The sequence below is a fragment of the Trematomus bernacchii genome, unplaced genomic scaffold (assembly GCF_902827165.1).
Source record: "Trematomus bernacchii unplaced genomic scaffold, fTreBer1.1, whole genome shotgun sequence".
Classification (NCBI taxonomy): domain Eukaryota; kingdom Metazoa; phylum Chordata; class Actinopteri; order Perciformes; family Nototheniidae; genus Trematomus; species Trematomus bernacchii.
This window is the reverse complement of record NW_022987547.1, coordinates 3,594,083-3,708,881: the sequence shown is the minus strand read 5'-3', so window position 1 is coordinate 3,708,881 and position 114,799 is coordinate 3,594,083. Positions and strand designations below refer to the sequence as shown.

Sequence of the window (114,799 nt, the reverse complement as noted above, 5' to 3'; positions counted from 1 at the left end):
CTCTTCATGTCAAAACCTTTAATTTGAATAGATATTTAATAAAGTGCACAAAGACATGCAAACTGACACAAAAAAACATGGCAAAGGACTAAGGAGAGATGCAAGATGACCACAAAGGAACGACTATAAAGAGAATAAACCTTGTAAAAAATGACCAAAAAATCTAAATGATCATAAATACACAGAAAACAAGCAACAAGCACATAAGTGTGGCAAAACAACCATCTTTAAATGTGTTTTAGTGAGTCATTACATCAATCACAAATGTATATAGGCAACTGGTAGAGGCACATTTACAGGCGGGGGGGAATATATAGTAGCATCAGTGAAATGTATTTACTCATCTCATTTTATAACTGTAACCTCTTGATCCAAGTACACATTCCTAAAGGAGGAGCCCCTTGGTCGTCACTCAGAACATCTGCCTCCAGGTAAACTTACTGATTATTTATGAATGAATATGTATATGTGCAAAGACACTCTGTGTGACACAGATGTCTGACAGGTGGAAGAGGGGCCAAGTTGTCAGAGGCTGTAAATATGAATATTAATGTACAGTAGAGAAGCTGCATTATTATGCTAAAACCGCTCTGTCCTTCTGGCTGAAGCAGATTTACAAACACAATGCAGTGAACTATGGTTCACTGTCAGTTTAGTCCATAAACCTTTTATTTATTTTTTAATTACACAAACAGGGGGAAAGAAAGAGCACACACGAGAAAACTAAATACCGGATTATTTTACAGAGTGTTCTTAAAAGACATTATCATTTCTTTATGTTCTGGCCTTTTGCTCTAATTCTCCATCCCCTGCTGGTACATCTGACACATGGTGTGTGTATTTGTGTGTGTGTTGTGTGAGAGAAAACGAGGGTGAGGGGTCTGACAAAGGAATGTCTGAGTGAAATGAATGGCTAAATCTGCCCATCAATAAGCAGCTTGGGCCTGTGCCATGAGGGTCGCACGCCTCCCTGCAGATGCAGCTCCACTTAAAAAGAAAAGATACATCTGGATCTCAAACTGCGAGTGCGAGCGTGTGAATGTGCGCGCGTGCATGCCACATGCAACTTGGTGCTCCTTCAACAAGGATTAAACTCTCAGACATAGACTCATCTAATCACTGGTGGCTCAAATGGAGAGAGAAAATCCAATCCAATCCCTGCTCAACAAAGTGTGATCACAAACACACAAAGCAAGTGTGCACCACAGAGCGTGGCTGGGTGAAGAGCTTCCAATCTTTTAGGCAAGCAATCCATTTTATTTAAAGGTTTGAACCATGTCTCACCACATTTAGAATGTGTACAATTACCTTTGAATAAAAAAGAAAGTACTCCATTACAAGTGAAAGCCCTACATTCAAAGTCCTACAGAAATATAATCGGCTAAATGTACTTTAAAGTAAATAAAAAGTACACAATGGTTCAACATCACACTACAGAGCCCTTATGTCCAAATTAGAAATACATTTCCATTCTATAGATGTACATTTGCAGCTGGTGCATACAAATTAAATTATAAACAATTATAAATAAACAACAGCCTTAGTGTAGCCTTGCCTCAGGACAAACTCAGACAATTAAACAAAGAAAACAACAATAAACCAAAAAAGCTACCACACCTCAGTGGGTGCTAAACGCATTATTATTCCACATACATTTAATAGCCTGACTTCAGGGTAAAGCAACACAAAGCAGACAACACAGAGATGTAAAGACAACACAAACAACACAAAGCAGAAACAGCTCACACACGCTAAAGCAGAAAGCCTGCTGCACACAGGGATTGATGTTAAAACATTAAAACACACCTTACTGCAGGTAGAAGTCACTGCTGAGCATCCACCATTAGCACATTAGCTTTTTTAGCAAGGCCAATAATGCACCTGGTGGGTGTGTTTGATTTGTGTCAGAGAGCATGCTGGCCGGGTGGTGGTGATTGGGAACCACTGGTTTAATCCACCATACATTGTATTTTGTATGTTTTTTATGTCAAATATCAATATTTAGTGTAACTAACAGTATAGCTATTTATAATTGTGATGGTTTAAAAAATATATTTGTATCTAACATGTAGTGGATTAAAAAAAGAGCAGCATTACATAAAAAAACTAAATGTAAAGTTCAAATACTCAACATTTCACACAAGTACAGTAATGGGTAAATGTACTTGCATTTATTTTGTATTACTGCCATAATCTGAAAAGCTGTTAAATTGATAACATTTTTAACATTAAAAGTGGGGTAGGTAATTTTGGAGAAACCAGTTCTAGAGTGCGCTAGAATTTGAAAAAACACAGCCGGAACAAATCTGCCACTTCCTTACAGAGCCCCTCCTACAACACACACGAACGCGCACATGACCAATGAGGGCACGAGATAAGTTTGTGCCCCGATGGAAGGCTGACAGGCAGGTAGGCCATCCAGTTACTTTAGCCGGGCCGGCTAAAATGATTGGTCGTACTTTTTACAGTATTACGGCTTCCACAGATGACATTTTTTTATGGATTTTTTGTCAAAGCACTTAAGATATTCATTGCTATCGGGATGTTAAGAGCATTCCATGGAATATAATAAGAAAAATTGTGTCAATAGCTCTGCCAACAATTATCAAAAGATGATGTCAACTCTTTTGAATAGGCGCTACTGTTTTTGACAGAAAGTAGTTCAGAAATCCCAAACACAGATATCTGCATGGCTGTGGATGTAGGAAAAATATAAACTAAATGCTGATAACCTGTCAAAAGATATGTTACCTGATGGGAGGAGATAGTGAAACATAAAGATGGAAATGGAGAGGCAACACAAAGGGCTCAGACTTTATGTATACACAGATGGTCAAAAAAATACAAATGTTTATTGTTAGATGCCGGGGGCAATATCGCTCATATACCATTCATGCCAACAGAGCACTGTGAATTGAAGTGAAATTAAGAGAAACAGTGAAGGGAGAGGGAGATGCAGAGGGAGCAGATCGAGCTTTTGGTTTTGATTGAATTCTGCACAGACAGTGACCAGATACACCTGGGCTCCTCTGTTCATCTGAATCCGGATATTACCCCTGAATATAAAACATCCGAAGCCTGACAAGCTGCCTCCAGTGTTTCTCAGATAAGGTAGAGCTCCTTCTTTCCTTTTCTTTTTACAAGGTGCAGGTTTTTGAGCTGCTGTGTCCTCCCATGATTGTGTGCAAAGAAAAGAGCAGAACGGCAACAAGCAAAACTCATGAAATGGTGACACATATCTGGAGGATTCACTCAGAAACATTTAAACATCTTACACACGTAGGCAGTGTATGTGTCCATCACCAGAAGGAAATGCAGAAACATACAGTATTGAATATTTCCCACTGAGACGTAGCTGTTGCTTAAGTTTTTGCTTATTAAAGCAGACATGATTACCTTGCCGCTCCGAAAACTCTCAGAGCTGTCATTGTTGATGTACACCAATTAGTTCACAAACTTACTGGATCATTAAGATGTTGTTTTCACTCCTGCTGCACTGTTGTCGACATTATGCTCTCCCAATCTCATCCCACGCAACAGAAAGCTAATTACTGCTTCAAATACTTATACGATTCCTACAGTACCTATGGAAAGAAAGTGGCGGTAGAATACATTATAGACTTTTAGTAATTTAAAGTACTGTAAAGTTTTACTGCACACTTTTTATAAAACAGATCATTAAGGGGAATTTTTTTAAAAATTCAAATAAAAAAGATGTCCTTAAATCATAACAGGTATTTTACTTTATTTAACAATAAGAGTAAGAGGGGTAGGAAATATGTTGCCATTCTATTTTATTTTATTTTTAAAATATAATTTTTCTAAATGTGAATTAATAAATACAACCAAAATTAAGATGTTGATTACATATAGCTGATTGATTCATTGATCAGCTCGACTTCAACCATTTCATGACATCCTCTCAGTGGGCAGAGGTACTTCCGATATCAGATAACTTCCTGACATCTAATCCTTATTTTAAAGTTTCCTTATACCACTAACTATTTTTATGCACCACCACAACATGTGCTATGTGAAACACAAAATTACCTCTTTCTTTGTTGTGACATTCAGCATGGCCTGTTGACAGATCAATACCTTCATAATGACCCCCTGTGAGAGTCTTGATAGAACTGGGGAGGATTAGACTTCTGCATCAGCTCCATCCCACTCATTCAGAGAGCACAGAAAAAGACCGCAGCCATAATCCAGATTCAGGTGCTGCAACATTCCAGCCATTCCCACAGTTTTTCACAGATAAAATCTCAACATGTACACCTGCTGCAACCCTGCTGTCATTTCCCCCCCCCCCCCCCCCCCGTTACATCAGCAGCTCTGAGTAAAACCTGAAAGGCTGAGCGGCTCCTGCCATTTGGTCATGCAAAATTAATGAATGTGAACTTTTAATGAATTGAGCTGGGTGTTTGTTTCTGTGTATGTATTTAGGCCTGTGTCTGAGTGTGTGTTTATGCTATGAGGGAGGATGAGGATTATAGGTCTGCTACCTCTGTCTAATGAGCAGAAACCTTAATCCACACCTCCCAGCTACTAATGCTGAGCCTGACTCACCTCACACTCTCTATCAGAGTGTGTCAATGGCAGCATGAAAAGGGTTCATGAAGGATGTTATTTAAAGCGGAACTAACGCATCATTACTGTATATATAATATACAATATATTTTAAAATTGTCATTACCAAAATGTATTTACTTTTACACAGCTCCTCCTACATTTTCTCTTTCTCCATTGTGGTAATTTGAGTGTGCATACATTCACTAAAAATAGTTTTAATACCACTTATATTCAAACTGAGGGCCTGCAGCTCTCTCTAACAGATCGAATGTTGAAGGATCTCTGAGGCTTTTTTTATGTGATACTGAGCTGGAGTTTTTACAATTTTCAGTGGTCATTGGCTGACAAACTATTAAATGATGGTACTGTTTTTAAATGATCTCAAACCTACTTTGGTAAGTTTATATTGGTCAATAAAGTGGACTAGATGATTTATTGATCCACTCTTTCTCAAATCACAACATGCAGTGTGTGGTGGTCACAAGAAAGAGAGAAAGCTCATAATTCCTAGACAATCCTTTCTTTATATAATGTGTAAAAAAACACACCAAAACTGTACAGCACAATGGCTTCTTACAAATGTTATGCATCGTAAAGTTACAAAATTGCAATCAATAGAAAGTGCAAGTTGGGCTTGTGAAATAACGGGATAAACATCAATGTTGGAAAGCAGTGTGATGTGCCCCAGGCAGTAGTCCACAGAAGTTGGTCTCCTACAGACACTGTTTACACAAATATGTCCAATCCATCTTCATCCCCTTTCAAAAATTAGGAAAAAATAAACACAACTGCAATATCACTTTAGTTTACAATTCTTCAGAAGAAACCTCAGGAGTCAGTTCAAGTTATGCGTACCGAACATGCAGAGATTACAGAAATACATGCCTGCACTCACACAGGTCAACCTAGCACACTGACATCCACACACACACACACACACACACACACACACACACACACACACACACACACACACACACACACACACACACACAGAGACACACACACACACAGACACACACACACACACACACACACACACACACACACACACACACACACACACACACACACACACACACACACACACACACACACACACACACACACACACACACACACACACACACACACACACAGGGGAGCTACATGATCTGTCAAACCTTGTACAAATCTTGCAGAAGTTATCATATCGTTCATCCAAAAGGACATCCTCTTTGAAAAGCCCCGCTCATAGACACACTATTTGATTTGTCCTTATAATTTGGGTTTACCGCAGCTGACAACTGTGATGTCCTTTTACAAACCGGCTCAGGGGGGAGAAAGTGCTGACATGGACACTTGTCCCATGAATTTCGTGCCAGCGGCGAGAATCTGCTGACGCCGTCGACTGTCTCAGGAAGAAATCTCCACAAAGAAATTAAATGAAATGCAGACAACTTCTTCTGTGCTTCCTGGAGTTACGCCCCGGCTTTAATATTTCATACCTGCTTCTTGCATAACTTTTTCATTGACAACTACTCAATGACCTGACTGGGTACAAGCAATCAAGGAGAAGGAAAACATAACAAAGTGTCTTTTCATGGACTATAATTTTGGATTTGATGATTTTTGATGGAATGACCTTTAATTATCCTGAAGAGAAAATTGGATTTTTCAAATAGGCATTCAGGATTTAGAGTTTTTGAGTGAAAAATGAGTGTGTCACACATTGAGGATGCCTCAAATAACACCAGTTAATTTCTATACATAGTAATTGTAAGAAATGATATATATTCTTTTTACAACAAATTATATTCTTGGCAATGAATCATAACTCCCCAACTGTTCATTCAGAAGCAATATAGTCATATCATTGTTTCTTTAAAAATATCTCTTTTTGAGAAGCTTCAGCCCTTCTGTTTCTTTTAATTTCACACACAGTGTATTTTACTGCTGATCTTGATCTGAAAACAAGATCAGAGAGAGCATCAAAGATCAGAAAATAGCATTTCCTAGAATTGGGTGAAGGGAAACACTGAAGTCATGTGAGGGAAATGGCCACTCAAAGAAATGGGTCGTCGCCTGGGGTCTTGGATTTGTCTGCTGATATTTGACCTGAAGAAAAAATTCAAAATTCTAAATGTATTTCACAAATATTGGGGGTACCATGAACCAGCATGGACATTTGCAAATATGACAGGCGTTTCTCATACCTAAAGTAGTAATACAAATGATATTTTAAAACAAATAACAATATGATTTATGAACCTTACACATGGTTTTACAAATCCCCTTTGTGGGATTTAAGAGGCCCGATGTTTGTTGTGGTTTCCCCCCTCAGGATGTTTTTCATTTATTTCTCGTGATTGCATGACAGCCTTGGTGGAGAGATGAAGTGTGACCTTGGAGAGAGAGAGTGGCATTTTGTAACGCTGTGTGCATCACACATATCCTGTTTGTTGTACTGTATGCATCCTAACATGATGGTACAATGTTATGAATTCCTGATTTTATAAATGAAATGTTATTCCCGCAGTACTTTCTTTTGAATCAAATAGATCTTGAAGGAAGAACTCATCTCAGATTTCACCACGACAAAAGCCCTCAGAGGTTGGTTGGGAATATGCCGACTACAGTTTACATCTATCAATCTAACCTGGAGACATATATCTGCTTTGGACCTATTGCTCTCATGAGATGGCTGCCCCTGCATTCGAGATCCCCTAATTAAAAATGTAGTATTTAACTGACTAAATTGAACCTATTTCAACAACTTTTGGATGGATCGACATGAAATTAAGTGCAGATATTCATGCTTCAAAGACAATGCATCCTATTAGGCGCAGTAATCACCTGAATTTAGCTCCCTTATTAGGTTGGAAATTGCAGTTTTGAGTGAAATATGTCAAAAAGTATTTATCCAGTGCCTGTACTCTGTACTTACAAGCCAATGTTATATGCAAAGAAGGTGCCTTTTAGCATTGTTATTAAGAGCATGTTAGCATGCACAGGATAGCATTTAGCTCAACGTTCAGCCTTCTCCTCTAGGAACCTTGTTTGCTGTCTTACATCATTCAAAAACTCAAATATTATTGCGACAGATATTAAAGTCAAGTCAAACTCAAAGCGTAACTCACCTGGCTGTTACAGTATACCGGGTTAGATTTAAATGCCTGGCCCTTCACTGCATGTCATCCTCATTCTCTCTCAGGCCTTCTCTGTAACTGTCCAAGCCATCTATACAAAAAAGAAGTAGAAATGCAGAAAAAATACCAGAACAAAAGTAAATAGAAGACATAGGAGACACAAGTTAGATTTCTTCTAAGGCAGCTGATACAGACAGATTAATGTGACCTATCTATATAGGTGTCATGTGAGAGACTAGCATAGCTTGGGTCCTGTGGGACTGGAGGTCCAGTAAGATAAATGAGTAGTGGCCACACAACCGGTCAGCGCAGTAATGGACAGGGAAGAAAATACAGCAGTGGAACAACATGTAGCGGTCCCAAGTGGCAGCAACATTAAGAAGAAGGAATATGAGAAGCCGGGGCTGAGACAGAAGCTGGAGAGGAAGAGAAAGGTCTGAGATGATCCCACTGTTGATGGCAGCCGTTGGGGGTGGGATAACTTAATACTGCGTAATGGGTGGAAGAGATATAAGGGACAACTTTTCAAAATCACTGACAATAAAAAGAACAGATCTAGAAACACATACAGTGAGACCCAGCACAGGCCCCTGAACTCAAGTAGAAAACCAGGTATTGGAAATATATAATTTTCGAACATAAATATAATCTCGTATGCAGAGGCTTCACTAGATGTTCATTAAGCGAACAGCAGGTGGTATATCAACATTTCAAGTAGGTTCCCAAAGTCGAGTACATCCATTAGCAACCTGGGCTTTAGTTTGCCAAAAGCATTTTAGTCAAAATATGAACTCCATGCAATCAGTCAATGGATTTCTAGGTACTTAGATGCTATTGGCAAAGTCATTCTCTGATAGATAGTGACAGCAAGGGAGATTTGGTCAGGGGGAGCAAAGTGGAAAGATGAAATGTTTCTCAGTTATTCAGGTGTGATTGTTATCTCTGCATGTTGGTGTCTTGTTTGTCTCTCTCCTGTTCTCTAAACTCTCCCTGTATTAGTCGAGATGCTTTTAAGGGGAGCTGACAGGAAAATGGATTAAACAGGGTTTGCTGACGGAATACATATCAAATGTGCGGGCATGCAATTGTGGGCTGCAGCATTTACAAGGCTTATGATTTCTGCCATCATCATGCATTTCCTGCTCTCCTCTGCTCCTTGCTATTCAGATGTGAAGGAAGAAGAGAGAAGGAGAAAGGCAGGAGGGAGAAAGGAAAGAGCTCTTGATCACCTGCTTTGTCTGAAGTGAGTCACCTTGCAAATATATGAATAGCAAATGCAGGAAAAGTAATCTGGTGGCACACTGGTACATCTTCCTATTTGCATACCTGCCAGCCCCTGTAGTTAGCTCCAGCATTTCAGGACATGGCACCTCAAATACGCAACGGTATGCATATATTTTCTTCCCTTTCTTTAACTGTGTTTTTCCCTTTTGTCTATATTGCCTTCCTTTGTCTCCTTCTCAATCGTGTCCATCTCCTCCCCTCCCTATATTTGCTTTCCCCGACCCCTCCACCCCACCACCTCACTCATCCTCAGCCCTCTGTCTCCCCTCAGACATCAGGGTGTATTTCCCCCCCGGCAGGATGCATGACAGGGGAGCAGGTGGAACAGAGAGCAAATGACAAATCTCTCTCTCTCTCTCTCTCTCTCTCTTTCTCTCCATCGCACCCACTGTCCTGCCAGAGGCCCTCCTCAGCCTTCTTTCCTCCCTCCTTCCAGCTCCTTCCCATCCTATCTGACCACATTGATATTCAAATCTGCCCGGCTTCATTCCACCTTCTCTTGCTGTGAAGGTCTCGCCAAACCACACAGGGAGAAGGAAGGTGGGCTAATGTCCCCACCCTGATTCTTAATCCAAAGTTAGATGTTGAAAAGATAGCATATGCTGATAGGTGCTGCTCACATCCATAATCAGATCCATAATTAAAACGGTGAATAAAAGAGTGTGAGACTGCTTAACTAAGAAAAGAGCCCAGACAGTGGCAAATTAACTTGTGTTTTCTTTCTACTTGTGTGTACATTATGTGTCTGTCCATGCGTACCTGCATTTCCAAGACACAATGCCCAAAGAGAGTTGTCTCACAAAAAGTGAGAGAAGACTGTTTGTTTGTTTGTTTGTTGTTATTGACATGGTCACACATGAAATGTGTCTCACATCTGGCCATGAGCTATCATTATCTTTGCCTTCTCCTCTCTGATGAATCTGCCCGTGCTCCTTGCTGAGGAGCATTATTTAATGGGCTCTTTCAGCCGTGGTTTGCTAGACGGAAGCCTCTTACAAACCCATTTAAAGAAGGGTCTATGGATTTCATGGCTCCCCGGGCGCCCTCTCCTTCTTTCAATAAGGTGAAGTCCAAGGCTTTATTCATCCGTCAATGGGCCAGGCTAACAGTGGATGCAGCAGTTTTTAATCCCAGAGATGCCACTGTCCACTGTATGCTTGGCTGTTCCCTGATAGGAGGGCCTCCTTGCACAGCTCTCACCTGGGGACTTTTTAGTTCCTGTGGCAGAGCAGATTTATTGTTACACAGATGGGGATAAAGACTGGACACCTTGGGTAACGCCTGCAGACAGAAACAAAGATAAAAGCACAGAGGGAGTGAGGTGAAAGCGATGGTTCAGTAGAGACTTTGAGATACAAATTAAAATACATAAGCTTGACATGCACAACACCTTTTATTCAGGATGCTGCTTGAAGGGCTTTGCATAAAACTAGACTGAGAGTATCCAGCTGTACAAGTGTTATTGTAAGAATGAACTAAAAGGTGTTTTGAACACAAACATGATGCTAAGCAGTTATAATGATAACTATGTTTTGCCGCTAAGCTTGCTAACATTTGCCATTTACATCATTCGTTTGAATAACTCTGACCATGTGGCGATTAGATGAGATGTTAGGGGAACATGAACGTCTTTACCAAATGTCATGGCAATAAATCGAACAGTTGTTAAGATATTTCAGTCTGAACAAAAGTGGTAATCCAACAAACACTTCCATCCATACATGTCAACATGAAACAAAGAGTAAATGGTTGCACGCAATCCAGACAAATGATGATACCACGCTATGTTTAAATACTCCTATATTACAATATAAAACCCTGAAGTTTAAGACAGAATTGATCTTCTATCAATTATCCCTAACACAAAAGGCTCAGATCATTATCATACACTATTATATTGCTGTTTACAACCATAAACATATAAAAAAAAGCCCTTTGTTTTTTTCAACAAATGAGTGTGATTTGTTACTGCCCTTTTATTTGACCGTCTTTCTCCCCCTAAGCCACTGGAATACAAATGAAAGGCTTAGTAGGTGAGGACTGATCAATGTTTGATTCAGTTAGTTAGAAGCAAATTAAATGTGGTCAATTTCTGCCATTTGATAAATCGCAGCTGAGAAACATCCACTTATCTCTCAGAAATAAAAGTATTTTCTATTCTGATTCTCTTGACTGCGCCCCAGAGAATTGCAGGGCAGTGGTTAATGGCATTATCAGAGCCAATCACTTCACTGAGGTCAGGGAGTGAGGACTTGAAAGCAATAAAAATCCCCACAATGAGAAATTATCCCCCAGCACACACAGAAACACACACACAGGCACATGCAATGGTATTTCTATTGTGCAAAAAGATACTGAAAAGCACTTGTGAATGAAATCTGCAGGGGACAGTGTGTTTACAAGTTGCACATACTGTAGGCCAATCGTATATTTTAAACCACAAAAAGACATAAAGCAGATTAAACAAAAGATAAGTCTAATAAGTGCTCATGTTTAGCTATGCTAGCAGTCGGTAGATCTGTCTACCATTTAGGTCCAGATTGATACATTTTAAGGACTACTATGCCATACAATCTTGAAAGATGTTCATGGTATCCAAAGGATAATACTAAGAGTATGGTGATCCCATGACTTTTAATAGCGTTACCTGTAGGTTAAGTTCCTAACTTATCCAGTGAAATATCTCAACACCTACAAGATGGATTGGCACAATTTGGTTCAGAAGTTCATGAGGTCACCTTCTAGTTCACACATGGTGGTTTGATTAAATTATCTGAATAACTATTGGCTTGATTGCAAATAGATTCCATAAAAATGTTCATATGTACTGTACCTTTGGTCATCCCTTAACTCGCCATCCAGCCTGATCCTCAGGTGTTGGGTTCAATCCTTTGAATATGACCAAATGACAGACATTCCCATCAGCTTCAGCTTGACTTTGTTTTCAATGTTTATTAGAAACTATTAACATATGGGGAACATTGTAAAGATTATAGCTAATATTTTCAGTGTGGGCATGGTGCCATGATGGCAATATCATTTAGCTCCATGTAGTATAGCCCCACAAAGTCTCTAGCATGTGTATAAGTTGTGTTAAAATTAATATTAGGATATTCACAGTGATATTAAAAATATTAACTTATTTTGCTGTCTTTTATTTTAACCTTAAATATTGAATATTGAAAATGGACTTGTTGGTGTTCAGATAAAATAATAAAAAGCTTTCTTACACACCCATTTGTCTGCATACAGTCCAAGTGAACAGATCGCTCATATACAGCATTGTTACCATAAACACCACAGAAGAAGACACAGCCAGGAAGCAGAAGAGGCATAAGCAGGAGTGGCAGGGCAATCTCTCTGTCCTTTAGAAAGGGGATACACTTAGGGATAGTATTTACAGATTTAAATATGATAGCTCCAAATGAGCTGTGAACTGCATGCACATGTATTTGACGTTTCTTACAAACTGTTAATACGAGACTGCATAAAAGGCTCAATTGTTAAAATCACTTTTATTGACCTTGATGTGTATTTGAACAATTTGCTTTGCTTTTGTTAACTGCTGATTCAAGTGAAAGTGAAAAAGCATATTTGTCATTTTTTGCTGAAGGTCATTTAAAATGTCATAAAATGTTTTGTAAATGTCTTCTAAAAATATTTCTAAAATTACCAGGTGTCCTTAATAAGTGAAGATGCTCTTTAAATTGAATAATTAGAAACATTTTGAGTATTTCTATATCCTGAAAGTAAAACATGTAAATGCTCACTCTGAGTCTTTTGTTACGCCATCACAAATTGTTGTGCTCCACAAAAAAATATAAAGTGCTCTCATTCAAAAGAGCATTTAAAGTTGAGACTGCTGACGAATTGCATGCATATTACACAGCAGGCATATGTATGGTCCATTGTGCTATTTTGATATTGACTGCACTGTAATGGTACTGCCTGTTCTCATTTGATTTAGAGGAATATTTCACTTCAAACCACGAGAATCCAAAAAATAAAGCCTCAGCAACACCCGGCTGACTGGGGTTTTCTTTCTAGAACATATTTACGGATTCTCCATTCTGTCAATGTCCATATTTGCTCATACCTCTTCAGATTCTTGCAGAGTTGGACCCAGCATGCATTGTGAAGACAACAAAGGAAACACACCATCCAGGTCACTAGTTTGCAGGATAAACAACAAACAAACACACATCGGGCGGCTGTGGCTCAGTGGCTAGAGTGCTGGACTTCGAATCAGGGGGTAGCAAGTTCGAGTCCCACTGCAGTCAGCATGTCGTTGTGTTCCTGGGCAAGACACTTCACCCAAATTGCTCCTGTGGGGATTGTCCACAGTACTGAATGTATGTAAGTTGCTTTGGATAAAAGCGTCTAACAAATTCACCTCATTTAAATCTTTAAACTGCTTGAACGTAGTCAAACACATAGAGGAAAGCTGTGTGAGCACAAGAAGGACATGCAAACATGCACATTTCACACAACACGCCAAATGAAAGTCTGTTTAAAGTACAGTGGCCTGAGCAACCATTTCTGGTAATCCTGAAGACATGAAGACATTTATGAAGCATTTCTAGAGAGTTAAAGGGCTTATCTAAATGAAATAGTAATTGAAGCATTAATAATTCATGATCATTCTCCGTTTAGGCTCATGCCTTGACAATTTTCTGGATGTAACATCGCAGTTGGAAAGTCCTTGCAGGGAAAAGCCAATGGTTTTATTACCATTTTTATGCACATTGTTATACTTGCGTTTTGTGATTCAAGTGATTTCTCATACTGCAGTGCAATCTTTGAAGAAAGACGATTGTGGGGAGATGTAGACACTGATGAAAGAAACAACAATAGGTATTGCCATTTCTTTCATCATAATCTCACAAACACATTTAAATAAAGCACTTATGTCAAAATCTGCCTAATGAAGGAATCCATCATATGGTTGTCCGTCTTAGTTGAAGCTATAACATAATTCATATGTATGTTTATGTGTTCATTGTATATTCATGGAGTTGTCTGTGTTTAATGTGGGAGAAAAGTCAAAGAGATGTGAACATGCAGCACAATCAGACTTGAAACAGAAGATGCGCAAATACTCTATCAGGGCAACAAATCATTTTATCTCCTCTGTTCCCTCCGCTGGCACACACAGTGGACCGCTCGTAATGTTTACTGACCCGTACAGGACTCCTCTGCGTCTTAATTCCAGTCTTGGTAACTTTTCAAGCAGGTGCATTTGAGTTCTCCCCAGCATACTAAACTATAAGGGAAGGTCCATATTGTAAAACTCCTCTCAGTAGCTAATTTTATCATTTGTATTTGCAAAAGCCTTAAGAAATTATTACATTAAATATATTTAATTGAGTTTAGTATATTTTTTCTCTTTTTTTTCATTATTTTATTATAATAAATATGATAAGATAAGACTTTATTTATCCCGATGGAAATTGTTGTGCCAGAGTTACAGAAATACATTACATGTTACTTGTTAGACGCTTTTATCCAAAGCGACTTACATACTCAATACTGTGGGCAATCCCCACAGGAGCAATTTGGGGTGAAGTGTCTTTCCCAGGGACACAACGACATGCTGACTGCAATGGGGTTTGAACCTGTGACCCCCTGATCCCAACACCAAGGCTCTATCGACTGCGCCACACACCTCCCACAATACAATAAACACAGCAGCATAATAGTAAAACTGTACACTAAAAGTGCAGTAAAAATAGCAATTCAATATCTACAGGAAACATGAAACATAGACCAGGGTTCATACACTTTTTCACCAATGATTTTCAATTACTTTTCCATGACTTCTCCATGACCTTTACCTAATTTTCCATGACCAAAGAAATTACTCTTTCTCAGCGGTACCACTGAAAATGGTTTATTTTAACATGGAACAGGAAAATAAGGTCTGCATATGAAACATGTTGTGCCTATCGAAAACAAATCAAATAGGCTTATAGCAACTAAAATCTCTCACCAGCAAAATACCTCGTCAGTTAAATGCCATTTTACGTTTCATTACTATACGATACAGTATGTATTATCATTATAGTATTACTATTTCAGCGATTAGCTAAGATATAAATTATATTTGATGCAATTTTAGTTACATTTCCATGAGTTTTCCAAAACTTTGGGAAAAATATTGTTTTCCATAACTTTTCCAGGGCCTGGAATTTGCATTTTGAATTTCCATGATTTTTCCAGGTTTTTAATGACCGTAAGAACCCTGATAGACGGTCACATAATTCATGTAAATATTACCAGTATTTAGTAGTGCAAAAAAAAATACGTAGTGGCAGATACGTAATTCCACGTTATCATAGCACATTAATAACAATAATAATAATAATATTGCACATGTTATATAGCAGCGAGTGTTTATATAGAGATATACATTTGAAATGCGATGGGGTGTGAGGGTTTTACGCAAGCAATTATAAAACTGTTTCATACTGCTTTTTTCTTTATTTTCTGAGAACTCATCATACATACAAAATAAATCAAAATATGTTCACAGTGAAATAGTGCTGCATGAATTGTAATGCATCTTAAGAGTCCTTGGTTACCTTCTAAATCTGTGCAGCATCGGTCTCCCACCGCTTGGACCATCTGAGTCCCTGACGACCGGTCTGTTTTTAGCCGTGCTGGATGGAGGCCTGGTGTGTTGTGAGGGGGAGGCCGGACCAGAGGGGATGTCCTGGTGCAGTCTGTCCTCTGCTGTACGCTGGACTCCTGGCCATCCCATATTAATCAGATTTGCCGCAGAAACCATATGTCCAAGCAGCATGATAAACCCTGGCTGCTACCTGGCACCCACCGGATGCACTGTCAACACAGTGTGTGTGTCTTTGTGTGTATTTCACACCTCCTACACCAGAGACATTCCTTCAAAGATCTGTTGAGACATCAAAAATGTAAAGGGTATAAATATAATATACATATTTTTTTTGTGTTTTTACATTTTAAAAGAGCAGGAAAAACAAAATCAATTAAGTAAGGAGATTCAGAGGTAAACCTGAAGAAGGAGAAAGTCATTTTTGGGCCAAATGATTCTTTGCCACAGTGTTTTGGAAATACATGGGGCTATTTACGTCACTGCAACAGGAAAACTGGCACTATCGACCTGCATTAAAAAAAAGGCTCATTCCTGTGCCATCTGTTACCTTATGCTTAAGAGCACATTATATAATCCATATTCTCACATGATTCAGATCCCATGGTGTCACATATTTCAGACACTGTTTGTATCACACTCATGAACAGTATTGTGGAAAACCTAGCACTTGTATTAGCACTGGTGCCATGGATTGGAAGTTGGTGATATAAAGACAGACTGAATATAATTTCTTATCTGAAGTTTTCTATTAAATGTCACAAAAACATGTATTCCACAATACATCATTCATAACCAAATCTCACAAGGGGCAACACTGACACTTGTCAAACATGATTTACTACGTCTGTATCTTACACAAATTTAATTCGTCTAGTCTCTGCCTTTAAATCAGCAAACAATCACTCACAAGCCCCTACACTAGATCTGTGACTGAGGCTTCGCAAACAGGATTATCAGGTTTACAAATATGTTTCTGGAATTCAAAGAACTTTTTCGGAATTAATTGCATTTAAATTAAAGTTCACATGCATTTGTTATAATGAGGGCAGATGTTGTTGTTGTCATCTACTGTCTGCAAGACACAATGCATTTTACTCGCACAACAATACATCATAATGATAGCAGCAATTACTATGAACAAGTATCAAAAGTAAACATACTGTCATTTAGATAAATATACCTATTAGCTTGTGTTGACTATCTTTTCCCCATTTGTCTACAAGATGAATAAATAAACCCTAGAGCCAATGTAACTTTCAATTAAATGGAGTATTATTGTGATATTGAAACTCATTCAGCTGCAAGAATTTAAGATCAACTAAGGTCAGTGCTAGAAATAAAAAGAGCTTCACATCATGGAATGCAATCAGAATGTGTAAAGATAAGTGCGCCTGACAAAAGATCTACATTTATCGTGAAATTCTCATCATATCAAAAATATCTTCCAGTGCAGTTATGTGACAAGAGCCCTTACACTGTGTAAATAGCCTGAATGTATTTAAGTGCATCATTTGCGGTCATAAGCACAGCTAACACATGTTAAATTATTTTCATCAAAAGCCATAAAACGCTCTCGGAGGACACTATAGGCGCTCAATCATGCAAGGTAGACTCTTCTCCTCACTACCCACCCTCTCATGCGTGCCCCCTTCTTGCCGCTCAACCCCCACCCACGCACCCATCCTTCCTCTGTCTGACATACATCTGAGCAGGACCCTGCACCTTTTGTCTTGGGCTCCCTCTTTGTTAGCAGCTGGTGGACAGAGCAGCCAGCCTGCAGCAGCATCACGTCCACTTTACAGTCATAGTGTAATGACAACACACTGCAACACATCGGCCATATTTTCTCCATGAATGAGGGGCAGAATTAATTAAAACATTTGTATTGTTTGTGATGTATTTGAATAATGATGATTAACCTTTGGGGTGTTTTATTATGATAATTGGATGGGGACAGTGTTTAATGGGACTGGTGTTTTTTTTGTATATTCTGATTTATTTATTTGTTATAATGTGTATCAAGTGTGAATCATCACATCTATCCATCTATTATTTTTCCTTTTTTATATCTTGTCTGTGTGTATAATTGAGGAATAGCAGCATCATCACCACCAAAGTGAACTGCAGATAACCCCATGACGTGGCAGACACAGTATGGAAAGCCTACATAAAATAGTGGGAGCCCGCATGTATCTGGTGGTGGTCTCAGCCGCTGATAAGGCTTTGCAGGCTATCTGACTTCAGTCTAGATGAAGGATGAGGATCTCAGACATTGACGTTGTCCACCCTGCTGATGCTCCCTCGTCTCATCGTAAACTCTTGTGCACCCTCTGGTGCTTGCTAGTCTCCCAAACTTCTTTGTGTAGCCTGCTTTGCAGATTGTCTTCCTTGTCTGTGTGGTTGCTCATTATTCAGAGACAGACGGATCTCAGGTCATCTGCAGCTGCAGCAAAGGAGAAGCAGGAAAGATGGCGATCATCCATTAGACCGACCGGGCGCACGCATGAAATACGAGGACAACTTTTGGGAGGATCGCTTGAGGAGAAGATTGTACCAGTGAGTTTTTTCCTCTTGCACTATATTTCCAGTTTCGCCAAGATTTCGGCTGGGCTTTCAAGGTCTGCGAGAACGTCGGTATGGTAGATCATGGGATATAATTTGGAAAGCGCCTCGTGAATGACCTGGAAAGAGCTGATCGCCTTCCTCCACCACCTTTTCTCCTTTTAGTCCAGCCGACTTGTGAGAGGAAGCCGGGGAGAGATTTTAGTCGGGTGGGCGCTCCGGCTGGCACCCATGCAGCCAAAGTCAAGTGGGTCTTCTCGCTTCCCAGTTTATATCCTAACCAACCTACCGCTTCCTCGCTATGTCGCCTTTCGGCGTGTTGTCAAAGTGACACAAGGAAATGGACGCGGCGGTGTAAAGAGTGTCGCCTGCGTGTTTCAGCAGCACCGGAGTGTTTTGTTATTCTGACATGTCTGGTCAGGGGAATTATTGGCCCCGGCTGTGCGTCCCCTCTCCGGCCGTGCGTGTTGTTGCGCGTTAGCTTCATGGAGAAGCCATTGCACCGGATTGCTCTCCTCTCCCAACCAGCCTCCATTAGCGACACAGAGCAGAGGAGCTGGCATAGCCGCTGGTCCAGTCTCTCTCACACACACTCACACACACACGCACACACACACACACACACACACACACACACACTCTATGAAAGCCATGTCCAGTGTGAGGAAGCTATATGTGCTCTTCCCCCCCCCCCCTTCCTCTGCTCCTCTCAATTTATAAAAAGAAACCTTATCTGGTGGCGATTTTGGTTCTCCACAGGGTTGGAGCTAGATATCTGTTGATGGTGGTGAAATGGTGGCTTTTGTAATATTTGAATTCTAAGTATTTGTCTCTGCTCTTATTGCTACACTGTAACCCGCTTGTCCCCTGCACTGTTTGGATGCCTCTTTGCTGTCAGGTATGTCATACTAGTAGGGCTTCACCATAAAATGGAGGAAAGCAGATGAGTCTCCAAGGAGAGCCTGGAGTCAGACAGGCAGGATCCTTCACGCCAGAACAAAGGTTGTGTTCATAAATGATCGGCCACAACCTCTTCTTCTCCTTCTCCTCCTTCTTCCTCTTCTTCTGCTTATTTTTCTGCTTTTTCAGCTCGGAAGTTGAGTGTGCTACAGGAAGCAGAAGAACTCTGAAAAGTGAGGGTTTCGTGGGGCTTTCAAGGTTAACTCCATGAACTTGCTGTTTTCATTTTTTGCTAGATTTCAAAATATTTGGTGTGTCAATGTTTGGGTTCATTTAGTTTTTGAGAGTTTTGCAAATGATATTTCTGGGCAGTATATGTTTGTGATTGTGATGGCTGAGGGGACACTTGTATGAGATAGGAATTTTAATACTGAATAATGCAGTATTTTGGCCATGCAGGTAGTTAATGTTCAACAAAGTGGTGTCAGCACACACACTCTTTCTTCTGTGTGAGATAGAGTTAAGTATTGGCTGCGGATTCTGAAAGGAAGTTCTCAAGATGATTCTTGTTTTTAGTTTTAAATGTGTTTTTGGTGAATAAATGTTCAGCTGCTTTTGTCTACAAACTGTAATGGCGTAAGTGTTGATCATTGCTAAGTGTTGATAATTTTTAGACTTCTTATTTACACTTTTGGACCCTTCAGTTTTTTGGGTGAGGTCTTACTTCTGCGTTTGTCTCGTTTTTTTGTGTTAAAAATACTTTAAAAGTAATTTGGACGAATGGTCATCTGTTTACAAGCCCTCTATCGTAATGCTTTCCATATCCTCTGTAGATTACTTTTCACACGTTCTAACCTAAAGGTGTGTGTTGACCAGCCTGTCAGCAGAGTGGAGGTGTGTTTGCAAGCTGAAGTGTGTTGCTGTGGTTGTTACTGTGGTGTGTGCATGTGTGTGTATGTGTGTGTGTGTGTGTGTGTGTGTGTGTCTGTGCTACGCTCTGCAGTTCCCCTGGCCACTGTGTGAAATCTTGCTGACAAGGAGACTGTGGGGTTGACACACTGTGCTGCGACAATGCTCAGGCTGAGAAGAGCAATCAAAATGGAGGCGATGCTCCTTCTCCCTGGCATGGCAGGGCAAACAGGTTCTCAAGGAGGAGCCGATAGAGGACGGCCGGACAGGAATCTGCTGCCGTCGACACATTTGTGTCACAGACGGGTGCAATGGATATAGTCTGGGTGGATGGTGGATGTTCTGCAAATGAGCCCAGGGATTTTTGATTGTGATGTTTCTTTGATTGTCTCTGGGATACTGACACTGTCTGCTGTCTCTTCAAGTTTCATGAAGTAACTTTCACAAGCCTGTAATACATTCTTCCTCATTGTGAAGCCTATTCTTGCTACACTATAGGCGCTAATCTGTGTGCTAGTTTAACTCACTAGCTAAGGTCACGGAGGTCAGGGCTGTTTGCCTTTGTAGCAGAAGTGTTGTAGTAAACCAAGGCTGGATAACTAACATGGCAAAGTAGACAACTGCACCGGGCCCCAGGCTCTCAGAGGCTCCTGATGTCCCCAGGTTGTCTTTGTGGCAATTACTTTGTGGTAATTAATTACAAATGTGTCTAGCAATACACTCCCCTAAATTAATTTAAGAAATGAAAAGCACAGGGCCCTAAGGTGACTCCTGCATTTTTACCCAATCAAGGGGATCTGGAGGGCCTGTGTCTAAATGCAAAGTTGGAATAATTAGTCGATTATTTGATCCAGTATTTGCATATTTTCTCTGTTTAAAGTACTTGTTAACCGATATAATTGTATACCATTGCTTTCCTTTGTCATTTATTATATTACTAAATCGAATATCTTTAATCAGATTAAACAAGACATTAAAATGTAATGTGGCCTTAGGCTCCAGAAAATTGAGACAAAGATTAAATGAGAAAAGAATCATACATTATAGCCCTCCTTAATTAGATTTAAAATCTTAAGTATTTTTGTTAATATTCTGCTAACATGATATCTTTTAAAGCATTTATTTTGTAATGAATTTAAACTAACATGGGGCTTGGTTTGCCAGAAGAGAAATACTGGATAGTTTCTTAAACTTTAGTGTTTACTCGTGCTTCATATTTCCAAAGTTGCTGTTTCTTTAAGCCTACTCCATTCATAATATATGGGATTTGATTAAAGGATATGATTGTATTATGCAACAAGCTATAAGATACTGTCATATTTTGATATCGACCTCTGTATCAAATTGTATCTTCATGGTGGAGATTTGTAACTGACTAAATATTATTGCCATGTTAGCTACAAAGGCTATTCAACCGAAACTTGTTGAATTTGAACTCTGCATAAGATATTTCATTGACATTTTTACTGCAGTTCAGCTTAAAGGTGACAGGGCAGAACTGAACTACGGTAGATACTTTCAGAAAAAAAATTATATGTAAAAATTACATAACTGGATTTTTGCAAGGTATTTCAGGATTACGCTTTAAAAAGCTCGACATAGAGGACAGAGGATTAAACAAGAGAGACTTCTGTGATGGTTTGAATGCTGGAAGGAAGTGCTTGTGAAGCTCATCACTCACTCTTATACTTTTCTGTGTCCCTCGCGCGCACACACACTCCCCTCCTTCTCCCCCATTCACTCACTCACATTGGGTGATGCACTCCTCCATTCTTCTCCACCTGGGGCAGTGAAGAAGGCCGGAGAGACGCACAAAAGCAAATTGAAATGCTCCAGTGAGTGCTTTCTTGACATGATGCATGGCTCATGAGATGCAGCCAGGCCCTTCTGCTACACTTGTTAGTGTGCTGGAACACTCTGGCCCCAGATCCAAAACACTGTAGTCATTACAGCACAGCAAAAACCTCACTAGGTTCTCTTGCATTATGCTTACCTTTCTTACTTTGATTCTGCTTGTTGTTTTAGATTAAAGTAAAAAAACTGCCTGGTTGTTTGAATAAGTCAATGATGTGTAACTGGTAGAAGTCTATTTGGAATAGCAACACCACGTCTGGGTTTAAATGGAACAAGGAAGTGGCTTGCTAAGAGGTGTCATTCCAGTTTCTGTTGTCAGTTGCCACGTTACACTGCTGCAGAACTGGTTCCTCCTATCTGCTTTCCATCAAGACATCAAGCTACCTTTCCCCTCCTGGAAAAACATGCTTGTAGCTCAGTATAGCTCATAGTTGTGTCTACTAGTCTTCAGCTATAATGTGTCCAAGCAGATGGGACAGTTTGTACGCTGAGATAAATTAAGCCGTCTACCAACATACTTAGGTTTCCTGGCAAAAATTCAGGATTTATGTCCTTCTCTTATAAGAGACAGTGAACCAACTCTGTCAGATTCAAGCTGCCTGTGGTGGGGGGAAAAAATCCTGAATTCTTTGGAGACGCCCGTTCCTTGGGCAGTGTGGTGCCACCAGACAAGGCCTTCATTGAGTAGGAACAGGAGTGGTCTTGTAGAAGGGATCCACACTGGCTCGGCCTACGAAGCAACAGAGCTGTCCAAGGACGATTAAATATTTAAGAGCTCGGAAAGGAGGTCTCAGTGGTAAGTTAATATTGATGGGTCTCTCATCTTTCCCTTCTCAAACTTGTTGAGCTGCTGGTTTGCTGAACCTGGAGAGGAACCTCACTTCTTCTTTGTAGATAAAACTTACCACTAGGTTAAAAAAAACAAGTGTATTTGTGCTAGCAAACCAGTCTCAGTTTACCTTCAGTTTGACTTTGTTACTACTATTTTATATTGCTTCCTGTGTCCCCTTTTGGTCACTCTGAAATACTCCATCCTGACTAGCTTGTAACCTCACCCACTCCCTGTAACTGTAGTAACTGCCTTGTCAGGAAGTCAGCATTGCAGTGTTTTCTGGCAGTTGTCCACTGAGCACCACTTACAAGAAACCCTTCAGTGCACCTCAGCTTTTTCTTGTTATCTTTTTATTTTTGGGTGAATTGGTGGAATTGGATACTGCTGAAGGCTTTTTAATAGAAAAAAAGAATGAAATCAATGTTTTAGACCTTTGATTGAGATGAGGTTAGAAGGTGGAAGACGGTTTTGCTCATGGTCATTGCATCGTCACAACATACAACTAGTATACAGTATGTGACTGGATTTGAGTTTGGTTTGAGAGCTGACTAGTCTGTGTTTCCAGTTTTTTACATGTTTGGTAAGTTGTTACAGATTTTATTTGAGACAGCAGCAGATTGATTTACTGTACGTCAGGAAATGGTTTCCTATGAGAGATGGACTACCAGGCATTGTGGAATGTAAGGTTTCCTGGGGTGATTGTCTTTGTGGGAAAACACTTCCTGATTTCTCTCCAAGATCTGTCCTTGGACATCCTTCACTTGCCCGCCTCTTCAGCATTGTTTTCTTAACCCGTCTGTGTCTGCCTAAATACATCTGAATTTAGCATGTTACAGCCTCATACTGTATGTCTGACTGCAAACATGTACAGTATGTGCTCTATGTGGAGTAGCTAAACATATTTTTAAACATAGCCTACTTGTGTACAGTACTTCATTTCTGAGAATTCTTCTCTCTGAGCTCGAGGGAAAATACCTCTTGAGAAAAACCAAATATATCTACCTATTCCTTTCAATATAACATTGTAAAAATAATCATGCCTAAGGCTATTAATTAAATGGTGAACTTAATCATTTTTGGATGGAATATTTAATCATGTTGCTCTAAGTCTAGTCTTTTATGATTCTCAGTCTAGGGAAAAAGGATCTCATGGAAGCACTACAACATGTTTACTGTAGAACATGTTGGGTCACCTGTATTTGATGTTATCTGCAGAACTTACTGAAGGCTATGTAAGACAGGGCTTTTGAAAGCTCCGTATTTAGAAGCACAATCCTCAGATCTCTCTCTGTGTTCAGCTTGTGAAGAACAGCAGAGCCGCACTCTAGGTGGCCATCTTTTGCAGCGAACATAATAACCCACACATCTCACTTCTGCTTTTGCTGACTGCCATGACAGTCAGCAGAGGAAGCTGCTCGCTCAGGTCTGTGCTCTTAAAGCTAAACACTTCCATCTGTGTAACGAGATAGCAGAGCCAGCAGAGGCAGCTCCACTCAGCTGAGCAGGACAGTCGAAGACCTTGAGGAGCACAAAATGGTGGACGGCCATGCCACTGATACTCCAGTGTGATTGGCAGTGTCTCCTTGGCCACAGTGGGGCTGGCTGCGTGAAATGGAGTCCTCTGTGTGAAGCATTGGCCCAGCCTCAGCTCTGATGCAGAAGATAATTCTGTCAGCCCCGAGAGAGAAAGGAAGAGAGACGAGAGAGAGAGAGCCAAGGGAGGTGACTGTACTAAAAGAAGGTTGAGCTTCCAGAGGAACTCAAAGCGTGCACGTCTGCTTGCTTCCACCTCTTATCCCCACTACACTACTAGATTTCTGACTTCTCATAAGAACTGTATTTTTTCATTAAGAGCTTTTTCAGTTCATTGAAAATATTCATTTTTGGGTTTGTTAACAGGAATGAAGAAGGTGACTATGTAAAGGTTTTCATTATCTAACCCTCACACCCAGCAGGCTTAAGATGGCATGGCAGCCGTCTGTTGTTGTTGCTTTGTGAACATTTCAGGCTTGAAGGTCACATAAATATATCTGAAGGCTCATGATTAAAGGTAAATGCAGGAGATGTAAAAATACTCTAAGCGCTTCATTTTGAATGGAGAATCATTTCCTTTTTTTAAGGTGAGTTTTCACCATGACAACCTGAAGACAGAATCACATACAGAAGATAGCCATTATTGCGAGACTCCTCCTAATCTGCCTGGTCATTATCTTCTCTGCAAAAGAGGGCAAATGTTACTACTGAGTGCTCTGTGTAGCAGCAGTCCTCTTTTCACGAGGAACAATCTGCTAAACACAAAGGCTACCCTTGGAGCAAGGTTACTTGTACCAAGATGGCCAGCTTCTGTCCTTTCTCTTTATTTATGGGTGCAGCTTTAGAGGGAAACAAACTTGCAAGTTGGATGTCGTTGATTGAGAAAGGAGGCGTCTTGGTTTGCAGAGACTGAATATAAAGAGGAGAGAGAGAGTGCAGCGATATTAAGTATTAAAGGCTGTCTGACTTTGTGGGTGATGTCAGGTAACCATCTGTCAGACAGGGACAGGCTGACACATGCACAGCCTGACCTTGCAGTATAGATCCAGACATAAAATAGAAAAGTATCATCTCTACGTGGGATTAGCATAGTGTTGCAACTGGGAGCCATACTAATGGCATTCCTCACTATCTCTTTTTGCTTCTCTGTCTCTCTTTTTGATGTGAGTTCTTGCTTGAAGGCCTCAGTAAAATAATACTTTGAGGTCCAACGATCAAAATCCTCCGTTTGATGCATTAACTTTGATGTTGAGTCATGATTGAAGCATGATCTAGATAAGGAAACCCATTTCAAGGGCAGTAATATGCCTTATTTTGTTCCATTCGACTAGCTACACGGTCATCATATTAGGATTAATAGTGAGCCTATGATCTTTCATTTACATTGAATCCTTAAGGGTGGCCACGGCCTGAAATGGTGATGTGCTTCTTGTTTACGCCCTCTGAATGTGACACCAGTGAAGGTCAGGCTGCAGACAGATCAGCAGAGCTCACTGTATGCAGCATGTGTCAAAGGCTCTGCACCTGTATTTACCTGTCCTCCAGGACAATACGAGAAAACTGAGCAGTTATTTTGTTTGAATGACCACCAAAACATTTCTCCCCTCATTCATTGAGTTAAACTAACCAGTAGAATAATGTTAAACACACAAGTCTACTGTTTGTAGTCCCAGTGTGTAAATATGCACATACCTCACTTACTCCAGGTCGTTTTTGTGTTGAGATTCAGTTAGTTGTATTCAAGTGTTTCAAGCTTATTTTGAGTGAACTGATTCTAAACATGATTTTCTGTAAATGTTAAAATGGATAGAGACAAGCTTTGACAGCAAGAAGCCAGCAGAACTTTGGGAGTTACTTTGAAAGACTCAGACATAAAGTTTGATTGAATACCCTTTATCTTTTCTTGGAACATAAGAAGGACAAACTTGAAGAAAAGTCTAAGAGGAATTATGGCACTATCAGGACCTTATCTAGACCAGGTCATCCAGCGATGATGGATGGTCATAAAGAGGAAGCTCTAAAGGAAAAACTACCAAGCGGCCCAAAACAAGCTAAAAATAACTGAAGGACAGTATAGCAGTCTACCCTCAACATGAACTCACCAAGAGTCTCATGTGTTCCTAAAACTTCTGAGCTGAGTGGTAGGACTGCTTCTTACCAAACACCAAATGTTAATTTTGCAAGCTTGTGGTTTATTCCCACGACAGGAAATGGAACTTGTGATCTAGCGAAACCGAGGTAGAAGGTTTTGATCTTAATCCCTAAAAATAGAGCGTTGGTGAATCCAGAGCAGGTCAAACCATGCCTACTGTAACCCATGGTGCTAGCCGATAATACAACCAAAACTCTGTGTTGTTTGGGCCATGGGGGACAGAATAGTTTAAAACATTAATATAAAAGAGGATATGTTATTGTTGTTGCCAAATAAGAAAAGAAAAATACATATTTAAAAATCCTTTAAAACAAATTGTGATATTCAATTTGATAAAAACATTAAGATAATAATAAAATAATAAGATAATGAGGCAGTTGCCAATGCAGTCAAAAGATGCAGTCCTACATACAGTAATGGCTAGACCTCTAGCTAACATTAGCTCACATTAGCCACCGTAAGCTACTGGTCATATCAGACCACATCAGGCTGTAGCAGTGAGTGAGTGTTAAACTGAGCAATATGTTAAATTCAAGAGCATTAATGGTGGGGTATTTTGCTTTACATCCAACATTTGAGATGGATTTAAGATGGAGAGCTAGAAGAATGTTTCTGGTCAAGGCTGTGTTGTCTGGTTAATGGTTGACCTACTTTTTTTTTATGCCATATGCTTCCTAAAACAAATCTGTAGACAGATTAACTCCAGTGTTTTTAGTCATGTGGCTGACACTATGTTATGACAATGTTGATGTTTTTGGCGACTCTCAGTAATGTTTGAGACCTTTAGCGCATTCACGCTTGGTTGATTTTGAATTGTCTTAGTATGAAGAATCCGGATATCTACCTGGTTAAGCTTAATGTTTCAATCTGCCATTTTTCTTCAGCTCATTGATAATACAAACTAAAACATTATTATTCGTTTATTAGTATGCATGCCAACACGATACAGGGACCTTTGGGATGGCATTACTGTTGTATTTCTTGCTCTATTCTGCTTTTTCTCTGTTGTATTTCATGCCATTCCCCTCTCTTTCATTCCATTCCAGCAGATGTTTGATGAATGTTATGACAAAACGTTTATACCGAACATTATTGATTCCTCACATCTCCTCTCAAAAGGCCTGCCGCATTGATCGGCCAGGTGGGATCGATGTCTCATCTCTGTGTATTCAGACTTTCTGAAATAAGCAGCACCATGTGATCACATCATTTAAGGAAGCTGTCTGCTCTGATCACAGGCAGAGAGGAGTGAGGTCACTGTCCAGCTCTCTGTTGGTCTTATCACTGAGAGGCTGTAGTAATGAAACAGATATGCTCATCAAGACTACAGTAACCACAAATCTGTCTCTCACATTCAGGTGGTTACATTGTGGTGTTATCAATTCATTCCAAGGATCAACTCTATTGGATTAGAGAGGATTATCATTACAGGTTTTTATTTACATACATGAATCAAGGTAGGCTAAAGGGATAGCTAACACTGGTAGATAAAGTCAGATGGGTGTTGAATTTCCAGATTTGCTGAACTTCTTACTTTATTTATTTAGCTTACTTTACATCACTATTGTTTTGTACTATTAGAAGTTAAGAGACAACATACAACTGAATTGTTTCACATTCAGCCACTTTACACATTATTATTTTTGGCTTTTAAAAAACTAAAAAAGCCTGTTACCTCCATATTAATATGCTGTTATCTGTGTATAGAGATGTGTTGCACCCCTCTTCTACCAAATTGGCTTCCCCTTTCTTCATGGTTTGAGTTTTGGTTTCCAGTAAACTCTTCTTGTAGCAGGAATCCTATCACATAGAACACGTTGAGCAAAACAACAGCACTTACCTACAATGTTTCCACTTTATATGCTTGCTAGCACAATAATAGTCCTGGTTGTTTCTGTCAATATGTTATTCTTCAGTGCAGGGATTAGGCAGCAGCACAGTATTGGAATATGAAGGTCATTCAGGTCGGACCAGCTTTTCTCTTTTGAACCAGTGTTGTTATCTGCTACAGTGTTGACAGATAAAAGCCCACTGTGAACCAACGAGAGTGTGAGCTCTGCGCAGGCCAAAGAATCGCTGCTAACCAGACACTGTTATTCTGGCTGGCTTGCATTTTTACAGTATCAGACCTAATGTGAACCAAAATCACTTCCAAAGCTTGTCAAGGCAAGTAAATTTTATTAATTTCATGAAGCCAAACATCATAAATCATACTTCTCTCTCAGGGGCCTTTACAATCATCATACAACACTCTGTGTCCTTTCCCCCTTGCTTCAAATAAAGGTAGAAGTCCCCAAAAAATTAACCTTTTAATGAATAAATTATGAAGTAGTAAATCATTATGGGACATATTAATGGCTTTAATTTGAGACCTTCAGGAATAATCCAAGACAAGTTGATGCTGTAATTCAATCCTGAATGTGTACGTGTGGTGCAAGGTGGTGATGCTACTGGTTTACTGTATGCATGTGTGTGTATTTGCCCTCTATTATGAATGTTGTGCGAGCCTGGCCGAGAGAATATAGGGACACATATGGTTGCATGTAAGCCGACAGTCCAAACGTTAATTATGCTTCCTGTTGACCTATCCTGTATAGAGCGTCTATAGCAGCCCTGTGTCTGCTTACTGTATATAAAACAACAGGAATAAGCCTAAACATTATGTCAGAAGTGTATCAGTTAATGCCGGAAAGAACGTTATTTCATATTCTATTTATTTTAATGTACTTTATTTGCCAAAAAAATCATTTTGGCTTTTGAGATTAGCTGCTCTTCTGTGCTTTTTGAACAGACCTCCAGCATGTTGAAATTGCTGGATTTGGATAATGAGCATTTCACAAAAAATACACAAAAATCTGAAGTGTGGTCTGTAGCTTTGACATTGATACATCTGGTTATTATTATCTCCATTATATTTTAAGTGTTGGTCTTTAATGTCACAAAGTATTATACAAAATGTCAATCACAACTTTCTGGAGCCATAGGTGATATCTTCAAATTGCAGTATCAAACCCATAAATATTCAGTTACTATTTCAGTTTATGAGGAAATTAATCAGAATTTGTTTCATGCATAAAAACGATTTGAATAATACCCATTTGTTAACTTTTCTGCAAAATTACTATTGTCAGCAAATGACTTTGTAACCGTAATATAGCTCTGGAACAAATTAAGAGATCATTCCAAATGTTTCTTAAACCTCAATCTCTACATGTAAGGCGGCCATTCCATTCCAGCATGTGTTGAATTCCAACACAGAGACATTTTGTCAGTAGTTTATATAATAAAAAAAAAAAAAATTAACTTTACTCAAACACTACTTATAAATAGTAAAACCCGAGAAACTAATAATGGCAGCACAGTTTTTAATGATGTCATGGACAGGCTCTAATCATCTCTCTAAACCTCACACCTAATGATGCAGTGACCAGGTGTCGGTGGGTAAGAAGAATATTTGAATCTGAAACAAAAGCCTTTCTTTACTTTTTCTGGTTTCAAAGTCTCTCAGTTGTATCTGATAAAGGGAAAGATTAAAGGTTTGGTGCCAAAAGAAATATTTCTTGCTGCTGCTTGGCTTGGCCCATACTTGCATCAGCAGATATCGCAACAAGGTTTTGAGCCTTTAGATATGAAGCAACTGAAAGGCTGTCAGACTGTTATAGACAGGTATTGTCAAAAACAGCCAAGAAGTTTTTTAGTAGTATGTGATGTAAATGCATAAATAGCAATGCAAAGATTTGATAAACTTCCTTCACTATTTATATTTACTTTGTCACCAAATAGAGGAAGAACAAAAACCAGTAAATGGCATTTATAGAACTTTTAAAAATGGTGTACGGCCACAAATAATTTATAGTCAACTGTGATTCATTTTGAATAGAAAACATATTTGATATATGTATATATATCTGCTATTTTGTTTTTGTTCATACTTAGCAATTCCCCCCCCCCCCCCCTCACTTATCTACACTATCTGCTGTTGTAGTCATGTACATTTCCCGTTGCGGGACAGATAAAGGATTTCTGATCTGAAATTGATGTAATGGTAAAACATTGATTTATCTTTATTAATAACATTAATTTGACAGAATATATCAATATGATATTGCGACATTGTGCAAAGGAACACTGCGTAGATTCAGAGTCACAAAGGCTTTTTGTTATTGCACATTCAGGAAAAGCAGGTTGTGCTGTTATATGTTCATTAAACTCACAACAGAAAGTGTGACAACAACGTAGAGCACTGGGAGGCCTGCACACTGTTGGAAGACAACGTCTCAGTAGGTGATCCATTGAAGGTGCTTTGTCAATTTGATATTAAGGGATAGGCTCACTTTGCACTAGCGCTTTTAACATCACCCATGTTAAAGGTAGGGTAGGTAAGTTTGAGAAACCGGCTCGAGATCGCTAGAATTTGAAAACACAACCGGAGAAAATCTGCCACTTCCTTACAGAGTCCCTCCTCCAACACACACGAACGCGCACATGACCAATGAGGGCACGAGATAAGTTTGTGCACAGATGGAAGGCTGACAGGCAGGTAGGCCATCCAGTTATTTTAGCCGGGCCGGCTAAAATGATTGGTCGTGCTTTTTACAGTACTACGGCTTCCACAGATGACATTTTTTTATGGATTTTTTGTCAAAGCACTTAAGATATTCATTGCTATCGGGATGTTAAGAGCATTCCATGGAATATAACAAAAAGTGTATCTCGAGCCGGTTTCTCAAACTTACCTACCCTACCTTTAATGTGCAATTGGAGTGCCTCAAATTACAATTAGGGCTGCATCTATCAATTATTCTCTGTTGTTAATATATCTGCAGTTGTATTGTCAGTTCAAAGCCGAAAGATATTTAGTTTAATATGACGTCAAACAGAAAAAAGCTCTATATTCAAGAGGCATCCTCTGAAATGTGACTATTTAATAGTAAACCGAAAGACAAAATCACCAATTCATTGAAAATAAATAATGTGCTTCCTGCTGTCCAACTTTAGTGTACGTGACGTGTCTCTCCTTCACAGTAAAAACCTTTCTTTGCTGGTATTTTACCTCTTTAATTTTAAGCTATTTCGTTCCATCATTTTTTATACAATTGCACTCCCTTATGCTCTAAGCTCTTTAAGAGCTAGTTTTTGTTATTGTAAAACTTATGCATTATGCATTTAAATGTTCTTTGTCATATTCTTTTTTTTTTATCGGATGTATTTTACCCTTGAATGGATTCTTCTATTGCAGCATCCTGTCACAAGTTGGCACATTTCATGGCAGAAAGTGCTTTTATGTGGAATAATGTGCTCAAATGGCAGGTGAACATTGTAACTGTGGGGAATACTGAGAAAAGGGAGAGGCACTGATTTTGGCATTGATGAGATTGTCATAGAAACGTATTTACACAGATAGGCAGTGTGCACATTGCAATTTATGTCTTGTGTAACCACAACACATATATGCTTAAATAATCAAGTAAAAGGGTTGCAAAAGCTGAATTCATGCAAAAATCTACTACTGTCCTCAGTGTCCTGATCAAATACCGAAAAATGCATGAGATTCAAACCTGCATTCCTTCCAAAGTCCAGCCGGTGGCCACTCTTCTGGTTGCAAAATCCAAATTTATAGAAGTCTATGAGAAAATATTATCCCTTCTAATTAGTTTTTGACTCATAGATTTGTTTATAATGAGTTTATGGTCGCAACGGCTAGACTCAAGTCTTTTTCAATACAACATGATGTTCATTTTGTAAATAATGGTCCCATTTAGAGTAAAATAGTTGATAGAGGTGTTCAAGCTGTGGCTTTCTGGTGACGGGTTGCTACCATGCACGCTGGGTGCTGTCTTTGTTTTCATCTGACAACTTTAACCTTTTTAGTGTATGTTCAGTTCATGAAAGTTCATTGTAACATTTTGGTTTGCCTAAAATATCTTGTTCAGCCTTCGGTTGTATTCGGCTTCACCCTCTGTTGTCAATTGTAGTTAAAAAGAAAAAACAAGATGGCTTTGGCCAAAATGCCAAACTGGAGCCTTCGAAGCTGTGGTCCAAAGACCAAAGGGTGATGTCAAGGGGACTTTATCGACTTCTAATATACAGTGTATTTTTTTTTCTTTTCAGATTTATCATGACATTGCTTATCTATGAGACATTGTGGTACTTTAAACGTTTTCTCCTATAGCTTTACATCTGTCTATACAGAGCAGGTGGACAGCTGAACACCTGTTCAAATACGGACTATTACAATATCCTTGCAAACATCCTGCAACGTTTAGACTTGTGTATGACAGGTGCTGTTTCAATTCGTAGTTTCTCGTATATTCATGTTATTTGTAGATGAACTGTTAACCACACTATCAGATCAGTGTGTTAAGTTCTCCTGGGCTGGTGACATCCGAGGAAGGGAGTAGCCTTGACGATCATCAGCTCTCTATCTCCTGTTTGAGCAAGAGGCCAAATTCTCTCTGTCACTGTGACGTAACATGTTCTCTTTATCACTATGAGATCTTCCTCTGCTGAACACATGTTGTGGAAAAACTTCAGAATATGAAGCTTTATGCATTTACCTTTACTCTTCCTTCTCTCTCTATTTTAATAACTTTCTTGAAAGTAAAAATGTATTGATTTTTCTCTGATGTCATCTCATCTCTTCAGAAAAAATCGATGTCCATGGCTCTGGCTATCTTCTGTTATTGCCTCTGTATTTTTCGTTTAAGAAGTAGGCTGTCATTTTTAATCAATGGGTCATTAATTATTGAGGGTGTACAGGTTGACAAGAGGCACATCCCGTCTTGCTGCCAGATGAATTATCTGGAGCCAGGATGCTCAACATATAATGATAATAATAATATATGGCATATTTTATCTCTCTGCCGGCATGAGATGGTAGCGCTCACCAACAGTTAAGGACAAAACCTCTGTACTCCTAATCAGCTTAATGCTGGCTTATTCAAAGGCCCTCTTTCAGATAGAGCAGCTGCTGTCAGCCAGTTTGAGTGGAGGGTGTGACTGCTGGCAGAGTTCACTGATGCAGAGAGACCGGTTGGTGATTAACAAATGTCGGTAGACTTTGGAATCTGGGGAGCCCAGTCTGATGGCTTTGTGCTCAGTTGAATTCTACTGAAGGTATTCCAGGTTGCTCTGTCAGGCTCTCTCGCTGCCTTCCTTTTCCTCCCACCCTTCCCCTTCAGGCTCCCCTTCTGCGTCTCTCTGCCCCCTTCTCCTCAGGGTTTCAGCTCCGAGATAAAGAAGTTGAGACATGCCTCACATTTTTAGACCCCCTCGTGGAACATAGCTTGCAGTTTCTCTCCACAGTGTCGGTGCTTGCTCTGACCTAATCTGTCTTTCTTTGGAGCGGGGATTGCAGCATTTCACTGGAAATCCCTTCATGTGAGAGATAATGTCCCAGTGAAATGAAATGACCGGGCGAATTCAGGCTGGCGAGAGTGTGAGATGTTTTCTGCTGAGCTGTGTGGGCAGAGCGCTTGGGTACAGCCCCGTGCATCTGGCAGATAGATTTCTGTCAGCAGCTCTCCAGTGTCAGGCGGCCTGCCTTTGAGGAAGAGGATCAGATCTGTGGGTCCATGTTGTGTGCTGGCTGAACACCTAAGCGCACATAGTCAGCTCCTAAAATGGCTGCCCTTGAAGCTCGGCTCAGAGGAGGATCTGAGCAGCTCAGTCTCTGCCTGTTCGAGCCTCAGCTGACAAGATGAAAGCAGTTACACAATCTCACCCATTAACTTGGTGTGGCACGGGGACTGTCTGGCTGAAAAGACACAGCTAAGGCAGATGGTGGTTGTGTAGGAGGCTTTTTTTTTTCTCCCCGGGCATTCCTCTTCCCTTCTCCCAGAAAGGATTCTCTTGATATCCATGTCAAGGAACCTGGCATTAGGAGGCAACTTTGTTCAAAACAGCAGTGAACTGCCAAGAGAGCAGGGTGGGGCCCCGTGGTGAGGCTGTAACCTGACCCCGAGCAACAATGGATCCCCTGGTTGCTCAGGGACATACTGGCAGCTCGGCCGGCTCACATGGAGCTCTCCACTCTCTGGCCAGTTGGGTGTGGGAAGCAGGGCGGGATTCCCAACTGTCTCTGGCCTGATCTCACTTGAAATGTCATTGTTTCGAGTGTCCAGCTCAGCGAACTGAATTTGATCCTGGTATTAAAGCTACACTTCATTATACCTCTGTTCAAATCAAAGCTGATTTCGTTAGACAATTAAAAAAAAAAATAATAATTCGTAACTTGTCTCGTTGGGTTTTATATCGAATATTACAACTCTGTCAATGTAAAATGTTTTATTTTTACCTTAAAAGAGTGGGCAGACTTTCCGAAAGGGTCCGAAATCCCCCCCCCCTAAAAAATGTATTTGTTCCATGCATTCTTCGTCCTTGAGAAAAACACAGCATTTTAAGTTAATCTTTAAAGAAAATCTAGGACCAAAGTGAAACAAGAGGCTCATTGCATGGTATATTTCACTACCTTCTACTTAGTTGCATGCTTTGTTGACCTGCCTATTGACTTAAAATTAAAGAATTTATTGTATATTTTTTACATAATATCGAGCAATAATTATAGAAACAAATATATATATTTCCTGCCCTGGCTCTACAAAATACAGCATCTGGCTGAATAAAATAAAAGTGTTTTCTATAATTCACAATGCCCTAAAGGAAAGCGCATAGTGTTGATATATGAATGCCAATCTCACTCTAAAGCCTCCTAAGAAGAATATAAGAAGATAAGTAGAGGTGATGCTGGTAACATTGTATTTATTGATCACAGACACGAATCATGGCGTCTCTGTGATGTGAAGGTCATGCTCGCACAGTGGAGTATTAATCCTCTTTGAATACATGCAAAATATTTATTTCTTTGCCTAATAGAATACACAAATGAATACTTGTTATAAAGATATAGAGCTTAGACATGTGTGTTTAGTTTGGATAGTGCAGTCAGTGTTTTATGATTTTCACTACTAAGTTACATTTGACTTTATTTAATGAAAGATGTCCTTCTACATACTCTGCAAACTGTTGCCATACTCATACCATTACAGATCCTCCATGTTCAGAATCAGAAGTCCTTTATGAGTCCCACAGCGGGGAAATCAAGTTGAGTTAGTTGTGTCTTTGTGAATGGGCCTTGGATATGAGCAGCTTGAATATGAATGGGAGCCTTATTATGAATGTCAGCTTGTTAGAATAACTGTTATTGTATAGACTCTGAGAGGTACCAATTCACAGATATTCAGCATCCATCTTTTTACTTTCTTTAAGCTGAATAACGATTGATACCGGCACTAAATTATTGATAACTTTTGATGACTTTTTAAATCTGAGACATACAACAAGCATAATAAGCATTGGAATAACTTTAATATAATAATAATATTTAATTATAATCTACCTTCCTGCATTTTAGACTTAAACTCATGTGTTATTTGGGGAAATATTTCCAATACAATAGCTTTGATTTTTTTTTTTATAATGGCATGTACCAGTTACCAGCTTTTATCTAAACATATGCTTCCAGAAATGTTTAAAATGTGATAGTTATGTTAATTAGGTTTTTATTCAAGAACCAAAAGGGTGCCCTTTAGGTGCCCATCTTATAACCAGTGTGAGTTACATGTTCAATTTAGTGATTTTATATTTTTTCAAGATAAAATGGCCAGCGATGATGAAATAGCTGTGAACTACATTTCTCTGGCCAAGTCCAAACTGCAGCCCAGAGACATAAGCCTTCATCTCTCCGTTGATTCATTCAATCTTATTTCAGAGCAGTTGATACAATCTGATGGAATAGTCTGCTCTAAATACTGAGCTGTGAGGCTGCTCTCCAGCTGTTGCTTATCCCAAGGTAATAAAAATGGGACAAATCAACCCATAATCCCTCTTCAGTCCCTCCATTGTTCTTAGATTGATGCCATGCTAAAACATGGGACCTTCTTAGTATTCTGAGTAACATCAGCATCTGCTGAATTCTCCTCTTCGTCATGTTAATGAGGATCTCGATCAGAGTTTCTCGACAGCATTGTTTTAGGGAAAATATGATTTTGTTATAAAGATTTGTGAGTATCTCAGTGTGGCTTTGTTTTCATAATGAGACAGTGGTTATTTGTTGCAGTTTTAAATAAATGAACAAATATGCCTTCTTTATTACATTTTTGAGAATATAATTTTTTGCAGTACCACATTTCAGTGACATACTTGACTATTGATTTAGTTTTATTAGAAGTAAAAATGTGCCATTTTAATTTGTCCTATGCATTATTCAACAACAAATCAATCATAAGGAAATACAAATGTTATGTCTGAATAGTTATAATTGCAATCACAGTCACCTGTTTACTTGAGGGGCCATATTTCCAACAACATGTTATATTTTGTAGCAAATTCTTGCAAATACAACTTGAAAAGGCTGGCTTTTGAAAACATAATCATAATGCATTTCAAAGCAATCATATATTTGTCTGGCCATGGTCTTAATGGTTCTGTGAAACGTGTGTCATCCATCCTTCACTTGATTATTCTTTGTTCACAGCAGGAATTCCATCAGTAATCATGCTGGATTATCACCAAGCTCATGTTTATGGAAGGGCATGTTCATTAAACTGAATATTGGTATATTACAGAATGATATTTCTCCTGTTTTGAAATTGCTCTGCAGCCTACATATGGGTCTCGTTTCTGTAGGAAATACTATTTGACTTACTTGAACTCTAAATGGCTCCTGTGGTATTTTACCTTGATTCTTATGAATTATTTGTATTCTTGTTTAAACTCATGTAATGCTGCACGCCCTCATGATTTCTCTCTATTTCTTTTTCTTTGCAGGTTTCCCTGATTTTCCAGGGAGTGCTCCCAGGTTTCAGTGATGGAGATGTTGCAGTGTGACGGCTGTGACTTCCGTGCAGAGTCATACGAGGACCTGAAGACCCACATTCAGGACGTGCACACCGTTTTCCTGCAGCCTGCAGATGCAGATGGGTCTGGCTCTCTGAAAGACGAGGATGAAGAGGAGGCGGAATATGAGGACAAGGATGAAAAGGATTATGCGCCTCCTAAAGCTGGAATGAGTATGTCAACTACATTGAATCAGATGTTACAGATTAATTTGCTGAGGATTAGGAAACAAATAACTCTGCATACGAGGATGGTTTTATATTTCATTGAGGAGCATATTATTTATGAGTTATTGCTGGTTTTATTATCTTAAAAAAACTGACATTTTAAATTAGAGCAGAAATCTCACACACTTTCTCATCTTTTTTCAGGCCCCAACTCTACTGACAATTCCAACCAAACACCACAGAAGCAGACAGCTGAAAACCACACGCCATTTTACCAGTGCAAGTTCTGTGTCCGTTACTTCAGATCCAAGTCATTATTAAGAAACCACAGCAAGAAGGTGCATAATGTTGCGGAGGAAGACTCAGATGCAAGTATCTCGTCGCAGAGAGCTAAGCAGCCCGGCTACACCGTCATAATGCAAAACGACCAATCAAAAGTGTACTCCTGTCAGTATTGCACATACAAGTCTCCACGCAAAGCAAGGATAATGAAACACCAACTCATGTATCATAATAAGGTTCCCGCAGAGAGTGCTGGAGATCTTTCAGAATACACTGAGACCGGAGAGGAATCTGACTCAGCCGGTGGACTTATGAAGGGAACATTTGCCTGTGAATGGTGCGAATATCAGACTGACCAGAAGGACAGCTGGACTGATCATGTGGTGAAGGAACACAGTGACAAGGTCAAGATAGTTTCCAGCATTGCAGAGCTGGAAAGGGAGGCCAGTGCAAGCTCACCCAAACCAGATTCTCCCTCCGCTTCCCAAAGCCAGACTAGATTAAAGATAACTTCCACTGATGTTGGTGAAAAGAAAGAGCCAGGAGAAGAAACATCAGAAAACACCTTGGAGAAAACAGTCCAAGAGATCTCATCCTTTCATTACACACAGATGAATGCAGTAGCACCCAACAGCACAGGTTCCTCTATTTTGTCCAAGAGGTTCTCTTCATCTGATGTCTCCAAAAGTATCGTAGATATGGACGCCGACGCTGTCAATGAGGAGGACTCTCACAGCAGCTTAGAGGATGATGATGATGAAGAAGAGTTAGGTGATATGGATGATCCCAGCTATACCGGGACCCTGTCAGCAGATGCAAAGCAGCTTTTAACTGATGAGGATAATAAATTACTGGAGACTAAAGGAATACCCTTTAGAAAGTACATGAACCGATTTCAGTGCCCCTTCTGCTCCTTCCTCACCATGCACAGGCGGAGCATCTCCCGCCACATTGAAAACATTCATCTTTCTGGTAAAACCACAGTGTATAAATGTGATGAATGCCCATTCATTTGCACCAGCCCTCTCAAACTAGGCACGCACAAACAGAGCCACATTTCCTCAGATGTAGACACCATGGACCTAACGAGAGATAGTCCAGATTCTCACAATGACACTGCTGCAGAGCCAGTTAATGGGGGTAGCGTTAGTTCCAAAGTCAATGGAAAAAAGTTAACCAGCACACCGAACGACCAGCAGAATCCTCATCGCTGCACGCTCTGCAGCTTCTCCACCACCACTCTGAAAGGTCTGAGGGTTCACCAGCAGCATAAGCATTCCTACTGTGATGACCTAGATCCCTCTGCCTTTGAAAGCCAGCTGACTGACCAGCAGGACTCTGATGTGGACGCTTCTCCAATCTTTCTACAAAAAACTCAGACCTCCATTTTAGGACTTGCCACCAAAAAGCCCTTAGTAACAGGGAAAAGAGCCAGAAAGTCCATTAACGACTTGCCTTTGGATTTGTCCTCAGTTAAGAAGAGAACTAGAATTGATGAAATTGCCAGTAACCTTCAAAGTAAGATAAGCCAAAGCCAACAGGACATGATCATAAACTTAGATGACATGGATGATGAAGACGCGGGAGAAAATCAAGCCGGTGCTGAGGCAGACAGTGGAAACCTTGACAATAAAAACCCTGTCTTCACTTATAACACACAACAGCTTAATGCAAGAGAATCAATGACTTCTCAAGAAGGAGGCAGAATAGGAAAAAGAAAAAGCAACCCTAAGTCAAAACCTAGAAACATTCCTATATCAATGACTCTATCGGATGATAGTGAAAACATCTCTGCTGACCCCAGCGACAGTGCTATCCAAGAGAACGCTGATTATCCAGAGGAAGTAGGAATAGCACGATTCTACTGTAAACACTGTGATTACCACAACAAATCAGCTCGTAGCGTCAGCACCCACTACCAGAGGATGCACCCTTACATCAAGTTCAGCTTTAAGTACATCCTGGACTCAGAGGACCAGAGTGCAGTCTTCCGCTGCTTAGAGTGCTACATCGAATACACAAATTACAACGATCTGCATGAACACTACATGGAACACCACCCTGAAGCAAGCAATGTGCTCAACTTCAACCAACCAAATCTGGTATACATGTGCCGCTTTTGTTCGTACACAAGCCCCAATGTCAGGAGCCTAATGCCCCACTACCAAAGAATGCACCCTACAGTGAAAATAAACAATGCTATGATCTTCTCTAGCTATGTAGTGGAGCAGTCCCCAAAAACGGGTGAATCTCAAACCCTGAGGGAAATATTAAACTCGGGCCCCAAGATTTTGAACTCAGCCACGTCAACCCCAAGGTCGTCCTCCAGTCCAGTGCCGAAAACCGCCCCCAAGACCCCTGAACCTAATGCCGAGGCAGACCTTAAAGAATCTATTGGTGGTAATGTTGTTGTCTATGATTGCGATGTGTGTTCTTTTGCTAGCCCCAACATGCACTCTGTTTTGGTCCACTATCAGAAGAAACACCCAGAGCAAAAGGCTTCTTATTTCCGTATACAGAAAACCATGAAGGTCATCACGGTGGATCAATCGCAGTCTGTTGCAAACTCTTCACATAATATAAGCATGGCAACGCCTCCAAAACAACAGAGCACAGCGCCGTATGGTTCGGATGAAGAGATGTACTACTGTAAACACTGTGTGTACAGTAACAGATCTGTTGTTGGTGTGCTGGTCCACTATCAAAAGAGACACCCTGAAGTCAAAGTGACGGCAAAATATATCAAACATGGCGCCCCAACCCCTGGTTTGATGAAATTAATGGATGAACTTCAAATTGCGGCTCCCAAACAGTTTTTAAAGCAGTTTCAAAACAACGGTCATGATGGGTCTAACAACACGAGCCCGAAACCAGGAAGTGGTGAGAAAGGTGAGGACGAGCTGTTCTTTTGTCAGCACTGTGATTATGGCAACCGCACTGTAAAAGGAGTGCTAATCCATTACCAGAAGAAGCATAAAGAGACCAAGGCCAACGCTGACCTTGTGCGTCGTCACACTGCAGTTGTCCGGAGTCAGCGTGAGCGTGCACAGATGGTTCAGTCGAGTTCAGTCTCCTCTGCATTGATCCCAGCCCCTCCGGACCCGGAAAACACTACGTTACTGCGCTCACTGAAGTGCAGACACTGTACCTACACATCCCCCTACATCTATGCCCTGAAGAAACATCTGAAGAAAGAGCACCCCACTGTTAAAGCCACAGCTATGACCATTTTACACTGGGCTTACCAAGATGACGTCCTAGAGGCTGGCTACCACTGTGAGTGGTGCATCTACTCCCACGCTGAACCCCAGGGTCTGCTGCTCCACTACCAAAGACGCCATCCTGAGCACAATGTGGATTACACTTACATGGCCAGCAAGCTGTGGGCTGGTCCGGAGACCACCCAACAAGGGGGCAATATGGAAACTAAACATTACAAATGCAGAGACTGTGCCTTTGAGGCCTGTACAATATGGGACATCACTAGTCACTATCAGGCAGTCCACCCTTGGGCCATTAAAGGAGATGAATCTGTGCTTTTGGATATTATCAAAGGAAATGGCTCAGCTGAAAATATAAACCAGCAGGTTGTCAAAGAACAAATGTCTTTCGAATGCCAACCTGTTGAAGATGATGGTGCGCTGGTCATTGTCACCACACCTCAAGAAAGCCCACATCCTCCCCACCCACGTCTTTCCCTCTCTAACAATACGTACCAGTGCACTGTATGTCTATCCGAGTACAACAGTCTCCATGGCCTCCTCACTCACTATGGGAAGAAGCACCCAGGCATGAAAGTAAAGGCTGCAGATTTTGCACAGGAGGCCGACATCAACCCCAGCTCTGTGTATAAATGTCGTCACTGTCCGTATGTTAACTCCAGAATCCACGGTGTTCTAACTCACTATCAAAAGAGACACCCATTAGTGAAAGTCACTGCGGAAGACTTTGCAGACGATATCGAGGAAATCCCTGACGTAAATGAGGGAGATGATAAGTGCAAAACTCAAAGGCAAGGCTACGGGGCATACAGATGCAAAATGTGCACGTACACTCATGGGACACTGGAGAAACTCAAAATCCACTATGAGAAATATCACAATCAGTCTGCCTCTGAAATATTTTCTGCTTCTATGACATATTTCACTCCCGGTAAAGAAAGAGAGCCAGTAGCGGAATGCAGTGGTGGTAATATATCAAGTGCAGCACAAGTCCAGGAGGGCGGTAAGTTGGACCTTGCCCTCTCCCAGTTACCCGTCAATAAGACAGAGAAACATGCTATGTTCAAGTGTCAGCTCTGCAAATACTTCTGCTCCACCAGGAAAGGCATCGCTCGGCACTACCGTATCAAGCACAACAACGTCCGCGCACAGCCAGAGGGTAAAAACAATGTCTTTAAATGTGCTCTGTGCCCATACACAAACCCTATACGCAAAGGTCTGGCAGCACATTACCAGAAGCGGCACGATATTGATGCCTATTATACCCATTGTCTGGCTGCTTCCAAGACTTTGACTGAAACGCCTATCAAAGTGATAGCAGCCCCGCCGCCAGAAGCGGAAAACACAGAAATGAGTGAAGACTTGCGTTTGGCTGTGGAGAGACGAAAGTGTTCTCTTTGCCCCTTTCAGGCCTTCAGCAGGAAGAGCATAGTCTCTCACTACATTAAACGCCACCCAGGTGTCTTCCCCAAGAAGCAGCACGCCAGCAAGCTTGGTCGCTACTTTACCGTTATCTATGCCAAAGAACCCGAGAAGGTTGCTGTCAGTGAAATGGCAGAAGAAGAAAAGGAAGTGCTGGAAGTTCAACCTGAACCCGAGCAGGACGGAGAGGTGGATTGGTTGCCATTCAAGTGTTTGAAATGCTTCCGGTTGTCCTTTAGTACAGGCGAGCTGCTCTCTATGCACTACAGCGACCACCACAGCAATGACTTGAAGAGGGACTTTGTGGTGTCGCCAGGTCCCGGGGACGAGGACTCTGAGTTGTACAAGTGTTCTCACTGTGAGCTGAAGTTCCTGACTCTCCCAAATCTGGCTAAACATCTATTGAACCACAATGAGGAGTTTCAGAAAAGGGCCATGAGGCAGGAGAGGAGGAGGCAGCTGCTCAGCAAACAGAAAGCAACAGAACCCGAGACCAAACCTGAGAAGGTAAGCATAGATACATGTCTGCCTTAAAGCTTGTAAATAAAGAATAAAACCAGCATAATTGAATCTTTATCAATAATATCTGAGGCATGCATCTCTTATGTTCTATTTCATACTTACTGACCGCCAGAGGCGGTGCTTTAGCACTGGATATCTTCTGTCTCGCGCATGCGTAGGTCGAATATTTATATCAACAAAGTCACGTGTGACCTCGTATGACCCCGGAAGGTATAAGTTCCGGTGTTGTCAACGAGTTCAGTTCTTTTTCATCTTCTCGCTGCGCAGGTTACTACTTTATGAGTAGAAGCCAAGCTAGCTTATTGAAAATTCTAGCTCATCGCCTGTAGCCTTGCGATCGTCTCGATCGGAGCTGCGGGCTAGAAACGCTCGCCCTCCAAAGGCTGCGACGAGCTGTCCGCCCTCCCAAGGGAGGGGACCGCGGTGTTCACCGCTCGGACCCCAGGAGCTCCGGACCGGTAAAGAGCGGACGCTCCTGCACGTCAGCCGGTGAGATCACTACCATTTATCGCTGATTGTGCTATCTATTCTCAAGCTAATGAGATAATTGTGTACAAGTTAGCCGAGGGCTCTCGCTAATTTGTTACTGCGCTAGTGAAGGGAGCGTCTCCGCCCCCCCTTTCACTGCATACATTTGGTTCCTTGCCTGTTCTATCGTCCAGTTAAGCTGAGTGTTTTCGTTCAAGCTAACTGTTACGGCGCTAGTGAAGGGAGCGTCTCCGCCCCCCTCTCACCGCATACATTGTTTCCTTACCTGTTATATCGTCCAGTCAGCTGAGTGTTTTCGTTCAAGCTAACTGTTACGGCGCTAGTGAAGGGAGCGTCTCCGCCCCCCCTCTCACTACATACATTTGTTTCCTTACCTGTTCTATCGTCCAGTTAAGCTGAGTGTTTTCGTTCAAGCTAACTGTTACGGCGCTAGTGAAGAGAGTGTCTTCGCTCCCCTCTCACAGCTCACAATTAGTTCCTGTTCTATCCTCCAGTTAGCTGAGTGCTCTCGCTCAAAGTTAACTTGCTACAGCGCTAGTGAAGAGAGTGTTTCCGCTCCCCTCTCCCTGCACACAGTTGGTTCCTGTTCCATCCTCCAGTTAACTGAGTACTCTCGCTCAAAGTTAACTTGCTACAGCGCTAGTGAAGAGAGTGAATCCGCTCCCCTCTCCCTGCACACAGTTGGTTTAATGCCCGTTCCATCCTTCAGTTAGCAGAGTGCTCTCGCTTAGGCTAACTCGCTACGGCGCTAGTGGAGAGAGTATTCCCGCTCTCCTCTCACGGCATAAACCCATTAACTGACTTCATTTTTTCTCACCCCAGTTAGCAGAGTGCTCACGCTCAAGCTAACTACTATTGTGCTCACTCCCCTCCACTGCATATTTGTTTCCTGGCCCAGTTATTTACAGTCAGCTGAGTGCTCTAGCTATCGCTAGGTCTAACGGCTCTAACACCTGTATGGCTCCTCTTTAACCAGAGGATGGCCATGACCTTTGCCCCTCTTGTCTTGGCCTCGAGCATCTGAGGGAGGGCCTTTCGGAGGACCCGTGCATGAATTGCACCATCATGCCTCGTGCGGTAAGAGCTGCTAGACTAGCCGAGGTTGAACTACTGACTGAGGGTGGCCTTCCCCCTGCACAGTCGACTCCAGCCCAACCTACCCATCCTAGGCGTTGGGCCGCAGAGGCTGCGGGTGCACCGCCCAAGAAGAGGACTAAGCCTGATAGGCTGTCCTCCAGGGTGGACCTACTCACTACTGAGCTAGCCCAGATGAGGTCACTCCTCTTGGCTCTCCATTCTGGTGGCCGTACAGAGCACGCCGCTGCACCCGATCCACCCGTGGCTGAGCTGGTTCTAGAGGACGATGTGTTCTCGATGGCAGCTTCAGCCACTCAATTTAATGAGTATGACGGGGAGAGCCCATCCCATGCTTCTGGGCCTGGCTCCTGTACCTCAGCTCATGGTCCCTCGGAGGAGGCAGATGACGGCTCCATGGGTACCGTCATTCGCATGGCACTGGCTCACCAGTAGCTGGATGCGCAGCAGCCCGAAACAGCGCCTGCCAGTGCGTTCTTTAGGCGCACTCCGGCACCCGCCACCCGCACTGTTCCTCCCTCTTGTGAGTATCTGAGTTACATGCATGCTGGAGGGACACTAAGGCTCTTTACAGTCTTACGTCCAATGGCCGAGCCTTGGTAGCCATGCAGGATGCGGCAAGAGTTGGCCTTGACCACACGCCGGCTGTTGAGCCTACCATTGCTTCCCTCATAGTTTCCCCTGACGAAGCTCTGAGGTCGGAGGCCAGGTGCCCTCAACTCCAATGTCGGGTCACTGATGACCTGCTCACTAAGGCTTACGATGCAGCGGCGCGCATGGGCCGTGTAGGCACCTCATGCTCGCCCTCTCAGCTTCCCTGCAGCAGGATGCTCTTAGCGCTTCCTTAAACCAAGGGTACAAGCTTCAGTTACGACGCTGGCCCCCAGTCTTCAGCCGGGTCAAAATGACCACCATAAGCGACCCGGCAAAATAAATCGCCCTAAACCAGGAGCTGTCAGTCCTCCTTGCCAAGGGTGCAATCGAGCCTGTGGACCCCATCTCACAGCCCGGGCTTCTACTCGACCTACTTCCTGGTAAGGAAGAAAGGCGGTGGACTTCGCCCAATCCTCGATCTGAGGGGACTCAACAAGTTCCTAAAGATTTTACCTTTCCATGTGCTGAGCACAGCGGACGTTCTTCGTACCGTGGCCAGGGGGGAATGGTTCACGTCCGTCGACTTGAAGGACGCTTATTTTCATGTGCCTATTGTGCCTCATCACAGGCAGTTTCTTCGCTTTGCCTTCAGAGGTCGTCATTTCCAGTTCAGGGTGCTCCCATTTGGACTCTCCCTCTCCTTAGACGACTGGTTAATCTGTGCACCATCCCGGTTACAGACGATCCAGGACACGGCTCTCCTTCTCTCTCATGTCGCCCGGCTAGGCCTCAGGGTGAACATGGAGAGGAGTTGTCTGAACCCCTCTCAGAGCCTAACCTTCATTGGGGTGGCTCTGGACACAGTCACTCAACCAGCGAAAGCAGTGTTCTCGCCCCCACTCCTGGTAGACGTGATGCTTTATTCTAGCAGCAGCCGACTGGATAAGCCGTCCTGCTAAAACTTCTTGTTTTTTCCAGCTAGGTGAAGGCAGTGCTCTCGCTCCCGCTCCCTCTGCTGGTAACATGGGTGTAGTTACATCCCTTTTGTGTTCGGCGAGTAGGAGCGTTGCTCTACTCTTTCCGTTCAGCAGGTAGCTGGTGAAGGCTGTGTTGTCGCACCCCGCTCCCGCCTACGCTGCATCTGGCATTCGTTATTAACTCAACCAGTGAGGGCGGTGTTCTCGCCCCCGCTCCTGGTAGACGCGCTGCTTCATTCTAGCAGCAGCTGCCTGGCTAAACTGCCCTGTTAAATGTCCTTATCTAATCCACCTAGGTGAAGGCAGTGCTCTCGCTCCCGCTCTCTCTGCTGGTAACGTGGGTGTAGGACATTTACATCCCTCTCTGTGTTCGGCGAGTAGGAGCATTGCTCTACTCTTTACGTTCAGCAGGTAGCTAGTGGAGGCTGTGTTCTTGCACCCGCTCCCGGTTACGCTGCATCTGGAATTCGTTATCAACTCAACCAGTGAAGGCAGTGTTCTCGCCCCCGCTCCTGGTAGGCGTGTTGCTTGATTCTAGCAGGAGCCGCCTGGCTAGGCTGTCCTGTTAAACTTCCTTGTTTAACCCAGCTAGGCGCGGGCCTGTCCATCTGCTGCACAGACTCTGCTGTGGGACGCCTTGGCGTCTCCCCAACAGGAAGGACCTCTTGTCTCAGTTGGAGGGTCGGATGTGGCACCCCGACCCCTGCCACCTCCAGCTGTGGGTTTGGCCACTGGAGGGCCCGACCCACTGCTGAGCGACTGCATAGAGTCTGTCAGGAAGACTATTCTCAAATGCTAGGGCACCATCTACTCGTAGGCAGTACGAAAACAGGTGGAAACTGTTTTTTTTACTGGTGCCAAGGGCGAAATGAGGACCCAGCATATTGCTCGGTACCTACGACCCTTAAGTTCCTTCAGTCCCTCCTGGACGACGGCCGGTGTCCCGCTACCGTCAGGGTGTATGTGGCTGCTATATCAGCTCAACACGCAAGGGCTGACAACAGCACAGTGGGGAGCCATAGGCTGGTATCCCTCTTTTTAAAGGGGAGCTCTGAGGCTTCGCCCCCCGAATATCCCAAGGGCCCCTACATGGGACCTGCCCTTGGTGCTGGATGCCCTATGCTTGCCTCCTGTTGAACCTTTGTTACAGGCAGAACTGAAGTGGCTCTCAGCTAAGACTGCTTTCCCTCTTGCCATCACCTCAGCAAAGCGTGTAAGCGAGGTTCAGGCCTTGTCCGTGAACAGCTCGTGTCTGAGGTGGAACTCAGATGGCTCAGGTGTCACCTTTGGCCGAACACAGCGTTCCTCCCTAAGGTGCTGGCACGCTCTCATTTTAATCGGCCTATCCAGCTGGCACGGTTTGACCCCCCATCAGGAGAGGGGGAAGAGAGGTCAAGACTCCTATGCCCGGTGCGGGCCCTTGGAGCTTATGTCCAGACTACCGCAGGCATGCGTCAGTCTGAAAAGCTCTTTCTGTGTTACGGTGGTCCTAGAAGGGGCTGTGCGCTCTCAAAACAGCGCTTGTCCCACTGGATCATGGACGTCATTGCCCAGGCATACAAGGCGAATGACCGTCCCTTGCCACCCAGAGTAAAGTGCCACTCTACCAGGAGTGTCTCCACGTCATGGGCGACCTTGAGAGGTGTGCCCCTGGAGGACATATGGGCTGCGGCCACATGGGCATCTCTGAGCACATTCGCCAGATACTACAGGGTGAATGTTGCCGCCCCTCACCCGCTGGGTGTGGTCCTCCTGCAGAGTCCGCCTAGGCCATCCTTATAGAGGGAGTATTCAGACTTCCTCGTGACTCTGTTGGTATAGGTCATCCAGTGCTAAAGCACCGCCTCTGGCGGTCAGTAAGTATGAAATAGAACGATAGTTACGTATGTAACTACGGTTCTATGAATACTGGATGACCGCCAGAGTTCTTGGTCACTCGGAATCTCGTGTTTCCGCGAGAAGATTCCATAGAACTGAACTCGTTGACAACACCGGAACTTATACCTTCCGGGGTCATACGAGGTCCCACGTGACTTTGTTGATATAAATATTCGACCTACGCATGCGCGAGACAGAAGATATCCAGTGCTAAAGCACCGCCTCTGGCGGTCATCCAGTATTCATAGAACCGTAGTTACATACGTAACTATCGCTTTAAGCTACCACTGTCTATAATACTATAGCTGTTCCTTAACTACTTGTCATGGGCTGCAAAGGTTTTGTACCAACATCATTAATCATTGAGAGTATTGTTAATTTATCATAACGTGACAGTAAACACACAATCATTGCAGTAGTACCTTAAGTAACAAAACAAGGATAATTGTGGATTTCAAATTGCCCTTCAACTGTCAACAAAAATGAAAAACAGTTATAATGTGTTATAAATAGTTTCATAGTAAGTAAGTTAACACATGCAATCTCATTTCATGTATATTCCATAACTAAATAAATCAGATGGTTTTGATTATACAATGTTATTGTCCTTAAAATCGATTCAAAAATGTTTTTTTAAAAGATGTCAATCTGAAAGAAACAAATACTGTGAATATAACAACTGATTGTTTGTCATTCTTTCCCTATGAACAGGAAAGCACTGAAAATAAAGCTCCCATAGGATTCAGGTGTAACTTCTGTGTAGAGATGCACCCCACCCTCCGAGCCATCTGCAACCACCTGAGGAAGCACGTCCAGTATGGAGAGGTCAAAGAGGGACATGTCAAAGTAAATGGAGTTGGATTTATTCATATTATTAAATAATATTATTTCTATATTGTATACTATGAATTAAATGCCGTGATGCTAAGCTAATCTGCGTCATTTTTGGTGTACACATTTTAGAGCCATATCAACATAATATTTTATTAATAACACTTGAGAGACCCACTTTTGTCCCTCTGGTTTTTCTCTTCCACACTCCTCATCCCACATGCTCTGCAGTGATCTGTTTTACTTGACTTCCTGTTTCCCATTTTGTTTCTCACTGACGGAGGGTAGACAGTCTGTCAGCTTCCCCCAGAGAAAACAAACACTGTCCCATTGCAGTAAGGGGGGGGGGGGTTTACAGAGTAGTGAGCCATAACTTTTAGGGCAGCGGCGGGTTACCATTCAAACAATAGTATTCCACTGAGGCTGCCAGAGAGAGGAACAGGCCTGAAGATCCAACGCCTCATCCACACATAGGCCTGGTTCCTCTTATAACATGTACTGTACTCACTTCTGCAACTGAGGCCTGCTACAAAATATTGAGTACTTGTGTTGTGTATTTTGATCACCTCTACCAGGATACTGTATGTTTTGAAGAAGGTGAACATGAGAGTAGCTTATCACAGTGACATGATTACAGTTTAAACTCCAGGGATGCAATTGTTTCTGATGCATTTGGATGAAGAGAGTGCAGTCAGAGCAGACTGGATGGAAAGGTTGGGCCTTTGGATGCCACATCTTATTTATGGCCACATGAAATGCAGGGTCAGGTCCTTCCACAGAGCCAATGAGCTTCCTCGAGGCAATAAAAAAGTCACAGTGATTGTCCGTCTACTTGTGACAACGGAAACCAGCCAGCACTCCAGCAGATGAAGGAAGAGGAAATGGACGGAGGAGTTTTATTTTGCAGTTAGATTGTTTGTTGGTGTGCGAATGTGCAAGGTTTTCTGCTTTAGGTCCTTATTTGTTTTGTTATATGAAGTTTTGTGTCATTTAATTTCCTTTCTAGGGGGAGTGTCAGATCAGGGTTTCAGTTGTTTTTAAATGACTGTTAAAGGTTGCTTATAATTGACCAGACCCGGTCATGTTTTTCCATAATTTGTCCTGGACTATAAACACTTTCATTAAGAGGCTCGTACTCCAGATTAAAGTATTTTGGACAGGTTTTTTTAGCGGCTTTAGGAAAACAACAGATGTTGCATAGACAAGCTTTGAAGTCAAAAATATAACCACATGTTGATCTTCAGCACAAATGCATCCAATTGACATTACACAGGGTGAGTGAGAGAGCTGTAACTAACACTTAACTGGAAATGATTGTGCTGATAGAGCACAGGCAGAACCAGAGGTGTTAGACAGATGCTTAACTGTCGCTTATGTGCTGTTAACATGATTTGCCTGATTTAGGAAAAACGGTTTGAGCGGCAGAGTCTAAGTGATACTTCAGCTATTTTTGTCATCTGGAAGCTGATTAAGTATCAACATTGGACAATCTAAATAAATTGTTACTCTTAATCTCTCTCATTTCATTGCCCTGTTGTGGGTTGGCATAACAAAAAGGCTGTGACAGACAAAATCAACAGAGACCTCTCCTCTTTGTTTTGCAGCAGGAAGTCAGCGAGGTCCCCTTGACCCTGCCTTCAGAGACCCTGACGAATGGTGACATGGAGGAGGAAGAAGCAGCTGAAGCTGACGGCCTCGAGGGGCCCTCGCCCTCCATGATGGTTTCCCCAGAATCTGTTGATGTTGCCGCAGAGACACTGGAAACAGAGAGGGAGGCCGTTGGAGGAAGAGGAGCGGCCCTGGTGGCAGCGGCGAGGGCCGTGGTGTCAGAGGGCGAACTGAAGCACCGATTAGCAGCGGGGGGTCACCCATGTGCCCAGTGCGACCGAGTCTTCATGTCCATGCAGGGACTGAGGTCCCATGAGAGGAGCCACTCAGCCATGGCAATGTTCAGCAGAGAAGACAAATACAACTGCCAGTACTGCCAGTTCGTCTCACCCTTCAGACATAAGTGAGTAGAGAGGAGTCTATGTACACAATCCTAACAATGTATTCACATTACTGCCCCCTGTGTATAGGATGAGACTCTATAAAGAGTGAATTAAACGCATACATTTTGACATAATGTTATTTGTTTCAACGTGTTTATCCAGTGATGTATTCTGACTATACCTTTCAAGGTTAGTGTAAATTAAATTGTTTAAATATCAGTCAAATTGAGTCCGCTGTGTCTGCTTCAAAATAAAAGCCATCCCATGGAGCTCCAATTGAATTGAGGGAATGTTTTATATGCAGTAGGCATAACTCAAAACTGCTGTGATATGGCTTCAGGAACAGTGAGGGTGATATAATGAGATACAATTACAAACAATAATACTGGATTACATGCATGCTTCATTTCCTGTGAATCCCTCATGCAGATTATTAGAGAACATATATTATATAAGCTGTATAAACAATAAAAGCAGTGCATTTTAAACTCTTATCCTTACACACATAAGCAATCGTAGACCAGCTGCAAAACAACTGGATGTTAAACTCCATTTTCACAGACCACAATTTTAAACCCTGTAGAAATCCCTTTGAATCCTCAATCTTTTCAGATCTCCTGCCTCCTTGGAGAGTAAGACAAACATTACAGCGAGACAAACATTTTGTTAGTGTGATTTGTCGTATCCATCACAGAGACACAGAGCGAGAGTCCTCCTCTCCTCTGAGCTCCCAGGTGTAATCCCTCTGTACTGTATGTGCCCTGACCCAGAAAGAAGCCGCATTCCCATGCCACCTAGGAGTCTGGCTTTAAAAACACAGCCACTGCCCCCACAGGCGCTCACACGCTCCCTCCCACCAAGGGATTGTGGGTAGATGAGTTCACCCCACGGCTCCTTGTTCTGTAGTCTTTGGAAATGTGTGGCTGTTGTTTATGAGGTAAACAGAATAGAGCCCTTTAGATGCTGCGGAAAACAGCCTGCTGTAGAAATCAGTGTATGCTGTCTCTCTATTTTTGTCACTTTCTCTCTTTATCTCCCATCCTTCTCTCCTCCTTCCATCTACTTGTTCCCCGTCTTTTATCCTCTTATCTCATATCCTCCCTTCTGCTTTGTTTTTTTTGTGCCAGTCTGGACAGACATGTGCAGTCTCACCACGGCCACCACAAACCCTTCAAGTGCAAACTCTGCCCCTTTAAATCTGCCTACGTGAGTCGCTTGAAGAGCCACCTGCATAAGGCACACACAGGTAAACACACACACACACACACACACACACACACACACACACACACACACACCACACACACACCACACACACACACACACACACACACACACACACACACACACACACACACACACACACACACACAGCCGTGACTAACAAGGCATTGCCGGGCCAGAATAGCAGCCTCTTGTTTATCATCTTCCACATAAGGATGCTGTGCTTGACTTAGCTTATCCTGCCCAGTATGGCCAGCTGTGGAGGAGCAGCTTCACCATTCACCAAGAACATTAAATACACTTAATTAAGCTCATCAAAAAGAATCCTTTTTGGATTTAGGCACAAATAGCCTAGATTAATTCATCGTTAATTATGTTTATTTGGGAATAAAGTGATGAAGGACTCGGCACGATACAAAGGAACATGACTACATGTGTCCGTGGTTAAATGCGATTTCTTTTTCGCCTATGATCGTTTTGTTGCTGTTGAGGGAGCCAGATGGCAGACAAAGACATTCACATTCAAGCAAATATAAAAAAGCTCCTACTTGGGAACCAAATGCATACGCAAAAGGAACAATCTCAGAACTGGCAAACTAGAAAAGCAGATTTTCAAGGGGCATCTGAGGGCTCTCAGTTGTCTGATTTTAGGCAACAATAGCAGCACTGAGAGTTAACAACTGCTGTGGTTTATTCGCACAAACCAATTTTGTGTTGTGATTTCATTTGAAAAGTGGAGTTTGGAGATTTTTTAGATTTTGTTAAGACCCACACATTTATATCCTGGATTAGTGCTTCCCTCTCTTGTCCCTGAAAACAGTCCAACAAGCTAGAGATACTTTGGATTGATGCACACCAGAAATAGTTCAATTAGGAAGTAGTTTTCCCTAATAAACCACTTCTGGTTGGCTATGTTACTATCAGATCCGATTTGGTTGTAATGGTGCATCTCTTCAGGATGCTGCTTGCATTAGGGTTGTTAAGCAAGTTTATTAAACAGCTGCAGGAAGCAAGATGTTATAAATCACTGTTCGGTGCTTTCAAAACTTTATCAAAGCTGCTAAACACACAGTTGCCAAAGCTGCTCAGTCACATAAGGTAATGGCATGAAATCAAAGAAAGCGGTCAGTATTCATGGCTCTTAATCGTGAGTTTGAAATGAAAAGAAGGCATTGTATAAAATTCCTTCCTATGTGTACGTCTCACCAACCTGCACACCTACCTTCATGCTAATTATGGTGAAAGTTCCTCAATAATGTAAGACTCACCTACCTCTGGCAGTTTGAAACTACAATATATCCCTGTTTACATTCAAAGTTTTTTTTTTTACTAGTCAACAAGCAGTATAACAATGTACTACACTTTCCAAATTGCCTACAAGGGAAGTGCATGTTGGGGTATTGGAAAAAGGATTATGTTTATGTGTGATACCTCAAGACAATGAAATAAACATTGCAGCTTGATATTTCTTCAGTCAAAATCAGGCTAATTAGACTACGAGGAGCACTAAGTGACATTTGTTGCAGATTGGCTCCGAGAGGAATAGCTTTCTTTATGGTGCTGGATTGGTTTATTATCGCAATGTTTTCTATAAAGACTTTTCAGATTCTGTTACTTACATTTCTCTGTTTTCCTCCAGGTGAGCAGCACACATACAAGTGCTTGTCGTGCCCCTTCTCCTCTATGACCATCAGCCAGCTGAAGGAGCACTCTCTGATGGACCACGGCGAGGCGCTGACCCTCCCCAAACTGCGTGCTGCTACCCAGGCTGCTCACGGAGCCCCCAGGCCCCCCCGACCGGCCAGTAACACAGAGCAGACTCCCTTGGACCCGGATGGTAAGAGATCCTGCGTAATGTCATTTTAATAGAGATGAGATCATAGGATAGGATTGTCAGGGCCAGATTTGGAAAAGCTCAATCTAGCATCAAAGCAGAATCTAGTTTCTTAACAGGTGTTAACTCCTTGAGAGGATTTGATGGAAACAAATGCTGTGTTTTTAGAAATAAGCCTGTATAGTAACACATGTACAGTATATTTATTTTATTTATCTTATATTTATAAGATCAATTGACTTATCATTGCAGATCCAGCCATATTGAAAATATATGATACACGTCATGTTCTTGAAAATATAGCTTAAAAAATGTAATCAACTAAATCTTAATAGCTCTTTCATTCACATTAGGACTAAAACATCTACATTTTCTGGTTCAACCTTTTTATCAAAGGGGCTTTTTATTAGGGTAACAGATCACATTAGCGATAAATACGGAAAAAAACAGCAGTTGTTTCAATGATTACGTATCGGAAATTGGTTTAATAAATAAGAGAATGTAGGTTTTGACTGCTGAGGTTTGATTACCTCAGTCTTCTTTGATGTTGATCACTGACTCCTTCCTATCACAGAGGCCTCCTCTCATAGGTTGCTGCAGCAGCTAGCTCCTTGATGTGATGCCATGTTTTAGGTGTTTTAGTGGCGGTGCATTGCACAGCTTGCAGAGTGTTCTTGGCAGCAGCTGTCACCTTGCTGCTGGAGCGGTGGAATCTTCCCTGGAGCTGAAGCAGGGCAGCATTCCTCATTGCACCAACCACCACTGTCGGCTGGGCCCCTACCAAGACAAGAGAAGCATTGAGAGAGAGCAGAGCTGACATATTGAATGTCTCTCCAGCATGCCAAAACTAGCTACCTTCAGTCGGATGTCTACAATTCTGATATTTGAAAAGGAATACAGGATTTGTTTTGAAAAGATTTAGATTTGATTGGCTCTAAAAGTGTGCATATAAGACCCAAGTTCTTGCTGCTTTAAGGTTATCCTTAAAATATATTTAAGGCGTTCTCCTCCCCTATCTTCTCCTCTCAGAAGTATATTCCACCTTTAATTGATGTGATGTAATGGACAGTTTTGGCTCCTAAGCCCTTCAAAAAGACACATTATTTGCTGTCCATCTGCTTTCTCATCTCCATACATCTCCACAATGCAGAGAGGATAGTAAAAACATGAATAAATTGAGGCATTGTTTGATTTGTGTGAATTTCTCTCTACCATCTGCAAAAGTAAGAAATTCGATCTGAAGCATTCTGTAAAGTAAAAGTTTATAAGAAAGGTTATTAGTTTATTCTAAGCTTTCTCATACTCTGAGTGCTGAATGAGGCATTTTTCACATGGATAGATATTCTATTAGTGTCACTGTGGTTTATTTATTGATGTGTTGGACGCTCAAAGTAGGCCGAGAAGATGAGCTCTCTCTCACTGATATTATAGACTCTTGAGAAAAGGAATAAGAAGGGTAAAAGGTACGGGACACGTGATGGCAGTCATAGTTATACTCTTTATGTGAGTGGGGCCAGTCTTTTATTAAATAAAACCTATATTACATAATATTTCGTTTTTAGAAGCAATAATCAGACATCTTTCAAAAATAATAAAAAGGAGATTAATGAGGAGGAGATCGATAAAGTAGGTTAAACTCCATCCTGCTGTGCAAAACTGTGGATTTGAATATTGGAGTTTCAGATGTACAGTGACTCTTGTGGGTTGCAATCTAGTGCCTAGCTTATTTTTAAATAAGCAGAGAAGATGACATTTTGTTACAAAAACACATTTACTGACTAGACGTGGATGCAGATCTTAAGTAAAAGTGTACCAATATAAGTATGTGAAAATACTAAATTACAAGAACATTTCCTTCATTGAAAAGAAAAAGGTGAAAGTACATCAAGATTGTCAGCTAAATGTAATTAAAGTATCTAAAGTACTCATAATGTGCTCCCTGTGACTGATAGATCATTATATTTTTACATTATTTGATTGTTAATACTGAAACATTGCTTTTATTTTAGTGTTTTACTGCTATAACTGGTGGAAGTAGAGGTGATAAATTACTACAAATATAGATGGGCCCCCTCAAAAGATACATCTCAGCGGTCATTAGAGGATTTGTGGATTACAAATGAAGAAAAAATAAGGTTCTGCAACATAAATCTGCATTAACTTTTGGGAATTTTCTCTATTCTTTGAAAGATCGGGTTTTGTTTTTTTCTGGGCCTCAAAGACACATTTAAATGGAACCATCTGAGACATTTATAGGGAGATGTCTCCTTGGTAGAACTAACCATTTATAACATTTGAAACATGGCAGTGGCCCCAAGTAGATTCTGCTTTTTGTGTAAGAGGCCAAAAAGGTTGGAAACTAAAGTTTAATCCTTAAGGCATTGTTTTTATCTGTTCTATTCCCACTTGAATACGTACTGTATGTGACAAAATAATAATGAACACGTTTCTCTCCATTTCCCCTCTCTAAGATCCATCATACCTGGAGACAGCGGATGTCCGTCAGCAGCTCAGTCATTACCAGCTGGCCGCCCGCAGTCAGAAGTCTTCCAGCTCGACACCTGGCAGCTCAACACTGGCGGATAATCGACCAGACAGCATCCTCACTTGTGAGTTCTGTGAGTTCAGCTCTGGGTACATGCAGAGCCTGCGCCGGCACTACAGGGACCGCCACGGAGGCAAGAAGCTCTTCAAGTGCAAAGACTGTTCCTTCTTCACCTGCTACAAGTGAGTAAAGAGGAAATACAATTACCGAGATACAACTGTAAACCGCTAAATGTAAAAGCAATGGATAAATATCCTGAATATTTGAATGATCCTTGTTTCTGTTCTTCTGGATCTATCTCAGGAATACCTTCACTACGCATGTGGAGGCCGGTCACAACAACAATGCACCTGAAAACCTCCCTAAAGACCTGCGCTGCCCTCTCTGCCTCTACCACACCAAACACAAGAGCAATATGATTGACCACATTGTCCTGCACAGAGGTACGCAGCATGCAAACTGGAATCAGAAACAGAGTGAACTTAGTTAAACGTTTTGAGAAATGCACAATGAAAAGATCAAGCTTCGTATAAAGACTGGAAAAAGCTGCTCCTGGACTATTCCTGTGACTTCCTGGAGTGGCATGAAGTGTCTGCGCTTACTGGCTTAAACACATTTACCATGAGTGGTAGCAATCGTCTTTTCTTAATGTGGGCTAGAAAGCACTTAGAAGTATTTCTCAAAATGTCAAACTATTCCTTTAGATGCCATTAAAGTCTAAATAAAACCATGCATTTGACCTTACCACAAAAAGCCACTAGGATAACTTACTTTCTGTGTATGTCAGTGGCGAGCCGTCAGGGCCCTCTAGGCCCTCTGTGAGGGCCTAAGATATTCCAAAAAATAATATTTAAAAACATTAAAAAAAAATATATTTTTTTAAATATATATTTTTTTAATATTATTTTTGTTATATTTTTCATTAGTTTTACCGAAAAAAAACTTGATTTAATAAAATAACATTTCCAAAGAAATAAATCCTTCGAATCTGCCTGTTCAGTCTCTGTTTGAATGTCAGTTACTATAGCGGGCCTCTCTGCGATTCACAGAGGACCCGCTATAGTAACTGAACGAGAGAGTAATGTCAAATGACAGTACAATTGACCAATCATATCTTCCCTCTAAATGGGTGGGTTTTATTATCGCGGACTTTATGACGAGTTCCGCCCGCTGTGAAACTGTTCTTGTTTCCATAGCAACAACAACTTCCTGTCAACAGCGTGAACTCGCCTTCAAAATAAAAGCATGCCAAATTACACTGAAGACATACAACTGCAATGAAAGTAACAAACACAATGCAATATCATTTTCAATGTCAAAGAACACAAATTGGGTTCACAGGTGTTGTTTTGTGTGGTAGAGGGTCGCTGTCATTGATGCGTTTTGCACCCTGGGCCGTTGTTTTGATATTCCGCTGAAGTATACGCTGTGACGTAATAAAGTCTTTTTTTCGAGGGAAGGGGTGGGGGACAGAGGGCCTAGGTATAAAGCTCACGGCTCGCCACTGGTGTATGTAGGATGTCTTTCTCCACCTAATAGCCCACTTTGCTCCCCTCTCCCTCCACCAGAGGAGCGTGTGGCTCCGCTGGAGGTCAGCCGCTCCAAGCTGTCGCGCCACTTGCAGGGCCTCGTTTTCCGGTGCCACAAATGCACCTTCACATGCTCCAGTGACCAGGCCCTGCAGCTGCACCTGCAGAAGCACGCTGAGATCAAACCCTACCAGTGCCAGCTCTGCTATTACGACAGCAGTCAACGCAGCCAGCTAGAGGAGCATCTGCGCCTGGAGCACAAGGTGAGAGTCAATATCCTTTAGACTAGTTTGGTGTAACTAGATTTAGATTAATAAGCCTAACATAATTGATTTCTAGAATATAATTAGAGACTTTCTGCCTTATCTCAGACAGAGAGCCTTATATGATGTGGTTAACCCATAAGTATTATTCATCGGTCTGCTTAACGCCTGTAACAGAAGATGTTTGCAGTTTGCACACTCAATATAACCTGTTCAATAATTATTTATGGCTTTTGTTGGTTTATGGTAATTGTTTGTCAATTCACTCATATTTACAGTGTCAACATATTATGACAAATCCAATTTACAACTACCAAATCAGACATATCATCAGCAATTACATATTAATTATCCTGCGAACAGAACCTTTAAAATAACTGATGTATCTTTTAAAGAAATGATATGTAATCAGGCAAGGAAACTATAAATAAGCAGTAAAATACAACTAACTGACACAGGAACAGGCTTTTTGTTTGCCCTTTCTTCAGCAAGTGTTTGAAGTTATTTGCCCTGGCAGTGGTAGTGATATATTAGTAATAATCTTCTGTAGACCAGGGTCACATAGACTACAAAGTTATCGCACACCAGACAGATGCATTGGACTTTTAGCTTGGAAAAATCAAAAAATGAATAAATTACGCAAACACTTCTTTACAATCCTGAGACCCTAATGTGGTGCAATTCACACAGACAAACAGCTGTGACCACATACAGTATATATATAAACCTAACTCTGTTTGCATATATGTATGGCTCTGGCTCGAGAGAGTTTGTTATTTGATGTATCGACTTTTTAAGATTATTACTTAAAGGGGACCTATCATGCAAAATGCACTTTTGTACGTCTTTTATACATGAATATGTGTCCCCGGTGTTCCAGGGAACTCACCAAGTGTCAGAAAACACAACCCTCTCTATTTTCCTCCATACCCAAATCTCTAAAAAAGGGGTTGCAACGGATCTGATAAAAACTGATCCAGATTTGAACACTGTCCTGACGTCAGGACAGTGGCGCTACGGCTATTGGGCCAACTCCACCAATCAGGAGGAGACAGCCACGGCCATTGCCGTTCGAAAGCGCTGGAGACGCTGTAGTACATATGCCAGGCCAGTAGATGGTGCTGTTCTCACAGAATCAGCCCTTGCAAAAACAGGGCTAAAAAAGTGCAAATTGAGCAAAATGAGGCATGGCTAAAATGCATGATCTGTTTGGTATTTTGAAAAAGAAAGAAGTATAAATATGCCTTATATAGGTATGGTCCTACACTATATTATTCAAATATAGCATGATAGGTCCACTTTAAAGAAGGAAGACCTGAAAACACGTGAATGTAATGCATTGTGCAAATATAGTGTCCCTTCACCTGTTAAGGCAAAAGAAAGTTGCCCCAGATAAAAACAGGGATTTCTCCAAGATGAATACTGCCCAGAGCGCACTATACCAAACTGATTGTTGCCTCCTGTTTCTGATCAGGTGATCCGGAACTTCGAGCTGATGGGCCGGGTCAACCTGGACCAGCTGGATATGATAAAGGAACAAGGAAGCAGCGCAGAGGAGGAGGAGGCTCGAGAAATCATTGAGATGGTTAGAGGCAGAAAAATAGCTGACGAGGACGAGGATGAAGACATGGACATGATGGAGAACATGGAGCAGGAACAGAGAGAGATGGATGATGACGTTATGGAGGGCAGCATCAAAGAGGAAGAGGAAGATGAGCTGGAGGACGAAGAAGATGTAGATGAAGTCAGAGGGCTGGATGAGGAGAAGCCTCGCCAACAAGGTAAATACAAATGAAGTGATCTATGTTGCTCTCCTGTTCTACATAATATCTACTCATGTTCATCCTCACTCTGTTGATAGTCTATATCTAAAGGACAACCTGCATACTGTAAGGGCATATCACAAAATATATTTCTTTACAAAAGCTTTTGGGATTGAACTTTAAATGGCTATCTGATGAAAAGCCATTTTCTGTTGTGTTCACACTCATTTTATATCAAATGTGAAGTGTGTGAAAAATCTCCTGTGTCTAATTTTAAGCCAAATAAATTGGAGGCAATAAGAAAGAAAGCAATCATACTGCCAGATTAGTGGGAGTCCCATAGATTACTTCTTTTTTTAATGTGCTTAAGCTATTCTTCATGAGCAGTGTTTTTCTTCCAAAATGGCTACTGTCTTGTATTTAAATTGATTTTTGTATTCCATTCTTCTGGCTTATTATTCACCGAGAGATTTTGACTGGTAGCTCAGTGAAGGAAAAAGTGTTTCTATAGCTAATCAATTCTGATCACACCTGCTCTCAAGAGAAGACATTAGTTTATAATACATTGCTTTGTATGTAATACTGATTGCCTGATAATAAAAAACTAGATCGCTAAATATTTCCATTGTTTTAAAATAGTAGAGCAAATTGGAAATCAACACTTGTGTTAAATCACTGTTCTGAAACTGACCAATCATTTGAACTCTGTTTCCCAGGAGTCCTTGCTTCTCCCACCAGCAGCAGCAGCAGCTGTTCTGCGCCGGGCGGGGCAGAGAAGCGTCTTCCCTGTGAGTTCTGTGGCCGCTGCTTCACCAACAGCCTCGAGTGGGAACGCCATGTTCTGCGACACGGCATGTTAGTATTATTTCCTTTTTCTCTAATTCTCTACTTTTTCATTTTGTGTTTGAGTTTGTGTACTTTCCTTTCAAAGTGAGGACTCACAACATTCATATTAGCCTCAGTTGTACTTTGTGGCAGAGTCCTGCATCGGGTCGGGGTGACCCGCAAAAAAAGTGATTCGCGGGTGGTATTTTTTCAAACGCTTTTTTCCGGGTTCGGTTCTGGGTAAAACAAAGATGATGCGGGTCGGGTCGCGGGTGTTGCATAATAAATATATTAAAATAATAATAATTTTGTTTAATGTTTAAATCCTCAGACCTCTCCCCCGCGGGACTGCGCATAATCATAACCTCTGCAGCGCATCAACCTGCTGCTGAGCGCGCCACATTCGAAATGGCTGAGGTGAAGCTCTCTAGCGGAGAATACAGCATTTTCAATAACACTTCCTCAAGAGCGAAATCCAACTTTTGGAGGCTTTTGGTGTCATCCTAGATGGAGAAAATAACCAACATCCCACGCTTTTTGAGACAAATATGCAACTGCGTGTGTTAATAATTGCACGTTTTCACTGCTCATATATATGCGGGTTCGGGTCGGGTTGCGGATCTTGTGCCAACGGTTCGGGTCGGGTTGCGGAACTAATTGGCAATATGTGCGGGTAGCGGGGCGGGTTCGGTATTGCACGTCGCGGGTGCGGGGCGGGAGCGGGTCTTGAAAATCAGACCCGTGCAGGACTCTGCTTTGTGGTTAGGGCTAATTAGCATGCTAAACTAATAAGATGAACATAAACATACTTGGTAAACTTGAGCATATTGACATTGTCATTTTTAAATACTATGTGCATGCCTCTTTATATAATAGTGTTCTACTTTTTTTTCATCTCTTTCTATACTTTGCTGTAACAATGTAGATTTCCCCTTTGTGGGATGAATAAAGCACTTCTGATTGTGAGCATATTAGCATTTAGCTCAAAGTGCAGCCTCAAAGGCATATGTTTCATATGTGTTGCATATGTATGCATTTATTTCATTAGTGTATATCTGCATTTATGAATTGGTTCCCCCACTAGTAGCCTTACATTTGTTCACATCGATCCACATGTTAAAAGCATTTATTCCTGCTCCCTTAGGACGGTTAACAACAGTCAGATGGACACCAGCACCACCTCTGCGATGGAGGCCTCAGCTTCGTCCTCCACTGGCTCCTCTGTTCTGTTGGACACAGGCTTGGACCTGTCCAACAACAGCATTGAGGAAGCGAACACCGCTGATCTATCACTGACAAGTCCAAGCCAGTCCGTGGACGACAAAGAAATGCTTGACACCAAAAAGGATCAACAGTTTGCTTGAACTGATTGTAGCCTCTTGGGATACTGTGATAGAAACTGATAACATCGAGTAAGATCAGCACTGAGTTGCATCATAAAATAAAACTTTTAAAGAAAAAAAAAAGATTGAACCTGAAAAAAAGTGACTGCTTTTGAGTTGGCGCATTACTTAGATTTTAGGTGTTACATATTTAAGTATTAGATTGTGCTGCATAAAACGGCTGAGCTCTTTAAATGGGCAGTCCCCTAGGACAGATCTTAATATATTGGTAACCAATAGTGAACAGAACTCTTTATTGCTGACATTCTGGTCAAATCTACCTACAGTAAGAGATCCCACATAAGTGAAACCAAGCTATTTATAAATTATGAACTAAATTTGAGTATTTTATTATTTTAAGCACCTTTTACACATCCCCTAAAACAGGGGTACTGTAAATGTACCCAAAAGGAACAAACGAGATATGAAAGCATTTAAAACCGTGGCCCACTGTAGAGCTTCCTTCCTCATGTCTTGTTGAACTTTCTTCATCCTAGCCTTGTGTTAAATGTGTAGAAGTGTTCCTTGAGAAAGAGTTGCACCTTATCTATTTTAGTAAAACCACAAAGCATCTTTCCTTCATTTGTAGAAATACTTTTCCCCAATGTTTGTAGCAAATTGCTATATTTTAGTCCCTTAAAATTATACTACGTATAAGCCTTCAGCCTGTGGCACCCTTTGCATTTTGCCTTGTTTATTGTCCAGTAATTTCACTGATCAAATAATTGAAACCGTTTAAATCTCCCGTTCCCTGTGAGCTATCATGTTGTCTTTAGTCCAGGTTAAACTATATCACAGTTAACCTTTGCACAGATGATCATTATAGCAACAGTGGTATTTTTTAAAGTGTCATGGCTGAATTCATGTGACATACAGTTGGTATCTGTTGATGAGCAAAGCAAGAGTTAGGCCCCATTTACACGGAGACGGAAACGAAAATGAACCGAATTCGATATCAAAAAAGTCTTCCGTTCACACGCAATCGGCTCAATAAACGTGTCCGTCCACACGAGACCGCTGGAGACGCTGTTGTACATATGCCGGGCCTGTAAGTGGCGCTGTACTTCCGCCACAAAATACACCAAAAGCAGCGAAGAAGACCTCCCAAGCATGGTTGCCATGGTTGCCTGGTTGCCCTTCTGTTTTTTTCACCAGTCAACATGTCCGTTAAAGTTGAAATCTTCCGGACAAAATTTGAAAAGTGCCGGTCGAAGGTCTTCTTTGTTATTTATTGAGCTTTAAAACAAATTGATAACGACTATATAATAATATAAGAATAATAAACGGAGTCTCTCTTTTCCTCCCCCTCTCCTGACAGCCCGTCAGTATCCGTCTCATGCAGCTGGCTGATCCAGTAATGAGTGACCCGACAGTAAAAATAAACATATTTATAACTAGTTTAGGTAGTTTGAGAGGTAATTAAAATAGCTAAGGGGGGTGATCTAACTTGAAGTGTGTGTTTTGCTCCGCTCATCGCTCCATCACAGCGGGCGGAGCTGTAGGTGATCATGCAGAGCTGCGTGTCTCCGTCAGCAGCAGCTGATCTCTGATCTTTCTCTCCTGTCCGATTAGACTTCACTCGCGTTTATGTCCATATCGATCAAATCTAGCTGGAGGCTCCTGCTGGGTGCACAGTCCTGCGAGATACCGGGACCTGACTCGGTTGTTGTTGTTGGCGAAACACATCAGCAATGACGCGGGTGACACAGGGGTGAGCAGGAGAGGTGGGGAGAGGCGGGGCTATGGCGTATAGGGCGTACACACAGAGCCGTTTGACCCCCCAGAGCGTTCCGTCCGCAGATCTACCCACCTTAGGACCCGTTATCGTTTGAGGGGTCCGTTTCCGCGGTTCCGTTACGGCCTCGTGTGAACGAACCGTCTATACGATAGAAAAAAGTAGCAGATACAACCCGAACCGTCTGCATGTAAACGGGGCCTTAGTCTACAACATAATTACAGTTTTTCTTGATCCATACAGATTACACTTGTCTTTTCAGTGCAAAATTAATAATTGGATGTGCCAGAAACCGGCTCCGTTAAAAAACTGTATGTGCTTACGCAAATGACAATTTAATGTAAAGTTAGGAGGAGGCTGATATACGGCTGAGTATTAAAGCCACTGCTTTAGTGCCTTAAAATGCAGTTCCCCTAATGGCCACTAAATGGCTTTAAAATAATGTCAGCTGGTTGGAAGTAACCAGGAAATCAATGCTAAAACCACACATATCTGTTGCCTCAGCTGGTAGGTTCACTTCAAAAGTGTGCCTTAGTGGCCATTTTGAAAGTGATTGTTTAAACTAATCAGATTGGATTCAATTGGATTCAATTAATTGTACAGTGAGCAGCAGCACAAAAAATGTGGTAGAGCATCTAACCAGGTAGCGCAAAGAGGATGTTGAGGTTACAAAGTGTCGATTGGACAAGAAAACAAAAATGATAAATATCATCTGCCCCTGCAATGCAGATATTTTAGTTTTATTTGCCAAGCTTCTGAGATTTTCGTCTGTGAGATTTGTTCAGTTATATGGAATTTATTTTGTAATACTAACAGCATAAAAATATAGCAGTTTTCATTTAAACTACTTTTTACTAAATACAATAGTCCCTATGAAAACTGTGGATGGTGTCTTCTCATTGTTCTACCGTGTGAAGTGAAAGGGGATGCTGTTTATGGAAAGAAATGCTGCTAAGTATGTGATTGTTTTTATTTTAATGCTGTGAGCACCACAAATGAAATTCCATGCTGAACTGGGTATAGGTGGAGCCATGTTTGCTTGATTGACAGGTTTCTCTGCATTTCGCAGTTAGCCTTGGTGATTACCTCAACTCTATCCAGGTCCCTCTACATGGCCCACATTCAGATTTTTCAGCTCACTATGACGGACAGGCTGGCATTAAGCATTAAACTCAAATCTTGGCTTGAGACGTTTCCTCAAAAACTTATGACTGACACCACAAACATGTTTTTCTACAGTTTGTGTTCCAGTTTTAACATGATAGGATACACTGAAAAGACAAATGTGACTAGGTGTTTTAGCGTACATAAACATTTGTCTGTATGTTGAAGATTGATTTAAAGGTATCAAATCCCCCAACTTAACCCCCTTTTAAATTGCTTAATAGGTCAAATGTCATAACCTGCATATGTGTGTGTGCTTCTTTTTAGATAAAGATGTCATTATTATTGTTGATACTGACAAAAGGCAGAGATTGTATTTGTTGGAAGTTGCTGCTTGAATGCCCTAAAGCCTTATAAGATAATGAATAGCAATTATTTAAAATTTGTGTCCCATTCAAATAAGAACAATAAGCAACGTTAAACAATCTTTAAAAATTCTGATAACCACAATATCAAATTTGTACAAGAGCACAATTAATGTAATTGTGTTCTTGGTACCAAAATATTTACCAAGCACGCTGTGTTTTCTGCTGTGATTGTCTTTCCTAAGCATTGAACCATTAATGGAAATGGGAAATGAGAAATTTGGGTCTTGAACCAGGAACCGACATGTTTGCAGCCATGTATAGAAAACAAAACTACTCGTTAAGTGTTTGAACCGTGGTGTTTCAGAAAGGATACTGTAACCCCTTTTTTCTTTAGGTGTTCTCATTTCGAAAAAAGAATAAGAAAAAAAAGAAATCTAAAGATGATAGCTAACCCTTAGGGGCTTTTTGAGTCCCCAATTCAACATTATCACGCTGTTGTACAATGTCCGGTTACAATGAAAAATATCTCCTTTTTTGTACTTTAATAGGAATGAGCAGATAGGAAGAGCAATGTGGTTGTACAATATTTAAACATGTGAAGGAAAATGATGCAGTTCTCTACTAATAATAGTCAGGGCTTGTATTGTGAAGAAAAACACGGCAAAGTAAGAGACAAGGAAACAAATGTCTTCTGCTTGGTCCTTTTTCTAGGCTAAGGCACCATCTGGGTTCCCAGTCGACCTCTAGATCCCTCTGAGAGCTAGCTGACTCATGTCCGATCTAACATCTGACACTTTAGTATCTTCTATCCATCACCAGTAAAGAATTCAGCTCCCTCTAACTAGTCGACAAGAAGTGGGAATGTAGTAGCCCCACTATGCTCTTCATTCCTGTAAAACCTGAAAACCCTGCTGAGCTGGTGCTGAATCTCAAAGCCCTTTTTTTCAGGACCAGCTTGTCACTTTTTAAAAGAAAAACTGTTTTAAAATGTTGTTGTAGAAATAAGGTTTGTAAAGCAGCTTGTTGCCCAGTTTGAAAGCCCCAGCTGATGAATTGGGACAATCTGGGTAATGAAGCTGTCAACCCAAAATTGTTTGTTGTTCTGTGATCATTTTTATAGAAAATGACTATAAAGCCCTCACTGTGTGCAGTCTCTAGACTGTGATATTCCCAGTTTACCCAAAGTTAAGCCCCTGCTGACAACACACTGGATACTTGTATATATGTTTAGTTTGTTTCCAATGCATTTCTCTTTTCAGACTGTTGTCTCCATAGTTTGACACTAGAATCTCTCCTTCTTGCCTTTCTTCCCATATAAATCTGATTACCTGATGGTGGGTTGTGATGTTGCCTAGAATGATTGTTTACAATTTTATTCCATTTATCTCTGGATATTCTGTAAATATTGTAATTCATTGTCTTTTTTTAACTTGATAATAAAGTTATCAGATAACGGTTATATGTGTACCTTCTCTTTGTACAGACACATCATGTACGTTCAATCAGGGCTTTGAATTTTCTTCTTTCGCTTAATAGAGCATTATCCTCCAGAGACCCACCCATTCATTTTTTTGTCCTCTGTGGTGCACATTGGTTTTTGGCCCATTACTTTGAGGTTATATATGCCACAGCATTACTGTAACTCCAATTGTACTCCACAGAGGACATCCTGGGCTTTTCAAACATATGACATATGGGGGTGTGGCTTTGAAAAAGATAATTTCATTGTATTTCAAAATGGCGTCCATCAACACAAGCACTATTTATAGAAAGAGAAATGGTAATTTTGTAATTACCAGTGTTGTGAGTTCAATATTTTTAATTAATTATAGTAAGGGAACATCTTAGGAGTTAGTGTAGTGAGTTTTCAGAGCAGTGTAATTATTTGATCTAAAACTAAATGTTTTTATGAATGTCCTCTGAGGAGGACATGGGGATTTGCTAACTTTTTATTTCCCCCATTTTACACAACACAAATGGAGGCAGCTCACTAACCCAGGCAGAGAGAAATCTGAACAGAATCATTGAGGGAGACTCAGACATAGATGATGAGGATCCACAGGCAGTGATTGAGGAAGAGGAAGAGGTTGACAACTCAAAGGAGGAGGCATTGACTTAGGAAGAGCAGGAGACAGTTACAGAAAAAAGGTCAGTCGTCCACTATGGGCCAAAACTAACACGTAGGTTTCTGTAGGGTTCATGGCAGACGGATGCAGTGGGAAAACATACATCAAGTGTCAGATGTATCTCTGCATTTCAAAAAAGGATGGAGTACTACAAATGAGGGCTCAGTATTTATTGCATTGAGTTGTTGTGCTCTAATGTTGTCTAAATGTACTTCGCATAACTAACACCCGATGTCCTCTACAAAGGACACACAATAAAACAAAAATCAAAATATGTTTTTTTATTTTGTGTTAGTCATTATGTTAATACCACCCTAAAGACTTGTGTGATCTAAAAAAAAAAGGAAATTTGAAACCTTTTTCTTTCTGGGTCTCAGGAGGGAAACAAGCTGCACTTTAGAAGATACTTTCAGACTTGACATGCTTGATGACACGCATAATATAATTTTCTCATGGATGATATATAATTTCCGCTGCCCTCTAAATCAGTGAATTATGCATATTAGCTCAGATGTCAAACTGTTCAAATTCACTGATAAGCAAGCTCCTCAAATATCAAATTGAGAAATTAAGTATAAGTGAAGTGCTTCACTATTAAGTCAGTAAAAGGCAAGTGCCATCTAACATGTTTTTTTTTTCTCATCAGAACAGATTTAATGCCTCTTTTCTTAACAAACTATCAAATTTGAACAAATAATAGTGAAGTTGTTACTTGGATATTTATGTTGAATATGATTCTCGTAAGCAGAAGCTGTTTCTAGCTCTTGTTGTGTTTTCTTGTTTTAGTGACATGTAGGATTTCCTCTGTAACATGTCCACAGAGCCCTTCAAACAACCAATAATAGTCCCAGCAGCTCTTCCACAGGAAATAGCTTGGGGCTGAGAAGGCATCTCAGTGGCCTTCACTCTGTGTTACACCCTTCCACCCCTCTGTTTCTCTCACTCTCTTCACTCCCCTCCACACCCTGCAAGAGCTCCGCTGACCAAAACCACAAACCGTGCAAATGCCAGTGTGTGTTGTGTACGTCTTTGTGTGTCTGTGAAATGCACATGCATGAAATGCTGCAGCTCATGCGCCCTAAATACCACTAGTCCTCAGCAGGCTATGCTTTTGCTTTATATTTCACTGTTGGTATGTGTTCAACATATCCCTGTATCACTAGAAAGCAGAACTTGGATAAGTCTATCTGTCGCACATGTCCTCTGAATTTCCTCTTCTGCCTCTTTCAGAAGGGGCAGAGTCTTTATTTCACATGTCTAACATCATCTCTTAAAAATATCTTCAAGTCACTAGGGATTAGCCTGTAATCTCTGTGGCTCACCACTTCAGAGGGGGCCCGATGGCAGACTGACGACCCCTGGAGACAGGAGCAAGAGGCACAGCCACAGTGAGGAGAGGGGAAAGGAGGACACTGCTGCTGCTGCTTCTGCTCCTGCTGCTGCTGAGAGAGCAACATAAGGAATGCCTTATGAGTGTGCGCTCGGGCCAAGGCAGGAAAGGGCACTGCCCTTGTCATAATAACTGGAACGATAAGAGAGGGGGAGGAGGATAAGAGTGGCAGAAGTGAAGAGACAGTTGAGAGGAGTGGGAGATAAACAGATTCACACATACGGTGATAGAAAGAGAGGTTGAGAGATATGAGAATAAGGGAGAAGTGGCCTGAGGAAGAGACCCCTTTGAGCTCCAGCATATTATCTCCCACACTTAACAGTCCTCTCAGAGAGCTGTGCAGCATGTGAGACAGAAGTCAATAAAGCCTCTGAATACAGAGTGCTGAAAGGATCATATTGAAATGCATCCATGCTTGAAGGGCCTTGGATTGTTTGTGTTGACAGCTTAAAACACTAACTCAAGTTCATTAATGGAAGCAAGTTTGCACCACCAATGTTTGTCAATCTCAATAATAATACGTTTTTGTCACACGTATGTTAAAAGTTCACAGTATGTCAAAGAGTACAAAACCGAAGTGAAACATGCCATATTTTTTAACATAAGTACTACAACAACATTGTTGTTCAAAAGTACACCCTGTTTGTGAGAGTATATTATAAACATTAGGCTGCATATAATATTAATTATAAAATAAGAGGTATGTGTCTTCATGATACTTCACTCCATTAACGGCAGGCTTTATGCTTTTGACTCTACTGGGCCTGCGATATTGTCATTGGACAGAGCCCTGTAATAATACAAAACTATCCTATAATGGTAGCATTTATAAGGTGGCTAAATGGCTGCATATGACAAACTACAAAATGTAAATGTAGCTCAAATATTAGTTTCAGTAATAGCAATCAAAAACGACATATAATATTATACCACCAAGATGGTGCCAATTGCTTATTTTTTGACGTGCTACTTTTAGTACATTTTGCTTTAAAATTCTTCAAATTTGTATTGAAGTTGAACACAATACTTTTATTTGTAATTGGGTCTTTTAAAATCAGATATAAGGTGAGAAATTAGTAACATTTCCTATTAAAAATTGCTAAAAATATTTTTTGCTGCAGAGTTAAGGATAACCACTAGGAGCGCTGCAGCTTTAATATGTTACCAAGAAGAAGAAAAGCGAAAAGTCATGGCGGCTGACAGCTAGTAATGAGCCAACACAAACACACAAGCTTCTTGCAAGTTGGATCTACAACCTTTAAACTTAGCCCGGGGATAACAACTCTACCGACAAAATGCAGATAACTTTGAAAACCTTACAACAGCAGACGTTCAAAGTCGACATCGATGAAGAGGAGACGGTGAGAGTTGAAACCATGCATCCGTGAGGGGGGTGGAGTGGGGCTGGATATGTCCTGGAACGGAGGACTTTATTTTTTGACTATTTCAAATTAGACGACCGATAGACGGGTCTGCCTAAACACCACTGATATATTTTAGCTTGCCTGACTCTTGGGGTTAATGGCGTTCATTTGATTCAGACTTGAGACAGATAGGCCCCTTTTAATTAATACTGGTCAGCAAAGTAGTTTGTATTGTCAGCATTTAGCCGTAGCCCACCTATGGCTCTATATGGGGGGTGACAAGGTAGCATTACCGTAGACTCGCGTTTAGTGTTTGAGTTGTGATAAATTAGCACAGTTCATTTTCTGTGGGATAAATTGTAATGAGTTACATGTAGGAGGCAGTACAAATTATAACGTTAAAGGTAACGTTAGTGGCAACTTAAACTAGCCAATTTAGTGTAGTTGGTAACGTTATAAACCAGCACTAAGCGTTTATTGCTTCAGTCTTTCATTTACTTACTTGTTGTGTCTAAAATATACTGTACATTTGTAATACAACTTCCCCCCCCCCCCCCCCCCCCCCCCTCCCCCTTTTTATGTAAAGAAAGTATCTTTAACACGTTACTTTCGATGAGTTTGCATGTGGCTAACGTTGTGTGAAGTAAGCCTTGAATTACATACCTTTTTAAACTCCAGTTTTATGAAGTACACTTTGGACTTTATCTTCTAACTCGTGCTAAAATTCGGGCTGGGCGAAATGGTAGCGGGAAATATAACTCGTATTATTGTATTATGTATTCTACATGGATTGTAAATTCATGCTTTTTTTTATTTACAGGTCAAGGCTTTGAAAGAGAAGATCGAACAGGAGAAAGGAAAGGAACATTTTTCAGTCGGTGGACTGAAGCTGATATATGCTGGTATGTTCCAGTCTATTTTTAACCTTCAAGAAATGTACCCAAATACATGCCTTATGCTTATGTGTATTTTTGTATTGTGTGCTTTAAGCCATCACACATTTTAGTGATGTAAGCAATAAGTGTGTTATGCTGAAACTTAGGGGGGGGGGCTATTAGTTTCTCCTGTTTTATACTGGTTTCCATGTTATGTTGTATTCTGTACGGACACAGTGAGCCTAGATTTGTCACATGTTATCTATGTTAGCTTATAAATAGTTATGCACATGTCTACCAACTAGATCAATTTGACTATGCTTTGAAAGTGAAGATATTTAGTCTATTCATTCATTTTTAGACACTTAGTAATATCGTACTTATGTAAAACAAATCTCCTGTGCAATCAAGTGTTACTGATGCAAAGGGTGCCCTAATACAGTTTATAGGCACTGTGTATGTATCACATATTGTAGCTTTCAGACTAGGGGTTTAGTGTGACCTACTTAAAGTTGCTTCTCGGACATATACGCACATTTAAAAACAATGCAACAAAAGCAATCAGATGCGTGACAAAAGCAGGCGGTTTCTCCACTCAACAACCTTCTATTCAGTGTTTACATACGATACCATCTATTGTTACATCCCCACATATTACAAAGTTCATATCAGGTAAAGCCAATAGTGTTGTGACTCCTTTATCTGATTCATTTTCCTCTCAGGTAAAGTCCTCAGCGATGACACAGCCCTCAAAGAATACAATATCAATGAGAAGAACTTTGTGGTCGTCATGGTGACAAAGGTTTGTGAATTAAAAATGGTTTCATACCTTTTTTTTCAGGAGAATAAAAAAAAAATACTGTTTTAGGCCCCTTACATATGAACATTTCTTGATTTTTCTCAGTTTAAATCATATTTATCTGAATATCTTTGACAAAACAACCCAGTTACACACATCACCTTGGATTTGTGATGGACATTTTTCACTTTTCTTTTGACATTTCTAAATGAAACGAGTTATTGAAAATAAAAGTTAATTGCAACCCTATTATGAATATGAGCTAACATTAAACTATAACCACCAAGCACACGTTTCTTTCTGTGGCTTTTGATTTGTCAACATTAACTTAGCAAACAGCCTAAACTATACACACACTCGACTGCTACATTCACAGCTATAACATTACTGCTTTCGATATACACACACACCAGAGTTCCCGTTAGAATATTTTTTCGCCGGTCAACATGTCCGTTAAAGTTGAAATCTTCCGGAAAAAAGTGCCGGTCAAAGGTCTTCTTTGTTATTTATTGAGCTTTAAAACAAATTGATATGATTCGATATTAAACAAACTAATTATAGTAGATTAACTACATTATTCAAAAGTGTACAGTAACTTACAATAACACAGGAATAATAAACGGAGCGCTCTCTCCCTCTCCTGACAGCCCGTGGATCCAGTAATGAGTGACCCGACAGTAAAACTAAACATATCTATAACTAGTTTAGGTAGTTTGAGAGGTAATTAAAATAACTAGGCCTACGTGTGATATTATAACCTGAAGTGTGTGTTTTGTTCCGCTCACCGCTGCATGTGATCATGCAGAGCTGCGTGTCGACTCGTCAGCAGCAGCTGATCTCTCTCTCCCGTCAGATTAGACTTCACTCGCGTTTATGTCCATATCGATCAGATCTAGCTAATGATATGACTACCTGCTTATTAAAAGACACCTAAACAATAAGTGTCGCTATGCAACCGGGTGAGGCCACAAAGTATAGCGCAGCATTATGCATTTGTTTACATGCCCACCGGAACCCCGAGGCATTACCAACAGATCAACGCACAATCAACCCATACAGGACATCTCTTGCTCCACATTAAGTGTTAGACATTAGAATTGACTATTCTTGTCTGTCACATACTATTCTTGTCTGTCACATAAGTGGCACCACTGAAGCGGTATTGCGCTAAAGGGAAATTATTTTGACCGGAGAGATTTAGATTTGCCGGTCTTCAGCATATTTTACCGGTCATAGTCCGGTAATTACCGGCTAACGGGAACTCTGACACACACACACTTTCTTCTTTATTTCTGCAAGGACAATTTATTTATAAGACAATGACCCATTATGATTATCAAGCGATACAGGAGAATTTGAATGTTTTTATGATGTGAAATATTGTCTGGCAGGCTAAAGCAGCCTCAGCCGCTCCTCAGGCTTCACCCACCTCCTCGGCTCCCAGCGCTGCGGCCTCCTCGTCCAGCTCTGACTCCACAGCAGAGCGCTCCACTACAGACGACAAGCCAGAGGAGAGGCCGTCAGCTGCTGCAGCGTCCACCACTGTCGGGTAAGGATGGGTGGGAGTGTGTCTCTAGATCTATCTGGTTTACGTGCGTCTTCTTTTGAGATGCATCGTGCAGATCACGCCTCACACATGGTCTGTTTTTTCTCTTACAGAAGCTCTGAGGCCTCGACAAACACACTGATTGATGAGGCAGTTTCAAATCTAGGTAAGGCAATTGTGTTGCTCATTATTGTTTTGCATTTTATTTGTGTCAGATCTGATTTAAATGTAATTTATAGATATGATATAACAAGTACCACACCCTTTGTTTGACAACAGTATTGTGGTTCCCTCAATGCCTTTGGGCGTAATCTTGTATTTGATCAATCTGTGCACCCACATGTAAACCAGGTGTCATTGTGGGCAACCTTGTTTCTTGTGAATATCTATCATACTCGCATGGATTTAAAAAAAATCAATAATCAGATGGATACTGCGGCTCGGCCGAAACATAATCCCACAGCTCCCCATGGCCACACGCTTTTAGCTTCACAGATATTGCTTTGCTCAGAGCAAATCCTGTAATTATTATGAATCATTGATGTGAATTTTCAGCTTTTGAAGCAGACTGTTAATTTTGATGGGACATGGTAGAGAATTGATCTTTGTATGTATGCTACTACTTCCTATGATGCTCGTCCCCTGTCGCGCATTAAAGATGTTTTCAACTGAAACATGGATTTGTTTATCATGCTCTCATAGTATTACATTTTAGTTGGGTTTTATGAGACCTTAAAAACATGTAGGCAGGATGTATTCTGTTTAACAGCATGCTGATAAATGTCTCAACAAATTCTAAGTGACCTTTAAAATATGAGTTGTTTTTTTGGTGTAAGTTCTTAATGATCTGAAGTGGTATTTCCTGTTCTTTGTGTGTCCCTTTAGTGACGGGCCCATCATATGATGCCATGGTGACCGAGATGATGCTTATGGGATACGAGAGGGAGCAGGTGGTGGCAGCTCTGAGAGCGAGCTTCAACAACCCCGACAGAGCGGTGGAGTACCTGCTCACGGTGAGAGCAGTGTGTGGTCTGTGGCAAATGTGTCTTAGAGTAAATTGCTGGATCATGTAAATGCAGTTCCTTTTGAATATGTAAGTTTTAGTTTACCTGCCAGTGACCTTAAGGACAAATATTCCACCCTGACCTTCAGAACTCTTGAGTTGCTTTCTTAATAACACTGAAGTACAAGCAGTTATGTGACATCAATATACTGTGTTTTATTATATTGAATCTTTTTTTTCTTCCAGGGTATTCCAGGCAGAGATTCAGGCCTTGCAGCGGTAGTTCCTCCAGTGAGTGGAGTGTCTTCTGCACCCATAGGTGGCATTAGCCTTCCTGCCAACACTGGATCTTCACCAAGTGCTGGGGGAGGTACGCCGCCCTTACTATTCTTCATTTTTCAACAGCCTTATTAAACCAATATTTTTTTTTTCTTTAATATTCTATGTCTGGCTTTTTGCTGCTCAACGTCTGACTAACATGTCATTGTTTCAGGCAACCCCCTGAATTTCCTCAGGAATCAGCCCCAGTTCCACGTGATGCGTCAGCTGATCCAGCAGAATGCCGCTCTGCTTCCTGCGCTGCTGCAGGAGATCGGCAGGGAGAACCCCGAGCTGCTGCAGGTGGGGGGGGGGGGCTCAACACAGCTCTGATTAAATGAGTTCATGGTTAAAGCAATAGTCACAGCAAACACTGATTTTACAGATAAAGATTACATCATGAGGAGTATTACTCAGTCTTTGAAAACAGTTGTACAGTATCCTGAGCTTCGTTGGACAAACATTATCTCAGTGTGGACTTGAGACTGATGAAGCCTTAAAATCTTAAGCAGTTAGAAGTCAGGATTTAGACTTTTTGAGGGGGGGGGAAGTCTACCTAGTTTTTATAAATTATAACTATAATTTTTATAATATTACTCTCTGCCTCCGCTGTCCGCGTCTAAACTTTTAATTTTCGTTGCAGGAGATCAGCAGCCACCAAGAGCAGTTCATCCAGATGCTGAATGAACCCAACACAGAGGCAGTGCCGGTGGGGGGTGCAGGAGGAGCGGGGGGAGCCGGGGGGACTGCAGGTGACGCGGCAGGCGGGAGTCAGATGAGCTACATCCAGGTCACGCCACAGGAGAAAGAGGCCATTGAGAGGGTGAGGCACCGTCACTTAGATCTGTAAGAAGTTCAGTCCTGCTTTCCTAGAAGAGCTCAAAGATGACGCACAACTCTGACAATAATGCTAAAACTATCTTTTTTTAGACCTAGTTGAAACTGGTAAAGCATACATTATCAAGTGTTTGGCTAATGTGCATCTCTCCTCTCTTATTGCAGCTAAAAGCTTTAGGGTTTCCAGAAGGACTCGTTATACAGGCGTACTTCGCCTGCGAGAAGAACGAGAACTTGGCGGCCAACTTCCTTTTACAACAGAACTTTGAAGATGATTAGATCTTTTTCCTATTCCTTCTTCTACTTTTTGATTGCTTAATATGTGTTCAACAAGCCTTATACATTTCCAAGATAAGTAAAATGTGTACTCATAACACTGGATCATTATCAGCTGGTGAACAAGAACAGGCTGTTGTTGGTGATCAGTTATAATGGAGGAACAATTAAAGTACAATACTTTGGCATCAGAAATCCCTTTTTTAAACTTTAGTTAATGATTATAGTTTGCAAAATGTGTCACATTATAAATGCAGTTTGTTCGGGGCAGATCTGACAGTATTCATGCACTCTTATTGTTCTGTTTTTTTAAGTTGACATGTAATGGAGATTTGAAAAATTAAAGCTGTGCACAACAAACAAGCAACATGCATTGCACTGGTTCTTATTTCACCTCAGTCATCTGCATTTACATCAAGTCTGGAGAGGTGTTCTAAACATGTATATACTTTACATGCATGTGGTAGGGTTAAGTTTCAATGACTTATGAGTAAATATAAGGACTGCCTTTCCTGCTGTGATTATATGGAGTCCGAAAGAGAAGCTTAACATTAAACACTTTGTAGTAAACTGTTCCTATGGTATTGAATTTCATTTTTCCGTGTTGACGCAGTCGATCGTATTTATTTTTTGTTTCCTGGTACATAAACCTCCTCTCTGTTTATGTAGGGGTTACAATTATATTGCTATTTAAATGACAGAATAACAATGCACTTTCAAGCCTTGTAGCTTGAATAAAATGATGTGCATTGCCTCCATGTTTGGGTTAGATTTGTTGTTGATGGATTTGTACTGCCTGAGCTACATTACTTAGCCACAATCTTCAGCTGTTATTTGGTTACATTAAAGTGTACAGTATTATGACTTGGAGTCATTATATTGGTAGGTTATGACTTAAAAAAAGGACCAGAATTGAATGATAATTAAATGCATGTATGCAACTGTTAAAATGTACTCTTAAAAGTAGAGAAGGATTCAGTTGCACGTGCGCCTTTCAGTGTCATCTGCATGTATCCCCCTGCTTATATTTTATAAGTTACCTCAGGGTTCTTAATGCACGCCAACATCTAGAATTATTTTTGACAGTCCTAAAAAAGGGACTTTCCTCAATTTAAGAATAAAAGCTGAAGACGAGCCCTGAGTGCATCAAACTGAAGCGACCTGTAGGGGGCAACAGAGACCAGAGCATGTCTCAGAGTGAGCCGTTTGTCACAAGATGAGAGAATATCAGAGGTGTATTTGTTATGTTGACCGTGTATGAGGTTAATGTAGCAACATTTATTTAAATTAATTAATAGTTTAAGTATAATGGTGCCTTCGCTTTACTGGCTCACTTAAAGGTGGGGTAGGTAATTTTGGAGAAACCAGCTCGAGTGCGCCAGATTTGAAAATACACAGCCGGAAAAAATCTGCGACTTCCTTACAGAGCCCCTCCTCCAACGCGCACATGACCAATGAGGGCACGAGATAAGTTTGTGCACAGATGGAAGGCTGACAGGCAGGTAGGCCATCCAGTTATTTTAGCCGGCCGGCTAAAATGATTGGTCGTGCTGGCTTCCACAGATGACATTTTTTTATGGATTTTTTGTCAAAGCACTTAAGATATTCATTGCTATCGGGATGTTAAGAGCATTCCATGGAATATAACAAAAAGTGTATCTCGAGCCGGTTTCTCAAACTTACCTACCCCACCTTTAAGTCACAGTTTAAATACATATTTTAAAAACGCATGTATACATACAGTATGTCCAGCTCCTTTTTTTAAAAGCATTTATCACTACTACCAATATGTTATAATTTGTTTAGCGTGTGTGATTGAATTTTAAGACTTGTTTTGTGCCATGTTGCCATTATGTACAGTAGAATTATATGAACATACAAATGTAATTTCTGAAATAAATAGATAACTGTTCATTCCACATCAGCACTTCAGATACATATTAAAATAATTTGAAAGTTTATTAATCAACAAGAGGTTTGTCTTGTTTTTTACCAAATCATGACCTATATTTCTGTTAAGAATCAAGTGAGGAAAAAACATAACTATTAACATCGGTAAAGCATTATGCAAATAACCTTAAATATTATAATGCATCTCTGAATGTCAGCCAGTAACTCGGTTGTCCTCCTATTCTTCCCCCTGACAGGTGAAAAGAGAACCCCATGGAAACAGGACAAATCTTTTTAACGGCAACATTGTGATAGTTTGCCTGTGGCGATACAGCTATTATCATGGGAGATATTGTGTGTGAGCTTAGCTGCCATTTAAATGCTTCTCCATTACACTTCCAGGGGAATACAGGAGGATTTTTGCTTGAAGAGTATAAAGGTCATTGTTGTTTTCTTATTTCAAATACATTTTATTTGAATATAGTGTAAAATACAAAACATTAACAAAGCATTTTTATTTACAAATGTACAAAATGCAAGATTATATTACATATTTTGGCTATAAACAAAAATCTTTTTGTTCAGAGTTACTCATTCAATACAAAAATATGAATGTCTCACATAAATTATTGCACTTCGCAACTGCAGTGCATTGAAGATTGCCATCACCATATAAGTGAAGTGTTCACCTGATTTAAGTCAGATTGTGGAGTAGAGGTTTCTGAGAAACACACAAACAACCATATGGCACTTTTCATAGTGTTCACCCTTTTGTATATTTTCCTTAATCTTTGGTACCTTTCTTTAATAAAAAAAACCTTCTTCAGAGTCACTGAGCACCCTTCCCTATAAATTAACATTGTACCTGAAATCTATGGCATTGCAGGTGAAATGTGTATATAAATATAGATGTCTTTATTAATACAGTATTTGGAACAGTGTGTAGTTGATAAGAGCCTATATTGGCATGCTGCTGGTGTAAGGCCTCTGGAGATGTTTGTCTGTTGCTCCTGGTTTCCCTGACAGAAATACACTTCCAGTTAAAAAGCTGTTGGCACCTGGTCCTCCAAGTTTTGTCGGTTAAATAAGACAAATTCCAGTTTGGTCCCTTTCATAAAAGTTTACAACCCTGACAAAAAGCTCTTTTCAAGTCACCTGCACACCCTCTGTTTATGCTGTGAACACCACAGCTTGTCTGGTTGCTTGACAACGGCTTGAAGGCAAATTATGTTTTGTTTTGTAAATTGGTAAAGTCAGGGGTTGTTACTAACACATTTGTGTCTTTCTTTGGAGCCTTCATACATCGCCAAGTCTCATAAGTGTCTCTTCATATGTAGAGCGAGGTGGTCTGACCTTGAGAAGGCCCGGTCACATTTCTGACACTGAAACGGCCGGTGGCCCGTGTGTTTCCTGTAGTGGCGTGTGAGCTCGTCCGAACGTGCAAACTTCCAGCCGCAGCCCTCCCAGTCGCAGTGGTAAGGCTTCTCCCCTTTGAAGGAAAACACAATACACACATGGAGCAGTTAGTGAGGTTACACCGGCTCAACCTCGCTTCAACCCCCCTCCAGGAGAAAAGAGGTCCGGGCTGTCCTACAGCTAGTGTTTAAAAGGCCAAGCTAATACGCCTGGGGTTTGTATTTGAGCAGGGATCAGTGTCAACCTGTTTCACAGCACCTGCCAAACAAGTCCCCTCCCCCCACCCATATAACCCCCATTCATGACTTGATAATCCACTGTTTGTTTTGGGTATTAATTAGCTCTGAACAATGAAAACAGTAGGAAAAAGCTGCATTAAACAGTTAGTTAAAATAATATACTTTTCTCTTGTTAAGAATATAAAAAGCTGCCTGCATGTGTCATCCTTTATTCAAACCAGATATAAATGGCTGACAGAAACATACAGTTACATACCTGTGTGTGTGCGGTGATGTGCTTTGAGGTGGGAGCTCTTAGTGTACGTTTTGCCACAGCCAACATAGTCACAAGTGTGTGAGGCGACTCTCTTCCTCGGCCAGGAGCGCCTGCCGCGTTTGGGCTTTGGTTCCTCCGGTAAGTCCCCGCTGGAGACCATGAGGGGATCTGTGGGGTCAAAACATCATCGTCATCATCACGGTACCAATATTCAGGGCTTAAGTACTTCAACAACAAGGATGATCATTTTGTATTTTGACATTTTATCACAAACGCATACTTCGGTATACTGTAGTAGAGTTGCAATATGTCTCTTTAAATTATATAACTCTTTTCCTTTGAGGTACTTTAAGATGCAACATAAAATCTTAAAGTCGTTTTTTAAAGCTGAAAGTGTAAAAAGTTAACGTAAAGGGACACAACAATAGAAAATGAATACTGCTCCTATAATAACAAACCGATATCTGGTATGTTTTGTTTAACATCTGTTAATCTCCTTTTATGGGTGGTTGATATTTAATTGCTTTCTAAAATTATTATTATGCTGCTGTGTTTATTGTATTTTTGTAACTGGCACAACAATTTCCTTCGGGATAAATAAAGTCTTATCTTATCTTTAGAAGAAGAACTTTATGATGAAAACAAAGTTTGTTGGACAAGACCATGGCATGTAGGTTTCAATCCAAACTTCTTATAATTAAAGCCCTAAAAGGAAGAATATAATAAGATGTATTTGACTAGAATCTACAGACTTTATATCCCTGTTGTCTTAACCGCTATGTGAGTTTTTTCGTCCCACATTTAAGTCACTGCATTAGTAGCTACAAGAGATTACAATAAGGGTATAAAGAAGTTCTAAATACTGAGGAAAGTAAACGTGTTCTGACCTTGGTACTGCAGGGAGGAGGGCTGAGGGAAGGAGGTGTAGCCCTGCGGGGAGCTGTGGTGGTATCCCTGGGGGGGGATCTGAGCTTGGGGGTGTCCCAGGATCTGGTGCTCCCGGCTGAGAGGATGGTCCGGTGAGAGGGACGAGGACGAGGATAACCTGCCGCCTGTCATGGATCTCCCCCCGCCTGGGAAGCCATGCAGCTCCAGCTGGCAGGGGCGCTGCTGCTGGCCCCCCCGGCCCAGGTGTAGGTCGATGGGCTGCGAGATGGTGCAGTTACTGAGGTTCTCCTGCTTTATCCTGTGGCACGCAAAGGAAGGCGAGACACGTGGAGGAGTGGGGTCTGACACCGCAGCCACGCAGGCTTTGCTTACATTCAAGCCTTGGCTGTATTCCCCCATGTCCATTGTTGTCTTTACCACAAATTTGCCGTGGAGGCTGGTGGGGTGGAGGTATGCCGGGTCCAACTCGGGTCTCATGAGCTCGGCCACAAAGCCTCCAGAGGGCGAGACGTCGCTGATGTCTGGGATGGTGTAAAGGAGGTCACTGGAAGTGTCCTGAGGGGAGGGGAGAGGGTAGGATGAGGAGAAAGAGCTGGGGGAAGGAGACAGAGTCTGGGCAGAGCTGCATGCCATGGCCTCCTCCTGCTGCTGTTGTTGTTGCTGCTGTTGTTGTTGTTGCTGCTGTAGGATAGAGTTAGAAAGAATAAAGTCGTAGTCCAAGTCCAGGTCAGGTTCTTCTTTCATGGACATGCTGGGGCTCGTTGTGCTGGTGGCAGTGGGACGGTCGGGGTCCGAGCAGCTGCTTCCGGTTGGCACACTGGGTTTCTTAAGATGGGACAACTCCTCCTTCCATCTCTACAAGAAAGTTACAGAGGCGTTATCGACTGCTTTTCTGAGCTGCTTGTTGGTGTGGGAAAGATACAGAGAGTAGTTGAGAATATCAAACTGTTTTACTGATACGAGTGCTTGTTTGAATATATAAAGACATCCGTCTCCTTTAAGCTTCAAAAGGAAAAGAAGATAGATCTGAAGAGTGATTATTTTTGACAGCTCGGCTACAGAGCTCAGACTAATGGAGCAAGTGTCTGTGGCACTTCCTATAAAACACATTATTCTCACTCGCGAATACACTGGAAAGCACTAGTAGTAGTGAATAGGTAACACTTGATTTAGGAAAACAATGTGTGGCCTATTGAACAACTCACTCTGTATAAAGAATAATAATAACAGAGGTTGTCAGGATGTTTTTCTAAGGAAGGGTGCAGTATCCCATGTGCGCCTTTAACTGTCTCCATGCTCGCTAGGAACCTGCTGGAGTGTAAACCGGTGCACGCCCCAGCAGCGTGCTGTCAAGCAAAACAACTACACAGTAAAAATAACACAGGTTACACAATTCTCTAACATATATCGGTGATGTTATTCGGCATAAGAAGTGACCACAGGCTACTTACCAAATTGCCACTTCCTATAGATTTGCTCTTGAGAGTGGGGTGGCTGGCGAACGTGGAAATTGAAGGGAGAATACCCCCTAAAGCCATCTCGACGTCATTTGCAGGCTGCCTGAAATAAAAGAGAATATAATGTAAATCCTTGCGGAGTGATCCTGGAACAGTGAGTAGTCCACAGGTAGATGTGCATGAAAAGTTTCTCAGGTCCACACCTCATCAATGAGAATCGGTTTGCGGAGTCCTCTCGGCGGATCTTCGCTGCACTGGGTTCAAGATCCCGGGTTTAAAGTTTCTGCTCCGCGTTATACTATATTCCAGGACATGCTGCCGCTGCAGGGCGCGCCGGGGAGAAGCAGACACACAGAGCGTTTTTTAAACACTAACAGATATTCGGTAAGGGAAGACAGAGAGGCGACGTACGGGGGAACCCCTTGCGCCTGTTGCCATGCAGGGACCGGCGGCCTGAACTGAGGAAGCTGCGCTAGATGTATCCTTAATAAACTGGAGCAGGATGGTAGACCACGCCCTCGTTGCTTGGATACAAAACATTAGCGCAAGGCAGAGAGCACGTGGGGGAGGCAGGGGTGAACGGGGAGGAGAGGGAGGAGAGAGAGGGTTGTTTGTAGCCTATTCATAGCAACGGCACCTATCCTTATTCTGTGATCCCTGAGAAAATGTAGGTGAAGAAGCGCATATTTCTCATACATGAGGATTAGAGTGAGCACTATTTAATAAAGTTAGGAGGGTCACGTGCAGGCATGGCGACACCTGGGTGGTCAAACATGTTAGTCTTCTGCCTAAAAATAATAATAGGCTCATATTAATTAAATATATCTTAATTAAATAAAACTTTGTCATTCATGCTCCACGTGTTTGTTGTGATAATAGACAAGTGGAATGATGTTACCAAAGGTAATCATGCAAAACATTGTGGGTAGACGTTGGGTTATCATTACACCACTGGATTGCAATATGTTTCCACCCCGATAGCACAGATGTAAGCACAGTTTGCAAAGCAAGATTATAGTGTTTTAATGTTTATCAAAATATCCTTATATTATTTATTTTTTACTTTTTTTAAGCAGGTAGCACAATAAGCCTATATTTCCAGATTATACAAGTAGTTATTTAGGCAAACTATTATGCAAACATACATAACTTAATTACATAAATAATGCATAGCTAGCATTCTCAAAGATAATCTAGTCTTAAAAAACATTTTGTAATCAGACTAATGCCATTTATAAATATTGTTAGGTCTAAACATAATAATTAATACCTATGGTGGCTGTGCATCTTTCTTGCGTTTAGGACAATTATTGAATTGCAAACAACCCTTACTAATCCTATTTCAATTATATTATTTGCAAATCCCACTCTTGCCTACTTAAAAAAAAAAAAAAGAAGCCCCAAGAGAAAAAAAACCTCAATTATAATGGACATTATGTATGGGAAAATAACAGCCTTACCTTACCTGGGAACATATTTCCTGAGAACTGTTCTCTGTTTGAATCGAGTCCAGGCAGTGTTTGCTCAGAGCTCACGAGCTAACACAAACCTCTCTCTCTCCAACATAATTAGACACATTGACTCAAGTGTTCAGTGCAAGAGCAAACAAAGGGCCAGCCACTGATCCTGCTGCATCAGGATCTTGTCCGTTAGGCATGTCAACAAACATGCCGTCACTTCAACAGGACACAGTTACTGTCAGTGTATGTTGGTGTCTTCATTCAAAGGTTTGTAGGCATGAATGCTTTTGTCTTTAGTCTGCAAACAAAAGCTGGTGGGAAAAAACTATTGACTACAATTGAACTTGGTCAATAAAAAGTACATCCTGTTGGGAAACTCATTATACATGTTTGTTTTATTGACAGTAAGATTTGATCCAACGGATTTTCAAACAGTAATATAAGTATCTTCTGCAATTTATTCCAATCGTGTGGTTAGATGTGTTGGCCTTACACCTACAATGTTTGAACAACATGTCTTGTTTTTGAACACCTGCTTCCTACAGCAGGTAGAAACACAATGGCAGCCATGTCATTATAGCCATATTCTTTATGGTGGGGGATAATGGTTTTGAAAATGATCCTGAAAACAAAGGTTTGACTTTGACAACTGACTTGCTTTGCATCGCAATAATGACAGAGAGATGAGGAATAGAGAAAAGAGATAAAGGAAGAGAAAATGACACCACTGGGTGCTTTTCCTGGCACAATGAAGTCATGGTAATTTAGTAACTCACACCAAACCCTTGTGTGGGATATGGTAATGCAACATTTATTTACAGTATATATAGTGCCGAGAATATAAAAACCTGCCCACATAATGAATCATTCTTAAACGTTACACAGTTCCAGATATTGACATTATGTTAACGCCATTGGTGAGATAACTGCAAGATTGGGATGTGGAGAGATTGATGTAATGTTGTCGTAAAAACAAGGATAAATGATGAGTACTAACTCGATACTCAGATCACATTTTCCACTCATTCATGTCCTGATGAAGTTGTTCCTCAGTTTGGATCAAGTGTGGATGTCATGACACTTTCTCCAGGAGGAAGCATCTTCTGTAATAAGTCATTACTCAGGTGTTGTTCTTGGCCGTGCTGACAGTTTCGACAGCTTAGACATTTAATATTTAAAAAACGTCACTGTGCAACTGACATGATCTGTGGTTAAGCTATTCAGAAAGCTAATATTCAAATCAAGATCAAACAGCACGTAATGAAGTCCCACAGTTGTGAAATGTATGTATTATGTAAATAGAGTTAGTCAAATAACTCCACTGCTGAGCTCTTGAGTTCTTTTTGGCTTCCACTCCACTTTGCCTGTATGTGAGTGACACGGTTTTTGCTGGTGTCCCTCAGATAAGTTCCCCCTCTGGGAAAGCACCCACGTGAATATGAGTACCATGCAGCGGATCATAACTCCAGATATTGAGGTTTTCACTGCTCTCTTCCAGATGCTGATCAGTAATTAAAAAATAGCTTTCATTCTTTCCTTAATTCTTGAGAGCTGAGTCAAGCTTTTTTGAACTCTCTTGCTGCACTTCCCTCCACTCCAACTCACATTATCTGTAATGCAATTATATATGTAGGAACTTTCTGTCATTTCAAAGCCAAGAGACCTTTGAACAGGTCAGGCAACAAGGAGCCGACTAGGCTAACTGCGATAATCCTTTCCTCTGGTACTGTGTTTTTTTTTTTAGTTCAGAGTCATCATTTCTCATTATTGGAAATTATTTGAAGATTTCGAAGACCCAAAAAATATACAATTAAAACAGTAATATAAAACGGCAAATAGCAGCATTTTAACCGATTTGAGAAAATGGAAACAGTGAATGTCAGAAAAAATCGGACTAAAATGACGATCTAAATAGTTGTATATTTATTTGATCAGCTCTTATAACTACAATATGGTAGGATTTCTGTCAAGCGGTAATTGTTTTGTTTTACAATGACGTAACATCTGTAAACCTTTTTTTTCCCAGCCTATAATAATCTAAATTGCTATGTGATCTGAAAACACATGATGGATCCAGGCCTGGAGTTCAGCTTTACCAGTTTGTAGGCCCGAAGAGTTCCCCACACCTGTTACTGTGGTCCAGACATCCACCAGCAAGTGGAACATTGTATATAAACCATCACAGTAAAAAAATTAGCTCTGGTCAGCTTCATGACAAAATAGTTCTGTATTTGTTTTCCAAAGCTCCTATAACAGACGGGTCTGGTTGACAGTTGTGCTGTGTGATGGTATGCATATGGATGAGGTTTGAGTCAGTGGGGGTTGTTTGTTTGGACAGTCCCAGCCAAGCCTCTGAAGCTGGACAGAGCTGCGGTCAGGCTGGGACGCAACCAACACTGGGCTTTCATCACGTCCTATAATTTTGTGGTGGGCTTCCACAGGCATTGGAAAATGTGGTTGAGGTATGGGGTGGTGGTCGTGGTCATGTAGCAGGGTTTAAAACGGGTCAGGAAGAGGAAGCAGCGAGAGCGAGAAGTCAGCGAGAAACACACTGCGAGGGAGGAGAGCTCCTGCCGGGCGGCAGGCTGTCCAGCCTCTGCCTGCCCTGGGATTCCTCGGCAGCCTTAAATATGCCAGTTATTTTTAACCAGCGACGTAACAGAGCCCAGCGCCGGCCCACTCTGTTACAATATTTCCTTTCTGTCAGGAGGGGAAGTGGAGGGGAGCCACACTTCCTGGTCACATGATGTAGCTCAAGGAGACATACAGCAGGGGAAGTGGGGAAGATCGAATGAGGGGAGTGGAGGGAGCTTGGTTGGCTGCCTCATACCCACACCAGCCCACACTTTCACTCAGCACCGCCTTCCCCCAAAGCTTCAGCCCCTCAGCTGGCCAGAAGAGGCAGTCTGTTTTAATCAGATGCTCAGACGTCAGAGGCAAAACGACCAGGGCAGAGATTGGTGTTCGTGAGCTGCGAAGGAAATGAGAGTGTGGGTACAGCACATCGGCAGACAGAGGGGTGGGGGGAAGGCCCTGTGACGTCAGAACCACGGACCAGCCACGATTAGAAGCCTCTAAAAAGAAAAGGCCTGGGACTGGGCTTCCAGAGCTGGAGAAAATGTGTTTCTGTCTGTCTGACATGGGAGAATCAGGGACTTCCCATGAGCTCACCTTGTTGACACACAGAGAACTTGGCCTGGTCCGTGTCTCAATCTGCACCCACCTCACAACCATCTAAATTACTACCAGCCTCACCTCGCACACTGTAATGTTTGACAGATTTGTTTTGCTTCAAGTTCATAGTGGACACATGTCAGTTAAATAGAAGAGCATGAAGAATATGTCAGCCTCGATTTAGCTTAATTACACATGAAACCATTGGATGTTTGTCTCATGAACACTTACTAAAAATGTCATATATGGTATGTTTGCAATCTCTTACAGTCTTCTTTTAAACTTTGAAAAATTGTTGTGTATCCTTTGCAGTTTTGAAAAATTCAGCATTCTTTTGTGGCAATAGTTTAATAAAAAACACTAACGTTGTTTATTTCATGGAGTTCTGTGTCAGTGCTATATTAAGCAGGATTCAAATGTTGCGATAGTTTTGATGATGAAATAAAGTGAAAATCAAGGGAAACTCTTTCATATTCAATCTGTGAGATGTCACGCTGAAACATAATGCTATTGAAATAACCTCAAACTTATTTGTGAACAGGCTTTAAGGATAGAAAAATAATGAAAATATTGTGAATTCCAGTAATCCTGGATTTAAAATGCTTGAGCTGAGCATTAAGTTACTGAACCCCTCAACCTTTTTTTCAGTATTTATACTTATTGTTTTATTTAAAAGTGACTCACAGCCTAAACAAGGCAGTGTCCTTAATAAAAGACATAATGTGTGTACTATTTATCCACAGGGTGTAGACAACATAATGTAAACATGGAAAGAACTTCCTGCGATACTTTAATCATATTTACATGGCGGCTTCAAAATTGGGTCATCTAAGGTTGACTGTAAGTCAGCGTCTGTCTGCTTTAAAAGAGATCTAGAAATCAGCTCTTTGATATTTTTTTATGTTTCGACGCCAAAGGAGTAAATTATCCCAGCTCCAAGTTCCTAAAGTGCAATTGCAGAAAAAAACTCAATACGTTATAGGAACAATTTCAAGAAATTGTCATAACATGTGGTAAACACGGTGAAACTGCAACGGAGAGAGGCATATAGTATGTTTGACTTTTATTGTAATTTTTCCCTACAGTTCAGCAAATCAGCAACCTAATATGACCCACATCTGTAGTCATATTAGCAATAAAGTGGATTATCTTCAAATGTTCCCCCTATTTTGTCCACCCCCTTGTAAAGTATATTTCAGAGGATCGGGCGCTACAGAGAAATCCGGTTTAACACAAACCCTTTCAGTCACACTTTAAAACATTAAAGCAAAGTGTATAGGCTGTCAGTAAAGCAAGACCACATCTTTATAATGTTAGAGAGGTTCCTATGGAAACATAAGAGTTTGAAAGCTTTTCATTTCTCTGTACGAGTTGAATCAGACCTCTGCTCCAACAATTATGGCAATCATCAGCAGTCTTACACCTTTGAGAGTGCTCTGGCATCGAGTCAGTAAGGTCGTCTATGCTCTCATTGTGTGCAATTGCTAAACCGTGGCTGTCACATTTTCACAACACTTGATTCAATCTTTATGTTCATGAGGTACATTGGAATTCGAGATACAATGTTGATAGAGGCTCCATAGTTCAGTGACAAACACGTGCAGTCTTAAGTTTGTGATTAACAGAGCTTTGAGCCTGCGTATCATGGAAGGTGGAGCATCTGTGGTGTGAGATTTGAGCTTTGCAACAGATATGGTTGAAGCGTAAATACTCTCAATTGATAGCTTTTACAGCTAAAACTACAAAATAGCCTGCACATGATCTCCAGACTGACTAAACAACATTGAGTTGAGGTCTGCAGAAAAGTGTTATTCTAATATGCCAAGATTCATGTGGTAATTGTTGTCAGATTTCAGGGTAGTAGGCCTCTGCGTTCCTGAGAAGGAGTGGACTTTCCTTTTTTCCCACTGGGAGCAGTTGGGAATGTGTGACCTTTTCTACGGATCGCCGTTTTTCAGGCCCTGGATTTACTCTCTGGAAACGGTGCAAACATTGAGAAAAGTAAAATTACAATAACAATCCTGGATATTAGCATGTACTGTACAGACGCTGCAGCTTGTAGGAAAGAGGAGAAAGTCTTGGGAAAATCCCGTCGCCATAACCAGGGAACTCCTAATAAATGTGCCTTGCAACAAGAGGGGAGGTACAAAAATGTCACTGCTTCTCTAAACCTTCCTATGGAATGACTTTTAATATTCAAGCATAAATCTAGGAGTTGGATGGCAAAACCTTAAGTAACATTAAGAGGAATGTTGTGGAGGATTAAGAGGAGGGACATAGCAAATGATCATCAGAAAGTTGAAAATGTAAACTGACGTGCTTTTTTCTTTCTGAAAACAAGATATATATTTCTGCAATGCATATGCTGCACAAACAAAATATCCCCAGTAATAGGCAAATCACTTTTGTGCCATCGCTTTCAAACCAAGCACCCAAATCAAATCAGAAATGGTGGTAACCTTAATCTAACTACAAATCATTTCGGACTGATGGTCCCCGCTGGAATGCTGAGGAGAGAGAACAATACTTGACAGGCCCAATTTAAGTGATAGCTTCTCCAGTCTGACGTTTAATTGACATCATGCTGAGTCTAATTGAGTAGGGGGGTTTTAGTAACTCAAACCAGATGGGCCACCAGCTCATGAACTAAAAGCCCCCTCTCTCACTCTCTTAAAGCTATTTTGGCTTAGTGAAATCCTTAACTATTAAATATCATAAAACTGACCCATTTGGTCAAATGTATGTTCATTGTAGGAATCTGATACCATGCCATGTATCATAAAGACACTTAAAGCTGGCAGTGGAAAGTAACCGGTGCAAGCATTATCTTCGCATGTCGAACTCAATGGATATCTTATAAAATGTTCTTTTTCGTAGAGACTAATCAATCCCTCTGAAGGAATAGTTTGAGATTTAAAAAAAATATTCTTATTATTTTTTCTTGAGAGGTAGATGAGAAGATTGAATATGTAGCTGGAGCCAGCAGCCAGTTAGCCTAGCTGCTAACTAGCTGAAAGTGAATGCAAACTGGGGGAACGTGCAGCTAACTTGGTCCTCGTACTATCAGCGTATCTAAAGCTAACTAAGTAATTTCTTGTAAATTAAAATAACTAAGTGTAAAAAATGTCCAGACAATTTTTTTTGAACTTGTTATTAGTGGGCTTTAGAGGTGTTCATTGTGGGTTTATTATATTTGGACAGAGCCATGCTAGCTTATCCCGTTTTACAGGCTCTATGCTAAACTAAGCCAACCAGCTGCTAGCTTCAGCTATATACTGAGTGTATGTGAATGGAATCAGCATACAATCTCATTCAAAAAAAATGCTAACTACTCCTTTGAGCCCAAAGTAAAGTTACACTACGGAGCATTAACATGACACACACATGTGCACACACTTATACAGAGAGAGAGAGAGAGAGCTACTACACAGGCTGTCCATTAGACAGATGGATTTCATGAGTCTGAAAGAGAACTGGCTGTAAGAAGTAAACTAAATGAGTACATTCACATGGATTTCTTTAGCAGCAAAATGGGAAATGTGCCACATCAGCAAAACACTCTTAATTTGCAGGCATTTTTTAAAAGACTTCAGAGAGTTTTTGATTTCATACCAACTATGATCAATAGTGCACTTTGAAGTCATTAGAGTCATTTTACCAACTGTTAAAGACATCCATTACGCAGCCTGTAGGCAATGGGACTGTATAGTAATAAAAAAGGCTGGAAGGGAAATAACTCTGAGAAGTTCTTACAAATTAAATCAGGGTTCCCCTGCAAACCTTCCACATAAATATCAATAAACATGATAAAAGCATAGTGATTTTTAAAGCTTGGCCATCAGTGGAAATTCATGCAAATCAGATTTGACTCTGAATTGTGTTTTTCTTGCCAACATATTTGTTTTATATTATTTGCTGGGAAAGTGGGAACATTGTGTAAAGATGGCATAGAGGAGAAGAAGTTACAATTTATGTATTCATGAACACATTGGGAAAAGCCTAATTTGGATCATTGGAAATGATACAACTTGATCAATTATATACTTATATATTTTTCAGCTACTGCCCAGGGAAGACTGCTTAGAGTGGCTAAAATGGCTTTAGAGCTTTAACAAATATTTAACAATATTAATGCCTAGCATTTTCACTGCGAGAAATGGACAAATTAATGATTAAAACAAAACAAAGATTTATTTTGTATTATTTGCATGTTCACGTATAACTTTTAAAATCCACTCACTAAATGAGGAACTGGTAATCAGACGCCATTGTTGACATATGTCAGTTGAGGGTACATGGTAAGATGGTGAATAAGACACAATGAAACATGTTGACATGCTAGCCAATGCATCCACAAGCTACAGTTTTGAAGCATAACTTGTTGCGACAATGCAATTTTTTCTGTGTGAACATACACAATTGGAGATATTTTGTTGGAGGAATCAATACCTACCTAACTTTTCTCGCGCTTTAATATACCTTAAATGCTTTATGTGCTTTCCCAACGATACCTCAAGCCACAAGACTTTTTAAGAGAACCGTGTGACTCAGGCAGCGGTCGTGTTTCTAACTGTGTGACCCTGTTGCACTGCGTTGGTTTATAGACCTTACAGCCAGAATGGAGGCTCTCCAGCTTGTTAATGGTGTGTGTGTGTGTGTGTGTGTGTGTGTGTGTGTGTGTGTGTGTGTGTGTGTGTGTGTGTGTGTGTGTGTGTGTGTGTGTGTGTGTGTGTGTGTGTGTGTGTGTGTGTGTGTGTGTGTGTGTGTGTGTGTGTGTGTGTGTGTACTTATTCCACTACCCCACAATGCCAAGCTACAGTATGTATGCCTGCTCACATATAGGCAGACATGGGCCAGCTACATCTGTACCAGGGAAAATGTGATGCAGGATATGGCGCTGTGGTGAAATGTGGACATATTATGGAACTAGACGTGGGCATGCACACACCACGCAGACATATGCACACACACACTCTCGGGCACACCTCCACTCCTAACACTGAGGGAAAAATACAACTTTTTGTTTGTATTGGAGGCCTCAGCACCAGTGTCGCCACATTCACATACAGCAAGAAAAAGACATCTAGCTATTTAAAGCACACTCGTGTTAACAATAAAGGGCTCTTTCAGCTGGCCTTTTATTTGTGTTTTCTTGTTAAATAAGTAAGGGGCTCATCCTGCACAGAGCAAACAAGTGCATGACTCCACAGTGAGGAGAACAATCAGTAGTGTGTGTCTGCTGCGACTGAAGTGTCATTAGACCTAAACAGTTGTGTTATAGTGCTCACACATACCCCGGAGCTATGAGTATCCTTATTTCCACATCCTACATGTGTGTGAGGCTGAAATAGATTCATGAATAGAGGAGCAGTGTATTGTATACCTGAGAAAATTACAGTGTAGTGTGTTACTTTCTTTTCTCCGTCACAGACAAGGGAACCACCGCAGGGAGGACATAAAGCTATTTTTGGAGCATGTCACACCTCAGTTACCCATCTAGGTTAAAAGACTGCCTCAGAGGGTTTTTAAATACGTCAATGGCATGACATATCAACACACAACATTGATAACATTTAATAAGGATGTTTTGTTAATGTGTGTTGTTATTCAAAGAGATGTTGATCACGCTACATGAAAAGTCATATGATCATCAAACTTATTTCAGTTCATCCTCTGGGGACATTGATTGTCTGTACAAAATGTCGTGGGAATCCATCAAATAATTGTTGAGGTATTTAAGTCTGACAAACTGCTACTGCCAACAGAGCTTGTGTGACTAAGGCGCCGTTTACACGAGGAGAAAACTGCTTGTATCTGCATAGTTTCGCGTGCGTATAGCCCTATTATTTACACAAGGCCGATAGAAACTGACCCCACAAACGATAACGGGTCCCAAGGTGGATAGATTTGCAAACGAAACGCTGTGGGGGGTCAACCGAGTCCGTGTAATCACCTCTATACGAATATTTCCTGAAAAAATAGCGATAGCCCCACCTCTCCTGCTCACTGCTGTAGCAACTATCAAAAATAGCTGTGTTAATTAAACGCACAAGGGGTTCTTGAATGAAATAATATTATAAAAGGCAAACTAGAATTGTTAACGCCCAATATAAACAAAATAAACAGAGTCAGATTTCATGCATTGATCCATTATATTGACAAAGGTGCGATCTCACCCGGTGTTTGTAGAGAATATCTCTCTTTCTGAGCCGTCCTCTCCACAGAGACGTGCTTCTTGGTCGGTCGATGCAATATCCACAGATTCGGTTTCTTTCAGTTAACTTCCCCGTTGCATTTATCCATATGCTGAGGAAATGACTATATCCCGCTGAATACCAGCAATCGCCACACACACTTCCTCCTGTCAGTAGCTACTGCTAGTGCTACTGCTACTGACCATGCTACAGATATTAGTGCAAAATCTACAGCTCCTCTACCACAACCATCAGCAACAAGTGGACATGGAGAATTACATGAACTACATGTTGCTAAATACACCGCGGGGCTTAAACAGAAGGGTAGCCATGGCAACATTGCGGCGGGGCTGCTCGGGCTGCTCTTCTTCGCTGCTTTTGGTGTATTTTGGCGGAAGTTACAGCGCCAGTTACAGTCCCGGCATATGTACTACAGCGTTTCCAGCGGCCTCGTTTGAACAGACACGTTAAATGAAACGAATGCATGTGAACGGAAGACTTTTTTGAATACGCATACTGTGCATAAACGCAAACGTTCCCGTGTGAGTGGGGCCTAAAAAGAAAGAGGACAGAAACACATGATTTTGCATAATTGAGACAAACAAACCCCCAGGTCAGACAAAATACGGGTTAGGATTAGCCAACTGAAAAAAACTGTCCATTGTAAACATCCATCAAGGTTACATTTAAACATGTTTGTAGAGCAACTTCCTGCTTCAACGGAGCAAAAGACGCAGCAGCTACATGAGCTCACTTACATTTAACCTCCAAATAATGTGCTTTAGATCAAGCTTAACTATTTGCTTGTCCCCAACCTTTCTGATCTCTTTCGAACTGTGGTGCGTTCAATTTTAAAATATGGTCAAAGCTATGAAAATAAGATGTAAATTGATGTAAAGTACACAGCAAGATTATTTTATGGATTATATATTTTTTTAAATCGACTCATCATATTGATTTTCCTTTTTCAACTTGCTTTTCATCTTCTGCCTGTTTATTTGTTTTTCATGAAGAAATGTGGACGCATACCCCTCATCAACACGAGTTACCCTGCGTTCCATAACAAAGAATCCAGATTGTGTAACTGTCTGTCAAACCAGTTTTTTTCACTCCACTATTTGAATACCTCACCACAGTGTTGCAAAGGAGGGAGGACCCTCCCCTCCCTGTGACTCACTCCTATATGTGCGTAAGCAGCCGCTGCAGACCTAAGAGTAGTATTCCATTACTCTTAACATTATTATTGTCTTCATCGTCATCACCCTCATCATCGCTGTACTGTTAGCACCCTGTGCCAGGCTGGTGTGAATGAATGTTTAAAAACAGACTGGCATCCAGGTTTAGATCTGAACGTAGATAATGCATTTCCATGAAAATATTTAGCCGTTTCTTTCTCTTTTACAGTGTAGCGCTTTAGTTTACACAAAACAAAGGTATAGGAATGAGCCTAAACCTGAAGTCATAAAACAACTACAGAATACAAAAACAACAAATAGCAAAAGGGGAAAAAAAGGCGGATGCAAGATTGAAAAAATAGCTAGGCAGCAGAGAAGCATGAAAGGAAAAGAGGTATGAAGGGGGGGGGGTGGCAAGCAGCAGGTGTTAGGGACATAGTAACAAAACTCTGGGTCGAAGACAGATCATTTTTGAGGGGGTTTTCCATTGAGCTGAGGGTCTCTGAAGTATTATGTCACTCTTACAGCCCCATTAAACCATAATGAGGGTGTTAGCTAAATTATAATGTCACAGTGGACGCTGCCAGCAATACTATTACACTTGGCTCCACAAAGTTTGAATGCTGTCACTGGATCAGCTTGTCCAAGTGACAATAACCAACCTAGCTCTGCTGATGTTCTGAAAATGGAGAAAAACTTAACAGGAAGGTAAAAAATGTGACGGATCAAAGTGTCGGGACATACAGTAGAGGCAGAGAATCCACGTCAGACGCCATCGTGAGAGAGAAGTCAGGGCACAGGGCCAGAGAGTAAATAGTGTGCGTGCTGATCTGCTGTACACACCCTCTGCCCACAGATAGGAGCAGCCTTTTATCTTAAACTGTACACACACTTGCTCAGTAACAGTGACGGGACAGAAAATGCTGATAGAGCATCTCCAGTGAGTACTGAAAATATCAAGAATGAATGATATGGTAAATATGCAATGTGACTTACATTGCACAATTCCAGCTATTATAAAGAGTCTGTGGGGCTTCTCTCACTTCATTTTAGAAGTTGGAGGGATTTTAGCTGTTTGCTCACACATTACTGATTTCATTTTTGGAGGTACTTCATTTTTAGAATCCCTATAAAAAGTCCTTTATGAGTATGCAAATACAGCAAAGGAAATGAACCAAGTGATTTTATGAAAACTCCCCAGTCATACATTGTACTTGTATACTAAAGTAGATGTTAAATGGTTTGGCCACTTGTCATTCCTTACCTAAACGCTGTGATGCAAGCCTTTTCTCTGTTTCCTACTTTCCATAATGTTTCTGATTCAGCTCCATTTCAAAAAGCGCTCTTATGGTGCACTAGGCCCTGGGCAACAACTTGTGAGGAACAGAGACAGTTTTTGTCGCTGACAGGAGCAATTTGATTCTTATCTCTATATCTGTGCGCCACTAGGTCTCCACAGCCATTACAACCTACAGTACAACATGTTGTATTTTCGCAATTAGGAAATGTTAAAGCGGACCACAGAATGCTAGCTTCATCTCACAGTTCATCAGATAAAAACGCAGACTGCAGTGACAGAAAGCACCTGAGGAGCTTCTCAAAGAGACCTTTTGTGACTTTGTCCCCCTCACTGTCTAAACAACACTAATAACAGCGCTCAGAGCCAGGCTCCATTTCTAAAATACACACAAGCATGTAATTATTGGCAGCTAATTGGCTAGCACGGCGTTACGGTACAAGGACAGCGTGGTCATTTGAAAAACATTTCCTGTTTGAGTTCACTGATGCTTTGATTGATAAGCACGAATACAGTTTAAAATCGTAAGAGAGTGCAGGCGCCCAATCCATAAGCAGAGAAGTACTATGATAAATGGTGACTTGTGGGAAGTTTTCATAATTTTATATTTGTTAATTTAGGCCTATTGAGGTCAGACCTAAGTGTAGTTTAAAATAGTACAAGAGAGAGTTATGCTTTCTGTGGAAAACATTTATGTTCAATGTGCTTGTAATTAGTTTAGTCAGGTCACATCGAAAGGCCAATCTGTTTATACACATTACAAATGGCCACACTTAAATGCAGAGTGTAAAGCCTGTGTTCATAGCCTCCTCCTGCCGGCATCACACTGCCTCAACAACCTCTCTACTGCCCCTTTCACACCAACGCGGTTCCAGGGCCGGTTCGGAGCTAGAGCCTGAAAAGCACCGGTTTTTCCTGTTCACACCGCAGCGAAGCCGCCTCTAAGCTCCGGAATCCGGTTCGTTTCAAGCACCAAAAAGTTGTCGGTCTAGAAAGCAAGCACCGCATACGTCACGCTTACGTCGGAGGCGGGGGCGGGGGCAGGGGCAGGGGCGGGATCAACCTCTAACAACAACAAAAAGCCTGCGTTTTATCCAGTTTGTACACAACAATGGAAAACCTAAAACTTAACAAGCAGCAGTGGTCCACTGAAGAGACCAGCTACTGTACCTACTGGGAATCTGGTCTTCCGAAGAGGTACAGAGGAAGCTGGGGGGGAGCACGCGGTCCAAAGCAATTCTACAACAATTGCAGCAAGAGATGGCAACGGCTGGTTTTGACCGTACCGTTGAACAGATTGGCAACAAATTGAAAAAAAGTCAAGAAGGATTATGGGGACCAAAAGCGAGACCTCGGACGGAGTGGCGGTTTGGCTTTATGAAGCAGGCACGCAAACCGTTACGTCATGACGCAAACGATGACGCAATGACGCAGCACCAGTCGGGCTCTGAGCGGTGTGAACAGAGCGGGAGCTGAACCGAAGAACCGGTTCCGAACCAGAAAAGCTCTAGCACGGAGCTAGAACGGGAAAAGCCTTGGTGTGAAAGGGGCATAAGCTCCGAAAACCGATGCTTTTCACGCACCAAAAAATTGACGGTCTAGAGAAGCAAGAACCACATACGTCACGCTTACGTCGGAGGCGGGGGCAGGGGCAGGGGGGGGGGGATCAACCTGAGCAATAACAGTTTATGGCGAGTAGGGCAAATTAAAGTTGTAACAAGTAGTAGCGCTGACCAAAGTGACTAGAACGCAACCACACACTTTATAAAGTCAGGCAACACTAACCAGGCTTAGTTTGATTCTGTTTATTTGTACCTTACTTTGACCATCCGTTCGCTGTCATTGATCATTGTGGAGGGCAGGCAGACATTTTGTTTTGTATTATAGCAGGATTAGCAGCTATCGGATGGAATCAATACATGGGCTACACAGGTTGTCATGTCCGACTAACACAAGTAGAATCATAATCAAAAATACACCGGTAAAATGTGCGTGTAGAAAACGGCTTATGCCACAATAGGATAGCAACAAGTAGTCAAGATAGTCAGTTTAGCTTCGGTTGCTATGCTAACATCACCCATTTTATACCAGAGAAACTTTCATAACATCGTTGTGATGCCAAACAGCGGGCAGCACTGCAGCAGTCGGTAAATGCCGCTGAAACACATTCATAAACAATGAACCACGGCACTCTGGAGAAAAGTATAAGGGTTGAGAAGTAGTTATTTAATTTAATCTGGCTTCATATGATTAAAAGCAACACGATCATCGACCCGACGTCGTTGGGGAGAAAATCAGCGACGCAAACGGTGACGTCATGACGCAGCTGCGGCAGCACCAGTCGGGCTCTGGGCGGTGTGAACAAAACGGGGGCTGAAAATAAAAACCGGTTCCGAACCAGAACAGCTCTAGCACGGAGCTAGAACGGGAACCGCATTGGTGTGAAAGGGGCATACAGGAACCCCAGGGGTCTTTTCGTGTGTGCTTGTGTTTCCTGACGCAAAGAATCTTACAAACGGAGATAATACCACAGACTTTCAGCAGGCTGGGCTAGGCTCAACACAGAAAATGTGATGTCAATAATCGTGAAACAACAAGAAGAGTCTAAAGCCATGCTGTACAGTGGTGCTGGTGGCACAAGAGGAGTGGTGAGGGTTACCAAAGTAATGAGGACTCAATCTCTCGATAAAATTAATATGTGCACCATATTTTATTATAATCCACAAAATGACCAAAAAACAAAATGTCAAAGGTCATGGTGGTATGACAGGGAAAGGCCCATGGTGGGCGACAATCTGACTCACAGGTATGTGAGAAAATCAGCTCAAGAGAGAAGTGTAGATCCTTTGTAATTTTCTTGTCTATGCACCTCCGTCAAACTCCATGAAGTGGGCATGCATGTTCAATTGTTGGTTTCACAAAAATCAAGGGTATCCCCAAGATGTACCAGAAGGGGTTTCACACGTTTTAAAATGATCGAAGAAGGACGTTTGTAACACCATAATGACCAGCTAACAGTTTATGTACGTATCATGGCTCTAATACAGCACAATAAATTAGCTCTGCAATAAATGCTAACTTGGTGACACATTTTGGTTGAATTATGACATAATGAAAGCCTCACTGTAATAGTTTCCTCTGCTTGTATGTGCCACGCTGCAGCAGCATGACCTTACCTCCATAGACCCAGACCTACTTTCACTACATCACAGGATGCACTCAGGAAGGGAGGAACAAGCTGGAGCTCAAGCCTGGCTGGAGGGGAGAAGGCATAATGTCGGTCACAGGGCGATGACCTCATAGCATCGTGCCTTCAGCCTGTGGTTACGCAACAACCATAGCGCCACCCGTGTTGCCGAGGGAGGAAGCGCTGAGGACAGACAGCCACCCTCTCGGGGGGGCTGGGTGGAGAGACAGGCCAGAGCTCAGATCTGATTTCGCAGGAAGGAAAGGAGAAGGGAGGGGAGCGTCGGATAAGAGTGCTGCCGCTGCTTTATTTTATCCTTTCTCCCTCTTAGCTGTGACCCAGGCCTGTGTTATGAATGCCACAGAGGTGGAGTTATTACACACACAAAGCCGAGCCAGGTCTAATCTTGTTACTATTCTGTTCAGAAACAATGCAGGGCTCCTTTGACGAGGGCCACAATTTAGATACGTGTATTTCAAGAGAAGCAAAATGAAGCAAAAGTTATGAAACGCCTCAAGCTGCTTATGTCGCTTGAAAGTGTTTTACTGATGAGCCTTAAGAACTATGACGCTTAACATTCCTAAATTCACCACAAAGAATGTAGCCCTGTCTGATCTTTTTCACTTTCCTTTGCTTTCAATTAGCGAGCTTCTTCTTCAGTGACTAGCAGGTGATTTTGAAGTGCTTGTCTGTCTGCTCGGGGCCAAGGGGCACCTTAGTCTTGTTATAGAAAGACATTACTACAACAGGAAGCTGCCGTCAGCTGGAGGCACACACACAAGAATGGCCTAGCCACAATCAAGGAATGCACACACGCCCATGGGCCTGTGTGCACAAATACAATCACAAGTACCTTCATACATGCTGGATATCATTCTATCTGTGAACACCCATTGATGCTCACAAACTCAAACAATGTCCATGCCCACTCCAAGTCTCGTATCCACTCCTTCATTCATCTGGTATGACGGTGGACTTCATCATCAGACAACACAGAGACTCTCCACCCACTGGCGGACGTGGAGCCCTGTGCCAGAGTTTTGGCACGTGCTGGCAGCTGCAGAGGAAGTTAACCCACACCCTGCTGACCAGGGATAAGCCACTGCAGACCTGATTACCTGTCAGCCTCGCCTGTCAGTCGGAGAGTCAGACAGTCATACATCAGCCCTGCAGCATGTATGTGAATTCAACATGTGAGCTAGCTACAGCCAAGAGACTGTTAGCTTAGCAGAAAGACAGGCGAAAACAGCCATCTTGGCTCCGTCTAAATGTAAACAAATCAACCTGCCAGCACCCCAAAGCTCACTAATCATATCTCACCTGTTTACTTAGACAGAAAGGTACAAATGTGTCATTTTATTGGGGGTGGTGCTGTACTTTTTCCTGTTCATTACCTGTCCTTTTATTAGTGTGTTGTCAGGTGACAAAATGTCTATAGGCATTCAATTACATATGTACAGTGCAATATACAGTGCAGTCTGTATGTATTTGGATACTTTATTTCTGGCACATTAACGGACTTCAGGCTTTAATTTGACGTCTGATAAACTGTGTTGAAATGTTAGCCTTTTTCCTATAATTTTCACGGAGTACGTGACAACCCTTAACAGTGAAATTCTGAACTTTAACCTCCCAGTCATTGTTTCCTTTCATATCCAATATGCTGGATTATAGCCAAAACAATTAAAGTCATATCTTTCTGTCCAAATACTTACAAACTGCAATGTATCAGTTTCATTAATACAAATTATTTTAGAGATAAATTCATGAACATTTGTTAACCGCAAAGACACACATTGAAACGTTTTTTAACATATTTTCTCATATAATGTTTTACCATTCTGCAGTGGAGTGTTGGTCAATGCAAACATTGGCAGTTATTCTTCTTGCTTCATCTTTGACTCTCAAGTACTAAAGCTGGGCTTATAAAAGTAAATTACATGTCTATAAACTAACCTCTTGGGTTTGTGGGGCCATATTTGAAGTTGCGTCATAGCAGCAAAACAAACCCTAAATTATGCAACACACAGTTGTGGTCTCAGCTCAGCAGCTGTAGGAATTAAGATATAAAACATATTTATACCTTTTAAGAAATCTCACTCGATGGTTCATGATCCTTTTCTTCTTGTGGCGTGTTTGACAAAATCCCCACATTCCTCTGACAAGCATGCGAGCAGACACACAAACACACATCTATAATGAGACTTTAAAGCCACTGCTTCAGCCTTCAGCCCCTCGATCATTGTTATCCGTTTGGGACATTAACAACTTGTTCTGTGACTTTTGAAATTAGTTTGAAATATCTGAAAATATGTTCTTCTTTAAGACCGAAATACAGATCAATGATATAAAAAACATTCTTAAAGCCACATTGGCTAATTGTTGGCTTGGGTAATTTTCTTTAAAACACTTTTTGTTCTATTCGGTGAAATACAGCAATCAATACATCAAATACTAAAAAAAAAAGGAAAGATTTGCATATTTGTGACGGTTGCCTATAATCAGAATTGCCTGTCTACCTACCTGTCAACGCACTCTGCCCGTGCTAGTCTTCCACAAGCTACTAGCTTGAAAGCTTTGAGTACAACCATTTTATTATCATTATGAAATGTACATTCATAATGATAATTTGGGGGGGTTGCTTTTGAGAAAGGCTTGAATGAACAGGCTGCATCTGTTGTAAACTTGGCCAAGTTTTAGCGACAATTCAAGCTAGTGCTGCTGGCTCCTTTTACTATCAAAGGGTTGGCAACACTGGGCTGGGTTTTCCGTTGGATTCATTCATAATCTACTGTGAAAATGATGGATTCATTCATCCAAACACAGAGAGGGTTAAGATTGGCATACTCTCAGTCCTTCCTTCCAAAAAAAAGTTCTGTTACTCTAAGTAAAAATTAAATCAAGAATCATGGTGCACATTTTGGTAGCTATTTTCTGCCAATAAAAACAGGGCAGCAATCATAAAGTGTCAATACATGCCGTGTCAAAAGATCATTGGTAAATAAATGTGTTCTGGTCTGACTGGCATCACAACTTCCTCTTATCTTGCAGCTTCCGCATGGATTTCTGCTTTTTATATAAACGTGTTGAAAATGACTATGAATCCAATTCTCAGAACAAAACCTGTGAATGATCAAAAACACATATGCTGCCATGTCCAAATAAACAGGTAAGGTCTTGGTCTGTTGTAGAAGTACACGGTTACATCCGGCCCCTGAATACCTGTGTCTCATTCTCAGACTGGCCTACTTTCACCCACACATGAGTCATCGGCAACCTGATATCTGATAAAGACTCATTGTCCTGTCCTCTATTTTGCCGAAACAAGTTTGTCTACTTGGTCGTCTACTGTTACTTTACTCCACAGATCCTAACTTTAAAAATACATTTTATTTCATACACAGTCAGTACAGTATAACTGTGTCTCTTTCACTGTTGTGACAACATCAAATTATGAACTACTGATATGCTCTTATCGCTTGTGGACTGCGTGGGAGGTTTGTGATGCAATTTACTGACACAAGGAGGCCAACTAAAGTCCAAGAAATGGCACCAGGATTACCTGTCAGGAACGAGAAAAACAAGCTTTGAGGAAAACCCACTCCTCTTGTGTCCCCAATGTAGACTGCAGGAGATTAGATTAAACGTGCTATTACAGGTAGCGTGGTGCTCTGGAATCTCTGACTACAGCTGGTTCAAAGGTTTCCAGGGAACTGCACGTCTCATAGCATGACAGACACATGTTTCACTGACACTATAATTACTCTCCTCTTTACTAATTGTTACAGAAGGATGTCAACAGTGTTATATTTCCGGCTCTATTGCTTTGCCTTTTCAGCAAATACAAAAATAGAAACTGAAATATCTCAAGAACCTTTTGATGGATTTCTATAGAATTTGGTACAGATATTCTGTGTCCCAAAATGACCTACTGACATGTGTTCCCTGCTTTTGCTCTAACTCAACTAAAATGAGACTGATATTTTAAGTTAAATGTATCCAGCAAACTCCTGGATTGATTGCCATGAAATGTCCTACACGCAATTATGCATTATTATTATTATGCTAAACAACTTTATTTTAATTTTTCCATATAGCACAAGATCAGTTAAAATGTTTTAAAGACGCTGCCAGCTCTAACAAAAATCATGACTCAGCTCTGTTTAATGCTTATTTATGTTAGCATACTAACATGCTAAACTAAGATGGTAAACATGGTAATATGAAATTGTTTAAACTTCAGCATGTTAGCATGCTGACATTAGCATTTAGCTCAAACACTTGAGTACAGCCCCACAGAGCAGCTTGTAAGACATTCGGCCCTTGTCTTGTTTCTTTTATTTCTCACTTTGTTTTACCATTTCAACTTTGACATCCCTGACACCTTTTCTTTCCTTCTTGCTTCTTTCCAATACTTTTTCTTCCTGCTCATTTTCTACTTTTTTGTTCCTTCATCTTTTCTTCCTCCAGCAAAAAAAAACTGAATGTCCATCCAAAACTGACTGCTGAGAGCCCCAGAGGACACTGCATATTTTCACCCTGCCCTAACACACACGCACACATAACCCCTCTCAGCTGCCTGTCCAAACACCACGCCCGACTGCATGACATCAGGCTGTGATGTCATCATGGGACCAATGCTGGCACGCTGTCCAGCGCAACTTCATCATCAGCATCATCAGCATCCCCTGGCAGCGGAGGACAAGCCTCGAATGGGAGGCAGCTGGATTGTAACAATTCCTTCACCCTTTGCACATGTGTCTCTCTGTGTGTGTGTGTGTGTGTGTGTGTGTGTGTGTGTGTGTGTGTGTGTGTGTGTGTGTGTGTGTGTGTGTGTGTGTGTGTGTGTGTGTGTGTGTGTGTGTGTGTGTGTGTGTGTGTGTGTGATTACAGTGATAGAGCTTATTACAGAGAAAAAGCAGAGAGGAATGTGAGGCACGGGGGAGACAGAGATCAGGGGAGAAGGGAGGAAAGACAGACACGTGAAGAGAGAAACTAGTCTGAGGAACAGAAGAAGAGGGCATGGAGGGGAATGGACAGTACAGGATGGGTTGGGATGACAGAGAGGTGATGAGTGACAGGACAGGATGGGGCGGGACAGGACAGGGAATGGTACAGTCGGGTGAGGTGAGGCTTCACATGGTTGGGCGCAACAGGAAAAGGGTAAAAATATGATGACGGGTGCAAAAAATGGGTAGGTGAAAGGGGACCAAAAGGGAGAAGATTTAAGAATCTTGGCAGTTATCTTAATTTAGGGGATATGCTGTCATTATTTCACTATCGCTAACGGTGCTTTTACACATTAACAATAACGTGTGTCATTTTATTGGATATTTGTGTTATTGTCAACATATCCTTTCAACAAATCAAAACCTACACTATGTGCTTTCGCTCGTTCTTCCAACTAACGGCCCGTCCACACAGTGGCGTGCGTTTAAGCTTGGCGGTGGGCGTGTCCGAAGCTTGGGGAGTTCTCGCGAGCAACGCGACCAACAACCAATCACATGAAACTCCCGCCCCTGACATACAGTTTACGAAGTAAACTGGATATAAACTCCCCAAACAGGCGAAAACCTACCAGTTTCACCCACTGTCTCTGCCACCTCCCTCCATGCCTGGCTCCTCCGGTTTGTATCCCGGTAGGTAAATAGGGACTGATCGTAAAGCACCGGGTGATTCCCTACCGTTATAATTAATTTCTCCTCCATTTTTTGGAATATGAAGAAATGACCTGCGGTATGTCTCTCCCAGCATGAATTTCCCTGTGCTGTGTACATGTGTGACGATAAAAATTGATTAGATACAAGTCCTGCATTTCTAGTTCTGTTTCCATATCAAACTACAATGTACATTGTAAAAAAGGGACATGTGTTTTTCATATTTTCTTCAAAAGTGGCGCTCTATGGCAGAAAGGAAAATGCTATATCTTGGTTTAGGAGGCAATACCTAATCACGTTATGCATGCGTTAATTGATGACCGTTCAGTGGATCACTGGTTAATTCACTCGTTCAAACTGTTGAGCTCGACATAGTTTGACAAGCTCAACCCAAAATGTCTTATTGACTGTTTACAGTGTCTAGTTCTATCTTTGTGTCACTGGAAGTGGCTCATCCAAACCAACTGTTGATGAAAACTAATCGTGAGGAGCTGCAGCACTCCGGCGCCTGTGGGGTGAGTGTATACCACGGAAACAACCACACTGTTACAACACACCTGGAGCCCATCCCAGGGACAGAGAGACAGACTGAGAGACAGACAGAGAGACAGAGACGGATGGATCAGCACTGCCGCTCTTTTCACTCAGTAAATTAATTCTACATCTGGAATAATTGCTTCTTTCTGCTTTTTTTTCCCATGCTGCTTTTAAGGGACCCTCTCTCCATCCCACTGGCTGTCAGGCATTAGTGCTAACATCATACTTCATAGATCACCTCCAGATGTTGTCACGTATAGTTTACATTCACTAAAGCAAAATACTCCATAGCCAGGCTCATAATACGAGACATTAACTGCCTTTTAGAATTTCAGTTTGAAACAATTATTCTGCGTTCTTTTGCAGAAAAAAATATGATGGTGCTGCTCATCTGACTGTGTAACTGAAGAATGGACTTTAATCCACTTAAGGGTGTAGAGGAAAAAGTATGTAAATCTGATGCAAATCTGATGATCTCAAATCTGCAGTTTCTGCAAAAGAACCCTGTGGCTGCCAAAAGGGAAAATACTGCAAACACTGGACAGCAGGAACCATCAGTGATGAATGTTTTACATTAGGGTAATAAAGTGGACTGGAAGAATCCACATTGGATCAATAGCGCAGGGCAGCTTGCCAAACCATGTCATTAAGCGCATATTAATTCTGGCAGCAGCCACCGAGCTACATTCTGTTCGGGGTGGTTTCTAGAGAAGTGTTTACCAAAACAAGCCTCCCCGCTCCGCTTTAGTGGTTTCAAAGAGCTCTGCAGTGACGTAGGAAACCTCGACATATTACTGACTGTATGTACGCATGTAGAAATGTGAGGTCATGTCAATCTTGTAACTTTACTTTCTTGCCAGATTTTGCTATGTTGTGGACTGATTCCCAGAGAAAATGAAAGCCCGGTCCTGCAATGGATCAAAAGAACAAATTGCTAAAATAACTTTACCCCAAAGGAGTGTGGAAAAGTGGTGACTGCTAAACTTTAAAGTATTAAACACAATTTTATATCAGGGAAAGCAATTGCACGAAAAGCCAGATTTGAGCTGGAATGTGAGGCTAAGATTTACCACAAACTTTAAAGCACCTCAGTACCTTATGGCCTCTAACATCAGCAGTGTATTGAATATCAACCATACAATCTCCACCTTCCTCTGCACCGCTGATATCTTATTCTTCTCACTACAAATATAAGACATGTGTCAAAATGTTCTTCCCCTAATTGACCCCTAATCACATTTGCTGAACACACAGATGTCTGGGGGGTCTGTTGGACTTATCTCTCTCGAGGGTGTCATGTTTGCTCTGTCCTTTCCTTCTCCCTAGTGTATCATACTATCCATATATCTTTTCTGTGAGGCTCTACTTCTGACCTCTGCACACAAATCCAGACAATAACTTCCTCAGCTTTGTGTATAAAACGTTAATGTAGGTACTGCTGAAATACACTAGGAATGCTATTGGGATAAGTGAGGTAAAGAAAACAGACCAGAAGAAGATGACGCAAGATGTCAAACTTCTATGTAACAATATTTAAAGAAAAATACTTTTAAAATTCAATCCCTTCGTCTGGAGCAACAGGCTAAAGACGATGGAGGTGATAGTTCATGCTGATACTTATTATTGGCTGATTAAGATGCATGATGACCCCTGACCTCTCCAAAACGTAAACCACATGTGGCCAAAAGAGAACAAAATAGAAGTCTGATGAGCTTTCATACGAGCCTTTGTTTGTACTAAGGCTAATCAGTTAAAGTTGTATGAAAAACCCTCTTTTCTTGACCGTTATGAACTCGCAGTATTAATGTGACCAGGCTCATAGAAGATTCAAGTTCAAGATTTGTCTTTTCTACATGCAAAAATATTATTGTAAAAAGAAACATTTAAAGATGTTTGGCCCCTGTGAAAAGCCTGAATTCAAATGCAAGGAACACATTGTTAAAAGCTAAATGTGTCATCTTGGCAAGGCGACAATATAAACCCAGTAAGTTAAATGTAATTGTTTCAAGGTGATGATTTCAGTTGGGCTTTAAACGCTGAAAGGCTAAACGTTAATTGGATTTTTATTAAGTTTCCGCTCAAAACAATAAATCCTAATGAAGCTATGTAGATTTACACTGACTTTTTAAACTCCACACAAAGTACAGCAGCCTGTTGAAAACAAGGAACAAGAGTTAAAGCCGTTTTATCCTATTAACGTTTTCATAGCAGAACAGACAAACTGAATCGTTGGCCTCAACTTCCACCTCGGCTGCATCTCTGACATCAGCGCTCAGTAAACCATTGACAAGAATTTGGCAGCTCATATCTGGCTCTAATTAAGGACTCTGTCAGTAACGCTTGGAACAGAGAGGCACGGAAAAGAAAAGTTGGCAAAGAAGGTTTAATTTAGCAATCAGAGATAGGCTTAAGTCAAAAAGTTTTCAACATCAATTCAAATCTCTCAACAATACATGTATGCATGTAGTTTCACTAATAACCATCCTGCCGTTGTATAATGTTCCCGAAAAAGAAGTTAAAAGACTCACAAATATTCATGTTCATGAAAAGTGACGGAGGTATTTTTCCCACCATGGTGAGAATTATGTGAAGGAAACAGCCGGTGGTTTCATCGAACTAACTCGGTGGAAAGTGAGTGTGTTGTGGTCAGGTTGGCGAATGGGTGGAGTTGGCCTTAAACTCTGGTGACCTGCGTTTAAATCCCAGCTCGTTTCTACGGAGGGACTGAGAGGATCACTTTTTAGGAAACACACATGATTTCTTACTTAACCATTATCAAAACCAAAAGCCTAACTTTAGTTTCTCAATGTTAACCATGTTCTGAACCAAATTGATTTGCATGCCAAACCATACTCCTTTGCTTAAGCACAACACTGTATCTAGATTTTGAAAGAGGAAATACACATGATTTATATCAACAACATGCAATCTGAATTTAAGTTAATTTCACATGTGCACATCATTAGTGTATCCACCAGGCTACAGAAAGCGGCCAACGTCACTGAACATTTGCTATACATGTATGTTATCAATTACACATGCGGGTACAGTGATAATATACAAAATGTGTTTTTTGTCAATGTATAATATAGCTGAACAAATATTATTAAATCATCTTGAATCCAAACAAACATAAGTAAAACATTTCACTACCAGTTCTATCGAATGCCATGATAGCACTGTCGATGTTGTGGAGCTGGTTTCAATACGGTTTCTTTTCAGTGAACTTTGGTCCTAAATGAAAAAAACCTCATAAACTATTGGATGGATTGTCATGACATGTTTTAGAGTCATTTTGTAGAGTCACTCATTTTCAGAGTGTCTTGTGACTTTGGTGATACTCCAACTTTTCCTATTGTGCTATGAGGAGGTTGAAATGTATGGTTTTGAAAGAAATGTCTCTTTACAAGTGTTGGATGGATTGTCTTTGACTTTGACTTGACTGGATTGTCTTGAATTGATCCCTTCACTTTTTAATCAAGGGCTATCATGAGGTCCAATTTGTCCAATACTTCCACAAAAAATAACTTCCATCAGACTTCTATTGGCCTTTCTGTACCTGTTTTTTGTGAAAACTAGATCTAACTAACTAGCTAACACGCTACACTCAGGCGGTGGTAGTAAACATTGTAGCTCCTAAACAGCAACATGTTAGCATTTTTACTGTGAGCATGTAAGCACTGTGACGTAAGTGTTTATCTTAAAGTGTTGCAGAGCCGCTAGCATGTCTGTAGACTCTTAGTCTCCCTTTTTTAATTATACTTAAAGAAAACCCACTCCTGAGGAGTAGAAGCTGTAATCTCTTCTTGGTGTTCAGTCACTGAGCCAGAAAAGGATTAGCACTGAGACAGGAAACTGAATGTACTATTTCTAAACATGCACATGTTGTAAATATGATGTGATGATAACTGCATTTTTAATTGGGTCAAATATTTATTAAAAAGAAAATGGGTAATGTTTCAATAGCAGGAAGAAAAGTCCTTGTCAGTAAATGCACCCCTAATATGGATGAGTTGCTTTTTTATTGCTATTTCTTGTACTTTTCAGGGACAATCTTCGGTTGCTATCCATCATGAAAATGCAGCGACACAAACCAAGAAGTTGAAGATGATTACATGGATTCAGGCCAGGGAAGAAAAGAGGCTCATTGCTCGAGTAAACACATGTTTGAGGCGCTGATGGCGGCGGCTCACAATGAGATCAAACCACTTCATTAGTCTGCCACGTTAAACAAGCTAAAGACTTCACACACACATAAAACATCTACAAATTAAAATAGTGTGGAAGTTGGCGTCGCTATATCTACATGTGCAACTTTATTTAACATGTTTTTGTAATACTGAGGAGTGAGCTGTAAATGTACTGCCAGATAAAACAGTAAAAATAATATCAATTATAATAGCCGAACATTGTAGACTGAGAAATACTCAGCATTATCTCACATTATGTTTAGGATTGCAATTGAAAACACTTTTCTAGGATCACTGAGTTTACCCACAAACACACTGCCTAAGTGAAGTTATGATTACTATAATGATATAATGTGCTAACCACCTCCAATTTTCCCCCCTCGACACAGAAAGATTGATGGTGGCCAGTCAGATTGTTCCCAGAGGAATCCTTTGAAACCCAGCAACAATGTTGGTATAACAAAGATTCATTATGACTTTTATAAAATACGATGTCCAATATGATTGTAAAAATAATGATTTATTGCCTTTCGAGGGGAAACATTTCTAATTTCTAATAAGCTACAATTATTACAGAACAATCCTCTGCATCTAAACCGGTTTTACTACAGTAGTGTCTCTGACTAGCTAAATGAATTAGCATTGCAAACAATGATTTTCTCTGGGGGCAATAACCACAGGAATTTGACAAACTCCTGCTATGAATCCTGGTTAAATACCAAACTCCAGACAGCACAAAGGAAATGGTAATCCAATATAAAGTCACAGCTGAGTTCACAGTTGCATTGTTTCAGTTTTCAGTGTCATTTCTGTTTATCTTGCTCCATCCTTCATTGTCTAAGAGCTTTACAAATTAAACATTTGGAAGTTGCCGAGTACTCATTGCGAGTCTTTCACTGGATTGCTCATTTGTTGTGTCATTCCAACGTTAACATTTCAACATGAAACTGAATTTACATCCCACACTGAATAAGAAATTGTTTACAGAATAAAAAGCAGGGGTTCAATCCAGAAAACGGATTAAAAGTTGAACTTGCGACAGCGAATCATCAGAGGCACCAATCATCCTATGATCGTACGCCACTGGTGCCTGATCCAAGAGATGATCTGACTCATCACACGCTTTCAAAATCAGCCTTCAGATCTGAAAATTATTTACTGTTACGTTTGCTGTGGTTCACTGGCCCTCCAAAAAAATGGTTTTGAGTCTCTCCTGCTGAGTGAAACATGGTTTCAATAACAACACTGTAAGGATTTGACAATCATCATGGTTGCCATTCGCCACATCTGAAATCAGCACATTCTTGACTCCATGCGTCACCTTCAGCGAAGAGGAGCCATACCTCTTGTGAAACGAGCACATGCTCTTCTTCCTCGCCAAGTTCAGAGGTTAAAAAGTCTCATCTGAAAATAATGCTTGCGCTGACCCGAGGCTTCAGATACTGTTGTGTTGTGAGTGAGGAGAAGCTTGATTTGTCATTTGGCCAATGAAATGAGCTCATCTGTACCACATGAGGCAACATCTGGGGAGGAATGAGCAACTGCAAACGTTCCGATTGAGAAAGTCCTTTCACCACTAAAATCACACACACAATTTTAATTATTTCTCACTAATTCTAATATTCATGATTATATATTATATGCAACTTTTTAAAGTAAGAATTCACTATTACTCATTAAGAGTTTTACAGTCAGAAAGAATCTGCTTCATCAGCACTGTGCGGCTGTGGTTTCATCCAATTTAATTGACAGTTACCCGGCAACAATCCATTAACTGTCATCTGATTTTAATTTCATAATTGCAACATCCTGATTGGTACATGGCATTTATTTTTTTACAGTGTCCCGCCCACTTTAAAACGGCAATGAGAGCACAGTCAAAACAGCATGAATAGACATCTCACAAGTGAAGTAAACTGTTTATGTCAAGAATCAACACTTGCAATTTGCTGTATAAACATTGTTTTAGGGGATTTTTAGTACACCTGAAAACTTGGTTTGCAATATTAGAAGAATTCACAAATGTTTTAAAGAAAAACAGAGATGGACAGAGAGAAAGCAATTTCCCTTTTTCAAGGGAAAGCACAGAAATAAAAATATAAATGTTACTCAGATGTAAAATGCTTCTCATTACAACCTTATGCTAAAAGTTAATATATTAATTTCCCCTGCCAGGTGATAACAAATGATTGATTATTGTGATCAGATTAAATACACTTTAAACTGGATTTTATGCAGAGTTTGGTAGGCAAACAAAGATTGACAGTCAGGGCAATACACTGTACCAGCACACTGGATAAACATCAGACAGTGGTTAAATCTTGTGTTTAAATGTTTTTATGACCAGCTTAGCAGTGATATATTTAGAATGAGGAGGAATATGAGATAACATGGTTTTCTGTTTTGTTCAGTTAAGAATATTAAAAACTAAAATGTCTGCAGATCAGAGGGATACCTCCAGGATGTGTTTGCATAGCTTAGCACACGGGCTGGAAACAGTGAGGGAGCTCCATCAATAACCAAAAGCCAGCTGTCATATTGACATGTCCTCTCGTATATTCTCTATTGCATTTATTTATGTGGCCTAAGAGGCAGTTACAAGTTATTAGGTAACTGTTTGTGAATTCACCCAGCAACTCTGCACACTGTCTCCAGATGCAGCAGGTGTTACAGTCGCATGTGCAATTTATAAGTAAGGTGAAACTTGAGGATGTGTCGCGAAACACATGAGAGCTGACTTGCACAGGCGCTGGTTATATATGTTCTAAAATATTGTTTCCGAGTTTATAAACCTCTGGGCTAAACACATGTTGGGTGTAACAGGTCACCTATTATGCAAAATTCACTTTTTCATGTATTTTATACATACATATGTGTCCCCTCTGTGTAAAGAGATTCTGAAAGTTTCAGGAAAAAAGCTTCGCTCACTTTTTGTCCTAATCCATTTATATAAAAACCTGTCTGAAAATGAGCTGATCAGATTTTGGCCACTTTATGATGTCATGACGTTTTTTGGCTTGTGTAACCATTAGCCAATCACCAACCAAGGTAACACCCCCCACCTTATCACCTGAATCTCCTCCTAGAGCACCATTAGGCGCTTTCACACCGGAGTACTTTTCCCAGGAATAGTTCCGATAGTTCCTGGGATTTTGCGTTCACACCAAAAAGATCTGGAACTAGAACTTTTTTTGGCGAACCTTTTCACCCCTTTTTAGTCCCTGCTCTCTAGCAGGGACTTTACTGGGGAGAAAAAGGTGCCAATTTCTGATGGGCGAATTGCAAACCACGCCCCATAAAACTCGGAAATGTTTTGTGAAGCCGCCATTGTATTTGCTGGCATTAGCATTATTAGCATTAGCATTAGCCCAGCGCACCAACGGAGAGAGACTAACTTATGGCAACACAAAAGAAAACATGGGAGCGGTGGAGATGAGGAGGTGTCGGCGTTCTGGCGATTTACTCGGAAGGCTTCAGTAGAAGCTGCTGGGAGTCCCAACAGCTTCTACTGCAGCCAGTCCCCAACTCCGGGGACTTCCGGCCGGGGACTTCGGGTGGCAGTATACACCGTGAAGTTGTTTGCGGCCTGCCAGTAAACCCAAAGCAGAAGAAGAAGAAGTGACGTCAGCGGCTTCATTTGCCTAATCCTCCCTCAGGGACTTATTCCGGTGTGAACTAAAGAGTTCCGATGAACTAAGTACTAGGAACTAAGTACGTCAAAGTACTTGGTGTGAAAGCGCCTATTGTGTTCTTTTTAACCAAATATCTCACAGAGGGGCATGGGGAGTGGCTCCTTATTTTCATCTAAAGTAACAGACAGAGAATCAGCACTTTTGAAACAGGGCTGAAACAGAGGGGTTAATGGGATGCTACAATGGGTGATCCGTTTGGATGTTTTATATATATCTGAGACCTATAATATATTGATGAAAAACAGTACAATAGGGGATCTTTAATAACAATTATTTCTCCTAGTTTCATAGCACAGCTAATATTACATTGATTAAGGAAGCTGGTCCACAAATGTCCCTCCACTTAAACTTCTCAGTGAAGCAAAGCTGCCACTGTAAACTGAATGTCCAATCACCCAATCAAAGCACATGGTTTCATTACACTGATAAGCCTCAGAGACTTCCTACAGTTCGACGGTGATTAGATTCGGGCCAGAAACTAAGTCAAGGATATCCTCACCGCACCCTGCCTCAGCAGGCGTGCTGCCTGCTGCCTCGTGCGCAATACTAAGCTTGATATTTTTCCATCGTGCGCTCCCATTCCAGCTCTAATTTCAGAAAAGAAAACACATTTATTTAAAACATGCGGTCCTTCTCACACCGTTCTCTCTGTTTTTACCACTTCCCTCTCCCTTGCTTTCCTTCTCCTTGCTTCCACCAACATTCTTGTCCTTTTCTTTATCTCTATGTTTCCTGCATTCCTTGCTATCTCTGTTTGTCCTCTACAGCATGTGTCCTGTCCTGTGGTCTTTCTTTAGTGTCCATATGCTGTTAGAATTAAAAGTGGGGACAGGGGGGGGGGGAGGTGGGCAGCTCAACCCTCCTCCTGAGGGAGCATCTGCTTCTCTCTTTCCTCTCCATCACAATCATCCCTCTCTCTTTCTCTGCGGACTAACAAACAGCACTGACCTCAGACATTTGGACACGTTACAGAGGAGCAACATGATATAAAACAAGAAGTATGCAGCCCCCATGACAGATCAGGCTCGGGATGTGGACGGAATCCAGTGCAATCACAAACACTTGCAGATCATTGAAATAACTATTCTGTTAATGTGATTTAATCTGACAAAACCACGTTTAAATGTAATAGAGGCCCAAAAACAACTCAAACACAGTCAGACAGCAGGGACTCAGAAACAGAACCTGCATACAGATTCTAAAGTGAAAAGATTATTTTTGTCTATGCATTGTTTTTAAGAACATCCTATTTATGGTTTAATGTTATTTCTTCTCTGTGTTGTATTTGAGTCAAACCTACAGTGTAAAACAACACATTATGAATTTGCCCATAGCTGCTTACAGCCTGTAGAAGTATCTTTTCATCTGCTTTTCCACATCATTTCAGATTTGATTGCTTTCCACAGTGTAAATCTTTACTGATCGACTCAGCAGTTTCCAGATATCTGTCAATAAACACAAAGCAGTTGAAGTGTTATGCCCTCAATACGTCTACAAATTAGCCATAAACCCAATAACACTCACTGAAAAGTAATTTTTCATGCACAATTCCAGGCTATGGCTAATATAACATTTCAAATCTCAAACGATGCTTTGAAACATCCAATGAAATGCATCAGCCTCTTGTTGCCTGTGAGCGTCCGAGCAGCTGTTTAAAGCGGCTTAGTAACAAATTTGGCCTCTAAAAAATAAATAAACGGGCGAGATGTTATGTCTCAGCAGGCGCAATAAATACTGTAGTGTAATAAAAGAATGAACGTCTCAATGTTTCCAACGCGATTGGAGAGAAATTAAGCAAGGCGAACCATAAGGTCTTTTGTTATGTGACAAATAAATTAATATATTTATATGGGATATTTAACAAGGATTTAATCAAATGCAGCTCCATTTGATTCTCCAGTGTTGGGTGATGTAACCATGCTCTTCATCCCTTACATATTATAGAAATGTGATACTCCTGTCAAAACTGTGAATTAATATATCAATTAATTTCAGATTTTTACCTGGAAATAACCTGGAAGTGATGATTTCATAGTTATTTTGAAGTCTGTTTGGGTCACTTCTATTATATGGTGGTACAGTACTCCATGCTTTCCTATGATAACATAAATCAACACTCAAATACAATTTACTCCATCTCCCACACAATGTCATTAAAGGTCCCCTATTGTACTGTTTTTCATCAATATATAATAGGTCTCAGATATACAAAACATGTCTCTGAAGTGTTTGACTCGAAATACCAAACAGATCGTGCATTGT

At 41.2% G+C, this 114,799-nt stretch overlaps 3 protein-coding genes across 5 annotated transcripts; 2 read left to right on the top strand and 1 right to left on the bottom strand.

Moving 5' to 3' along the window:
• The first annotated feature begins 17,716 nt into the window (after positions 1 to 17,716).
• Positions 17,717 to 63,117, top strand: znf462 (zinc finger protein 462). Of its 3 annotated transcripts, none has more exons than XM_034123090.1 (13): positions 17,717 to 18,171; positions 37,185 to 37,426; positions 37,625 to 42,852; positions 48,612 to 48,746; positions 50,336 to 50,742; positions 51,850 to 51,968; positions 53,586 to 53,783; positions 56,252 to 56,507; positions 56,629 to 56,768; positions 57,894 to 58,117; positions 59,592 to 59,898; positions 60,597 to 60,735; positions 61,850 to 63,117. In XM_034123090.1, the coding sequence occupies exons 2-13, from the start codon at positions 37,225 to 37,227 to the stop codon at positions 62,067 to 62,069; spliced, it is 7,575 nt and encodes a 2,524-aa protein (XP_033978981.1). In that variant the 5' UTR covers positions 17,717 to 18,171; positions 37,185 to 37,224; the 3' UTR covers positions 62,070 to 63,117. The 3 variants fall into 3 exon arrangements, with proteins under 3 accessions (XP_033978981.1, XP_033978983.1, XP_033978982.1); XM_034123092.1 differs by lacking the exon at positions 17,717 to 18,171 and adding an exon at positions 22,581 to 22,636; XM_034123091.1 differs by lacking the exon at positions 17,717 to 18,171 and adding an exon at positions 23,180 to 23,252.
• A 6,858-nt stretch (positions 63,118 to 69,975) lies between these two features.
• On the top strand, positions 69,976 to 76,195 carry rad23b (RAD23 homolog B, nucleotide excision repair protein). Its single transcript, XM_034123472.1, has 10 exons — positions 69,976 to 70,171; positions 70,995 to 71,076; positions 71,772 to 71,851; positions 73,240 to 73,397; positions 73,508 to 73,560; positions 74,280 to 74,407; positions 74,644 to 74,767; positions 74,891 to 75,018; positions 75,359 to 75,538; positions 75,718 to 76,195. Exons 1-10 carry the CDS (start codon positions 70,106 to 70,108, stop codon positions 75,829 to 75,831), a joined length of 1,113 nt encoding a protein of 370 aa, XP_033979363.1. The 5' UTR covers positions 69,976 to 70,105; the 3' UTR covers positions 75,832 to 76,195.
• A 2,023-nt stretch (positions 76,196 to 78,218) lies between these two features.
• On the bottom strand, positions 78,219 to 83,522 carry klf4 (Kruppel-like factor 4). The gene is made up of 6 exons (XM_034123445.1): positions 83,440 to 83,522; positions 82,178 to 82,295; positions 81,969 to 82,077; positions 80,517 to 81,372; positions 79,630 to 79,797; positions 78,219 to 79,207 (listed from the first exon to the last, which is right to left on the bottom strand). The coding sequence occupies exons 2-6, from the start codon at positions 82,180 to 82,182 to the stop codon at positions 79,032 to 79,034; spliced, it is 1,314 nt and encodes a 437-aa protein (XP_033979336.1). The 5' UTR covers positions 82,183 to 82,295; positions 83,440 to 83,522; the 3' UTR covers positions 78,219 to 79,031.
• Between the last annotated feature and the right edge of the window lie 31,277 nt (positions 83,523 to 114,799).

What these genes read in the sequence shown, in the direction of transcription:
- znf462 (XM_034123090.1), top strand. Translation starts at nt 37,225, where the DNA reads ATGGAGATGTTGCAGTGTGACGGCTGTGACTTCCGTGCAGAGTCATAC. An exon ending in GCCTCCTAAAGCTGGAATGA is followed by an intron (nt 37,427 to 37,624) that starts GTATGTCAACTA and finishes ATCTTTTTTCAG; the next exon opens with GCCCCAACTCTACTGACAAT. An exon ending in TCAAAGAGGGACATGTCAAA is followed by an intron (nt 48,747 to 50,335) that starts GTAAATGGAGTT and finishes TTTGTTTTGCAG; the next exon opens with CAGGAAGTCAGCGAGGTCCC.
- rad23b (XM_034123472.1), top strand. Translation starts at nt 70,106, where the DNA reads ATGCAGATAACTTTGAAAACCTTACAACAGCAGACGTTCAAAGTCGAC. An exon ending in TGGTCGTCATGGTGACAAAG is followed by an intron (nt 71,852 to 73,239) that starts GTTTGTGAATTA and finishes ATTGTCTGGCAG; the next exon opens with GCTAAAGCAGCCTCAGCCGC. An exon ending in GCAGCGTCCACCACTGTCGG is followed by an intron (nt 73,398 to 73,507) that starts GTAAGGATGGGT and finishes TTTCTCTTACAG; the next exon opens with AAGCTCTGAGGCCTCGACAA.
- klf4 (XM_034123445.1), bottom strand. An exon ending in CTCCTCCCTGCAGTACCAAG is followed by an intron (nt 79,798 to 80,516) that starts GTCAGAACACGT and finishes TTGACCCCACAG; the next exon opens with ATCCCCTCATGGTCTCCAGC. An exon ending in ACATCACCGCACACACACAG is followed by an intron (nt 79,208 to 79,629) that starts GTATGTAACTGT and finishes TTTCCTTCAAAG; the next exon opens with GGGAGAAGCCTTACCACTGC.